At 41.3% G+C, this 144,179-nt stretch overlaps 1 protein-coding gene across 11 annotated transcripts; it reads left to right on the top strand.

Moving 5' to 3' along the window:
• Positions 1 to 64,880: 64,880 nt before the first annotated feature.
• LOC111957780 (pre-B-cell leukemia transcription factor 3) lies at positions 64,881 to 142,437 on the top strand. Of its 11 annotated transcripts, none has more exons than XM_070437114.1 (12): positions 64,881 to 65,039; positions 66,078 to 66,296; positions 67,048 to 67,121; positions 125,604 to 125,851; positions 126,646 to 126,836; positions 127,865 to 128,000; positions 129,522 to 129,551; positions 135,757 to 135,922; positions 136,526 to 136,603; positions 137,052 to 137,164; positions 138,196 to 138,285; positions 140,669 to 142,437. In XM_070437114.1, exons 2-12 carry the CDS (start codon positions 66,103 to 66,105, stop codon positions 140,759 to 140,761), a joined length of 1,413 nt encoding a protein of 470 aa, XP_070293215.1. In that variant the 5' UTR covers positions 64,881 to 65,039; positions 66,078 to 66,102; the 3' UTR covers positions 140,762 to 142,437. The 11 variants fall into 11 exon arrangements, with proteins under 11 accessions (XP_070293215.1, XP_070293217.1, XP_070293218.1 ...); XM_070437113.1 differs by lacking the exon at positions 64,881 to 65,039 and adding an exon at positions 65,054 to 65,945; XM_070437116.1 differs by lacking the exon at positions 64,881 to 65,039 and having other exon boundaries at positions 65,052 to 66,296; positions 135,757 to 135,805.
• The last annotated feature ends 1,742 nt before the right edge of the window (positions 142,438 to 144,179 follow it).

The raw sequence follows: 144,179 nt of genomic DNA, 5'->3' as shown, positions 1-144,179 counted from the left end.
CCTGCTGAGGGAAGATGCTGCTATACCATGAGTGACACTCGAGATGATGGGAGAGCTTATAACCATGAGTTGTTATGCCTCAGGGACTGAGTATATTACGCTAATACTACAGACCATATTAAAGTTACCATATGGATTGCAATCAACTTCACTGAGGAGAAGTAAAGTGAATTAAAACTGTGCACTAACCTAAATATGCACATCATTTCAAGTAACTTTAAAATAGCTAATGAACACACAATTTCTGTCATAATGTACGTCCATCTCAGTTCAATAACTGAATACACTATTGTTTATTTTAGGCTATTAATATTGTTCATTTGGTTGCACAAATACTGTCGTTATTGTCACAACTGGCCCCTGCATTGTATTGTGAGAATGACATTTGAATGCAGTAAACGACAGACGTACCACTACAACTAGTAAAGCTCTCCTAATAATTAGAAGTGTTCCGAAGTGAAAGCGTTATATTCAGCCAAGAAGGGATCTTTTATGTGCTGATTTGGAATGACAGTGCAAAGCATTTCACATAGTGTGTCTTCCATTACCTTCAAGGGAGCCCCAGCAGCTAACCTCCCTGGTCCCATGGGATATGGGCCCATCCAGCTAATATGCCATAAGCCGACAGCCCTTCTCTGAAATGTGTGTTAAGGAGACGGGTTTGAAAACATAAACGGATTCTTCAGAAACCGAAAACATCCCTTTTCATAATCGCAACTCTCAATAGGTGTGAAATGCTTCCCAGCTGCCTCGGAGCCAAATGGAGCAATGCAAACCTAAACACACACACGCACTTTTACATCTAACTCTCCAGGTGGATTCTGCCATCAATTCAAGGCACATACTGTATAATCATACAGTTGACGTTAAATGACCAATTATGTATATTGACTTAAATTGTATGATTAAAAACATGTGCTGCTGGACTGAAGACGGAGGGACAGCAAGAGCATAAGTAAGGGTAATCATGAAAACAACTAAATGGGCTTGAAATAATATTTGACGCAGTGATATATAAACAATTTTGCCAGCACTTGAAATTGCCTCAGTTAGTTTTCCAACCCCCGCCTTAATCCGCTCAAGGGGGATTTGCAGACGATTCCCCAAACCATTTAGAACTCAAACTTCACACAACCAAGGAGAAAAAAACTGAAATCTTGACAGCGTGGTGCAACCCTTAATGTTCTAGCACAGCCGTTTTCATTTAAATCCAACGTATTATTCAGCTCTCTCAAAAGACTTGCATCATCCCAAACTCATGTAATTTAAGGCTTGTTGTTGAAAGGAATCTGTGTGTGCATGCACTCCATTTGGACATATTCTCCTTGTATTACAGCTACTGTCCATGTTCTTGGGATTGTAAAGACAGCACAACCTGGCCTGTGACCTCTACCATCTATGGGTTTGAGTCTCCGTGTTTACAACTAGATGCCTTTGGCAGTTGCGTCTTTATTCAACTTACAAAAACAACAACAACATAACTTTTTACTATGTAAATTTAGAAACAATGTTGACTTTATCAAACCTACCTTTGATACTATTAAAACTGAGAACACATCTTACTTTGGTCATTGTTAGTATTTATTTCATTTTCCCCCGTAGCCTTAGTTACTAAGCTCTTGCAAGTCTCTCAGTAGCGTATTGCTCAACAACTGAATCGGCAGCCATTTAAAGACCAATTTCCACAGACCATAATGCCTTTATGGCTGGTGTTGTCAACTCAATTTACGAATTTCACCCAACACTCTGGCTCGCCTATTGAAGTGTCATCTGATCTGCAGAGTTACTGACGAGGCCACAGTCATCACAGTATCCTAAACACCTCTCTCTCTTTCCAATAACACCTCTCAGTGCCTGCCTTACCTCAGACCTCAGACTTACAGATAACAGCTCTGTGGAGAAGCAGAGGAAGTCTAAAGCCTGGTAGTATATTATACATTCAAGCTACGCTACTATTTACAAATAAGTGTGTTCCTCTTTCTACACTAGTTTACTGTGCATGCTGTTTCTTTTGTTCCAATTTACGTAATGTGTTGGGGACAAACATTGCAAGGTCAACCATTGCACCAATGGCCGTTTTATCGAGATTAGAAAGCAGTAAATAAACTTAACAACCATTGGAAACCTTTCAATTCGTAGATGTTTATGGACAGACACAGCCATTTCTGATGACCTACAAAAATCTGTAAACCTCCAAAAAGCATCAGTCTACATTTTCACTTGTCTGGTCTTTGGATTCAGGGTCCTACATAGGTCATGGAATTAAGTACTAGTCAGTGATGTTGTGTGTGAAATGAGTTTTACGTCTGCTAGCAAAAAAAAAGAGTCAGTTCAAAGACTGAGATCCTCAGACCAGTATTAAGTCCTGTATTCCCTCATCACCTCTCACCAAGTGAAAAGATGACCTGTTCTCACAGTATTCCCCAGGTGTAATGAAAACAGCTGAGGGATGCCCCCTGAGAACATATCTTATCTAAACTGAACAATAATATAAATGCAAAATGTAAAGTTCTGGTCCCATGTTTCATTATCTGAAATAAAAGATCCCAGACATTTTCCATACGCATACAAAGCTTATTTCTCTCAAATTTCTGCACAAATTTGTTTACATCCATTTGATTTGATTTGATTTGGTTAGCGAGCATTTTATCCTTTGTCAAGATAATCAATCCACCTGACAGGTGTAGCATATCAAGAAGCTGATTAAACAGCATGATCATTACACAGGTGCACCTTGTACTAGGGACAATAAAAGGCCACTCTAAAATGTGCAGTTTTGTCACACAACACAATGCCATAGATGTCTAAAGTTTTGAGGGAGCATGCAATTGGCAAAACTGCACATTGTCCACCAGAGCTGTTGCCAGAGAATTTCATGTTAATTTCTCTACCATAAGCCGTCGTCGTTTTTGAGAATTTGGCAGTACGTTCAACCGGCCTCACAACCGCAGACCAAGTGTAACCACGCCAACCCAGCACCTCTACATCCGTCTTCTTCACCTGTTGGATCGTCAGAGGAGGCTCACCCATGGCTGCGCCCTGCACAGTCATGTGAAATCCATAGATTAGGGCCTAATGAATTTATTTCAATTGACTGATTTCCTTATCTGAACTGTAACTCAGTAAAATTGTTGAAATTGTTGTGTTTTATATTTTTGTTGAGTATCGCTATACCACCAAACACAGAGAAAAGGAAGGGTGCTTATATAGTCATAAGGGAATATAAGAAAAAGATGATATGGAAAACTTAATATAAACTCAATCATTTTCGATTCAATATAGTCACAGAGAGTTTAGCAATACCTACAACTGAATTGTACAGTTTTTTATTTTACCTTTATTTAACTAGGCAAGTCAGTTCAGAGCAAATTCTTATTTTCAGGTTAACTGCCTTGTTCAGAGGTAGAATGACAGATTTTTACCTTATCAGCTCGGGGATTCGATCTTGCAACCTTTAGGTTACTAGTGCAGCGCTCTAACCACTAGGCTACCTGCAAACCCCAATGTAACTGTGAGCATAGAGAAATGACACTTAAATGCCGCACCAACAATATAGATCTGTATCTTTACGGATAAAAATAACAATTTGTACCATTCAAAACAGAGAGAAACATCTCTGAGTATTCTCTGTGGATGTAGCAGCCCTGCCTGCAAAATCTGGGGAACAGCAGTGCCTGTGTTTTCAAGTAATTGAAAATTCTGCCTGCGGCAATATCACATTAATGGTCATAAGAGACCGGTGTTGGAATTGCTTTATAGACTAGAACCCCAAGAAGAAGAATTCTGTCCTCTTCAATTTACCATCACATGGCCAAGTTGGATTGAGGGGCTCTTATGCTGATGATTGGTAAATAAATTACAGATTATTTTGCATAGTCCCTCCCGCTTGGCCATAGTCACCACTGACATGGAGCATTACCAAGAGCATTCATTGTGGATGGATCTTAAAAGGAAGAAAGCCTGCATGCTCTTAAAATACAGACTTGTTGTGTTCTTATATATACAATACTGAAGACAAGTGTGCCTGGTGATAATACTAAACACATGGCATCATAATCTTCATCACCATCATTCTACAGCCAGTATGGAACAGTTAGCAGCCTAAACCTAGACAATAACACATCTAGTGGAATCATGGAGATATCCTCCTCAAACAATAGTTCCACAACACTGTAAAGATCAATGTCAATATTTTCTACCACCAACACAAGTTTGGATTGGAAAATATTGACAAAATCTTCTGTCTCCTCCTCTGATAATCTCTTCCCCCTAATGCCTGTTCCTCATTGTGCCCCTGTTGCTCAGGTGAGTGTTCTCCTGGTGTGAAGTGCAGACCTTGTGCTGAACATTGATTCAGTGCCTCCATTACCGCTCTGCCTCCGTCCGAGGAGTCCACGCTGTTGTTTATGACGCTGACACGTGCAGTAATGTGGGTTTCACTTCTTCTGCAGGCATACTGGCAGCGTTCACAGACAGGACACACTGATACATATGGTGATATCCACAACATCAGTTCTTTCCAATTTTAACTGTGGCATTAGACTGATCATCGGTCGACCTCAAAGTAATCGAAGCAATGTTTATTGTGTGTCAATGTAACGGAAGCGATGTACTATGTATTGTACTTGCGATGTTGAAGTTAAATTATATTTGTTAACATTTAGAATGGAAACAAATTGTCCTCCATATTGCTTTTATGAGAAACCAAAATGGTTAATGGTAAAAATGGAAAGTATACCTACTCATTCAATCTAAAACTACAAATGTAATGTCTGATGCACTATCGATGCATCTGGATCTTCAATGCACAGAAAAGTACTGTATAACCATTCAAAGGTGTCCATACTTCTGAAAGGCTCCTACTGGTACTATTATACAGTCTCTAGAGTGAAGGGAATTATCAAACATTCCAAAAGAGATGGCTCTCAAGGGGGATGTGAGGAGCTTTATAGCTGCGAGTCAGTGGAAGACTGTGTCCCAGCTGACTGGAGAACATGGCAGCTGCCACTAACAGGGAGAGTCATGTGCCAGTCCTCTCCTTTGTGTTCAAAAACAAACAAGTGCAGTACTCCATTATAACAATTTACCTTCAATTATACTGTGTCAACTTTTATTTATTTTCACTAACACAGTCGTGCAGTACAGTTGGATTGATGCAGCCTTTTTTCATATAAAAGAAGCATTGTTTTTACTTCAGAGAGTGGAAAAGGACATTACAACTGTTTCATTCAAATTTAATTTAGGTGGAAGATTCGGCTTTTTCTAGCCTGGGGGTATACAGTGCCTGCTGTTAAATTCTTTAAGAAGGCTTTTAGTTACACAGAGATTCAAAATAAAAGGCTCTCCAGAAGCTGTTCATGTAATGAAATAGAAGCCCTCTATCATGTCTCGATCAAACAAAGGAAGTTCTTAATTATGTTTAAATATAAAACCCTTCTAACTGTAAAATGCCCTCTATTTTGGTGGTCTTCAACATAGAGGGGATCTCCCTGGAATACGCTGAAGACAACAATGTGATTTCACAGCTCCTCTGGAGTTTGTTATTAGTACAAAAGGCCAATTTCTATTTACACTGCAAGCTTGAATCAAGTGGAGGATTGTGCACATAGAATTACCATAATAGGCGGCCACTGAGTCTGCTAATATGGCACTCTGGATGATGGGGTGTGGAGAGCTTCAGGGAGGAACAGACAATCAAGCAAAAAATATATATTTAAAATATTTGTAGGCCTATTTACACATTTTTCCCAGTCCAGTTTACTACATGGGTGTTACCACCTGGGAGGGGAGAGGTTACCCCCACATCTGGGGAGATGAGTTTGACCCTTTCAAAGGGCACCGGAAGTTGCCCCTGAAAGCTGCAAACAAAAGCAGCAGTGGCGAGCGGGAACCCAGAGCGCCATTCATCGCGGTTAATGACTTGTTCATTAAGAGTGATGATGGATAAAGACTTCTCACGCTGAGATGAAATCAAGATTTATATGCGTTGTTTCCTCACCCAACTTGTGGGAAGATCATCATCATTTAATTCTATCTCTGCGGCCGGTGATGGGCATCCAGAGAGCGGGCTATCAAACGGTGCAGTCAGCTGGCAAAATCCAAAACGTGCCGTTGGCACATCTGGAGCTTGCCGCCGCAGCTGAGGGTGAGCAATGGCTGCTGGCGGGTGGCCAAATTACAGGGAGAGACGCTTCAGCACTCCACAGCCTCCACCCCGGCTTCTCCTCGTTTAGATCATCATCATTATTTATTTGCTTATTTATAATTTTTTCTGTTATGTGTGTTGCAATTCAACTGCACTTCCAAATCAGCGCATTATCACTGTGCTCTAGACCCTTTCGACCCACCTCTCTCTCTTTAGGTTCTTATCTGTAGTTGGAAATAGGCATCAAGACACTTCATCAGTATCCTTCACTCTGCTATCTGCTGATACACCCAACTTTTATTAAAACTTCAGCCTTTATCAGCTCCTGGGTAATTCAGGCGTGACAAATTGGGCACCAGATGCCACCTCCATGAGGCCCGTGTACATCCCTCGCTCCCCTATCAAACCAATAGGAGGTGGCGGGCTGTTGCATTGTGGTATATTTACCTTTATCCTGTCACATCGGGCTGCTATAGCAAACTTTGAAATACCCACAGTAGGATCGATAAGGATCTTGAATTGGATTACATTTAAATAATTGTTGATGAATAAAAATTAACCAATGTTCGATGGACAACCCCTTTTCGTCTATTGTGGATCATACAGAAATAAAGAATACATCTATTCTATTCAATGCATACTGTATATACAGTATATAGTATTATGCTTGTAATCAAGCATAATATTATGTCTATTCATATGTCCCCTGTTTTAGAGCCTAATATCCAAAGCTACAGTAGTCACCTTCATACTAAATATGAAAAGAAAATTCCTGACAGCTTTTATGGAGTAGGGGATACAAGGTGACAAGGGTCTGTTTTAGTCTTGAGAATGTCTTGTGTGCCTGGGTGCATGTGTGTGTGCACGCGAGTGCATGCATGCATGCGTCTGTGGAGGGGGATAGGTAGCATAATCATTAAAGATTCAAACGGAACCATGGTCCAGTTTGATTCAGTACCAGCCAGACACAATTAGTTATCCCAGAGGCTTTGATAACGCTCATCTGGATGTCATGGACGAGAGAGGCAGCCACCGAATGGCTCATATTTACTGTCTCCTCTGCACATTTTAGTTTGGGCACTTTTAAAGATAGGGTACTATTTATGATGCATTTAAAAAGGGAGAATATGGAGCAGACCTGCTAGACCCTTTCACTCAAATGATGTGTACGCTCTGTTAAATAAAAGCACATCGGCTCAGAAATTTGCAATGAAAATCAATCAATGCCAATAATTCTCTTATATTATACAGATAAATAACACACACTGTTGTGATAGCACAGGATTGAGTGTGATTTCTTAAACAGAAATAGCTCATACACACCCATCCATAATCAAAGAACCTGATAAAACAAATGGTGCTGTTCAGAACCATGAGGAGTGGCCACACTAAGAACTGCCTGGGTATAGAGTAGCCATCAAACAGCAGCCCAGAAGTGCACTGCATTGAATACAGAGCACTACATGGGAGATGAGTCCTATTCCCCAGAGCTATGGGATGGGACAGTGGGCAGGCAGGTAGCCCCCTGCTCCCCAAGGGATTGACTCAGGGTCCAGCCTGTAAATAAGAGACCATGATGGAGGTGCAGTGGATGTGAAGCATGAGATTGAAAACCAAAGGCATCAGACAGGCCTGTTGGCTCTCAGTGATTTTGAGCTACACATAACTCCAGTGGAAATCACTAAGCTTGGCATGGCTTCAGGGGCACACATACAGTTAGAGTGACACATCACATAGAGGTAGACTTTCTTACACACTGTCCTCCATGTTCTACGGTATGCTTTCTTGTTCATAAAAAAAGAAGGCACAATCATGTCTGACCAGTATAATGATCAAACAGTCTTCCAGGCTACTGGGCTCCAAACAATATACAGTGGATGGGTCCGAAGAGAATGGAAATCGCTGGTACACAGATTGTTGGATTGATCCACTCGCATGATTTAATCTGGATTCCATTTGATTCATTCCCCCCACATTTCCTCATTTGGTCCTTTCCTTCTCAAGAGAGCGTCACTAGCCAAGATGCCAGCTGTTTTCCAGGGCTAATATGTGTTTTAAGAGCTGCAGGATGGTAATGTGTTGTGCAACCTGCCAGCCCACGAGCGTCCTAAGGCAAGTGGGAGGAGCAGTGGTTAAAAAGCAGGCTTTTTTGGGCCAGGGCCAGGGAGTAATCTACCGCATAGAGGCATGGCATAACCGAGGGCTACGGTCTGGGATATTTCCCCCAAAGACAACACKTTAGAAAAACTCCCATTGCTGACTGCCAATCCTCTCTGGCACAGAAAAGCTTCCTCAAGTCAATTAACATCCAGAATTAAAAAGCGCTTCACATGGCCCTGTAAGTAAATTAGCAAAACAACTGACTGTCTTGGTCAATGATGCTGCAATCCATACACAATTCCAGTAGTTAGTGTCTTTGAGAGCAGACCATGTCAAGGCTCTGGTGGAGAGGTAGTGAAGGTTAACCTCCTGGACAACAATGGGACTGTGGTTTCTTTTTTTCTCCATTCACAATATTGGATAGAAAAATAAGCCAATTCCCTTGTTGAAAATGCTTTAATTTTGGCTATTTGTTTTGTCACCCAAGTTTGCTGGGTAAACTGGATTTGGGTACACAGGCATTTGATTAATAGTATCCATTAAGCTGGGATCCTGCAAACCTTAACTAAAAACATACCTAAAACAGGAGCATCATTAGGAAAATGAGGAAAGAACCCAGTCTGTTTGTGAGCAGAGATGAATGATGGCATCAGTCCATTCTAGATTCTATTTATACTGCAGGACATATAGAAGCAGCCCCAGGTAGAGGCTTCTTACCAGTTCGGTTATTAATGCTTAGGGAGGTTCCCTTCCTTTACAAGTAAACATTGAAATTAAAACCATTAAAATCATGGTTTCTCATCTGAGCTACAGTGCCTTCAAAAATCATTCACACGCTTTGACTTTTTCCACATTTTGATGTGTTACAAAGTGGGATTAAAATGGATTTAATTTAATTTGTCAACGATCTACACAAAACACTCTAATGTCAAAGTGGAAAAAAAATGCTAACATTTTTTTTAAAAGTGTGAAAAATAAAACACTAATATATCTTCATTAGATAAGTATTCAACACCCTGAGTCAATACATGTTAGAATCACCTTAGGCAGTGATTACATCTGCAAGTCTTTTGGGGTGAGTGTCTAAGAGCTTTCCACACCTGGATTGTGCAACATTTGCCCATTATTCTTTTCAAAATTCTTCAAGCTCTGTCAAATTGGTTGTTGATCATTGCTAGACAGCCATTTTCAGGTCTTGCCATAGATTTTGATACACCATCCAAAGAGTAATTAATAACTTCATCATTCTCAAAGGGATATGCTCACAGGTACCTTACTTTGTGGGGCATTGGTCTTTGTTGTTGAATCTGTGTTTGAAATTCACTGCTCTACTAAGATACCTTACAGATAATTGTATGTGTAAGGTATAGAGATGAGGAGTCATTCAAAAATGATCTTAAACACTATTATTGCACACAGGGTGAGTCCATGCAACTTATTAACTTCTTATGGGCAGGTGGGACGGTAGCGTCCCACCTGGCCAACATCCGGTGAAATTGCGGAGCGCGAAATTCAAACTACAGATTTATAAATATTTAACTTTCATAAAATCACAAGTGTCATACATCAAAATAGAGCTTAACTTCTTGTTAATCCAGCCGCTGTGTAAGATTTCAAAAAGGCTTTACGGCGAAAGCACACCAAGCGATTATCTGAGGACAGCGCCCCGCATACAAAAGCATGAAAAACATATTTCAACCAGGCAGGTGCGCCACGAAAGTCMGAAATATTGATATAATAAATGCCTTACCTTTGATGATCTTCTTTTGTTGGCACTCCAAAAGGTTCCAGATACATCACAAATGGTCCTTTTGTTCGATAATGTCCTTCTTTATATCCATAAAAACTCAGTTTAGCTGGCGCGCTTCAGTCAATAGTTTCCCTCCATCAAAATGCATACAAAATTAATCCCAAACGTTACTAATAAACTTTTCCAAACAAGTCAAACAACGTTTATAATCAAACCTTAGGTACCCTAATATGCAAATAAACGATAAAATTTAAGCCGGAGAATCGTTATTGTCTTTACCGGAGAAAAATAACAAAGAATGCGCTCTCTTCCACGCGCTTGGAAACACTACAGCCAAAATGGGAGCCACCTAGAAAAACTACAATTTCTGGCTCATTTTTCCAAAAACAGCATGAAACTCTTTCTAAAGACGGTTGACATCTAGTGGAAGCCCTAGGAACTGCAATCTGGGAGGATTTTGCCTTATAATAAAAGTGACAGCCATTGAAAACAGTGGTAGGCTGAATACTTTTTTGGAGGGGATGGTTTGTCCTCGGGGTTTCGCCTGCCATATCAGTTCTGTTATACTCACAGACATACTTTTAACAGTTATAKAAACTCTAGAGTGTTTTCTATCCAAATCTACCAATTATATGCATATCCTAGCTTCTGGGTCTGAGTAACAGGCAGTTTATTTTGGGCACGCTTTTCATCCGGACATGAAAATACTGCCCCCTACCCAAGAGAGGTTAAGTGACGTATTAAACACATTTCTACTCCTGACCTTTTAAAGGCTTGCCATAACAAAGAGGTTGAATACTTATTGACTCAAGACATTTCAGCTTTTCATTTTTTATTAATTTGTAAAAATGTCTAAAAACGTAATTCCACTTTGACATTATGGGGTATTGTGTGTAAGCCATTTACCAACAAAATCTAAATTTAATCCAAATTAAGGCTGTAACACAACTAGGGTTGTGAATTCTTTCTGAAGACACTGTAACTGTCAACCAGATAATTCTGACATAAAATATTTGTCCAGTCTGAATGGATTTTTTTAATCCAAATGAAAGTCAGATTTTTCTATCTTGTAGGTGAGTTTGTAATGAAACTACAGTGCATTTGGATAGTATTCAAACCCTTGACTTTTTCAACATTTTTGTTTCGTTACAACCTTATTCTAAAATTGATTAAATTGTTCTTTCCCCTCATCAATCTACACACAATACCCCATAATGACAAAGCAAAAATAGGTTTAAAGAATTTGAAAAAATCTATTAAAAATGAAAAACTGAAATATCACATTTACATAAGTATTCAGACCCTTTTCTCAGTACTTTGTTGAAGCACCTTTGACAGCGATTACAGCCTCAAGTCTTCTTGGGTATAACATTCCAAGCATGGCACACCTATATTTGAAGAGTTTCTTTCATTCCTCTCTGCAGATCCACTCAAGATCTGTCAGGTTGGATGGGGAGCGTCGTTGCACAGCTATTTTCAGGTCTCTCCAGAGATGTTAGATCAGGTTCAAGTCCGGGTTCTGGCTGGGTCACTCAAGGACATTCAGAGACTTGTCCCGAAGCCACTCCTGCATTGTCTTGGCTGTGTGCTTAGGGTCATTGTCCTTCTGGAAGGTGAACCTTTGTCCCAGTCTGAGGCCCTGAGCGCTCTGGAGTGGGTTTTCATCAATGATCTCTCTGCACTTTTCTCCATTCATCTTTGCCTCGATCCTGACTAGTCTCCAAGTCCCTGCCGCTGAAAAACATTCCCACAGCAAGATGCTGCCACCACACAGATCTATCTCGGAGCTCTATGGACAATTTCTTCGACCTCATGGGTGGGATTTTTGCCCTGACATGCACTGTCAACTGTGAGACCTTATATGGACAGGTGTGTGCCTTTTCAAATCATGTCCAGTCAGTTGAATTTACCACAGGTGGACTCCAATCAAGTTGGAGGGGTATGAATACTTTCAGAAGGCACTGTACCTACTTGACCTACAAAAACAGTATGATCTATTAGGAAGAATTACTGGACTCGTTTCAGAATCCTTCAGAGAGCCTACTACAGCACAGCTGACTGTGCCTGGTGTGAGACTGTATTGTCCCTTCTGTTGCCAGTGTCCTAAGGAGCCCTGAGAGCAGATAGGCAAACCCCAGTAAAAGTCCAGGTGTAGTGTGGTGTGGTGTGGTCCTTCACACAGAGTAGTGGTAAAAGCCCAGGTGTAGTGTGGCGTGGTGTGGTCCCTCACACAGAGTAGTGGTAAAAGCCCAGGTGTAGTGTGGTGTGGTCCCTCATACAGAGTAGTGGTAAAAGCCCAGGTGTAGTGTGGTGTGATGTCGTCCCTCACACAGAGTAGTGGTAAAAGCCCAGGTGTAGTGTGGTGTGGTGTGGTCCCTCACACAGAGTAGTGGTAAAAGCCCAGGTGTAGTGTGATGTGGTCCCTCACACAGAGTAGTGGTAAAAGCCCAGGTGTAGTGTGGTGTGGTACCTCACACGGTAGTGGTAAAAGTCCAGGTGTAGTGTGATGGTGGTCTCACACAGAGTAGTAGTAAGCCCAGGTGTAGTGTGATGTCGTCCTCTCACACAGAGTAGTGGTAAAGCCAGGTGTAGTGGGTGTTGGTCCTCACACAGAGTAGTGGTAAAAGCCAGGTGTAGTGTGTGTGGTCCTCACACAGAGTAGTGGTAAAAGCCAGTGTAGTGTGATGTGTCCTCACACAGAGTAGTGGTAAAGCCCAGGTGTAGTGTGATGTGGTCCTCACACGAGTAGTGGTAAAAGCCAGGTGTAGTGTGATGTGGTGTGGTCCTCACACAGAGTAGTGGTAAAGCCAGGTGTAGTGTGGTGTGGTCCTCAACAGAGTAGTGGTAAAAGCCAGGTGTAGTGTGGTGTGATGTCGTCCTCACACAGAGTAGTGGTAAAAGCCAGGTGTAGTGTGATGTGTCCTCACAGAGTAGTGGTAAAAGCCAGGTGTAGTGTGATGTGGTCCCTCAACAGAGTAGTGGTAAAAGCCCGGTGTGGTGTGATGTCGTCCCTACACAGAGTAGTGGTAAAAGCCCGGTTGTAGTGTGATGTCGTCCTCACACGAGTAGTGGTAAAAGCCAGGTGTAGTGTGGATGTGGTCCTCACACAAGTAGTGGTAAAAGCCAGGTGTAGTGTGGTGTGGTGTGGTCCTCACACAGAGTAGTGGTAAAAGCCCAGGTGTAGTGTGTGTGGTGTGGTTCACACAGAGTAGTGGTAAAAGCCCAGGTGTAGTGTGATGTGTCCTCACACAGAGTAGTGGTAAAGTACAGGTGTAGTGTGATGTGGTCCCTCACACAGAGTAGTGGTAAAGCCCAGGTGTAGTGTGATGTGGTCCCACACAGAGTAGTGGTAAAAGTCAGGTGTAGTGTGATGTGGTCTCACACAGAGTAGTGGTAAAAGCCAGGTGTAGTGTGATGTGTCCTCACACAGAGTAGTGGTAAAACCAGGTGTAGTGTGATGTGTCCTCACACAGAGTAGTGGTAAAAGCCCAGGTGTAGTGTGATGTGGTGTGGTCCCTCACACAGAGTAGTGGTAAAAGCCAGGTGTAGTGTGTGTGTGTGGTCCCTCACACAGAGTAGTGGTAAGCAGGTGTAGTGTGTGTGGTCCCTCACAGAGTAGTGGTAAAGTCAGTGTAGTGTGGTGTGTGTTCCCTCACAGAGTAGTGGTAAAAGCCCAGGTGTAGTGTGATGTGGTGGTCCTCACACAGAGTAGTGGTAAAAGTCCAGGTGTAGTGTGATGTGGTCCCTCACACAGAGTAGTGGTAAAAGCCAGGTGTAGTGTGATGTGTCCCTCACACAGAGTAGTGGTAAAAGCCCAGGTGTAGTGTGATGTGGTCCCTCACACAGAGTAGTGGTAAAAGCCAGGTGTAGTGTGATGTGGTCCCTCACACAGAGTAGTGGTAAAGTCAGGTGTAGTGTGATGTGGTCCTCACACAGAGTAGTGGTAGCCCAGGTGTAGTGTGATGTCGTCCCTCACACAGAGTGTGGTAAAAGCCCAGGTGTAGTGTGAGTTGGTCCCTCACACAGAGTAGTGGTAAAAGCCCAGGTGTAGTGTGATGTGGTCCCTCACACAGAGTAGTGGTAAAAGCCAGGTGTAGTGTGATGTGGTCCCTCACACAGAGTAGTGGTAAAAGTCCAGGTGTAGTGTGTGTCGTCCCTCACACGAGTAGTGGTAAAAGCCAGGTGTAGTGTGGTGTGGTCCCTCACACAGAGTAGTGGTAAAAGCCCAGGTGTAGTGTGATGTGGTCCTCAACACAATAGTGGTAAAGCCAGTGTAGTGTGATGTCGTCCCTCACACAGAGTAGTGGTAAAAGCCCAGGTGTAGTGTGGTGTGGTGTGGTCCCTCACACAGAGTAGTGGTAAAAGCCCAGGTGTAGTGTGGTGTGGTGTGTTCCCTCACACAGAGTAGTGGTAAAAGCCCAGGTGTAGTGTGGTGTGGTCCCTCATATAGAGCCCGAGTGACAGGACAGCGCCCAGCCGTGGAATTCCCCATGCTCCTCCTCATCGCAGGACATCATGGCATCACTTGAAGTGGAGCGAGGAATAAAGGATTGCCTTCTTTATTTTTTCATTAGACTTTTCTTTTGTTACCGAATACATAAATCCATTGTGGCACAATGCAATATGTATCATGGCGCTCCACCTGCGGACGTCTCATAATGGCTGCCATGTCCCTCCAGTCAGGGATGATAAGTGAACCCCCCCATGAATGTTAATGATAGTGATCATTCTGAACCAGTCCGCCTCTCCATCTTCCCTCACAGCCCGCGTGTCACACACAGGGTGGCAAGGTTCAAGGGACTAAAACGAAAACAAACACTCAAGGTAAGCATATAAATAAATAAAGGTAGCATCGGACAGAAAAAAAGTAAATGCATATAAATGAATGCAAATATGCTCCAATAGTGTTGGGATTATCACAACCACAGATAGTGGTTGGTCTGGTGTGTAGTGGCTGGATGGCAGTGTTTCCTATATTTTCTTCTTCTACTATCAATTCTATTTCTGGACAATTCAATACAAACATTGTGTGAGCTTATCATATATACAGAATATTGACTTTACAAACCTTGTAATATGCTAAGCATGTGGCATGTACAGTATAGAGAGAATGGCTGAAGTTGCTTGAGGGTTAAGGCAGCAGAGGTTAGGAGCAGGTGGTTTTACACAGATGTGGCCATTTACATGAACACACAAGTCTGGGGCTCATATCAGGTCATTGCTGTAAATGGCTATGACAACATGCTCACTTACTGGGACTGACCCAGGTTAGACTCTGCTAATCAAAACGGACAATATTGAATATATGAAATGAGTTTGTTCCTATTATGAACTACGGTATATTTGAAATTGATGGTCAATAGGACTAACCAGTTGTCTGGTAATACTCTGTTGAATGTTGGGCATGCAAGAATCATTGACTAATGTGTGAGCTGGAAAGAATAGTAATTTACTCCTATTTGCTCCATTTGTATTTGGAAAACAATGATTGCTACAAWTATTTCCCATATAGACATAGCCTTTTATTTAAGTAATATAATGTTGGAATTATATTATCACCGAGTGCATAACGGTGTAATTGTAACGAAAGTTGTCGGGAGAAGGAGAGGAGGACCAAAGTGCAGCGTGGTACGTATCCATAATACTTTTAATCAAAAATGAATACACGAACAAAAACAACAATATGACCAAAGAACAGTTCTGACAGGTGCAACAAACACCTCTGATTGAGAACCATACCAGGCCAAACACATAGAAACAGAAAACGTAGACCTACAACATAGAATACCCACCCACATCACACCCTGACCAAACTAAAAATAGAAACATACAAAGCAATCTATGGTCAGGGCGTGACAGTAATTGGTTTCTTAACATTTTACACATATACTGTACGTTAAGTTGTATTCTGACAGATGAGAAAATTGGTCGGCTGTATAGTAGTTGCCTCAAGACACGGTGAGTCTGTTAGTACACTATCTGTTGCTAGTGCACTAGCTGTGTCTCCTACATTAGTGTCATTCATAATAAAGTCTCGTAAGTTTGGGCTTTTATTTTGATTTCTTCTGAAATACATCTCATCTTGTTGAGCACCCTCTCTCAGATTCCTCTCTATTTCTTCCCCATTTCTCTCTTCCAACTGTCTATCCAATTATTTTCAGCAACACAACAGCAACTCCAAGCAACACGCTCAACTAAAGTAACAGGCAGGGGAGAAAATTCAACACGTCCCTGTGTAACCTCACCCCCTCTCTTAATTTCTCAGTTTCTTCCTCATATAACTTTGCCAGAGTCCTTGGAACTTGCCAAATCCGGTCATGCCTAGTTAGCTTGCTGGACTGATTGTGCCAGAAAAGAAAATAAGACACAGATGTATACAAAGTCTTGGTGGTGCCAGTGTAGAGACAGCTAATGGCTTCATCTCGACCCTCCCATTGCATCTAGACACAGGTGGGGATAATTAAAGGTCTCTTCAAGCTCAAAGTCAATTATTTACCAGTTGTGACAACCGAAAGGAGGCTAGTATGCTGTGCCCACCCCACCCCATCCAGAACCCAAAYCCATCAACCCCCCCAAAAAACAACCATGTGAACCCATTTTCATTTGATACCACTGGGCACTGCTTACCATCCTAGACAGGTAACAGTTTGTATTGGCAACGACGGTAGCAATGCAAAGTTCCCCAAACAGACACTCCCCTCACACACGTCCTGCTGAAAACAGTCCCAAACCAGACTTTTTACTGCCAGGCCAGGCTGCCTCGACTAGCTGGAAGAGAATAGCTAAAGCATGAGGCAGAGGGATTGGGAGGGTATTAATAAATATGGCAGCTCATACCAGTCAGGTTGTATCACAGAAGGCAAGACTGGCAGATAATGCTCACAAAGAGAATACAAAACGTTTACTGTAGGGTATTTCACAGCAAGATAATGGTGGGTTGCATTAAAACCACAGCTGATGCACTATAACAACAAAGAATAACAACGAAAACAACAGCAAGTACAGGAAAACAAATACCAAGCTCTGAATGATGTCTTTCCTGGTGAAACCAAAAGTGGTCGGAAACAATTACACCGCAAACCACAATATTTCAGTCTCGGTATTCTGTTTATTTTAATCATTTTGTCTTGTGGAACTACAGATGTTTGAAATTAGCTCCAAAGACAGAACTGTGACCCCAGCCCTCATTCTATCAGACATGGAGTGAAATAATCCTGTATGACCAATTCTTGATGTATAGTGCATTAATGTCATATAGCGAAAGTGCCTGAAAAGACTTGAAAGCCTTTTCCTTTGTGTTAGCCTGAGTGACAGCAGAAAGACATATGGGTCTTCAGATGATAAGAGGCAAGTCTCATTACAGCGTATTTGGTTGACACTGAGTGATTCAAGTGTTCCTGGACAATTCAGACACACTGATATAAAACACATGAAATGTCTTTCACAGCAYTTTACCTGACACTGTTCATCTACACATATCTATTATCCCTGATGCTATGGCTTTTGTCATGGTTTAAAGTTTGAAATTAAATCAGGATTTCGGAAGGAAGCGGTAGGTATAAGAAACCCTGAAGACACCCAGAACCTTGCCAAAAAGGATACCAAATCAGAATGTAGAACTTGAAAATACTGAAAAAGACTATTCATTTGATTTTCATATAATTTGTTTTGCAGTCCTGTGGACAACAACGGAACTGACCACTTATGCTGGACATTTTGCTGAAATCATTAAATACAATAAATTAGCTATAGAGCCCTACYAGAAAAATGTAAAGTTTGAAATCAAATATGTTTGCTAATATAGGTGATTGTAAACGGGACAAATGATATCTACAGCATTCAAAGTAGTAGCAGTTTTAAGGGTAATAATTGTGGTGCACATTCATTTTATGAACTTATAGTTCTATTTATCGTTATCGTGATAATTCAGAAGATTTATCGTGCTATGGATTTGTGTCTATATTKCCCAGCTCTATAAAGTATGTGATGACAGTGGATACTTTCTGGAACTGAAACTGAAGAATTTAACATAATCAACCACCTGGTACAAAATAATGGAAACCAGAAAACATTCATGAGTAATAATTAGGTGATTATCATTACTATTTCACACATCTGTATAAAATTGAAATAAATGCCAGCTAAAACAAAACTTGTGAAATAAAATGTTTCATGTAATGGGGACAGTTATGAACCACGTCATAATCTTGCTGGAATGGGTAGGCATTAGATAGAAGGACAAGGGGAAGACTGGGACATATGGTCATTCACGGAGGTCTCCATGAAACATGGTGACGCGCTGAGCTGACCTGAAGGAGCCTGTAGAAATTGAACGGAGTGGATCCATCTGTGACAATGGAAGCTCTCTGACATAACATAGATAATGATGGGGGGAAACTCCTCCCACCTACACTCAAATAATGTCTCGAATGTAGTCGTAAACACAAAAAGAGATTACATGAATTGAATTGAAAAAGCAAATTGAATTGAATTGATTACATGACATGATGTAAGAATAAATTATAGGGCAAAATGTGTAAGCACATATTTAAAGCCAGCAAAACTGTTAACATGACATTACACAATGAACTTTCAACCTGAAACATGTTGGTGCACATACAAWTACGTTCATGTAGCTAGCAAACAGTAAATAGTTGTTCAGTATAACATAATAAAATACCCGGCTGGGCAACTTACATTTATTGCCAGAATGAAAGAAGGGGGTTCCGCCAGAGCCAAAGCCGTATTGATACACAGGAGTCCATAGTCAGAAAGAGTTCAGTTCGCCTTGACTTCCGCTTCTCCAGCACCAGGGAAGTAGTCCCCATTCCTTCTGCAAAGGCAAAGAGAAGCGTGTGAACGAGGGAGTAGGGAGTCGGTAGGTAGGTAGGAGGAGGGGAGAGGGCAGATGGGTAGAGAGCATGCCAAGCCCAGTGGTCAGTGGGTATCAGGGAGAGGGCGGCTGTCACCTCCCGCTGACTGAGCTAAGACGGATCAGGTAATCAGCAACTCAAGGCCTGGACAGCGCCAGGGCAGAGCACTACCTGGATCCATCACCAATGGATGACATAAAGCAAACTGATTATGTACTGTATGCCGTTATACTGTACCTATAAACCTTTCATTTGAAATACATTACATTGTTTCTTAGTCGTTACAAAACAACTTGTTTTTATGACCTTTAGTGATCTATTATATAAGATCTATTATTATATGATCTTAATCAGATATTGATTGAAATTGATGTTAGAGTGTTCTCTATAGAATCTTGCAAATATATTCAAAAAAGATATGGAAGGACATTCTTCCAAATATATTTTCTGAAGCAATGTACTACTAACCAAATTAACTTGAGTGTGTTTTAACAAGGTCATATTTTGTACTTTCCATCAGAAGAATGTGTGTGTGTGCTGGTGCTGGTGTGACGTGTGAGAACTTGTGTGTGTGTGTGTGTGTGTGTGGTTGGTGTTTGTGTGTTGTGTGTGTGTGTTTGTGTGTGTGTGTTGTTGTTGTGTGTTGTGTTGTGTGTGTTGGCCATGCGGTAACCCCTCCTCAGCTGAACCCTCCTCAGCTCCCTCTCCTCTGAAACCAGAGCCATGCGCTAACCCCTCCTCAGCTCTCTCTCCTCTGAAACCAGAGCCATGCGCTGAAACCCCTCCTCAGCTCCCTCTCCTCTGAAACCAAGGCCATGCGCTGAAACCCCTCCTCAGCTCCCTCTCCTCTGAAACCAGAGGCCATGCGCTGAACCCCTCCTCAGCTCCCTCTCCTCTGAAACCAGAGGCCATGCGCTGAACCCCAGTTTTGCCTCCCAACCTCTCTCCTAATTGCATTGCTTTTTAGCACAGTAAATCTAGCTGTGTCACAAGCTGCACTTTCCATCCATGACGTACTGCCTCAAACGCCAGGCTTCCTGCCTGTTCCCAAAATTGCTGGCTTAAAATCTGAACAGTAATGGTGTGATTAATGGTTAAATTAATTAATTGGTAAATGTCTGCTAATTGTTTAATTGGCCGCTTGATCTATATAAGATCATTTATAAATTAAATGAGTTGATTTACAAAGTTTATTGATTGAATGTGACAATGAGTTATTTGGCCAATTTACCTGATTTGCAATTCCCCCAATTAATTCACAAAGCTCTTCAAAGAGTGGTTTTTCAAAGTGTGCCCTATCCAAGTGATCTATACCAGACCTGACACAACTGCACTTATTTAGGAGACCAGACAGGTGATAATGACGCATTAATATTAATGCCAACTGTACATTCTCATAAGGGCTGGCTTTAAGAAAACCCAGAGCATTTGTCATTGTATATCCATCTAAATTTCACGTTTCAAGAGCAGATTAAAGTGGAGGTCTTTGGTAAGGTCCAGTATATGGAGAGTATAAAGTGTTTCTGTCTTTAAACCACAGGTAAGCTCTTCCTTTCTATAAAAGACAAGCTTCATGTCTAGGCAAGAGCATGGTGCATGAATACTTCTAATTAACTCTACAATTTTCTAAGATACAGCAGTCCTTATTAAATGAGGAAAAGGCTGTTTTGTTTATTACATTTAGATGCTTTTATTGCTCACTCTCTAAAATGACCAGAGACAAAAAGCTCAGCAAAAAGAATGACAAACTGCTCCAAAACACTTTTAAAGGCTTAGAACTCGGTACGCATTCAACATTTGTTTACAAGGCTCTAAGCCGATAAATCTAACAAGATTTTTTCCGTTGCACTTTCCCTGGCACTGATTTACTGCAGGGTTTTAAGACACTGTGCGGATAAGCACTGAAAGCTGTTGGCTCCTCACAGCTAAAAAATCCATGATGGAACAGAATGAGGGAAAAAGAGCACAGAAGGCCCTTTCCATACATTGTACTACCATGGCAAAGTCTCAGAACAAACCAGCAGCACCTATGTCCAGCCCTGGCACCATATATCTGCTCCTGCCTGGGAGACACAGGCTTCCATTTCTGTCATGCCCAACCCGTGGGCATCCCTCACCTGCCAAAGACAGGCCTGGATCAGCCAGCCGTGCAATAATGTTGGCAAAGTAAGGTGCCATTGCACCCCATACAACTCCTCCCCAGAGAGAGCTCACCAAGCGCTGGTGCCAGGGAGAGTGTGGAGCTATGATGGAGTGTAGGGGCTATCGACTAGCTGTGTCTGGGCACAGGGCTTCCCAGCACTCTGATCACAGACAGGTCCTGTGTGTGATCAGAACGGCTGATCTGCTACACTATATCGTTTCACTTCTCCAAACACAGAATGTCTTCCCATATATTAAGTCATCATATGAGAGAGAGAGAGAGAGAGAGAGAGAGAGAGAGAGAGAGAGAGAGAGAGAGAGAGAGAGAGAGAGAGAGAGAGAGAGATGTAAATGTTTATAGCTATATCAGTTAAAGGAGAACCTTATGCTGTCATAACTACAGTATAGGCACATGTTCTGAATAAAGTCTGGGAGACCCTTTTTCAGTGAATAGATGATCAATATGAACTTCAGATTTTGTCTGAATTCTGAACTGCCAAGAACTCTACCCTTGGACACATTTATCTTCTTCTTTGTCTTGTCTCCCACCGTCTGTTTATTCTGGCATTCATCAGCGCCATTACTGCCATGGCCGTCACATCTCTTTGGAGGAAATGAAAAACAGCAGTCATTTTAGGGAAAGGGAAATGGGATACCTAGTCAATCGCACAACTGAATGCATTTAACCAAAATGTGACTTCCTTCATTTAACCCAACCCCTCTGAATCCGAAAGGTGTGGGGGGCTGCCATGTCATCGACACCGTTGTTGTTGTTGTTGTTGGGGGGTAACTGCCTTGCTTTTAGGTGCAGGCTAAAGTAAAGCACTTTTAGGTGGAGGCTAAAGTAGAGCGGTTTTAGGTGCAGGCTAAAGTAGAGCGCATTTGTAGTGAGACCCATGCATCCCCGTGCCTCTCTCTACAGGAGCCTCAGGTATTCAACACACCATTACACCGCTATGCACTTCTGGTTGGTCCTGCCTCAACATCAATCCATCAGACTTGTGTTTCTGTTTTATTGTTGATCTAGCTGTTTTTTTTAATTAAAAAAATCGTGACCAACTTTTWAATTATTTATGTATATATMTTTTTTGGAGGGGGAGTTATAGGTACAAAAAAATTATCAAAGAAATGCATACAAAGATAACCCCATCCACTTGCCCGCATCCTCCCTCCCCACCTGGAAACCATYACCCCCCCAGGCCTCCCACCCCTTCCCATCCAACCCAGAAACCAAGGTTGCCCGTCAGTCTCCCTCTAACCCATCCATTTTATGCTCAAATATTGATATAATAACCATCATATCGAAGTAAACTTGGAGTCACGAGATGACATGTTGTGTGGTCCTCCCACTACGAATTGTCTGGAAAGCAGGCAGTGTATTAGGCTACAGATAAAATAAGTTGTGATGAACTTCACAGGGTGGTGAAAGTGCAAGGTGATGAACTTGATGCTCCTTTCCAATAAATATAGAGGGTCTTATTCTGGTGACATGATCATYAATGCTCGGCTGCCGTTTGACAAATAAAAATGATCTCGCTCTTTTGTCCATAATAATCGCATCATGTAGACTATACATGCACCGTATTTGTGAGCTGTTGGCTAGATCGCACATGCCAAAATCCGAGTGGGCACACCCGCAATATAACGCAATTTTTGGGGGTGAGAAAACCATCAGTGTCACGCCCTGACCATAGTTTGCTTTGCATGTTTTGTTTGGTCAGGGTGTGATCTGAGTGGGCATTCTATGTTGTATGTCTAGTTTGTCTGTTTCTGTGTTTGGCCTGATATGGTTCTCAATCAGAGGTAGGTGTTAGTCGTTGTCTCTGATTGGGAACCATATTTAGGTAGCCTGTTTTGTCTTTTGGTTTGTGGGTGTTTGTCTTCCGTGTCAGTGTTTGTCGCCACACAGTACTGTTTCGTTTGTTCACATCGTTTATTGTTTTGTTTAGTGTTCTGAGTTTAATTAAAAACATCATCATGAACACTTACCACGCTGCGCTTTGGTCCTCCTCTCTTTCTCCCGAAGACGATCGTTACAATCAGTTTTCAGTTGAAAATGCGATGGAAACCCATTTAACTTAAAATGTTTATTCTGTACATGGGAATTGAACTGCAAAATGTATTTTTATGTGCACTACGTCATCGCACACAACCTTTGTTGTTTTTATGTGGATTTTAGAATATTCACATGAAAATCTGTCACCGATTGGATGGAAATCTAGCTTGTGAGGTGGTTGCCGTCTTAGAGCCCCCCAAAAAATGTGCGGCAGTGCTGCCTGCCAGCAGTAATATTCTCTGATTGACTGAGAGATTCAAGATGAATTGTTAAGTAACATAATAGATGCAAAGCATTCATTTACCTCTAAATGAATTTTGTAACTTTGCCCCAGAAGCAGTTAACTGCAGGGCACTCCCACATCATACTCCCACACCAATTGTGCTTACCTGATTAGGGGACACAGTGAACAGTTGGGAGTTGGGGCCAATTTAATCGTAAAACGTCTTCTTGGTGTTAAAAACAGTCTGTGAACAAACTTAAAATGTATAAATTGATGGTTTACTGGATGCCAAGGTCATATTTTTTCATATTTTGTTCCAGTTAAAGGGTTGTTCAGATTCAATTAGATCTGTGGACCATACTTTTTTTAATGGCTAGCTCAGAATATGAACTTTCCAAAGGTTGTTTATATTTTATAGAGATCAGTCCTTTTGGGAGCCCAGATAATTTATTTATAAATCCCATCATTCAATGGTTTGGTAGTTGGGTTTCCCAAGGGACTCCACAGGCCAACATAGCTGACCTAAATTGTAAATGGTAATGTTTATGTATCTTCCAAATATTGGAATTCTTTCAAACCAGATATCGGTAAGGGTACACATTCCAAATTTGGGCAATTGGGGGGATGCAAAAGGCCGCCCTCCAGTTCGCAAGGCATTATTTTGAGATATTGGAGTATGGGCATGCCATTTTGATTCCCAGGTACATTGTTTTTCCATTTTACACCAAATATAAATTTCATGAGCAATAATAGGACCAATGCGTAGTTTACATTGACTAATGGATATATCAGTGAAGATCATTTCTTCCAGAGCAATAGGAGACACCTTATTTCCCTCAGCCAGGGGGCAGAAGAATCATGTCTAAACCATTTTAGGATGGGGCGAAATGTTAGTGCCATGAAATACAATTTCAATTTCAAGTCTTTCCCTCTTTCTAAATGTGTTAATTTTTATCAGGGATCATTTACTTTGCCATATACATTTTGAAACCACACAATATATTTCATCCCAATAGCCAGGAGGGGGAGCCATGTGAAGCACTGAACTACAGAAATTCAGCACGTGGTAATATATTCATTTAGATATTCTGCCGTTCAAAACAACTGGTATATTATTCCATCTAGTGAGGTCATACTACATTTATTTGAGCGTTCTGTTTCTGGCAATGGTTTTATCTACGGAAGGAAATATATTTACTCCCAAATATATAAAATGGGAAACGATTGGGATTCCATAAATCGAGATGTCCTTCATTGGGGTTTTGAGAGGCAGTAGGGCTGATTTGGTTGGTTTAATTCTATAGCTTGAGATTATGCTGAATTTATCTATGATCTTCAATGCATTTGAGAGCAATTGAGATACATTGTCTAGATATATAAAATATTGTCTGTGTATACTGAGATGAAGTGATCTGTAGATTTGAGGGAAATTGGTGTTATTTCCTTCGACTGACGAATTACTTGGGCCAGGGGTTCCATAGATAATAAGAATAGCAAAGGCAAAATTGGATCACCTTGTCTGCTGCTTCTAGCGATTCTGAGCGGAGCAGAGCAGATATTACCTGTAATAACTATGGCTGAGGTATTGGGATATAGTATTTTAATCATATTAATGAAATTGGACCAATTCCCCTATGTTCCAAGACTGACCAAGGATATGACCATTCCAGTCTATCAAAAGTTTTTTCTGCATCGAGAGATAATACAACCCAAGAAGATGCTGTTTCTGATGAAGCATCTAAGATATGTAATAGTCGACTGACGTTGTCTGAGTATAAATGCTTTTTAACAAACCCAAATGGACGAATTTGTAWGTCTCGACGTGGGACGACAAGATTTCAGAAAACAGTTTCATACCTGTGTTTATCAAAGTTAGTGATAGGGCTGGCTCTACGGGGTGGCAAAGCTGGACGTGGACCCCCCAGATTAAATGTGTGCCCCTCCCCCTTCCCAGTTTTGTTTCCCCATAGACATAACAAATGGTATAAGAATTGCAATGCCCGGTTTTCACAATGTAGCACCACTGGGCCTGCCAGTAATGTAGACTGGGGCAGAGGCCATGTGTCGGGTGTGCACTCATGATCTGAGGAGGGGGSAGGGAGGGGGGATGTTGACATTATTTGTAATGTTATTTTTAGCAGTTAACAAAAAATGCTTTCTGATTKGGCAGCTTGCCATGCAATGTCACAAGGTACCACCTTCATTACCTTGTTTATGAAGCTCATTGGATCCCAGGGTGGGGTCAAAGAGAGAAATAAGTAGTTAACTTTTCTAGACAGCTAATAATAGGCTAGCTAGTAGCTACTAACTTCRTTAAGTTTTGGTATGCTGAATAATAGTAGCTAGTTAGCTAAGCTTTGATCAGCATGGATATCCAAAAATGGCTGGCCATTGCCAAGAGCAAAAAACTGAGGACCACCATGTCGAGACTGAGTGATGCAAAGCTCACCGAGCAGCCTGCTGGTCCGACCACCGAGGTTGAGTGGCTTCCTTTGTTGAGAGAAGAGGAGTCCTTAGTTCTTTTAGAAGGACTTAGTCTGGCTTTGTGTGGATTTACAATCAGAGGTGTGCAGTTCTTTATTGAAGCGGGAGAATATTTGATTGATTAATTTGGGTTCTGATAGTAATTCCCTTGTTTCAGATTCAATAGTTGCTATATCAGCTAATTGATCATTACTGTGTAGCTATTTGGCCAATAMATGACTGGGACGATTACCATGGAAGAAGGAAAAAGGAAACCGCACACTGCTCTTGATAGTATCACTGATCTTTAATAAGCTTACCTATCGGCCTCACAGCCTTCGTCAGCGCTTTTGTGTTCAACTGTTGCCATGCACCTGCAAAAAAGATTGCTCAGATGTGTGAGTGCCTTTTGAATTACGATTACCATGGAAGTAATAGTTGAATCTTACTTGATTGATGGCAAATTCTGCTCTCTGTCTTATCAATAAATTAAGTTCTGTCTTGACTTTGGAAAAAGTAATAGCTACCTGGTCTGAAAATGTTTGTTGAGAACGCCCTAAGACAGTTGACAACATTTCCAAATCTGATATCTTCTTGAATTGTCACACCCTGATCTGTCTCACCTGTCTTTGTGATTGTCTCCACCTCCCTCCAGGTGTTGCCCATCTTCCCCATTATTCCCTGTTTATTTATACCTGTCTTCTCTGTTTGTTTGTTCATCAAACCTACCAGCGTTTTCCCACTTGCTCCTGTCTTGTCTATAGTTCCTGTTTTTCTAGTTAGCCTTTCTGCCTGCCCTGATCCTGAGCCTGTCTTCCGTCCTGTACCTTTGCCCCAATACTCTGGATTACCGACCTCTGCCTGACCTGACCCTGTGCCTGGCCTGCCGTCCTGTACCTTTGGCAGTAATAAGCTCATATGTAGAATTTCTATTTTCATAATGAAAGAAAATATAGGTGTAGATAATAGTATGAAATCAATTAGTGATAATGATTTATGCTTGTTTGAGTAGAAAGTATACTATTTTGCTTTAGGCTTACGTGCTCACCAGGCATAAATTAAGTTGTAGTCAGAWAGTATATGTTGGAGAGTATATGCTTGGTTGCATGTGSATTGTAGTTAGTCTTATTAGATTTGTACCGCATGTCCAAAATGGCATTCGTCTTTCCCAATAACCAGATGGAATTCAGTTAATTCTAACAATATGCTGTTCAGAGAATACAAACATTTCAGATCATATAAATGTGGAGTGTCCACATTAATAAAGGCAATTTTCTTTCCATTATGGATACATTTAACACTAGAACCGCTAAAGCAGTCATGATTATTTTATTTGTATTACTCTACCATTTTTTAAAATCATGCCTCCCTCTGTCCTTGACTTTTCCTAAATGCTATACTACACACTGTCGTTGTTAGAATCTTAACATGACAAACAGAACTGGAGTTATAATCAGTTTCAGGAGGGCATGTCATTTTTTGGTTTCCCCCCATTGCCCTTGACCGCTCCTTCTCCCGACATTTGAAAGAGCCGTACCCAGTTGATAATCACCCTGATAATTGCCTCAAAACTGAACCTAAACTATAACAAAACTACCTTCACACATATAACAACAGATTAAATAAATGAAGTAGTATGATGGGTGAGTTGATGAGCAAGGGGAAGCGAATGTTAATAATTATGTAATCACCAATTGTAAATGAGGAACAGCAGTCCAAGCAGTCTCATCAGTCTTCTCTGGCCTACTTGGAGTACACAGGGAGAGCGTGCGTAATTGACAAAATCTGAATAAAAACGACTCCGATGGTGGCGAAGAAATGGATGATTATTCTTCGGATTCCRAGCCTCAGCCTACACCTCTGAGGCCTATTGCACAAGAAAGCCGACCGGGCTACCACCAAATGACATGGTGAGACAGGAGCGAGGAAGAGACAGCACCATTTGGATAGAACAAGCCGGTGACAATGCTACGGGCCGATTATCAGCACAAAATGTATGGGACACCTTTCTTTGGAGAAACCATGTCACTGGATCGCTTCAGAGAGATCATGTGTTAMCTCCATTTTGATGACAAAGAAACTAGAAGGTGACGCCTGGAAACAGACAAATTTGCCATGGTTCTGACATTTGGAACAAGTTTTTATAGAATAGCAAGCACTGACAATAATGGACTATGTTTGACTGCTGTCATATTGACACTTATATTCACTATAATGCCATTATTGCTTTTGTGCTGATTTTCATTATTTATCAAGCACAATTGGCGCTTATAATGATGTTTAGGCTACTGATGTTTTCATCATCATTTTTTYCGCAATAGCATATATGAAATTATTAATGAATTACACCGTTAAGAATTGCTGCAGTCAGAATGAATGCTCATTAACTTGAAGGGGGGGGGGTCCCTTAAGGCCCAGCAGTTCTAGTGTTAAGGGAAGTGATTCTGCCTTCTTCRTCTTTGCCTTTACCCAAGATGGTAATTTTGAGTTTCTTTTATATCATTATGATTACACCTTTAGGTTTGTTTGGGGTTGATGAAACATCAGCCAGTTTGTACAAATGGTTCTATATTCTATGTGAGTTCTTTTGGAGCAGGTGTGTTTCTTGGAGCATTGCTATATCAATATGGTTTCTTGCTAGGATATCAAGACAGCTGGAACTTTTAATAGGACAGTTAGGCCTTTCAATTCCAGAAGAGAATAGCTAGCATTGCCGTTGTTTAAAAAAATTATGTATTATTAATAATGTAATTGTTATCTTTTGCGTCAATAAGCCCATGGATGTGAAACAAAAAGTAGGAACCACAGGGAAACCCACCCTTTCCCCGCCAGAAACCCACCCGTGACGCATTCCCCCTTCCCATTCCTCCTTCCGTCACCCTTCTAGGCTCCTCCTAGCTCACTCATTTTAATGCCTCCTACCCCAGTCCTGTCCCCCCTCGCCTGCACGTATGCTTAACAGGGTTTCAGACCTTTAAATGTAAATTGCAGACTTGATGAATTAGGGTAGGAAATGAAGGGGAAAAAAGTAGGCTAAATATAACAACAGAAATGCAAGCCTAAACAGTCAAACAGGATGTCTGTAGGAGCAAGAGCTCCTGGTCCATTATCATTAGCAAAATGGTATAAATGATCCTAAACATAATGTACCTTCAATTTGTATTAGGCATGTATGTGCTCTATACTATGTACAAAAAACCTGAAAAAAATAAGAGGGTATGTGCAAGAAATGCAGTCTATAATCTAGATCTTCACAATAATCAATCATGACCTATAGGCCAATTCTTCACTGGGATATAAATTCGGCAGCGTAAACGAAGGGGGACAGACATCAACTGGAAGAAAAAACTAAAAGGAATTTTGTGGTAGCCTATATGGGACTGGCCATCTATCCTAAACAGTTTAGCCAATACGGGTGCAATGTGCTGTAGCCCCACAAGTCTTGCGCCTCCTTGGCAGTGGAAAATGTGTGTGTTGTATTCTGGAAGCTCAAGATGAGTTTTGCCAAGTACATGAAGCCGCATCTCAGGTTTAGCTTGCGTAGCTGGGATCTCATCTCATTATAGGACACCCTCTGTTTCAACAGTCCAGCACTCAGATCTGGGTAGATGTTGAACATCTTCTCTACGAGGCGAACAATTTGCTGTTTGACTTCAAAACTGTACACCGAGATCCATTCCGAAGAGGACCTGTGCTGTGTGCAATGTTTATCCCCGGTATGGGACGCAGCTTTTTCTGCTTAAAGAGTTCATAGAAAAGATTGCTCATGAAGGAAGTTGGGTTGCCCGCTTCCACACCAGTTTCAAGTCCTGTGATCCACACATTCAATTTACAGGAATGATTTTAGAGTGATTCTGTTTTCTTTTTTAGGAGATTGATTTCCTCTTCTAGTTTAGTTAACGCTGTTTCCAAGTCATGGAGTTGCCCCTCTGTCACATTAGCTGCTCTCTCCAAACTTTCCACTTTAGTTGAGTAGGTATTCACTTTAGAAGTGAGCAGTGCAAGAGATTCAGTTATTGGTTTTCATTTCAAGTCGAAGGTACATTCCTCACGAACAATCGCTTGGATAGTAGTGGCCGACTCTTTCTGTTGTCGRGTGTTGAGACACGCCATGTTCCCACAGGTGAATTGCGAACCAATYKAATATGCCAGCTGCTGGAGYAAAATAGACCTGCTATTGTTCCTTTTAATACAGTGGACGCCCCACACCTTAATGTGATGTTATCYTGTATGTTGACAATTATTTGAAATTAAGTTATTTTGCTAAAGAAAGCCATGAAAAAGCCACGTAGTTCAATGTATGCCACCGGAACCGGAACACAACTAGCTGGGTTTCTAAAATAAATCTAAGACTTGATATGRTACAAATTGAATGGAATGCTAGGCTGGCAGAGAAATGACCTCAGCGTGGTGGTAGTGATGGTAAGGGTCACAGAGGTGGAGGTGCGGTTAGCTGTTTTTGCTTGGCTTTTTGTGGTGTCTGTGAGTTGATGAATGGCGATGGGTAGTGCCAGTAGCGTTATCTGTAGAAGTAGCTTATTCTGTGCTGCCATGCATGATTGATGATGAGGGGGTACTCTCTGACTTCACCATTTGCCATGGCCTCCCACTCCTTTCCATAGTGTCTAAGAAGGGTTGGGGGGGCAACAATTTGACAAAGCAACTGCACACATCTGGCTAGATGTAGATCTACCTACAGGAGTCTACCATCTAGACCATGGATGGGCAACTGGCAGYCCCCCTTTTATTTTAGGAACTCAGTCGGGATCTCAACTTACTGTTCAGAGTTAGAATAGTATAACACATAACATGCAATTTTGAAATTTGTATGTGCATCAGCAGTTTCTCTGTTATGTCAGTCACTGACAATTATTTCCTAAATAAAAAATTAACAACAAAGAAATTAACAACAATTTAAAACTAGTTTTAAATACATCACTGATACTAACTTGTGTTGTCCTCATTGGCTTGTCAAAAATCAAATCAAATTTTATTTTATTTGTCACATACACATGGTTAGCAGATGTTAATGCGAGTGTAGCGAAATGCTTGTGCTTCTAGTTCCGACAATGCAGTAACAACCAACGAGTAATCTAACCTAACAATTCCACAACTACTACCTTATACACACAAGTGTAAAGGGATAAAGAATATGTACATAAAGATATATGAATGAGTGATGGTACAGAACAGCATAGGCAAGATGCAGTAGATGGTATCGAGTACAGTATATACATATGAGATGAGAAATGTAGGGTATGTAAACATAAAAGTGGCATAGTTTAAAGTGGCTAGTGATACATGTATTACATAAAGATGGCAAGATGCAGTAGATGATATAGAGTACAGTATATACATATACATTATATTAAGTGGCATTGTTTAAAGTGGCTAGTGTTACATTTTTGATCAATTTCCATCAATTTCCATTATTAAAGTGAGCTGGAGTTGAGTCAGTATGTTGGCAGCAGCCACTCAATGTTAGTGGTGGCTGTTTAACAGTCTGATGGCCTTGAGATAGAAGCTGTTTTTTAGTCTCTCGGTCCCTGCTTTGATACACCTGTACTGACCTCGCCTTCTGGATGATAGCGGGGTGAAGAGGCAGTGGCTCGGGTGGTTGTTGTCCTTGATGATCTTTATGGCCTTCCTGTGACATCGGGTGGTGTAGGTGTCCTGGAAGGCAGGTAGTTTGCCCCCAGTGATGCGTTGTGCAGACCTCACTACCCTCTGGAGAGCCTTACGGTTGTGGGCGGAGCAGTTGCCGTACCAGGCGGTGATACAGCCCGACAGGATGCTCTCGATTGTGCATCTGTAGAAGTTTGTGAGTGCTTTTGGTGACAAGCCGAATTTCTTCAGCCTCCTGAGGTTGAAGAGGCGCTGCTGCGCCTTCTTCACAACACGTGTGGGTGGACCAATTCAGTTTGTCCGTGATGTGTACGCCGAGGAACTTAAAACTTACTACCCTCTCCACTACTGTCCCGTCGATGTGGATAGGGGGGTGCTCCCTCTGCTGTTTCCTGAAGTCCACAATCATCTCCTTTGTTTTGTTGACACATAATATAAGTGCGATTTTCTCCACAACTTCTGAACTCTGTTAAAAAAGGCCAGCCTGAGCCATCTCAACAGAAATTGGTTCTCACCTACACCACCTGTAAATCACCTTCCACACCTCTGCCCTATTCCTAACCAATCAGGGTGCTTGGATGCATGGTAGTACCCCTCCTCCTTCCACTTCATGCAAAAATGACAGAAAGTGGGCGGGCGCAGCAAGCAGAGCGAAGCAGACAGAGAGAACGGGACTGGGAGAGGGGTGCAACCAACAGACATCATTGCAGATTCTATCTTGGCTGGATGTGTGCTTAGTAGCTAGCAATATTTTATAGGTCTCTGTAACTTCATATTAATTAATCCCGTCAGTTATATTTAGTATTTACATTAGTAATACCATCAATAGCAAGCTAGAGTGGTGTACTACGACACGAGATAGAGGACTTAGTGAGCTAACCTTGGTCAACTTTTGAGTTCAATCCGGGATAATCTTTGACAGGAAAGGTGCTTCCCTTTTAGCCAGGTACATTTCTATGGCAACAAATCCTTCAGAATTCCACTTTATCCTGTTTTAACTGCGAGTTGAGGACCAATCAAATCAGCTTCCCTCCCTCTCGTAAAGTGCGTCATCATCTCCTTCTTTCTCTGGACCATATTTGAGGAAGATTAATGATTAAATATATATTTTTTACATGTAATTTTCAAATACATATCACACTACACATTTAGTAAAGACAGAATGCATTTGAAACTTTACACGCAGTAAGCTTCTGTATGACTCAATACAAATATTTTCGTGGGAGGAAAAGGTGCTCATACATTGATAAGCACAACAAAGCACACCAGAGACGGAATTAACGACACACGTAATAAAAGAAAGATGGAGCACTTCTAGACTATTTTCCAACGTAGCCTGCTGAAATTGCAGGATAACTTTTCAAGAATGTCGATTTCGTCAACATTTTTATGTGGTGCCTATTCACCCATGGATGACGGTTTCAGCGTTGTCTCAATGAAGAATTTGGCGTTGGACTAGCCATGTGCAACATGCAAGCACAGTTAGAAACCTGCTTGAATTAGCGAAAGCTGCAGGATCAATTTCCACCTTTTGCAACATGGATGAAGCCTGAGCTGGAATGTTATGCTAACTGAAGCTGGCTAGCTTTAGAAAATCCTGAGTAGATCTTGGTAGTGTCATAGTATAACACTCAGGTTTGCTGGCAACTTGGAAAACAACAATAACAGTTGAAGTTGGAAGTTTACATACACTTAGGTTAGAGTCATTAAAACTTGTTTTTCAACCACTCCACAAATKTCTTACTAACAAACTATAGTTTTGTCAAGTTTATTAGGACATGTACTTTGTGCATGACACAAGTACATTTTCCAACAATTGTTTACAGACAGATTATTTCACTTATAATTCACTGTATCACAATTCCAGTTGGTCGGAAGTTTACATATATTAAGTTGACTGTGCCTTTAAACAGCTTGGAAAATTCCAGAAAATGATGTTATGGCTTTAGACGCTTCTGATGGGCTAATTAACATCATTTGATTCAGTTGGAGGTGTACCTGTGGATATATTTCAAGGCCTACCTTCAAACTCAGTGCCTCTTTGCTTGTCATCATGGGAAAATCAAAAGAAATCAGCCAAGACCTCAGAATAAAAATTGTAGACCTCCACAAGTCTGGTTCATCCTTGGGAGCAATTTCCAAACACCTGAAGGTTCCACGTTCATTTGTTCAAACAATAGTACGCAAGTATAAACACCATGGACCCACGCAGCCGTCATACTGCTCAGGAAGGAGACGCGTTCTGTCTCCTAGAGATGAACGTACTTTGGTGTGAAAAGTGCTAATCAATCCCAGAACAACAGCAAAGGACCTTGTGAAGATGCTGGAGGAAACAGGTACAAAAGTATCTATATCCACAGTGACACGAGTCCTATATCGACATAACCTGAATGGCCGCTCAGCAAGGAAGAAGCCACTGCTCCAAAACCGCCATAAAAAAAGCCAGACTATGGTTTGCAACTGCACATGGAGACAAAGATTGTACTTTTTGGAGAAATGTCCTCTGGTCTGATGAAACAAAAATAGAACTGTTTGGCCATAATGACCATCGTTATGGTTGCAGGAAAAAGGGGGAGACTTGCAAGCCGAAGAACACCATCCCAACCATGAAGCATGTGGGTGGCAGCATCATGTTGTGGGGGTGCTTTGCTACAGGAGGGACTGGTGCACTTCACAAAATAGATAGCATCATGAGGAGGAAATTATGTGGATATATTTAAGCAACATCTCAAGACATCTGTCACGCCCTGACCTTAGAGATCCTTTTTATGTCTCTATTTGGTTTGGTCAGGGTGTGATTTGGGGTGTGTATTCTATGTTCTATTATTTGTATTTCTATGTTTTGGCCGGGTAGGGTTCTCAATCAGGGACACCTGTCTATCGTTGTCTCTGATTGAGAACCATACTTAAGTAGCCCTTTTTCCCACCTGTCTTTGTGGGAAGTTGACTTTGTTTATGGCACWTAGCCTTTAGCTTCACGGTTTGTTTTGTAGTGTTTATTGTTTTGTTCGGCGTCTTTTCAAATAAAAAGAAAATGTACGCTCACCACACTGCGCCTTGGTCCAGTTCATTCAACAGCCGTGACAACATCAGTCAGGAAGTTAAAGCTTGGTTGCAAATGGGTCTTCCAAATGGACAATGACCACAAGCATACTTCCAAAGTTGTGGCAAAATGGCTTAAGGACAACAAAGTCAAGGTATTGGAGTGGCCATCACAAAGCCCTGACCTCAATCCCATAGAACATTTGAAAGAAGAACTGAAAAGGCGTGCGCAAGCAAGGAGGCCTACAAACCTGACTCGGTTACACCAGCTCTGTCAGGAGGAATGGGCCAAAATTCACCTAACTTATTGTGGGAAGCTTGTGGAAGGCAACCCAAAACGTTTGACCCAAGTTAAACAGTTTAAAGGCAAAGCTACTAATTGAGTGTATGTAAACTTCTGACCCACTGGGAATGTGATGAAATAAATAAAAGCTGAAATAAATAATTCTCTCTACTATTATTCTGACATTTCACATTCWTAAAATAAAGTGGTGATCCTTACTGACCTAGACAGKGGTTTTTACTTGGATTAAATGTCAGGAATTGTGAAAAACTGAGTTTAAATCTATTTGGCTACATGTATGTAAACTTCCAACTTCAACTGTAAATGCACTTTTGTGTACCCTTGAATTTTTTTTTTCTTCTACAACAAGGCCATACAAATTGTATTAAATGTTTAAGGGATTTAATTTTTTTAAGTGAGAAAGTGAGGCGAGAGAGCTAATAAAATGTATTGATTAAATAAGTAGACCCTCTTGTCAAAATATCAAGAGATTATTATGGAAGCCCGTTCCCGCCATCATTATGTTTAAAATGTCGATCCTATCTCGAAATTTCGAGATACATAAATATACATTTTGAGATACTATCTACAAATACGCAATTAGAGATATGCAATTAATTGAGAAACGCAATTAAAAATGTTGACACACTAACTCGAAATTTGGAGACAGAAAACAATCAGACAACAACTGTGATTGGACAATATAACTAACTGGGCTGAGCTTGCTTTATGCAGGGTTGCATCTTGTAGGCCTATACATCTGTAATTAAAAAGTTACTCACACAGTATGTCAACACTATTCTGTTGATTGATTTATTCCAGTCAATCATTTTGGATTAAAATGGTCTAGATAGCTTAGCCACCCAAAGTTTGAATATAAGGACTTACCTTGAAGTAAAACATACATTTTAATCTCCCTCTCTTTCAACATCGGCAACAACACCTCCAATGACAGTTGTGGCTTTTGCTTTGATTGTATGCTAGCAGGATAATCCATATCGCCAATCATCTTTGCTGACAGTGTTGTTGTGTTTCCATAAGTAATACATTGGTCTAATTTAGCATGTATGGTAAAGCCTCACCCCTTTGCCACCTCTTTCAATTTATATGAATTTGGAGAAAAAAACTGAGTGAGGACATTTTAATTATTTTGTGTGACTGCAATCTAATTGAGCTGAGTGTCAAAGCGGACTGTGCGTTCACTGCTGGCCTGTCCGGCTTCAGTTGGGTCATTATCATTCAAAATGAGGCATTCTAAAATACACTGAACAAAAATATAAATGGAAAGTGTTGGTTCCATGTTTCATGAGCTGAAATATAAGATCCCAGAAATGTTTCGTATGCGCAAAAAGCTTATTTCTCTCAATTATGTGCACAAATTTGTTTACATCCCTGTTGGTGAGCATTTCTCTTTTATTAAAGGTATTGTGACCAACAGATGCATATCTGTATTCCGAGTCATGTGAAATCCATAGATTAGGGCCTAATGAATTTATTTCAATTGATTGATTTCCTTATATGAACTGTAACTCAGTAAAATCTTAGAAATTGTTGCATGTTGTGTATATATTTTTGTTCAGTGTAAATTACACGGGCGCCTTACATGCAAGCCCTTAGTGTGCCTTTCTCCATGTCTCGAGAAGACAAGTTGGGGTTGTCACTGGATAGGTATTAAATATATCAGCTAACCACATCATGATATGATATAGCAATCTGATGTTGATGCAATGCAACGCCTGCACATCTAGTTGGGCARGAACTCGAACCATTAACCACTATAATTCTATAATTTCTCTTCTTAAAATCTGTTTCCAAACCTAACCCTAACCTTAACCACACTGCCCAGTGAACAAATGAAAAAAATGTTGATTTTCAGTTCTATTTGAGATTTGAAAAGACSTCTTTTTGAGGTCGTTGTTTCAACGGTTCCATTTCAACCTAATTTCAACATGCGATTTTGACTGTATTCATGTCCTGTATCAGCCCCCACCCCCATCCCAACCAACTACATGTAGGTAACTGGTTCAACAATTATTTGATCTATACTGAACAAAAATATAAACACAACATATAAAGTGTTGGTCCTGTGTTTCATGAGCTGAWATAAAATATCCCAGAAATTGTCCAAACAGCACAAAAAGCTTATTATGTCCATCACCCATTTCATATGATTTGTTACGAATTTCACTGTTGTTGTTTCTACTATATGTGAGTGTGATATTATTCCATCCTCTACTGTGTAAGAAATGTAATGTGATTGCAATGCATTCATTAGCATGTTTATGCCAGGTGTTAACACATCTATGGAGGTGACATTCATGTTTTCACTGAAGTAACTTGACCAGTGTTTTAGTACAAGTTTATAACAGAATAAAAGGTATGCATAGGGATCTAAAGGGTTAACCCTATACACTGTAGGGGTCTAAAGGGTGAATCCAATACGCTATAGGGGTCTAAAGGGTTAACCCTACACGCTAGGCACTTACATAAGTCTGACTTTGTAGTATCATACTCAAAATTAAAGAATCAAACTCTAAATACAAAGATGCATTTGCCGCCACAAGTGATCAACTTGGCAAGACTTGGTTTAAAGGTCATCATATCATATCAAAAATAATATTATTTGAATTATTTGAAGCTGAATTGCAAAACCTCCTACTTCACATAATTGCCACGCGTCAGAGGTGTTGTCAGATCAATTGTTTCTTCTGCAAAAAAAATATCTAATAACGCTCAAAATATTGTCTTAGAGATAATACAAAAAATATGACTTCTGTGGTAATTATCAGGTTGGTGCTGTCAGAGAGTTGATTATCCCCCCCTTTAAGAAAACATGACCCAAAGCCCAACAAACAAGGCCAGTCGTATTTAGAGCAAAACATTTTCATTTGTGGCTAATCTGTATTTTTGAAACATACAATAGTTGTCCAATATTTGCACCTTGCTCATTGACATAAAGGTCCCATTTATTGTGATCTTTAGGTAAAACTAATTTAATGTTTTACATTTTTTAATTTAACCTTTATTTATCTAGGCAAGTCAGTTTCAGAACAAATTCCTATTTACAATGATGGCCTAGGAACAGTGGGTTAACTGCCTTGTTCAAGGGCAGAACAACAGATTTTTACCTTGTCAGCTCGGGGATTCAATCCAGCAACCTTTCGGTTACTGGCCCAACGCTCTAACCACTAGGCCACCTGCCGCCCCAGGTAGCCTAGTGGCCACAAATGATTAGTTATTCAGTGCTGATAACCCATAACCCCAGGTTGTCCATGATCTGTGATTGCTTTAAGTGAGATGTTCTTATCTGTACAATGTTCTGACCCATCTGGAGATTGAAAGAAAATGGACATACAAAACTTGAACTGTATTTAATCGAAGCAGACAAGGTGTAGCTTGGAGTAAGTGGTTGCTGTCTGTGCTAATTCTGACAGGTAAGATGTTGTTTCCCTAATGAAGGAGAGTTGCTCATTAAAAGCAGCACACAGAGTTGTGGCATTGATGGCTGGCAGACACACGCCGGTGTCAGGACAGACCTGGCAGGAAGCAGCTGCACACAGCCCAAATAACAAACAAAATAAATAAATCAACCAATAAGGCTCTCAGAGTGAAATCAAAAGTGTGTACTTCATTTGAAGATGTCACCTGTCCTTTTGGTGCCATAGGGTAATCTGCTTAATATAATGAGATTGAATGGCCTTTGTGTGCCAGTTTTGTGCCGTTTGACCCATGGCACAAAAAAAGAGTGACAAATTAAAAGGAGTGACAAATTTACTGTAGTTTGTTTTTAACTCACCCATGAAGTCCAGGCATCAAAAGCCCATTGAGTTCATAAATAATTCACTCCGCAAGGTGATCTATAATGGTAATGCCAAATTCTATAGTAATGATACAGCATCAGTGCCAAATGAGCATTTTATTGTTCAGATGCACTTTCTCCTTAAATCGTATTCGTACAATAAAAACAATGTGGTTAACACATTCCAGGAACATTTCAACACCATAAGGATGAATTAAACATGCTGAAACTCTATTAATTTCAGCGGTACATGGTGTCATATTTAGATTTAATAGAACATTTTTAATGAAGCGGATTGGAAAAGGGATGCTCTCCTCCATTACCGGATGATGGATAACTGGGAAAGCTTAGCAGACACTCATTAACACTTTCTGAAAATACAAAAGTACTTCCAGCTTTTTTCTTTTCTTCCTTAAATAAGATAAAATAATATTGAGAGGAGGGGTGTTGAATCTAGTCCAGGCATAATTAAATACACTGATGGGGTGAAAGTGTTCTCTAACAATGCTGGTCGGAAGTGTTGCCGTGAATCAAAATTGGGTAGACACTTATTATCTATCAAGCCATGTCAAAACCATGGAAAGATCAACACTATAGGAGAATCTGTTTTAGAATTTTTTAGCTATGAACAGCATTAAAACAATTTTTTYCCTTTTTCATTCTTATTCAATATTTGATCAGACCAAGGATATTCTAACTGTATAAAATGGTTGGAGTTTAAAAACCACAAGAGTCTATTGATGCACCGAATCTAAGAAATTCCCATCAAAATCTGTCAGTTTAAGCTAGAGATATGTTTTTTTGCATGAGCTGCATCTCAATCCACCACATCCTTCCGCAACTGCGGTGGAAAGTGGCAGAGCTACAGCGCTGTTTGTCAGACCAAGAGACATCCTGAAAATCGGTCTTCTCACGAAGGCGTCTATAGCATGCGAATGCTTTGACCTACCACTTTATAGAAAAGGGAGACTCTCACGAACACAATGGTGTTCTCTGTTTTGCTCTATCTCCCCCCCCCCCCCCCCCCAAATATCACGGGGCTCGTCTAAAGGTAACACATACAAATGAATGGAAGTATGAAGGTTTTGTGCCAACAAAAATAAGGGGTTAAATATGTGTCCAAAAAATATATATATTTCCTGAGCTTTCTTATTTCTTATATCTCCTAGATATAGAACAGACACTTTGTCTGGGAAGAATGAAAATGGCAGGGGGCCCTTTCCAAGTTAGCATGCATGCTAATCAAGACATTAGGATCTAGTAATGCACACTGTATGTATACAAATACAGTCTATTTGCGGCCTTGTGTATATTTTTACAGAGGTGTTAAGAACTCAAAGAAGAAAAGGGAGACAGGAGGTAACAGAGCATCTGATAAAAATAGAGGTCAGGGTAAGGTATTCTTCATTTTGCTGAGTGCTACAGAAATGTTCCCACTTGGGATGATTCTATATAGGACACATGCTGGTAAAACACTGCCATACAACCCAATGATTCTTCCTAAGTTGAAGGCTCATGCTTGTGGAAATCAACTTCCTGAGGCTAATACGCTCTACCTTAGGCTTAAAAAGGTAATGGCATAAAATATAGATAGAGAGGAGCCAGATGTTTACGTAGTTAGCCAGCATTAAGACAACATGGTGCCCCCCTCCACTGCAGAGGAGCCCGATTAGTAGGGTTGGGTGGAGCGAGGGTGAAATAGGAGGGCCTCTGGCTGTGTCTGTGAATAGATCATTAGGACACCTCTTTAGCTTCCCCGCGTGACAATCTATTGCTCTCCTCTCCTGTCAGAGAATCATTATGGCTTGATCATTAGTGACATCGCCACATGCCCATCACTCAAAGTGGTGCCATATTGGCAGATGAACAGCCCCTGCCCCTGGACCACAAATCTGGAGCCTCCAGACTGAGAGTATGAAGGAATGTTCACGTGGAATCACAATGACAAAGGAGTGATGCTGCCTGCCTGCCTAGACCAGATCAGATGCACAGACTGCAGGTCTTATTTGACATGATTGGGGTGTGCTGCTCCCCACACTCAGCCAAAGGACATGTGGATTTATATCTTCTCAGAGATCAGGTTTAATTAAATATGAAGTGGGGAGGTAAATCTATGGAGAAACCATTCAACACATTAGTAGCTAGCACCTAATTGCTTGTTTTATGAGCAGGAAGTGTAAGACAATAATGCTGCTACTGTACAGTCAGATCATGTTTTTATTTAAATTGTACAATTTAACCTTTTTTTAACTAGGCAAGTCAGTTAAGAACAAATTCCTATTTATAATGACGGCCTAGGAACAGTGGGTTAACTGCCTTGTTCAGGGACAGAACGACAGATTTTTACCTTGTCAGCTCAGGGATTCGATCCAGCAACCTGGCCCAACGCTCTAACCACTAGGCCACCTGCCGCCCCCAGATCATGCATGCAAACTGTAGGTGTAGAACATTGACCTCAATGTAGAGGCAAATGACTTGTAGTAATTTGCATACCTCAAAGCGAAATACAAATCCTATACAGAATGTAATCCGTTTTGAAATTGCTGAACCAAACGACATACTGTAAGTTCCACTACCTTCCTTGCGATACAACTATTGTTGGAGTTTTGAGCATTATCTATAAGTTCTGTTTTATTCTTTAGTGACTGGGAACAAAATTGTTGCCCCTTTTCAAGTGACCCATAAACAATGATAAACCAATTGTCTCATGTGACTGACACACCACATAATGAAGTAATGCAATTTTCTCAATTACATTTTGGTCTTAATTGTTGACTTCAATTAGTAGAAGTACCAGCACGGCAGAAAACCATGCCATTTTTCAATTAAAAGGTCCAGATGTTTTTGGAGGCTTCAGTAGACACAGGCAGTTATGAGAAATGCTTTATCTGCATTGTAATAATCACTACAACATCAGCTCCAGGCTGCATTTACATACTCATGTTTTATTCCAGCCCTCTTTCTAATATACCACTTAATTATACTGAGAGCATCACAATGCCAGACCCCCATAGACCAAAATGTATTACTTTACTGCTGTGTGGAGAGGCTACAATCAAGTCTGCTGTTGAATCCACATGAAAACATAACACTCACCTACCACATGTGTTTGTACACTGAGTGCACAAAACATTAGGAAAAACTGTCGTTCCATGACATAGACTGACCAGGTGAATCCAGGTGAAAGCTATGATCCCTTATTGATGTCACTTGTTAAATGCACTTCAATCAGTGTAGATGAAGCGGAGGAGACAGGTTAAAGAAGGATTTTTAAGCCTTGAGGCAATTGAGACATGGATTGTGTATGTGTGCAATTCAGAGGGTGAATGAGCAAGACTAAATATTTAAGTGTCTTTGAATTGGGTATGGTAGTAGGGTGCCGGTTTGAGTGTGTGAAGAACTGCAAAGCTGCTGGGTTTTTCCACGCTTAACAGTTTCCTGTGTGTATCAAGAATGGTCCATCACCCAAAGGACATCCAGCCAATTTGACACAACGGTGGGAAGCATTGGAGTCAACATGGACCAGCATCCCTATGGAATGTTTTCGACACCTTGTAGAGCCCATGCCCTGACGAATTGAGTCTGTTCTGAGGACAAAAGGAGGTGCAACTCAATATTAGTACGGTGTTCATAATGTTTTGTACACTCAGTGTATATTGCATGCATATAATATATTTATACACGCACAGTTGAAGTCGGAAGTTTACATACACTTAGGTTGGAGTCATTAAAACTCGTTTTTCAACCATTCCACAAATTACTTGTTAGTAAACTATAGTTTTGGCATCTACTTTGTGCATGACACAAGTAATTTATCCAACAATTGTTTACAGACAGATTATTTAACTTACAATTCACTTTGTCACAATTCCAGTGAGTCAGAAGTTTACATACACTAAGTTGACTGTGCCTTTAAACAGCTTGGAAAATTCCAGAAAATTATGTCATGGATTTATAAGCTTCTGATAGGCCAAATCAAATCAAATCAAATCAAATTAAATTTGTCACATACACATGGTTAGCAGATGTTAATGCGAGTGTAGCGAAATGCTTGTGCTTCTAGTTCCGACAATGCAGTAATAACCAACGAGTAATCTAACCTAACAATTCCACAACTACTACCTTATACACACAAGTGTAAAGGGATAAAGAATATGTACATAAAATATGAATGAGTGATGGTACAGAACAGCATAGGCAAGATGTAGTAGATGGTATAGAGTACAGTATATACATATGAGATGAGTAATGTAGGGTATATAAACATAAAGTGGCATAGTTTAAAGTGGCTAGTGATACATGTATTACATTAAGATGGCAAGATGCAGTAGATGATATAGAGTAAAGTATATACATATGAGATGAGTAATGTAGGGTATGTAAACATTATATTAAGTGGCATTGTTTAAAGTGGCTAGTGATACATTTTTACATACATTTCCATCAATTCCCATTATTAAAGTGGCTGGAGTTGAGTCAGTATGTTGGCAGCGGCCACTAAATGTTAGTGGTGGCTGTTTAACAGTCTGATGGCCTTGAGATAGAAGCTGTTTCAGTCTCGTCGGCGTCCCTGCTTTGATACACCTGTACTGACCTCGCCTTCTGGATGATAGCGGGGTGAATAGGCATGCTCAGGTGGTGGTTGTCCTTGATGATCTTTATGGCCTTCCTGTGACATCGGGTGGTGTAGGTGTCCTGGAGGGCAGGTAGGTTTGCCCCCGGTGATGCGTGTGTGCAGACCTCACTACCCTCTGGAGAGCCTTACGGTTGTGGGCGAGCAGTTGCCGTACCAGGCTGGTGATACAGCCCGACAGGATGCTCTCGATTGTGCATCTGTAGAAGTTTGTGAGTGCTGTTGGTGACAAGCCAAATTTCTTCAGCCTCCTGAGGTTGAGAGGCGCTGCTGCCGCCTTCTTCACAACGCTGTCTGTGTGGGTGACCAATTCAGTTTGTCCGTTGATGTGTACACCGAGGAACTTAAAACTTACTACCCTCTCCACTACTGTCCCGTCGATGTGGATAGGGGGGTGCTCCCTCTGCTGTTTCCTGAAGTCCACAATCATCTCCTTTGTTTTGTTGACGTTGAGTGTGAGGTTTATTTTCCTGACACCACACTCCGAGGGCCTCACCTCCTCCCTGTAGGCCGTCTCGTCGTTGTTGGTTATCAAGTCTACTACTTAGTGTCGTCCGCAAACATGATGATTGAGTTGGAGGCGTTGCATGGCCACGCAGTCGTGGGTAACAGGGAGTACAGGAGAGGCTCAGGAACGCACCCTTGTGGGGCCCCAGTGTTGAGGTTCAGCGGGGGTGGAGATGTTGTTACCTACCCTCACCACCTGGGCCGGCCCGTCAGTAAGTCCAGTACCCAGTTGCACAGGCGGGGTCGAGACCAGTCTCGAGCTTTGATGACGAGTTTGGATGGTACTATGGTGTTAAATGCTGAGCTGTAGTCGATGAACAGCATTCTCACATAGTATTCCTCTTGTCCAGATGGTTAGGCAGTGTGGTTGCGATTGTGTCGTCTGTGGACCTATTGGGTCGGTAAGCAAAATGGAGTGGGTCTAGGGTGTCAGGTAGGTGGAGGTGATATGGTCCTTGACTAGTCTCTCAAAGCACTTCATGATGACGGAAGTGAGTGCTACGGGGCGGTAGTAATTGGCATCATTTGAGTCAATTGGAGGTGTACCTGTGGATGATTTTCAAGGCCTACCTTCAAACTCAGTGCCTCTTTGCTTGACATCATGGGAAAATCAAAAGAAAATCAGCCAAGTCCTCAGAAAAAATTGTAGACCTCCCAAGTCTGGTTCATCCTTGGGAGCAATTTCCAAACACCTGAAGGTACCACATTCGTCTGTACAAACAACAGTACGCACGTATAAACACCATGGAACCACGCAGCCGTCATACCGCTCAGGAGGAGTTGGCTCTAAGGGGAACGTACTTTGGTGCGAAAAGTGCAAATCAATCCTAGAACAACAGCAAAGGACCTTGTGAAGATAATGGAGGAAACAGGTACAAAAGTACCTATATCCACAGTAAAACTAGTCCTATATCGACATAACCTGAAAGGCAGCTCAGCAAGGATGAAGCCACTGCTCCAAAACCTCCATAAAAAAGCCAGACTATGTTTTGCAACTGCACATCGGGACAAAGATCATACTTTTTGGAGAAATGTCTTCTGGTCTGATGAAACAAAATAGAACTGTTTGGCCATTATGACCATCGTTATGTTTGGAGGAAAAAGGGGGAGTCTTGCAAGCCGAAGAACACCATCCCAAACATGAAGCACGCGGGTGGCAGCATCATGTTGTGGGGGTGCTTTGCTGCAGGAAGGACTGGTGCACTTCACAAAAAAGATGGCATCACGAGGATGGAAAATTATGTGGATATATTGAAGCAACATCTCAAGACATCAGTCAGGAAGTTAAAGCCTGGTCACAAATGGGTCTTCCAAATGGACAAYGACCCCAAGCATAATTCCAAAATTGTAGCAAAATGGCTTAAGGACAACAAAGCCCTGATCTCAATCCTTCTGTGTGGGCAGAACTGAAAAAGCGTGTGCGAGCAAGGAGGCCTACAAACCTGACTCAGTTACACCAGCTCTGTCAGGTGGAATGGGCCAAAATTCACCCAACCTATTGTGGGAAGCTTGTGGAAGGCAACCCGAAATGTCTGACCCAAGTTAAACAATTTAAAGGCAATGCTACCAAATACTAATTGAGTGTATGTAAACTTCTGACCCACTGGGAATGTGATGAAAGAAATAATAGCTGAAATAAATAATTCTCTCTATTATTATTGTGACATTTTACATTCTTAAAATAAAGTGGTGATCCTAACTGACCTAAGACAGGGGATTTTTACTAGGATTAAATGTCAGGAATTGTTAAAAACTGAGGTTAAATGTATTTGGCTAAGGTGTATGTAAACTTCCGTCTTCAACTGTACATACATCAATATACACTATGCATGACTATAGTAATAGTGGCAGCCAGCTATAAGTTTTGCAACTAGCTACACTATCTGATATTACGGTGGCTACCCCATTTACTGTATATTAAGTTCAAAGAACACTGCCATTAAGAGTGCACAATGAATACACGGACAAACACTTTGCATACAAATAAGCAGACTATCTATCGTTTTGTAAAGGTCACAAGTTCTGTTACGATGAGCAGGCAAGAGTGAGTACCTCTGTGCAAGGCAAACAACCGGAACCAATCCAGTGTGCGTTCTATTTCGTCCTCCGAAACAGCCAAGCATGAAAGAACCATCCCCATTCAGACGGAGGGTCTGTTAGAGGTATATACTATATAGATACAGTGAGTGGTGTGGCATGCATTGAGGTCTAATCCAAACACACTCTTCTCTACAGAAGCCAATCAAATCTGGAACTCATGTGTAAACACTTATCTGCTTGGGGAGTATTTTAACATCATATTTTCCAAGGGAAGTGAGTACCTGTACTGACAGCAGTTAGCCACCGTTTTTTTATTTTTTTTATTTAACTAGACAAGTCAGTTAAGAACAAAATTCTTATTTACAATGACGGCCTGCCAAAAGGCAAAAGGACTCCTGCGAGCACTTGGGCTGGGATYAAAAATAAAATGTAAATAAAGGACAAAACACACATCACAACAAGAGAGACACCACAAMGCTACATAAATTGAGACCGAAGACAACAACACAGCATGGCAGTAACACATGACAACACAGCATGGTAGCAACACATGACAACAACACGGTAGCAACACAACATGGCGGCAGCACAACATGGTAACAGCACAAAACATGGCACAAGCATTATTGGGCACAGGCAACAGCACAAAGGGCAAGAAGGTAGAGACRACCGTGACACATTCATCTCTATAGAAATACCACCTAGGAAAGAAGAAAAAACGGTGACATTTTCTGAATGAGAGRTCAACCCTGCAATCACAAATAAAACTAACATTTGCTTCTTAGTATTCAATTGATCGATTTATTGACGTCACGGTAGAAGAGATTTTAGGGAGATAAAGATACAGATTTTAATCAGTAACTCTCATCTCGCTAGCACGCTGTTACCCTACTTTCCATGTTCGCTGCAGGCATGTTTTATCATTTGTTTGAAAACAATTTTCCTCTATCATCGCCAGGCAGGTAATATATGGCACATTACACTGCTTGAAGGAAGCTAGACTTAATGCGTTTCTAAATTCAAAAACAAAATAGCTCACTTTTGATATTGTTGTTCAGATGGGTTATATTTCTGTTAGCTCATGCCATGCACCCCAAACGTACCTATTTAGTCAACTTCAATAAATCCTCTAATGTAGCTTTCAGTGCAGCATGACAACACTCCTGCTAAAGACAGAGACTGATGTTAACAAAATAACTGTAATATCACAGGTATACCTGCAAGTGTGGAATGACTTTCCCAACCACAAGTGAAATGAGTTCCTGTTTTAGAGAGGGGTGAAAATCACATTTTCCCACTCTTACTTTATAGCATTAGTTCATTGTCATGGCTAATGGAAACTCCCCCATAGATTGTCGCTCCTCTGTAAATTAGTGCACAAGTCTTCTTCCAAAACAATGACTAATACTGCACTTAATCATAAAATGCTCAACTCCCATGAAAAATCTTATAGAAGGGGCTAGAGTGACAATGATGCATCGGAGCATTGCCTGCTATTGCATTCATCATGTTCCTGACTTAAGTAATCTTGAAAGGCTAGAGACCAAATTACTTTAGTTCACACACATTGTTCCCCAAAAGTGCTGAACAAATGTTTATTGTTAATTTCTGGTACCTAGTGTAATTATAGATATGTGATAAGACATGTTACATAAAAATGAAATGACAGTTGAGAGTCGCTAATAGTTTTTAAATTTCACACAGACACAGCAGAGACCAGTGCTGTGCATTGTACACAATGAGTTCAAGCTCCTCATTCCATTGACTGGTAGCTCGGTAGACACATCACAGTAATGATAACATCAATAACAGTAATTATCTTTCTCTCTACATACTCCCTGATTGTAGACACCCCCCATGTGTCTTCTCCATATTCAAATACAGCATGTGCATGTTTTATTTCAATTCTTAATTGTCAGATGGTAGACAGTAGTTCACTATGAGGAAACCAATCAGTTAACCATATTAATAAACGTTTTACAGTCCTGTGTCAGCTGATATTTTCCTGGTATTTACRAAGGAAGTGTGTGGTAACGATGGGTAACTTACCTGGTACCAAATGGTAGGTAATGGTGGTTGTTTGAATTAACCTTAGAGAAACAATGGAGTAAGTTTTAGGTCATTACTAAATTATTACATTTGTAAATACTAGGTAAATAACAGACTGTAAAATAAAGCGTAACTGAAACTTCATGAGGTATATGCAAATCATTTTATCAATAATTTTCCTGAAAGAGCCCATGCTGAGATGTACATATCTTTAGCTTTGCCATCTAAAAAACAAACATGCAGAGCTCCTGTTACTTATCTTCCAAATGAACTCATTTTTTATGACTAATTAATATTTTGAGTGGAAGAAGAACATTGAAGGAGGAAAGCATWGTTTGTAAATTGCAAATTCATACATTTTTCTGTAACTTATAGAGAAACAAAAAGTGATGTAACGCAGAGGACGCTGTCGTCACCAGTAGGTAGAGCAAAGCATTTGTATTATGTCGCTAAATGCTGACACACCAAACGGCTTGACAGGGCCTTAAAATATTGGGAAGTTTGCCAGTCTTTTCAGGTGCCCACATTTTAAAATACATCATCATGTCACTTCTTTAATGTACCATGATCTATTAGGCACATGGCAAACTAACAAGTATATTTTTAAATGATGGGTTTTATGGCTTTGTGTTGGTGATTAATTAAATAAAAGGTTGGCGTTTCACAAATCATCCCTTTAATAAGTCTGTGAACGTCACARTGGCAATGCTACCTATGTCTAAGGCTGGTAGGCGGGGGGTGCCAGCCAGAGCTCCAGCAGGCATAGGGGAGCTGTAGGGGGGCTGTGGAGTGTGAGGGAGGCCAGCCCCAGGCAGCCTGATCTGCACACCCAGGTGCTGGTGTCAGCTGGAATCCAGCTCCAGCTGCTCACACAATAATTATTTCCCTTCTTTCTGTTGGTAATTCTTTGTCTACTTTCTTTCGGTCTATTGTTTGTCTACTTACATATTTCCCCGGGTCTTCAAAACACCTATATCAAAAGCATTGCAATGTTTGCATAGCTACGGAMTATTGTGCATGTTGTAGAACTGTAGTAATTACAGTGTTATAGCACAGGTATAGAGAAACTTAATGTACATCTTAAACAAACAGTCAGCATGTCAGTCCATACTGCATGTCTTTTCTTTATCATAATGTATTTAAAGTGTGTATGCCTATACTGTTACACACTTTACATTCGCTAAGTAGGCAGTATTACAATAATGTTGTGCAATTTTCTTCATTGTTCAATCCACATTTTTATAAATGGTTTATAGAATTAACCATGCACATTGTCTGTATAGATTTTGTGTAGAAGAAATCATAGCAGCAAATGGCATATGTATGATAGCCAATATCCAATTCACCTTCCTTTAAACCATAATGTTAAACCCTTTGACCAACTATCTTAATCCACTTCCCTTTATCTAGAACCTATTTAAAATAATGAACAAGGTTCATTTTATAATGATACCATTTACATAAGTACTGTATTGTGACAGTCCATATAACTGCTGAAAGAGATTTTTGTTACACTCTACTAGTTCTAGGTCATGTGAGTTGTGTTATCAGTCCTCGGCAATTGAAATTACCAGGGTTATTTTTTATTTTATCTGATTCTCTAAAGAGCCCTGAAAAATCCCCTCTTTTCACGGAGATCCATCCTCAATCACGGTTAATGTTAACTTCATGTACGCATGAGAGGGCTGATAAAGAATCATTAGTCTATTTAATGCAATCATGGGTCCTATCCCTCCATCCTTTTCTATTGAAAACTGCTGTTCATTTCAAAGTTGTTCTGCTTTATTAAAGCTCATTACCATTTGTCTTTTAATAAGCATTTTTTAAAGTCATTACCTGCAGTGGAGTTAAAGGCTCAGCTATTAAAAGGTTACTTTGATGTGAATAATGGCCTCCTGATATACTCAAGTTAATTACTATTGGAAACTGGTTCTACTTTAATTTAATGCTGAACGCCTAATGAAGGATATGCCAGAGTAACAAAATTTACAAAAATTATTCATGGTCAACAGACCTATTTATGCTATCTCTTTTCACAATGATAATGTCCTCCTCTAACACTAAAGAAACCCATCTTGAAGGAATTCAGGACCTTACATTAACCCCCCGCTTCCTCAATACAAAAAAATGGGATACGAGGAACGTTATTTTTAAACAATTGAATTGAGTCTCAGATGTTCTGTCTGAATCAGTCACAGCCTACTGATGACACTCCCCATTAAATGAGTAAGAGAAAACATTTAAATAATTTCACAAATTTTCTTGCTTCCTATTCAACTTCTCTTTGAAAACCTCAATGTCAAATACCTAGACAAAATTTGAATTCAATAGCATTCATTGTTCTATCTTTCAACAAAGTTGGGGGGCAACTTTAAATAGAAAATAGCCAAATTGATTTCCTAAAGTTATGGTAGATGTTACAGTAAGTCTTCCACAACCCTTCTCCTACAGAGCTACAATCATTCCTAAAGTACAGTTATGGCCTGTGCCCCAGTTCACCTATCCACATATGCAGCACATGATTTAGTACACTATATATACAAAGGTATGTGGACACCCCTTCAAATGAATGGATTTGGCTATTTCAGCCACACCCGTTGCTGTCCAGGTGTATAAAATTGTGCACAAAGCCATGCAATCGTCATAGACAAACATTGGCAATAAAACAGCCTTACTGAAGAGCTCAGGGACTTTTAAAGTGGCACCATCATAGGATGCCACCTTTCCAACAAGTCAGTTCGTCAAATTTCTGCTCTGCTAGAGCTGCCCCGGTCAACTGTAAGTGCTGTTATTGTGAAGTGGAAACGTCTCGGAGSAACAACGGCTCAGCCGCGAAGTGGTAGGCCACACAAGCTCACAGAATGAGAACGGTGAGTGCTGAAGCGAGTAGTGGGTAAAAAGACGACTGTCCTCGGTTGCAACACTCACTACCGAGTTCCAAACTGCCTCTGAAAGCAACGTCAGCACAATAACTGTTCGTCGGGAGCTTCATGAAATGGGTTTCCATGGCCGAGCAACCGCACAAGCCTTAGATCACTATGCGCAATGCCAAGCGTCGGCTGGAGTGGGGTAGAGCTCGCCGCCATTGGACTCTGGAGCAGTGGAAACGCATTCTCTGGAGTGATGAATCACGCTTCACCATTTGGCAGTCTGACGGACTAATCTGTGTTTGACGGATGCCAGGAGAACACTACCTGCCACAATGCATGGTGCCAACTGTAAAGTTTGGAGGAGGAGGAATAATGGTCTGTGGCTGTTTTTCATGGTTCGGGCTAGGCCCCTTAGTTCAAGTGAAAGGAAATCTTAACGCTACAGTATACAATGACATTCTAGATGATTTTGTGCTTCCAACTTTGTGGCAACAGTTTGGGGAAGGCCCTTTTCTGTTTCAGCATGACAKTGTCCCTGTGCACAAAGCGAGATCCATACAGAAATGGTTTGTCGAGATCGATGTGGAAGAACTTGACTGGCCTGCACATAGCCCTTACCTCAACTTCCGTCGAACARCTATCGGATGAATTGGAACACCRACTGCGAGCCAGGCCTAATGGCCCAACATCAGTGCCTGACCTCACTAACGCTCTTGTGGCTGAATGGAAGCAAGTCCCAGCAGCAATGTTCCAACATCTAGTGGAAAGCCTTCCACCAGAGTGGAGGCTGTTATAGCAGCAAAGGGGCGACCAACTCCATATTAATGCCCATGATTTTAGAATAAGATGTTCAATGAACAGATGTCCACATACCTTTGGTCATGTAGTGTATGTGGAGCAGTCAAATTACGGGGGGGACCCATCCAATTGTTATCAGCCTTCTTGATTCAACTCTCCATTGACCATTACTGTAATCATCATACGTATTATATTTCTGTTGAACTCTATGTTATCTGCTTCTCACAGACTTTAAGAGCTCATGTTTAAAGCTGCCTTTAATCTCAGCACTACCATTTAAATTGTTAAAAAATGCCTAATTACAAGAATTGCTGCAGAAAGGGCTAGTGCAAGGGCTCCTACATCACATTAATATTCAAGGCTTTCTTGACAAAATATTTTTGGGTGTTTTTGTGATTTTTAACACCAAGCTGCAGAACACTACATTTTCTTATAGAATGTGTTATGGATTACTCTGACTTTAGGGACAGAGAGGCTACAAACGCCCACTAGAATGGATAGTGAAACTAGGAGGTGACCAAGAGTCACTTCCGGGTTTGAGAGAAATGGGGTTGAAACCCAAATCACCCACTTCCCTCGCCCCTTGGTCATCCATTTGAGCATTCAAGCGCCCCTCCACCATTTCAACAAGTGTCACAAAGCTGAGGGAGTGAAAATGATCTAGGGTTTAAGGGCTAATTCCACCGAGCTGAAGCGCTATCCTGACACGCACTGCAATGTTTACGCAATTTTATACCAAAGAATAGATAATTATATGCCATAAAGGGATTTGTTCATTTGAATTTCATGCTAGTTTTATTATTTAAAAGTGGAACATGAATTGCATCAGTCAAGTCAGAAGTGTGTCCCGAAGTTGATGAGTTATTGATCTCATCACCACTCTCTGATAGTCACCCTCTGAGTTTCTTCAGCAGCATGTGACAACGGAGGGMCCTCTGAGTGAGTTGTTAGGGGTGAGGGGATGGTTTGGGATTCACAGAAAGAGTGAGTGTGACAGAAAGGGGAGAAGCTATTTGGGGACTTCGATTAAGCTGGTCCGGGCACCTGGGCGGACGGACTTTGCACCGGGTTAAAAGTGATTGAATTCGTTATGTAACAGTACTGCCTCCCGGGCGTAAGCCTGGTGTCGTCTTCTGGTTGAAGGCGAAGTCGACAAAAGAAAAAGTGATTCAGGTTAATCACAGCAAGTAATGAGTAGGATTTTGTGTTTTTACATGCAAAAGTGTTTGCTTTTGATRAAAATGCTTTATTTGAATTCTCAATGGACAACTGGATTACACAATATTTGCCCATTATTAWTTTTTTTATCCAAGTTGATTGTTGATCATTGCTAGACAGCCATTGTCAAGTCTTTCCATAGAGTTTGAAGACAATTTAAGTCAAAACTCCAACTAGGCCACTCAGGATAATTCAATGTTGTCGTGGTAAGCAACTCCAGTGTAGATTTGGCTATGTGTTTTTGGTTATTGTCCTGCTGAAAGGTGAATTCGTCTCCCAGTGTCTGTTGGAAAGCYGTTTGAACCATGTTTTCCTCTAGGATTTTGCCTGTGCATATAGCTGTATTCCGTTTCTTTTTATCCTAAGAAACTCCCTAGTCCTTGTCGATGACAAGGAAACCCATACATGATGCAACCACCACCTGCCAGGTCGCAGTTGTAAATGAGAACTTGTTCTATCACAACCATTAAACTCTGTAGCTATTTTAAAATCACCATTGGCGTCATGGTGAAATCCCTGAGCAGTTTCCTTCCTCCCCGGCAGCTGAGTTAGGAAGAACACTTGTATCTTTGTGGTGACGGGGTGTATTGATACACCTTTCAAGCCTAATTAATAACTTCACTATGTTCAAAGGGATATTCAGCGTCTGATTTTTTAAATTTCATCTACTAATCAGTGGTCTTTGTGGTTGAATCTGTGTTTGATATTCACTACTCAACTGAGGGACCTTAAAGGTACTTGTATGTGTGGCRTACAAAGAATGGGGTAGTTATTCAAAAATKATGTTAACCACTATTATTGAACACGAGTCCATGCAACTTATTATGTGAATTTGTTAAGCATATTTTTACTGCAGAACATATTTAGCCTTGCCATAACAAAGGGGTTGAATACTTGCATTCAAAAACTTTCGACAAACAAAATTCCACTTYGACATTATTGTTTACATGCTTTGCATGAAGAACGATTTGCCTAATAAATCCTTTTTCCATCGACACATCTGAAAACAGGCTGACTGATTGGTAGAAAATCGGCAATCAAAATAAACATTCTACCGTGGTAAGCATATTTGATTCTGAGTTCTGACATATAACGTTTGTGTGTGATAACGACTTCTAAGACAGACACATTCAGTTATTCCGAACTCAAGTCACTCGCGCTGAACAGGGAGGCTCGCTCGGCTAGTGTGAGCACATGCGCATATCAAATACAAACCTGTAACGCTGAATAAGGTGTTTACATGTCGTAAAAATGTGAAAGATTGCTCAGAAAACCAGGTGTTTTTAATCGGTGTTTTGATTCAACACCGATTAAGATAAGCAGAGTAAGGTGTTTACATGATTATTGCCTAATCTACCTACAGTTTAATATCCAATTATTATTGTGCATGTAAAGATACTCAATGACCATGGGGTTAAAGTGCACACTGATAGCTTTAATTTGAGGTGCTTCAGTACCCCCTGAAAAATCAAAATCTATATTTTTACAAAATTTCACAAATGTAGTGCACTGGGCCTTGACAAGTYCTGTATTAGCTGACCGATGTAGCCGTCTACAGAGCGGGCACATTTATTTTTTCTATTTATGCCTCTGTAACTTTATCACTCATCATTATTCACAATTAAATGAATGTAGAAGTGTTTAGAAACATATTCTATTTTTATTTAYAATAAAAGTGGCTCCAAAATGCCACAATACATTATTTACCATTTATTTCTATTGGGCACAAACTAATCTGAAACACAACCAAAACAAACAACAAATGCATCCAACAGTCACAAACTTGACACAATCATTGCATGCTAGGAATGTSGGACCAAATTCTAAACTTTTGACTTCTTTAATACATATAAGTGAATTTGTCCCAATGCTTTTGGTCCCGAAAATGGGGGGACTATGTACAAAAAGTGCTGTAATCTATAAACAGTTCACCTGATGTGGATGAAAATACCCTCAAATTAAATCTGACAGTCTGCACTTTAACCTCATCGTCATTGTATCATTTCATATCCAAAGTGCTGGAGTACAGAGCCAAATCAACAACAAAATTGTGACTGTCCCAATACTTTGGGAGTTCACTTTATTTTATGGAAAAGAGTATGTTTGTTTCGGAACCATGCATCATACTGCCTTGTTGAGAACATGACCAAGGGGAACAGATTACTTCTCAATTTGAGCAGAGCGTGCCTCCYTCACCAGCTTTGACCGGTCGCATGAGGGGCCATAGCCCGGTTCAACCCAGGCCACTTAGTCAAATCCCCTAATTTTGACTGCCATGTTGTTGTCAAAAATGTTTTGTAACTAGGAAACTGGGGTTCATTCTCTAGAAACGAAACGTAATCAAACGAAGCGTAACGTGGAGGGACCTATTGTTCAATAGGAACTCTTATTTTCATTGCAAAACAAAACACTTTGCAACTGTTTGGACTAATGATTACACCCCTGTTTATGGTTTAAAAGACTAGTTTTCTCAGTACAAGTGAGACCTTTCTAAATTACTTGTAAGGGATATTTTATCGATCAAGATAAGTCACCATAAGTAGATGCCTACCTGGCTTCTCATTGGGAAGGAAGAACATTGATGTCCCAGCTTCCAACCACACCCTCTCCAATCCCATCCCTAGCCTCACTCCCTCCACCACTCCGCCCCCGCCTGCCCCAGAGACTGACAGCTGGGCTTAATTGCAGCATTTAAAGATGCTCTCACTGGCAGACCACAAAGCTTTCAAATCAGCATGTTTCACTCATTCGCATTTTACAGTAAGAAAAATAATAATAGCCATGATGATATCACCACCTAACAAATTACACATATTCCTCATAGCTGAAGTGAAGATGTTCTTAATGTTGAAGATATAGTGAAAGAACACATCATTCTAAACATCCATTTTTATTTGTCTACTTAAAAAATGTATTGTAATTGCCTTTTTAATTAATCTAGGCTGAATGCACCACATTAACGTTTTTCGGGCAATCTGTTTCCCTCGCTCTCAAGGTTGTGTGACTTTAACTCGAGGCCTAAGTAAGACTTATGAGTGTCAGTGTGAACCCTTTCATAAATCCCCTGGCCCTTTTTGCTGGATACTAATTAGTACAGGTCAGGATGTCATCTGATCACTTTTTCAAACAAGATTGCATTAAGACAATGGCAAAGAATAAAACAAGTTATATGCTAGAACATGCAGGAGGAATAGGGAGAGGCCAGTCTAAAATGTAGTCATGATGAAAAAAGTTTTGCCAACATACTTTGAGTATTCATTAAAGGCATCATTGAGATGCTGTGGATAAATCGTGATCATTGACAGACTCCATGATAGACAGGTTATTTGCCGAACTTCAATGTCTCTTTGAAGCCCACAGGTCAGCCACTGTCAGCCGAGCAGATACTGAACATTATAAATGAGAGGGTGGACAGCCGACTTCCAGCAAAGACATGATGAAGAGACGTTATGTAGACATTGTTTCTTGATCAAGAAGATGCAACTGCTATTGAGCAATGGCATTATTTTAAGATGAAATATTTCATTGTTTAAAACTGACTATTGCGTGGGCTGAATGGCTTTAGAGTAGTACAGATATTGCTCACATTTCACTTAATGAGTAGCCAACAAAGAAGCGAGTCACAGTGATGATACTGACAGACATGCTCAACAAAAGGAGTTTGAAGTATTCTGTTGATAGGAACACAAAATACGGGGATTGCTTTTAACATGTATGATACTGTAAGTGTACCTGAATGCACAGACACTTCATTTGGACAAGGTTTTTCTTTTTCAGTCACTGTTACTTTCTCCAATTGTAGCRTTCTATTGCCTGCTTTTTTGCTTTTTATGTCTTTGAGCTTAAGACGAGGACACATAAAAGGAGGAATAGAGATGATGGAAATGATCACACACTGCTGTCCAATAATAATCAACTATTTTTCTCAGTTGTGAAATATAAAGTGTCCTTTTGTATCTCTGGCATTTGTCATGAAAGATGACTGCAGATACGGATCAAATAAAGTGAATCTGTCTACTGCTTAACAGTGCGAGTTCAGAGAGAGAAGCAGTCTTACAATAACAGCCAAGTCCAGGTCCTGCTGTATAGTAAAAGTCCCGAAGAGTACTTTAAAAGTCATGATTCTCAACATAGCAGAATAAAAACAACAAAAGGGAAAAATAAGTCATAAAATATCTTGTGATACGCAGAAGTGGAGAGAGAGAGAGAAAAATTACCCAAATATTCTCTGAACATTTTGCTGATCTCTCCAAGCAGATCGATTATGTCCACTGGACAGGAAAGTTGTCTCTATCCCGCCCAAACGAGAGCTGACATTATACTGATGAATGGAGCGCCCTGCCAGATTACTTGATTTGATAAGCAGTCGGTAACATAATACATCACAAATTGTTTTGTCAACAATTTATGGCACTATTTATCAAATGACCATCGCAGTAGGCTGAGTTATGGTGTCATATCTGGCATGATGTCAACACCCAAGTTGAGTTGAGGGCAGCCTGGTTACAGTGATTTAGACACACTGTGCTATGACCTTTGCACAATGTTTAATTCATGTAGCAGGGAAAAGTGCTGTACCATTTAAAAATCATACGGAAGGATACCAAGAAACTGATGTGAATTGTGGGTGTGTCATTCAGGTAACACAATTGCTTTATTTATCATAGTCATTCTAATTTTCTAATCTTTACAATATCTGTCTGGGAGCATTTGAATAAGACGGTATACTGTATATTCAAAGTCTACGTTTCAAGTTGTTTACAGGGTATAATCAAACCAAATCTAATTTTATTGGTCACATACACGTGTTTAGCAGATATTATTGCGGGTGTAGCGAAATGCTTATGTTTCTAGCTCTGACAGTGCAGTAATATCTAACAAGTAATATCGAACAATTTCACAACATATACCCAATACACACAAATCTGAGGAAAGGAATGGAATTAAGAATAAATATATGGATGTCACGGTTTACTAGGAGTGGTGGGTAGGAGTCAGGCGCAGAGAGCAGAGGGTTCAGTGATTTGTCGATTTATTTCTCCGGCACAAAACGGTCACGCCAAATACAKGGCGCATAAACACTGACCAGCCCAAACACAGGGCAAACGATCCGGAGAACAATGAAAACACATCCACAACCGACAGAGAACACAAATAATCCCGCACAAACCTAAGCGGGCCTAACAGGCTTAAATAGACCCAAAATCAAGAAACAAACAGGAACAGGTGCAACTAATAAGACTAAACTAACAGAAAAGGAAAAAGGGATCGGTGGCGGCTAGTAGACCGGCGACGACGACCGCCGAGCACCGCCCGAACAGGCAGGGGAGCCACCTTCGGTGGGAGTCGTGACAATGGACAAGCAATGTCAGAGCGGTATATTGAATGATACACTGTTATCAGGATGTTTCACATCATTATAGGCTACAGCACATCAATGATTACACAAACAACTTTTATCCTTGATGAGAACATACTCTAGGCTTAATCCAAATCTAACATATTTAATCCTAAAATATTTTCCCAAAAATGTTAACAACTGAATAACTAGAACTCATGATTAGCGTTATTGCTAGTTAGCATCCTCAGTAGTTACAGCTTCTTCTATGATAAATGGATAACAATGATCTCACAGTACTTCGCTTTGCTTGTGTAACATACAGTATCTGGCATATTGATGACTCATTGATTTATAATGCATTGTTTGATGTGGCAAATACTATCATGTTGGGCTAATTCAATGCATAATTACTTAATCAACAACACAATTCAATTTCCGCCAATGTTTCATGATCTGTTTTACAATGCCAGATTTTTTTCGTTTGCTCTTCAGTGCAGCCTTGAAATGAAGGCCTGAGTCCAACGTAGTCATAAAATAATCAATGGAACTGCAGCAAACAGTCAGTGAGTGGCAATTAAAAGGGAAAGGCCTTAAATGCTTCCTCAAGTCAAACCTCGATCCTGTATTGGACGGGATATATGGCCCGTGTCCAACCCACCACTGGCCAATCTTAAAGGTTATTGCGACCACTACATGGACCCACATTAACAGGTCTTCTCACTCTCAGGGTTTATAGCCTGTGTAATAATTTTAAGCAAAGAGAACAGTGCATTCAGTGGAGACAGTGTAACAGCTGGAGTCTAGGAAGGACAAGTAGAGTATGATTGATCATGGGGAGCAGTATAGCTGTGTAGCTCTCACCTTCCCCTTGTGCTTACTGCCTGCTCCTGATCTCTCACATCTGTCTTGACTTCCCTAAGAAACAGTCCCCCAGAATACCTCTCACAGTTACATTTCTGACTCTCTTTGACGGGTACTTTGGAGGAACTTTGGGATTAGGGACAAGACTTTCAAACCATAGTGTTGGGATTTCCAGTATTTTTTATTGTACATATTGTATTGATGAGGGTTAGTTGTAGGATGACCGTAGGTTAAGGTTAAGGCAAGGGTAAGGAGTAAGGTCAGGGTTAGGGTCAGGGTTAGGTTTATGGTAAAGGGTTGGCAAACGTTTACCCCAAAAATGTAAAACGTAAAATCGTGAGATCAGGCTGTGTTGAAACAATTGGGCAAAAGGTTCACTGTGCCGATTGTCATTGACCCTGCCAATGAGGGTCATATTCTCAAGCTCAATTTAGACTGAGTACATTTATCTTTCTGGCTTCATTTATTCAACCTCATAAACCACATATCACATCACAAACACCCTGGCGCCCTCATCTTATTCTTTTAAAATTACAGTGGTGAGCTGCCAATGTACAGTATCATGGACTTTAGAGTTTATTCATCTACGGTGGAGCAATGTAAACAGCCATGGTCTACAAAGCAGAAACCAAAGATAAAGAAGTGTGGGGTGAGAGGCACATGCTYTAACCCAGATATAGTGGTGGTTACTCATTTCTAATGACCCATTAAATCAGGGCCTATCTTGAGACCTCTTTTTCAGACAGACTTTAGACTATATTGTGTTAAAAAGGGTCTGCAAATTCCCTATAAAAATGACTGCTCATGAATATGTCATAGAAATGTCAGCATGCTAATTGTGCATTTAAAACGTTCTTAATGGTTTGTTAATTTCCCTCCTACACTAAAATTGCACTTGAAATGAGTTAATGACGACAGTGGGAGTTAACAACATGCAATGGCAGATGCAGTATTTTAAACATATGTATTTACTTTTGCAAAGAGCACACACATGGACTTCTAAAGAATCAACATTAAAACTGAAATTAGTAATAGTGAAACTGCCACGTCTGTTTGCAATATTACAACAATAAAGAAATTACTTCAAACAACGAACAATGTTTTTTTCCCTCTGACAAAATAGCACATCATAGCACATCATTGCACATCATTTTACATCATAACACATCATAGCACATCATTGCACATCATATCAAATAATTTTACATCATAGCACATCATTGCACATCATAGCACATCATTTTACATCATAGCACATCATAGCACATCATTGCACATCATAACACATCATTGCACATCATTGCATATCATAGCACATCATTTTACGTCATAGCACATCATAGCACATCATAGCACATCATTTTACATCATTTTACACCATTGCACATCATAGCACATAATTTAACATCATAGCACATCATTGCACATCATTGCACATCATATTACATCATAGCACATCATAGCACATCATAGGACATCATTGCACATCATAGCACATAGCAGATCATAGCATATCATTGCATAGCATTGCACATCATAACACATCATTGCACATCATAGCACATAGCACATCATTGCACATCATTGCACATMATTTTACATCATAGCACATCATTGCACATCATTGCACATAGCACATTATTGCACATCATTGCACATCATAGCACCTCATTGCACATCATAGCACATCATAGCACATCATTGCACATCAGAGCACATCATAGCACATCATAACACATCATAGCACATTATTGCACATCATTGCATATCATAGCACATCATTTTACATCATAGCACATCATTTTACGTCATAGCACATCATTTGACATCATAGCACATCATTGCACATCATAGCACATCATATTACATCATAGCACATTATAGCACATCATAGCACATCATAGCACATAGCACATCATTGCACATCATTGCACATCATAACACATCATAGCACATAGCACATCATTGCACATCATTGCACATCATAACACATCATTGCACATCATGGCATATCATAGCACATCATTGTACATCATAGCACATCATTGCACATCATTGCACATCATTGCACATCATTTTACATCATTTTATATCATAACACATCATTGCACATCATAGCACATAGCGCGTCATAGCACATAATTGCACATCATAGCACATCAGTGCACATCATTGCATATCATTGCACATCATAGCACATCATTGCACATCATACACATCATAGCACATCATAGCACATCATTGCATATCATAGCACATCATAGCACATCATAGCACATCATAGCACGCCCAATAGAACCACAGAGTACGTATTGCATTTTTACCACCATACTCAATGCTCGTCTCCGCCATTTCATAAACAGAACAAAATTAACAAATACGCTGGGGGCGAACAGTGGTGCTGTTTCCCCTAATGCAGATTCCAGCTTTAAAGTAGGCAGCATTGAAGATTTTTTGGACCAGTTATCCCTTTCCATGAATAAGACCATTTCATAGATTCATTTTGGAACAGTCGATGCAGGCAATACACAATCACAAAACATCTATTGCATGTTGTATTTCATACAAATTTAGCATGGATTTAGAGCCTGAAGCAAATAATATATTTACCTCACATTGTCAATAAAAATGTCCATAGCTTGATATTTCTGAAACAGTATCATGCAAAATTATCGCAAACATGAGCAAAGATCCTAAAAGTCAAGCCAAAAGCAGGCAGCATGTATGTTTCTTCACCCCTCTACAGCCATAAACAGATGCAACAAACAGTCACAGTACCTCTCATCTTTCACATGTGCAGCAATAATGAAGACAAAGTACAAGCATGGAACAAATGCCGGGAAATAAATAAACAAAGTACACAAACCAAATGAAAGACTGTTCATAATTTGGTTAGTAATGTCTCTGGCACCGTCTGCTTGGTCATTTCCTCGAATCTCACTCAACAAGGGGATCACAGAGGCGACACTCAGACCAGGATCCATCTCACCGCTCCTTTGTACCATTGGTCAGAGGTAGACACATTTGCAGCAGCTCTAGTTCTATTGAACATACAAAATATGAGTCATAACAATAAGATACACATTGTTAATTCATATCATTTTGATATATTAAAGCTGCAATCCTTAATGGTGAAACGGCCACGTCCGTTTGCAATGTTACAACAACAAAGAAGTTACAGCAAACAACAAACAACGCTTTTTTCCCTCTGACATCATTGCACGTGCGATAGAAGAGCACAATATGTACTGCAATTTTTTTTCTTCCATGCTGGACGATGCTCCTCAGCTCGGCAACAAAAACAATAACAATGGTGGTGGGTCGGCCAGTGGTGCTGTTTTGCGGATCTCAGCTTTCAAGCACAAACATTTGGATTTTCAGTTAATTTGGAAATGTTGTTGATTCATTTGTTTTGTGTTCAACAGCACTGGGTGGTTTACAGAATTTTCGTGTTTATTTTTTTAATACTCTTTAGTATTCCGTTAACCCCTTGCAGACAACAGTCTTCTAAAATCACACACCCATAACTTCCTCACTTAAACTGTATCCCTCCCATCACAACAGAGCAAGCCACTCTCAGTAAATGCTAATCTCCTAATTAACAAGCTAATTAGGCAATTACAGCTTTGCAGAAGGATGCCTAAATGAAATATGACAACACAGTCACTGCTTTCTATGGCACCTGTGGGTCTTTTCAGATGTCACATTGAAAAGCATAATATACATTTGAACAGATGACAAAGTGTTGTCTCTGCACACTCATGTGTAGCTCAAACAGACRAGCATGCTCTGCTTTAAAAGTCCTCATTTCATTAGTAATGATGAGTTGATGAGGCTCAGTAATAAGTCCTCATGCATTAAACATATAATGTTATCCCATGCATCCTTTCCTCCAATACCATGTCCATTCTTGACAAAGTCCACAGAAGGTCAATCCTAAATGATCAGATTATCTCATATGCAATGTAATGTGATGCTTATGTTTTTTCCCCTTGATTCAAGTGGTGTTGCCATAACAGCAATAATTAATTTCAAGTGTTCAACTTTTCTTCATCGAAGTGGTGTTTGTTTCAATTAACCCAAATCAACTAAAATAAATACCAGGTATACAGTAAAATTGACTTTCGGTTATGTCTTACTCCTTTTTAGATCAACTGCAGTCGCATTATAAATGCAATAGAAGAGGCTTTTATTATGTATTTATTTTTGCAATGGTTTTCTAATGAAAATGATTAGGGAAATTAATAAAAGTAGAATAAATAATATATTTTAGATTAATAATATGGTTTCAGAATTGAAAACATTGTTTTATGACAATAGTGCACGACTGGTTATGTAAACATAGGGTGGTGAATTTGCAATGGTACTGTGTCTTTTTGCAGGGGGCTGTCATAGGACGGAAATAAATTATGTTGACATATGACTGAAAACAATGGTGAAAAGGTATGGTATGCAATGCAATGAAGAATCATGCACTGCAACAGAGGAGAGGAGCTCGAGCTGTACCTTTGAGCCCTCCTTGACAGGTATGCAGTGTGACTTGACAGCTCCGGTATTTCAATGATAAATGCAGTAGTCCTGGGACTCCCATTCACTAAACTCAAGAGTGTGTTGAGCTGATACTTCAAGGTCAAGTGAATAAGAAAGGAGCGGAACCACACAGTTCACTTGTTAGAAGCTGCTTGCCGTGATCTCAACCCTCAGACCTTTGAGGTTCTTGATTCAATCCAGAACCAAATCTCTCTTGAATGTATTTCATTCATTTTGTGAAGGTACACAGTACACAGGGTGGTGTATAGTATAGTGTAGTTCACTCAGTGGTATGACTTTTCCCAAAGGCTAGATTGTAATCTTGATTTTATTTTGTAACGCAAAACCTCTTGGTCTTCCTTTCTGATAAACAACACTAAACCACTTTTGTTGTTATATTTTATGATGACTGTATAATCCAATAACAGTTTTAAATTTTTGTTGCAATTTATCTCAAGAGTTTTGACCAAATTAGAGAGGCTATATGGAACTTCATGCTCTGGGAATGCTGTTGAGCCAAAAGGGGTTCCCTTCAGTTTTCATTAGAGGCTGTACAGTACCTAAGTATATTTTGTAACTAATGAAACCACATAATCTTTTCTTTTAGGCTAACAGGGCTTTTGCTCATGGGCATGGATGAGCCCCTTTTTGTCTGATGAGTTAATTTCTGGAGAATATCTGTTCATTTAGGGGACCCCCGTTKGCTCAAAAGCACCCCCAGAGGCAAAGATTCTGTATAGCCTTTTTAATTTTGTCAATGTTATACTTACAATGAATTAAGATAACATTTAGTTATTATGTCGTGGTTCATATTGCACCACCACAGTTTGTGTGACCTACACCCTCACCAACATGTGGAGCTCTCCGACAAGTTTGCACAGAGATACTCTTCACACACTTGCTATTCTGGGGTACTTGCATGATGGTGACATTTCATTAAAACCTGTCTTATATGAATGGTGGGTATGTAGATGATGATTAAATGTTGTTGCTCAAGATTTAGGAATTAGACTACTAGAATACTATTTAATAGGATCTCTTTGGTTGCAGCCTTGCATCCAGCTCAACAACTTGTCTGCTGCCATAGCAACTGCAGGGGAGCGCTGAGCAGTGCTGCCTGCTTGTGCAATGGATGTCACCCGTAGCAACGACCAATCAGAAGTTTATATACTTTCAGAGATATGTATATAATGAAGAGATGCTCATGTTTCTGCCCTAACAATTGGAGTAATTGTCCCAAAGGCGACAAGCTTAGGTCCAAAATAAGCCCATAGAAACGCATAAGGCTTATTTTGGACAGATTTTGGGGAGAGTGAAACCTCTCGCTTCGCCTCTTCCTCTATGTCCTTTGTAGAAGTACATGAAGGGATGTGGTGGGTGGGCTTTCAGGACCATGCATCGGCCAGCAATAGGTCACCCTGGTCGTCAGTCGCATTCAAACACAGCGTTGATTGGTCGATGAGGTTTACTTCCAATATTATAAACATGTCTTCTGCTTGCCTACCCTATGAGGCAAGCCTTGGTAGGGACGACCATACATAGCATAGCCCTGAGAAGCGAAGAGTCAGTGCAATTCATTATCAGTTCTGTATCAAACTATATAAAACTCTGCTAAGCATTTTATTTTGTGTGTTACACTCCAATTTTTTATTATGTGTGGAGAATGACGGCATTTTGGTGCACGTGCACGGGTAAGGCATACGACAAGTGGGACTCCACCGTTATTTCATCATTATAATAACAATCTCAAGCACTGCTCTAGCATTTTATTTTCGGGGTTCCAGAGAGAAGTGACAAGAATATAGACCCCTCCTCTGAAGGGCGGAGCGTGCATTTTTATTCCGATTTAGTATTTTTTTGCTCTGACACGTCTGCACTGAGTGAGTGGCATTGGCACACTGTCAATCGCTCACTACCGCTGCCATCAAACAACATAAAGCACACAGGCAGAGGCTCGGGCTCATAAATTTCAGCAGGCAGATATTTTTGCGCATCGCTTTAAAGCGTGTAGCCTAATTAATTTCTCGCTGTTATTTTTTCTATAATTTTTCCACTAACGCTATTAACTTTTTTCTACATTTCATATTTTGTAATATTGCATTTGGCTACCAATGCCGCTCATGATTTATTTAATTTGCAGTTATCTTGGAAATAATTGCTATACATTTACAGGTAGAAGGTACTCATTTACTACCTAAGTGTTGTATTTTGTTTTTAATTGTTGTTGTATTTTCATTCACTTGCTCATTGCTTAATTTCACTTTGGATATTTTTCGCGCTCACAATAATGGGGATTTGAACATTTACAAGAGGAATTGCAAGAGGAAACATAATCAAAAGAAGACCGCTAATAAATGAGAGATCAGCAAGGATCAGCAATACCCAACACGTCAAATCTAAAGAGAAAGACGAATTGACAAGAGGACTCGTGCAGGATACGAGGGACAGCGGCTGTCATTTTGACAAAGAAGTTTTGAAGAATTATAGCTTATGCATTTTCGGACATAAACATTCATAACTACACACACTTCGGACCGTAAATAAACAAGATAGTAAGAAAGTGATTACATGGACACGCGATATTGATACCATCACTGGTACTCACCTATTTATTTTTTCTTATACGCGTAAGCGCAATATCACCAATATTCAGCTCCTTAACGCAACACATGTACTAGTAGTTTTTGTATGTGAGTTTTTCAAGCTAAATTTCCGTTTGTGTGGCTTAGTGCATTGATTCTGTTGCGGCTGACTATGGACGAACAAGCCCGGATCATGCAGGCTCTCGGCGGTGTCAGCTTGGCTGGCCACTCCGTACAAGGAGGCATGGGACTGCAGCCTCCACATGGACACGATGGGACAGATGATGGGCGAAAACAAGATATCGGTGACATTCTGCATCAAATAATGACCATTACTGACCAAAGTCTGGACGAGGCGCAAGCAAAGTTGGTTCATTTATATGTTTTCACTACAAAACAATTTACGCACCATTACGCACTATAGCTAATTAATGCCCATGTAATAACAGGTAGCTAGGCTATACAATGCTGCTCCATACCTGAAACCCACGGACAATTAGTTGCAGGGACCAATATATATTAAAAAGTTAACACCTGTCATCCAGTAATTCTAACAGTTCTGACACTTGCATCTTTGCCTAGTGTGGAGTCTACATAAACTTTTAGGGGAAAGTGCAGGCTATATATTTCATTTACATATAATGTTGCGTATTGGTAGGCTGGGCTACTGTAAACATTGATTGATGCGTATTTGTAGAATAATGTGTTTCACAGTAACTCATGATATTTTAAAATAACGTTGGGTAATGTCCTAATTTAATTCCATAGCAAGTTATTTTCCATTAGTAACAATTTTGAATGTACACTCTTGAGTAGTTTCAATTGTGAATTTTCAACAAATAAACTTTTTTTAAACTAACTTTGAAGTCATACAGAATAGTTAGTATTTCAACAAACAATGCATCCATTGTCATTCGTGTTGACAAATAAGTCTTTATGTTAGAACTTTGAGATGCATGTCAACATTACCTACAGATCCTCCATGTGCAAAGTGAGCAAGACCTCGAAGTTATTGTAAAGAGCAAGGACATTATTCAGTAATATCTTAAAAGTTTTAATAACTGTGGTGTTATAGTGACTATATTTCAATGTTGGTTCTTGTCTCAAACTGAAACAGGAAACATGGACTGAACTGCCACAGAATGAAACCTGCACTCTTCAGCGTCCTCTGCGAGATCAAAGAGAAAACTGGTAAGATTTCACATGCATTAAAGTGTAGGATTAAACAACACGAGGACTGTAATAATAGGAAACGTTGCGGAGCCTCAACGCATTTGCACACCGCCATCTTTATTTTCCTCTAGGCAGCCTTATCCGATGTTATCAAGCGGGAGACAGAATCAGCTCCGCAACGGAGCAAATTTGTAACGGGGAAATGTAGGCTATGGTTTCACCCGTTGAGAAGCATCCATACCCCACAAAAATGTATTATGTGCTCTCACGTACAAATTGATAGAGGGTTGTTATTCGATGGTTCCATTGCCGTGGCATGGACAAGCTGGCAACCTGCACATGTTTACGCTGTGCGTCACATTCTTTCTCCCGTTTCCCACAAATAAAGGACATTCACCGGCTTTGGTGTTTTTAGGCTACACCACACAGCGCCCATTATGTGAGCTGCATCTCAACTATGCGTCGTTGTGTTTTATTAACATTGAAAGTATAGCCTACAGTGATTATCCCTGTTTTCACTATTTAAATTAATCCCAAAATGTGTCAGTTACACTGTAATCTCCTGCATAATGAGGTTTTCTGACCACAGGATCACTATTGACATTATTAGCGCCAGTCTATCTGACCGTTGTTGCCATCTGTAACGCACATACAGCATTCATTGGATCAATAAAGTCAGACGTTTCTAACGTGACAAGCTAAGTGCAATGAAACGGTGTAAAGTGTATATATAACAGCATTGTGTAGCCTAATAGAAAACAACACCACAAAAATATTTGCCAGGCATTCGTGGACAGTCTTTAGAACCAGTCTCTGCACATCATTTGACATTCCTAATACAAATGGGTAGCATACAAATTAGTAATTGTATTAGGGTTAACACATTGTTAGAAAGTAGGACATGATTTAAGATTTTAATTATTATGTATAATTAATTTTAAGTATATCTTTTTTTATATTACATTTGTTTGGTCATCTTAGTAGCCTTCTGTAAGATGATGTGTAAAACACGAAAGGGGAAACAAGCTCCCCCCAAACAACAACATTGTGTGTGTGTCCACTGTGTGAGTGAGTTTGTGCATGTGCAAGCGAGTGAGTGACAATTGTGGCACCATGCGACTTTAGGATCACCTTTTTCAAATTCTAACCTTAATAAATCCACAAACTAATAGGTTGCTAATAGTGGGTTAACCTGTCTTGTGCACCTTTCTTGTGCGTTGCGATGCCATGCAATCCTGACGTCACAGCAAATGCAGCAAATGAAATATGATACACTGATAGCACAGTATTTTATCATAATGCGCCTTTTAATTTCTGTTGTTTACTTAAGGTCGAGTGGGCCTGTAGGTTTTGGTGAAAGGAGAATGCTCATAAGAAGCCACAAACACCACAGCCAATGATGTGATGCTTTTGTTAGGACAGGTAGCCAGTCATTCCAAGGCCAGACGGATATCGTATGGACCTAATACACATAATATAACATTTGGATATGACAAAAAATACGAAGGATTTTATGCCCACATTATTGGAGAAGGCCTTTTTCATGGATAGGATTCCTCTCACAATTTTTATGAGCCAAAAGGAGGTTACTGCTAGTCAACTTCTCACATATAAACCTATTACAAAAATGTGTTTGCACTGCAATGTAAAACACAAATACAAGTTTTCAGTATTGTCGGTGTACTGTATATGAAACATATACAAAATATTGCAATTCATTATTATTGTTAAAGTGTTTTTGGCTTATTTTTTGGGCCAATACCCTATACAGTCTAATAGGCAGAGGTTCTTATTATTGCCCAAAATATTGAACTTTATTAAATACATTTAAAATAAAATGTCCTTTTAATTTGAAAGATTTCAAGTTGTGGAAAGTTTTTTTTCAATCTGTTGCCAGGAGCATTATACTTACTCTTGCTAGTGAATATTTGATATATTTGGTATATTTGATACCAATGGCAAAGTTGCATTAGTTAATGACTACAAGAGACAATACATCAGATTACAAGAGTGATGTAAGCATTTGGCATTTTCCCCTACATGCCGGTCAGGTCTAAGTTTTGTATATTGGTGTCTGTAGAGAGAGAGAGAGGGATGACAGCTGTCAAATACCGGTAAACTCTTAAACCCATTTTAAAACATAGGAAAGTGGCCTATCATACAAAAAAACTTAAATGACATTCACTTGCTACTGCTTCAAAATAGTGATGGCTTGCCAGATTTGTGGCCTTTGTGGGGCTAATAATAAGCAGAAGTGACTTGGGGAAGACCATAAAACTTAATGAACTTCTTGGCCACAGGAGGTGTCCACAGGGGCAGGAGAAGGGCCCGCTTGGCTGCCTTGCCTACTTGAGGCATTCTTTATGCCTGTCGAAAAGGAAGAGGGAAAGCGAGCGTGCGATCGTGTAAGAAAAAGGGACAATGTGATCACTGGATGGTTTAGCTCTATGTAATAGTGTGTGAGCGACTGTGCATACAGTATTGTGTATGCTTCTGCGTGTGCATCATAGATGAATCCATGCATCAATATAAACACACACACGATATGTATCTTTCCCTATACGCTTTCAGATCTAAACCCCACCTGTAGAACTCAAATCTCCATGGGCACATATTGGATTACTTTTTACATATTTATATTTCATATTACATTAAAGATCTAATTAAATATGCATGAGGAATAGAGTCTCCAAGTATGCAAATTATTTAAATGAGCTTGTTTACCAGCTCAGTTGTTGTAATCTTCTTTAATCCCTTTGATGGCCTTTGTTTCAATGTATTTTTCCCACTAAACAATATTCTTCTGTACTACATTGTTTGAGCACTCAATTTAGAAATGGCTGTGTAATAATGCTTCTTCTGGTTGTACATTTTCTCTATCCCAGTCCCTCTGATCAGTGTGTGTTTTGTGTGCCGTTTGGCATTTGGAAGTWGCTGTAAAGTTATTGTTTTTACTTTTATGAATTTAAATCCACTTTCTGTTTTGAATTGAGACGTGCCTCAAAATTCAGAGGTGTGTGTGTGTGTGTGTTTTGCTTGTTTGCAGTTTTGTCTACATCTTATATGTATGAAAACATTTGACAGGTGGACATTATTGATCTCATTGTAACCAGATACTCCAGTGCCTTCATTTGATTATACTTTATCAATAGATACATAAATGCAATTCAATGCAATTAGTTTGATAAGATATTTTGTCGTAAATCAAAGGAGAGAGCAATGTTCGGAAATATAAAATGCTCATTATTATTCTTGGTTCACACTGTATCAAGCATAAATAAAAACAGGCTAAATCAAACCAGAAGTGTTTGTATTGTAGCCATGTAAACAATGACAGCAAACATACGTATTTACATCTGTTTAAAGAGTGAATGGATGATGTGTGTGTGTGTCTGTGTGTGTCTGTGTCTGTGAGTGTGCGTGTATCTGTGTGAGTGTGCGTGTATCTGTGTGTCTGTGTGTGTGTGTGTGTGTCTGTGAGTGTGCGTGTATCTGTGTGAGTGTGCGTGTGGTTAACATGTGGTTTGGAGTCACAGCCTCCCCCCTCTTAGCCATTGACAGAGCTCAGCTGGTCTGGTGGCCTTCTTGACCGGGTTGTTTTTCTTTCCCACTGTGGGCCATTCACATGCCCCTGTGAATCTTTGCCCCTTTCATGTCTGTTCAAGTGGCACACAATCCCAATGTCATTTAACCATGCAATGATCCCATCCGGTGAAAATCATTTCCAACCATGAATTTGACAGCAGTGCAACAAACAAACACAGCTTTAATTATTTTATGTTTAAAGTATGTGCTTCAAAACTGCGCAGAAAATGTATTTTTGGGAGAAGAGTAGAGTAGTTGTATCAAGGCTCTCTTAAACTGCTCCAGGGGAACAATGTGGAACAATACCTGATATATATCTAGAATCTTTACATTAATATGTATGTTAGAAATACGACGGACATTTCAACCTGTGTGGAGAATTAATGTATGTATGCCTCCCACTTAGAATCTCAGAAACTCACCAGGGACCTCGGTGCATGGCGTCAAGGGCGGGGGGTTAAGTTAAATCTATTTTTCCGCTTGGGTCAGTAGCCCGTGTTGTGTGGTTGGGAAAGAGAGAGGGATGCACTTGACTGGTAAACAGACAGATGGGTTTTGCAATGCAAGGCTGTTTGTAGTGTTCGGAGGATTTTTGGCACTCTTATTGTAGACCTAGAGCAGATTTCCTCATTGCTAAGACCCTAGAAGTATTAATTCACTTTGATATGCTAATTAGAGGGCATTATGGAAGAAATGAGATTAAGTGGCAGCATGAAGTCATTTGCTTGTCAGTAAATTGAGTGTTTTTAGCAGGAGGGGTTTGTTTTTTCACTTTCTCTTGGTTTTTGCATTTCAATGAGCTGAATGTGAGATATTGCTAAAACTGCTAGAATTCTGTGCCCTTTTTGTTTTTTCTCTCTCATCATGTTTGACACTAGCAATCTGCAAAAGATCACACAGGTTTGTTCTTCGACATTACTTTTTTTTCACACCTCTTCTGAATTGTGCCCAGCATGTCAGGGGCAGATAAAGAAAAGTAAACTCTAAAAAGATAAGTATGCTGTCATTTCTTTCTGCCATAGCTTGAGGAAGAACTACAGTGCATTGTGGAGGGAGATCTCAGTGCTAATCAGATGTGCTGGGTTTGTTTTCTCTTGCTCTTATTTCCCCTCTCTCTCACCCTGGAAGAGAGGCTTTCAGCAGCAGCGGGAGCAGCAAGAATAACAACGGCGAAAGATTACCTCCATATGGTATTTCTGACCAGGAAAAGAGAGGTTCTGCAGCAGGACTCCTCTTTGATGTGAGGTTTAATCAATAGAAAGAGATTACAGAAAACTATTACAATCTAAATCACAGTGCGCCACTGAGAGGCTTAGTCCTCTTCACAGCTCTCTCAGCTGCACTGCACTCCTCCTGGCTGCTTATTGACCTGTTGTTTTCTTGACCTTTGACTCATCAAGTTCAGAAACGGGAGGTCTGCAGAGGTAAGAGAGTGCAGGAGACTCAGGCTGATCAATGCCCACATCCAGTGTGTAGAGCAAAGGATTAGAGAGACTAGCTACACTAACAGACTAGGGGAATGTCAGCATTGTGTTGGACAGCATTATGTTAGCCTCCTCACACTACTGAACACACTGCTGAACATGCTACAAAATGTGTCTGTTTGTTCATCTATGTGCACGCTGTGGTTATGAACACTGGACTGGCTGAATTAATTTCAGAGTGAGGTTGTAATTAACCACATGCAAGGCTGAGTAAAAACATTACCTTGCGTAAATATTGTTAGGTTTTAGGGGTAAGCATTTCTCAAACCTTTCGGGAACATTAATTTCAAGGCTCTCTGACAGAGTTAATGAGCCACCTTAATCTAGTTTGTTGTTAATTTGACATCCCATTATTATTATTATTATTATTATTATTAATAGTAGTAGTAGTAGTATTTTTATTAGTATTATTAGTATTTGTGTTAGTATTATTGTTACAATGAGAAAACTATCTAAGTTAATGATATCAGTATCCTTACCATGGCCCAAGATCACAAGTCAATATTTGTGAAGACTGCCTTGTTCTTTACCATTTGTTTTTTTATAGTGTTGATTTGTGCACAATACCAGAGTCAATGTATGCCGGGGAACAGAAAGCTATTCAGCAGACAGACAATTGACTTTGGCTGCTTTTTGTTTGAGGGTGCCTCAGTGATGTGGCTGCAGTGACTAGATAGCGCTCGGCAGAATGGTTCTCTCACAGCTGGGTTCCTGGCCGTCTCAATGGCAGGGCCACTTGTGCTTCCTCTGCATCGGGCAGCGGGCAGGGGATTGGGAAGATGGGGCTGTTATCTAAGCAGCTCCCAAATTCCCTCCTTTCTCCTAACAACAGAGAAAAAAGAGCAAGCATATGACAAAGAGAGAATAGAGAAAAAGTAGGGTGCATATCAGTATCAATAGGGAGGGAAAATCTGTAATCTCATGCTTTCACATGCCCTGAGTATTTGTTGTATTTTGTTATCCTGACTCCTACAGTATATAGCAGCACCGGAATCTGATTCTGATCTGAACGAGGTGCTTTTGAACGATAATCCGCTGGTGCTGATGTCCCTCCATCTGTACTCATGCAGAACCTTGCACTTGCCTCTCTCGCTCCCATTTCTATAGCTGGAAGCGTTTTCTGTGGGCTCCTATGCGAACAACAGCCCATAATTGTTTTTTCCACATACGTTATGCAAATGAGTCTTTATGGCAACTGGCATAAGAATTAGCATCCTCCAACAATATTTTAGTAGGTTAATTGCGAAATTTCTAAATTGTACATCTGCGTTGTTAATTAGGCATGACAGAGGTGGTGAAATAGCTATCTTCAGGCGGTGGCAGCCAGGAGAGGCTGCTTGGGATGCAAAAGGGAAGGATTGATTGAAATTGAGGGGTTACAGCTGTAGGAGTGTGGCTGTCAAGGAATACTTCTTCGTGTATGCCACACATTTATTTCACACGTTTGACATCGGTAAAGCTTGGAGCAGCATGGCCCTTGCTTGCTTTCTGTGCACTCTCCATTATCCTCAATGTTCTGGTGCCTCTCTCTGCTAACCAAACAGAGTATCCCACCTGAACCAACATGCTGCTGAAGCGTGATGAATAATAGAAAAGAAAATTAGAATAAATCTCTCAGATCCTCCTCAGCATTGTTCGTCCTCCATCAGGAAGAAAGGCTCCTCCCACATTGACCCAGTCTGGGTATCAATGACATTGTCTTATATTTGCTAATCTCATTTAATAAATATGGTCCCTGCTCCCCCACCCCCAACTCTGGAGCTCATGTTTCATTTAAATACCTTCTATCTCAGATCCCTCGGTTTGCTCCAATCTTTGTTATTCAAGAAAACACAGTGAATATGAACATATAGAATATTAACTCATAGCCAGAATTCTGGTATTGTAATTTCATTGGAGTTGATCAATTCAGTTGGCTTAATTATTCTTTTTTAAATCAATGGGAATATGTTTGTCTTACGTGTGAGTTACTCGAGATGTTCAATCCCTGCAGAATATATCATTTCTTTTTCTACACTATATCCCTTGTGATCGTTGCGTAGCTAAGCCTTCCTCTCCAGGGGCCAGAGGTCATAATGTTTCCCCCTGTGGGCTACATGATGCCCTTATGTTGATGGAGGAACTGAAATGTTGTAGATGTTTTAGGGGCACAGCAACATGGAGGGGGTAGCTTGTTCTCTATCAGGGCCCCAGCATCTGTTAGCATGGCATCTCCTCTAATATATTGCCGCGGCTGCGCGCTCTACAGACCAGAAAGAGACCGGCTGATGAATTCGATATCACCTTTGACTCGGCAGCTATTCTTTGCAGGTTAACCAAATTGTGCTCAGTATTGAAACATTACATTTTCATTTAAAGTGAATGTTCCACCAGCCACGCTGTTTTCAATATTTTATACTTTTCCCCTGACATGTGTATATGAAATAAGTACAATTTGTGATGTGTTGTCATCAATAATTTTGTCAGCAGGCGTAAAAGCTTAAAAAGCCATCCACCCACCACGGTGTTTATGTCTACAGCAAAATGTAAAATGACCATTTACCCATGCAGACCTCGCTGGATGGTTCCTTTCAGATATAGATTTGACAGCGAGTATGTCTGTTAAATCAATTCGTTTCATGTTTACTTAATGACATTTTCTCAATTATACATTGCTAGATTTGTGTCGGTAATATTCAGTTCAAGCCTATAAGGGACTAGTCTGAAAGTGTCTTATGGTGCGATAAGTGATATTGATTCAGTAAGAGCTGATCACAGATCAGGTCAGGTAACAGAGGGACTGGACCATGGGGAAGACACAGTTATAACAATGATACAACTAAAGGTTTGGTTACCGGATGTTTCCTATAGAGTTTCTTTATCTGAGCCCAATCTTGGTCTTAATGTTTTAACRCAGCATCGTTAGATGGTGGAGCTATATTGCCATATAGCAGTTATTAGTGTAAAGAGGGTCAGATAGAGAGACTGGTCTGCTGTCAGTAATGATACTGCTATTTATAGGTCCCCATTTCATTAGCTCCAGTGTTTCAGGGAAGAGATTTTCTCATGGGGCAATAGATGCCTGATGTTAATTTACTCTCCATACACATTACATGTGGACAACCAACATGCCATAATGGGTTTTAGTACAGAGGTGCACCGCTGCTGTTCACAGGAAATATATTTTGATGATGTTATTTGTTTTGGGGTTTATCTATTTTATGATTGGTCGTTTGTTTTCTAGGTTATATGATTCATATAATATTATCCATCTAATAGAGTAACATGTATAGTAAATGGAACTCTTACAGGCGAACCGTTTTTCTCTCAGAGAAGTGTTGGCATTTTCAGATGTAGGCTATTAGATTTACAGATTTTATTTGAGCATTTATAACAGTACAACATTGCAAGGCTGCTACCGTGTTCAAATCATTATCAATGTTATCACACACATGCTATACCATGTCGAATAACAACGCGTGATTGTAGTCCGTTTTCTCCCTTGTTGTACCACATGTATCTTCACTAAAGGTGTTTTCTAAAGTTCTATCCTTATTTGTTCGGCTGAAATGAAGACTCTTTTCCATTGTTCCACAAGCCATTGTTCCACATGTTTCACACATTAGAATGATATATTGAAGGCCGAAATGGGAAAAAGACTGCAATGCAATGAAAATTTAATCAGCGTCTTCTGCTGCTGCTTTAATAAGGMAAATAATTCTTATTGGCTGCTGTGTTAAGATTTCTAATATTTAATTCATAACAAACCTTGCATTATTCTGCTGCTGCCCTGACAAGCCCCACTCTGCTGCCTGCCAAAAGGCAACCATAAAAACGTAAAAGCAGATGTAATGTCTAACGACAACTGGATGACCAGCTTCGAAGTCATCAATAAATACTGTACTGCCTTACATGATACTATTAAAATGGGACAGAGATTGTCTATTTTTACTCAACATTAAGATAATGATTAAAAAAAGTGAAAATATATATTGAAGGTCAGATGAAAACAATTCCATGATGGGGCTGTATTTGTTTTAAAGTCAACATATTGGTTCCTGGTGTTGAACACACAGAGAAACCTTCTATTATTGAGTGATCCAGATTTACTATCTCTACTCCTAGAACAATACACAAGGGACTGAAATCCCCTTCCTCTTCTCGCGTCATATTTACTCAAGCATGGGTTGGTGAATGTATAAGTCTACTCTAAATGTATCTTTCTTTTTCTTCACCTAAGCCCTTGAAGTTCATTTTTTGTGGGCTGAAGCAATGGAAAGATGGCAAGTGGCCAACGACTAGGTTCTGGCTCATGTTACAGTGAAACGGCGGGTCCTGTTTTCGTCTCTTGGTGAAATGGCTTAATTGGTGTCAGAGCCCCAGGGATAAAGGCCTCTTGCTCTGAAACATAGCCACACCGGGCCTGTATTCCCTCAGCCAGGACGAGCGGGTAACGCCTGGTGGTGAATGAGGACTGAGCCGTGCCATAACAATACGCAATGATGTTTGGGATGACAGAAATTAATACGCTCTTGCTCCCAGAAAGCCATGATTAATGACGGCGAGCAGGGGAACGCTGTCCCTCCTTTTACTCCACATTGACGGGCATTGAAAAGCGAAAAAGGCTGGCTTCTCTTCCCTTTAGAAAGTGGAGGTCACCCAGAGTACATTACTGCTATTTTTCTCTCCCTTTTTTCCGGTGGGAGATTGGATGGTTCCTCCTAATGAATTTAGGATGGGTCCGCTCCCCAGATTTGTGAGCTGGTATCCTGTCCACTAGCATGCTGTTGGGAGTACTCAGTCTTTCCTGGAGTTATGGCTGTTAGGAAGTACATGGGAAAGGAAAAGCGCCTACTGATATATGGAATTACTTATATTACAACATAACAGGTATTGACTGATGTTTGCTTGATATGTTTAACAGATGTCCCTAATATCTCCACTACATGTCTATAGATATTATAATACAGTTAATGACATGTTGGCAACCTAGATGCATGTATCAATAKGATTGATCATGTCTGTACACTTGGAAAAGGAACAGCAAACAAAAATAAGATATATTCGATGTTGTGAAGAAAGGATGATGACAATGTGCTTTTTCATAGTATGTGTGTTTTGGGATATTAGCAACAGTAATTTAATTTAACATCTTAAACATTGAGGATTTTCTGAAAGTGAAAGATTCGGGAGCCCATGTGTGAACACACTGAGCTGATGTGCAGTAGCCATGATATGAGTGTCTGTTGTGTCCTAGCAGCAGACACATTAATATTTAATCCTGTGTGCCACAGACATCCCCAGAGCATTCTGTTCAGGCCTTACTTTCACTAATGTCTTTTCCACCTTACCAGGTATTTCATTTCTACGTAATGGAGAATTAAAGCATGCATTAGGATGATACCAGGCACCTTGTAAGGGATTTCTAAGGTCATTTCTCTCTGCACATTGCAGTGAAAATTCTAAAAGCAAGTTTTGCCAATGGACATTCTGCTGACACGGTGTATTTCCCTCACTTCTGCTTCTCAAATAAGCACTAGCTTTGTCAGAATGATTGATACATATTTAGGTAGCACTTTCTTTCTCGTAGCACTGTGGAAGGTAGGAGTGTATGCGAGCAGCAGAGAAGTCAAAGTTTTAAACAGTGAATCAGTAAGCCTCATAAGGGTCTCTCTCTGCTCTCAGACGGGTGCGTAGGAAGAGAATGTCAGCTTTGATTTGGCTTGTCAGTGATTTGAATAGTTACTATCTCACCATTCGTCATTTCAATTGTTTCCTGTGTGTGAAGGCTCAAATTTCCCATCAACAAAATCTCACAAAGTCACTGAATCAGCATAGTTGCAAGGGTTTGTTTACTATTTAAACCTCTACAGTTTTACTACATATAGTAAGTTGTGTCAGTCTGTACTGTATATGTAATGCCCTCAATTTGCTTTCGGTCTTTTAATACAATTATGCAAAGTGATAGGCCTCCCATGCAAATGTGCACATAGCTGGGTTAGAACAGAAGGCGTGGTTCCCCACATTCTCTAAATAATGAAAAATATCCCCTAACGTAGTGTGTGTGTGTGTGTGTGTTTTTGTGTGGGTCGGCCGACCCGTCAGGTCCTGGAGTGAAGGCTGGGTGCGAGGGCGCCTGGTACCTCTGTCTGTAAGTATGCCGAGCACGGCCTGGCCTCTCCCGGGTGCTGATGGAGAGCATGGAGTGGAAGAGTTAATTTATTTAATGACTGAGTGTCTTTTATCTCCCGAGCCCTGATTAGAATCCATGCTTGATGAGGGAAGGGATAGAGTGGTGTGCACCAGCCTCACGCACGTAGACCCACGGACTCCGATTCCTCCATCCTTTCTCCTCCCCACCCCCACTCTATCCGTCTCCTCCGCTTTCTCCAGTAAAGATCACAAACTAGGGTTAAGGAAAAATCATGCTATAGAGTCAGATATTTTACAATTATTATCTGTACACCTTTGATAATTGTGTAGCCTACCTTGTATATGATTTAGCATGGTGAGCTAAAGGGAGCGATCCTGGGAAATCCGAGTGAGGAGTAACGTTACATTGTAATTGTGATTAGTTGTGTGTGGCGTGGGGCGTGATAAAGATGTGGCTKTGGAGCTAGCTGTATGAACGTGGGAAAGCCAAACAGTGTGTGTCACTTTGGCAGCAGTGGCTGTCAGCAGTGGGGAGCTGCTGTTGTAAAAACCATGACCTCGCTCTCTGCCAGCATGCCTCTTGTGGAGCCAAAGCACTGCCCTGCAGATCTGGGCCAGTTGTGGGACGGAATGCAAAAAACACAGAGGACAGTGGAAATAAGTTCTAAAACCCTAATTGTGAACGGGTGGAAGTAATGACACACTTCTCTGAGCTATCATGACCAGAGAGGTGAGAGAGAGGGGGAGAGAGGTGAGAGAGAGGGGGAGAGAAGTGGCGCAGAGGGAGAAAATACTCCCTGCTTCTAACATTTCCATAAGCCATCATCAGTAATGCAACAGCAACCTCACAAACCAGAAATGATTTCTTCAGGCATTTCTGTCAAGTCTTATTCAAATAACACCAGCCTCACATTTGAATAACAGGCGACATTTTGAATTAATTAATCAGACAAGATAGTCTAGGCCTCTTCTCATTAGTCTACGGGTCAGGCTGGGGAAGATATATGCGCTGGAGATGATATACTTCTCTTTAATAGTGATTTATGGAGATTTTGGATTGCGCTCGATTTGTCAAAGGGCCTGGTAGCAGAAGAAAATAGGACAGTACATATTTCATTACCTAATCTTTGATTGATTCCATGATGCTAAAAGATATAATGCTTTTGTTTAGATGCATGGAAATCTCTTGTTGAGGCTGCAACCCAACATCGAGAGCAGAAACACAAACACACACACACACACACACACACACACACACACACACACACACAACACCACACACACACACACACACACACACACCAGCGCTTTTTAATCTCCTCATAGACCTTTCCCATTTTACTTTTCCTATGCAATTAAGCGAGGGCTGTAAATTATAACTGTGCAGTACTTTAATTATCACAGTGTAAAAATAGAGTTCCTATCTTTGAGAGGATTTCATTAACTTACTGATTATCCTGTGTGTGCTAAATTTGTTCTTCCAGAATAATGCGAGGAATTGTATTTACATTATGTAGTAGGTATGTAGTAGGTATGTACTGACGCAGCCAGCCTTGGGCTATTCTGGCTAGTGAAATWTAAGTACCTCTTCTAAAATAGAGACAACATATTCATGTCAGTTCCCAAGTCAATAAGATTCTTGACATTTGCTGACAGCTTGGTGTTAAACTATTTTGGCTTTGAAGTTGTTTCCGTACTGTACTGTAATGTAATGTAAGTTTAATATTTAGTATAGGTGTGAATCCAATACATAACAGTTTTATGACATGCTCTCTTTCTTGTTATTTCTTGGCCACAACAACTTGATGTATTTCTTTCTTTCATTCATGAAAATGATTGTTATCCACTGTGCAGCCAATTATAGTCAACCTACTCTGTTTATTGCTCTTAGAAACTAGTGTTTGTGGTTGCAGATTGAAGTACAGCAATGTTTTAGCTGTATGTATATGTCTGTGAGTGTGCGTGTGTGTTCCTGTTAGTTTGCTTTGGGCCGGTGGTATTAACACTGTGTGAGAGGATGAGGCTGYGGTAGGATCTATTCATAATTCTCTACTTGGGCATGACTTTGCAAGCGTGTAATTGGGCATGGGCCTAAACTTATCAGGGTAAAGGCTGTTTGTACAACCCGGAGGTGCAGAGAGACTGCTGATCTTCACCTGCTAGAACTCCTTAATAATACTGACTATTCAACAACGACTGAGGTTATAACACACAAGCATTGTTATTGATTATTGTCTGATTGCCTTACATTGGTGGAACGTGTCAGTGTGTCTTTGACTCAGTTCATTTTGCACAAATCTGTCATTTTGGTGGTTTCGATGGTTGAATATAAGACATATCCCGGGATCTGGGTTGTGGATAAGGAATTAAAAACGTGTCACCTCCTCACTGGCCATTTGGCTAATATGGCAGGACTTGTGACAGCACTATGTGTGTGTCAGAATGGTATGAGCTGTTGCCATTCTGGTGTGCGGGCAGCCAACACAATATGCACCACCGTTGTGACGAAACATTCAAAWAAATTGCTGTCAGCCTGCTGAAACACCAAGTGCAGAGATTTCCATCTGACGTGTGGAAGACCCAGACATGCAGTCGTGACAAGTAACGCTGGAGCACCTGTGAGAGACTGACGATAAAAATCAGGATATGCCTGATCCTCGGCATAACAATACCTACCATTACTTGATATTATTACTCTTCCTTAAGAGAGAGCTCAAGATGGAGAGATATTTGAAACGTGGCAGCGTTTTTAAAGCCTGGGTAATGAATACACGCCTGCTTTTTTATTTTTTATTTTACTGCACAATTCATTATACAGTAAAATACAGGACTGCTGATATTGAACTGTAATTTCTCTTTGCATTATAAATACATTTAATACATTTCAACTCCCCTTTCTGAAAGAAGAGTATTTTCTTTGAATTGCAAAATTGGGAACGATAGGTTTACTTTTTGCACAATTCTGATTGTGATTTCTAAACATGATGATGTTTCACCCATAGGCCTCCAGTGCTTTAAAATTTACACTGCAACATTTGAGTCAACTTTAGAATGAGAAAACGCTCTGCAGAAAACCAGAGGACACGTTGTAAAATCTGCCATCCATTCTCCACTGCATTGTTATATTCTACCTTATAGGTTGTTAATGAGGAATAGGCCCTCATTATGAGTTTAAGGATGAGAGAGGAAAGCTTTTAATTAATGATATGTAAATGGTTCTGAATTGATTATGTTACAATATCAAGAGAGATGGGTAGAAGCTGTGGTGTAATATATTTTAATTAAGAATTAATTAAAAATGATGGCAATTTTATAGAGCCTCACAGAAAATAGTGGAATTTACTCTCTGTCAGAAGTAAATTAGCCTTTGATTAAATAAACGAGCACATACTGTATTTATAGAAGAGTTATTTTTAAACTTTGCCAGGAAGAATTACACAGTTTTTCACAAATAATTAGCACCATGTCAGTGGTCGACCAATAACTGAGTTTGCCATGGGTTAATTGTGATTTATCCCAATTATAATGTATTAGATTTCCTTGATTTGTGTCAGCTGAAGTTTATGGATCAATAAAGCTGTATTTCATTTAATGTATTTAGTGTCTGAAATTAGATTGGACATAATGAAAGCAATTGAAGTGCATAGAACTGCATCACACAAAACATTGTATATTTATTACATACTGTATATGTATATACTTATCATATATGACAAGTCAATTATAAACCACAAAGATATCAATACATTTTTTGAAGTATCATACAATTTCTCAAAAAATATTAGTTGTGACTAGTGTGAGACCCTAGTTAACCTGTATAATAGTGATCTATTCTTTGGAGAAAATAAAAAAATATTGGAGACATTAGGTGCACTAATCGTGTGCAGTAGTTTATCAAGGCAGCACAGGCCTTTGTTCTCTGCAAATACTAGCATGCGTGCTCTTTGCAAAACTCTGCGATCAATGGCAGAGATGCTGGTATCACAGCACTCAGAGAAGGCATAGCTCGGGGGAGGGGAGGGGGGTCCCTGGTGGTTCATTTTGATTGGAGCACAGAGTTTTGTGTTGAAAGGCCAGGGAGAGACAGGCTGTTGGAACCAAATCCCCCTGGATCAGTTAGAGCTTTGCAACAAAAACACCTTGATATTCCGAGGGAACATTTTGCTCTGGAAAATAATGAATTTAAATGAATGAGCTATTTAAAAACTGAAAAAATAAACAATGAAATGGCTATAAACGACGCGTATGTTTGTGTGTTTACATTGTATGAATGTGTATCCTGTGTAGTGTATTGGGTGGATTCGTTAAATATACAATACTTATGTAGAACTGTACGTCAAAATGTTATAGTGTATAGTCTAGTATAAAGTATTGATTTGTTATTATCAGTTTTCTATTGAACGTATGTCAACAGTACTGTATTCAAAAGTCACATACATTATGGATGTTCAGATGAACCAGGCTGTTAGCTGAGTAGTGCTGTTAAGAAGCAGAGAGACAGAGAGAGAGCAGAGCAGAGAGGGGTTTGTGAGAGGAGAAGATGAGGGCTTTGATGGGGTAATGAACCAGTTCTGGGAGGCAGTGTGGACATGGTGGCTGAGAGGAGATGGGGTATCAGTCCTACTCCCCCCCCAAACACACACGCACACCAATGGCTGGCCAAGCCTCTCTCTTCTCTGACACCTGCAACCAGTTGCAATATATCACTGTCAGGATTGCTTTCCCCACCCATCTGCATTTGCACGTTAGTTACCCATGGAGGCCCTCATCAAAAAAGTTGAGCAGTCCTGACACAAGCTCCCTGGTGGGAACACGGAAGGTGAGGCGATGTTGGGAGGTGCCATGGCGGGTGTCACTGCTGGCTGCACTCTCTCCCAACACGAACCTGATTAATACTGAAGGCAAAAATGGATTGTTAGCTCATTGGCTGTAAATGCTCAGATATCACACCAATCACTTCCTAAGTTAAATATTGAACACATCACATGAAAATCTTGKCTTTGGTTCTTGATAGCTGATATAGGCACACATTAAGAAAAATATATTACATCACACTTCCATAGCATATTTCCATTGGCGGTTATCGTAAATGGAGTATAACACTGAAATAGTCTGAGTCTGAGGTAATCTAGGTTGAAGTTCAGAGTCATTGATCGTCAATTAATGGCTCCTGTATCATCTGCAAGGTTGTCAATCAAATTGGTTGTGAGTCTGGTCATTGAGGAGGAAGTGAATGCATGGTGCCTCCTATGTGTGTGAGCTCACTGTGGCGTGGGGGGGGGGGGGGGGGGCAGTAGTCATCTGACAGTGCCACTGTTAGCTAGCGGTCAGTGAGTGGAGCGGTGGCTCCGGCCACGATGGCGAGGGGTCAGCATCTGAACTCGCTGATGGGAGCCAGAACATGAAACAATGCCGGGGGAACGTCTGGTGGGCGAGCTGCACAGAATTACAAGCGAGGGAGTGGGCCTGCTGAGGCAATTACGGCTTAATGGGGTCATTTGGAAGGCAATTGCCAGGGGTTAATGTAGTATGGAGAGATGAGGTGAGATTGAAGTGAAATTTGGGGCTAGTAAATGTGTTCAAATGAAAAGGGAGCGAGCAGACATGTTGTGCATCGACGAGTTGGGAGGTTGGATGGGGGAACGAGAGCACAGGCACTCCCAGCAACACATATGGACACATGGCTCTATCTTTCACACTCATGCACACACACACACCATATGCCCTGGAAGCACTACCTCTCTCCCTACTGGAGGTCTTCTTCTCTTTCTCCTCTCTGTCTCTTCTGTCTGCCCCTCTGTTCTTTCCATGGCCTCTCCTTGTTGGCTGCTCTCTGAACAAGGGCTGCAGTGTTTCACCCCTGCTGATGACAAGGATGTCTACAAGAAAGTGTTATTTTACAGACGCTTACGTGTCAGCACTTGTGATATTATTTCCTGTGTCATAAGCAGGGTTGTGAAGGGATGGTATATTACTGTAAACTTTTGAAGTTTACCAGTAATCTACCAGAATTTTGGTATCTTTCAAGGATTTTATGTAATCTATCACAAGACATCTAGTGGTCATTTTGGGTACTTCAGATTATCACAGGTGTCTGTAATAATCTCTGACCCTCTGTGTGTCTTTATCACATGTAAAATATATGAAATAATTAAATAAGATGATTTTAAAATTAAAATAAATATGAAAAATCTGTCAAACATTATCCTAAATATAAACCATCAACCTAGTGAATAGCACTGGTGTTTAATGTGAGGGTTTCAGCATGAAATATCCTTTATATTTTTTTGTACACATTTGTATTTATTTTACTATGTCAGTATATATTTGTTGTCATTGTTTTGGTGTCGAACTGGTGCCAGTTAGAAGAGTTGCGGAGTTAATTGAAAATATTGCCATTGTTGATTAGATGCTTTTTTCATTAATGAGGCTATTTTCTCTTGAACCATTTCTACTAGAAACTCATAAAATATGGAGACCAATATTTATATTGAAGTATAAATTACCCAAGTTACAATAGATTGCCATAGATTTTCTGTTAATTACCAAAATTACTGAAGATTCCGGTAACTTTGGTAAACTACCGGTAGCTTAACAACCCTAGTCATAAGTGAGAATACTAACAGTTAGGATGATCATAACATATCAGTTTGATGAATTCTGGGTGATGTAGGATAGGGAAGTCCTCAGTTAGAGACAGGTCAAGCCCTCCTATCAGTTATGATAGAGTGGTAAACATGTTAGAAAATGTAGGAGAGGCACCTCAATGGATGGGGATAAAGAAGGTAATTATGCGTTTTTACGTTGTCCAGTTCGTTACGTTAATTGCCAAACAGAATCCTGGTTTGGAAAGGTGCACTGGAGCTTTGGGAACAGATCTTTGCCAGGGCCCCTAGCCCAGGCTTTAGCCCCTGATCCCCTAGCCTGATCTGCAGCAGGCAGCCCAATCCTGCTAACGCTAAACTTTGATCAAAGCCAAACTTCCTTAAGGTCAGCCATGTGAATTCCCCTGGAGCCACTGTGTGCGCTGAAGCGGACTGCAGTATAGGAGGTTGTAGAGCACTGGGTGCCTTGCTGCTGCTGCCTGGGACCGTGCTGGATCACTGGCCAGCAATAGCATTATCATCAGCCCTTTCAAGTCTTCAGCGTTTTTACACGATTATGCTCAACACTGGAACTTAACATCATCCATGGGTGAAGATTCCTAGGGCAGTCTCTCTCCCTCTCTCTCTCTGCCTCCCCCTTTCTCTCTTGCTCTCGCTCTCCGTTCGCCCTTTCTCTCTCACACACTGTCCTGCCATCTCTGTGAAGTCAGCGCCTCCCCTCCCTTCCCCTTCCCCTCTACACATAGTTTTGGCCAGGAGCCGGCCACTTCACTGAGGCACATTTTCCCAGGCTCCCAGAAGGCTATTTTACTAGCATTCCCATTAGGTCTTAACCCAATACCAATGTTCCAAATAATTTACAGAATAATTTACTTTATATGCTAATAAATGTATTTCACATGGCTTGCTCAATGCTCATGAACATCAGAATTTCACATCCATGTCTTACTCATCTCTTCTGTATAGACTTCATGATTTTCTGTTAAAGTTTTGTGACATTTGAAATATAGTACCAGTCAAAAGTTTGGACACACCTACTCATTCAAGGGTTTTTCTTTATTTTTACTATTTTCTACATTGTAGAATATTAGTGAAGACATCAATACTATGAAATAACACATGGAATCATGTAGTAACCAAAAAAGTGTTAAACAAATCTAAATATATTTTAGATTCTTCAAAGTAGCCACCTTTTGCCTTGATGACAGATTTGCACACTCTTGGCATTCTCTCAACTAACTTCACTTGGAATGCTTTTCCAACAGTCTTGAAGGAGTTCCCACATATGCTGAGCACTTGTTGGCTGCTTTTCCTTCACTCTGCGGTACAACTCATCCCAAACCATCTCAATTGGGTTGAAGTCGGGTGATTGTGGAAGCCAGGTCATCTGATGCAGCACTCCATCACTCTCCTTCTTGGTCAAATAGCCCTTACACAGCCTGGAGGTGTGTTGGGTCATTGTCCGATTGAAAAACAAATGATAGTCCCACTAAGCGCAAACCAGATGGGATGGCATATCGCTGCAGAATGCTGTGGTAGACATGCTGGTTAAGTGTGCCTTCAATTCAAAATAAATCACAGACAGTGTCACCTGCAAAGCACCCCCACACCATCACACCTCTCGTCACCCGTGCTTCACGGTGGGAACCACACATGGGGAGATAATCAGTTCACCTACTCTGCATCTCACAAAGACACAGTGGTTGGAACCAAAAATCTCAAATTTGGACTCGTCAGACCAAAGGACAGATTTCCACCTGTCTAATGTCCATTGCTCGGRTTTCTTGGCCCAAGCAAGTCTCTTCTTGTTATTAGTGTTCTTTAGTAATGGTTCTTCTGAACAGTTGATGTTGAGATGTGTCTGTTACTTGAACCCTGTGAAGCATTTATTTGGGCTGCAATTTCTGAGGCTGGTAACTCTAATGAACTTATCCTATGCAGCATGGTTTTTGCGACTGCACTTGAAGAAACTTTCAAAATTCTTGAAATTTTCCTGATTGACTGACCTTCATGCCATAAAGTAATAATGGACTATCGTTTCTCTTTGCTTATTTTAGCTGTTCTTGCCATAATATGGACTTGGTCTTTTACCGAATAGGGCTATATTCTGTATTCCACCCGTACCTTGTCACAACACAACTGATTGACTCAAACACATTAAGAAGGAAAGAAATTCCACAAATTAACTTTGAACCAGGCACACATGTTAATTGAAATGCATTCCAGGTGACTACCTCATGAAGCTGGTTGAGAGAATGCCAAGAGTGTGCAAAGCTGTCATCAAGGCAAACAATCTCAAATATAAAATATATTTTGGTTTGTTTAACACTTTTTGGGTTACGACATGATTGCATATGTGTTATTTCAACAATGTAGAAAATAGTAAAAATAAAGAAAAACCCTTCAATGAGTAGGTGTGTGTCAACTTTTGACTGGCACTGTACATATTTACATGATTTTTCCAGTATGACAGAATTTGCACTCAAATGCCTGCAGCCTTTATTTGTGTATAGTTGAATTGTTATTGGAATACTGTACATAACGCTCTGTTGTCTGGTCTGGTCAAACTGTATCCTCTCAACCATAGCACAGCCCCATGTGGAGTAAGGATTGTGTCAGTGCCATGGGGAATACTAGTATGATACAGCTACAGTATGTTGTCATTTCAGAGTGACAAATACACACTGGCAGAACATCAGAATGGGGGAATGGAATGGTGTCACTGACAAAGTGCCCTGACCTCTTGGGCCCCTGGCCTCCAGAGGACCCGGCACAGATTTACCTCAGGTCAGCAGTGGTGTGAATATGGTGCTCCCCCATGGAGAGCAGCTCATCCCATCGCAGTTCAGAGAGGACAGGCGTCAAACCCTTCTTCCTATAGAGTGGGACGGAAATTGGGTTAAGATTTTGTTTGAGATTTTCAATGGTAAACATGTATACCCTTTTTGTATATTTTTTTTATTCGCCATCTTGTTGCATTTTAAAATACCGTCATTGGTCCCTATTACGTCTTTGTACCTGATTTGAGAACAGGCCATAAAGCAAAGCCTTTATAACGGCAACAGAAAAGAAGATGTAGAAAGCCTAAAGCTACCGAACGCCTCGCTTCACCTGCCTCCATTTCATGTCACCAAAGCATCCCATCACACCCAGCCTCCTTCCTGTTGTAAGGTAGGGGGAAAATCAATGCTGCAATCTTTTTCTTTTTGACTTCTGCAATCCGTAATTGAAATGGAAAATCAAATGAACGGCAAGCAGATAATTGTTTTATCAATATTCCCTGCCTGCCCTACAAGGGTCAGCGCAGAATGATCATGAGTCGGGGATATGACGAGGACAAAATGTGAAATTGAACAGCTAGGAGGCAATAAATCATCAAGAGTGACCAGCATGTAGCTGGAGCAGGCAGCTCTCCCCTCGGAATTTGTCCTAAAGCTTTCCACGCTAAATAGGGAATATTCATCTCATTATGGCTACAGTTAATATTGTTATCAAATAGTACTCTTAGAATTCATGCCGAAAGTCAAGGTCAGTTTTGTTATTATTGTTGTCATTGTGACTCTGGTATCAAGACTATAATAGAGGGCGAAGCAGAATGGCATACGCTTGCTGAGATGAGAGAGAAAGTAGCAGAACAAATTAAACATAAAAAGAAAAAGAAAAAAGATTAGAATTCCTATAATGTAAAGCATAAAATATAAGTGCATGCTGTTTGGTCATAATACAAATATGTCTTACCTTTTGCTAGTTTGTGAATGAGCTTTTAGGTACAAGTCTAGGAAGATTGTATTTTAAATTGTTGTCATTGTTTGCTAAATCAAGTATGAGTTTTTTTGTGCTCCACAGACATACATGATGTATCTCTTGTCTCACAGAATTGCAGTGTTTTATCACCTTTTTCCTTTAAACATTTGTTTAGAGAGGTGGTTAAGAGGACTGTTAGCTTGCAGTGATTGACAGCACATTTTTCTTCCTCTCTATGTCCTTAAATTTAAAAGTCTTGTAAAAACTGCAGATAAAACTGTTGTAGAAAATCGACATCCTAAATCATGTATAGTCCCTTTCCATCAGGCTCATCCTCTTGCAAGGCATTGACAAAAATATGAAATTGATTTGGTTGAAGGGTGTTAAAGAGGCGACAGGAGAATGTCACAAACAATGAATGGTCGCAGCTTGGAGGAAAATCAATGGAGGAGGTTGAAGCCGGTCTCGAGAGCAACTTGGCAGGCGCACACTGTTCCAAGAACAGATCTGTCTTCTGGCCTTGGTTGCATGATCAAAGGGAACACTTGATAGGTTTAATGAAGGGAGATACTTTTCAATTAACAACAGAAATATAGATATTGCAGCACAGTGCATTTCTACTTCTGTGCAAGCCCCACCAATGCAGTAGGCCTGATTGATAATACGTCTTAATTGGCTGCTTAGGGGAAGTTAAGAGACAGCTTTTGCTCTGCGTAAACATACAGTACTGTAGCTTGTCAGTGCAGGGACTCACAAGGCAACAGCCATCACTGCAATATTGAGGTATTATACTTTTCTATATCATTTTTATCTATCAAACGATTTATTTTACTGATACATTGTGACAAGTTGTATTACATGGTAGGATGGGTAACATGGATACTTCCCCACTTGTGCCAGTTGTAATCTATTAACCATATGGTGCCATGGTGCATTATAGTGCTTATGTTGCAGTATTACACTCTTGTGATGTATATTGACGTGATCTTTATGGGTTTTATTATCCCAGATTCAAATCAGAACAAAAAAAAGATCCTCAGTACCTGTACATTCCCATTAGTCAGGTTAATCTCTTGACAGTGTTGATGATAACCTGTGCAATTAAAAAAAATAGTATTGGCTGCATATCGTTCAAGTGGACGTTGTGTTACCCCCCCCCCCCCCCCCACACACACACTTAGATGGAATTGCAGTTGTAAGCCCGATGCCATATGCTACTTTCCTCTTTAACTGGGATTATGCCATCATTATTGCTGATAAAAGCTGTTTACTGCCTTGGCTCCAAATCGATGCTCAAGGCGCTCTGAAACTGGCATTCCCTCTACAGAAGAGTTCATTTCATGCCAGCTGCTCAGGATTCCACCCTTTTGTAAAAAAATTCACAGGTTTTTCAAATGTTTATTTTCCGGTTAGAATAAAACAATTCACACAATAGGTGTGCTTTCTCTTCCAACTGACCATATGTTTTGACAATATTCCCTTAACATTTGCATTTGAGCTAGATTTAAGGGAATAAGGATATGTTTAGTTCTGGCAGTTTGCCACCAAACAGACTGCATAAATATTTGTTTTCAGTATTCCAAAAATCACTTTTGTGTTTTTGTTTTTAAAGCAAAATGTCTGGCATTTACATTTCAGAGATCACCAAAGAATATCCAGAACCGCTACTCAGCCCAGTGTTATCAATCAGTGCCATATCAGTCAATGCAGATGCAGGTTGACAACTTTGTTAAGATAACAACCAGTTCCCAGGACTTTCAGGCTCCAATGACCTTGTGTGTCTCAAATTAATAATGTAAAACCAACATCAGATCACTACTCACTGGTTCCCAGGCATTGATGCATACTCTTTACCTGACCAGCTAAAGCACCTCCATTTAGCTAACCCACTTAGCTAACTCATCTGTTTCAGGGGCTCTAACATTCCAGCCAAGAAAAACAGGCAATTCAGACAAAATAGCAATTATTGATTTCTAAAACATGATTACATGCTTTGATCTAGTGCAAATAATGGCAGATTCCGCTCCACAGTTTTGAAGTAAGAAGAAAAGAGCTTTTCCTACCATACCCATTAGAAAAGCCATTAGAATACCCATTAGATGAGCTAGAGCCAGTGTAGCCAACAGTCCCACCTTAAAGCAAATCCACCATTGTCAGCACAACACGTACAACACATGCAGCATGGGGAAATGATGCTTGTCATCTGTCAGCTTATTGGGATGTAGAAAACATCTGCAAAAAAACATCCCCTCTACTTTTTGGCTCTATGTCCCTTAAAGAATGTCTGTCACTCTTTCTGCCTGGCTCTGGCTACCCAGGGAAATCACACTGATCAATATTCCCCATTTCAGAGGAATTGCAGCAAACATTAAAGGAGAGCAGGATTTACAGTAGCCTTCTACTAGGCTCTCTTCAAACTAGCTTTTAAATCAATTGAGCGAATGGCTAAAATTCAAATTCAAAGGTGATGTAAAGACAAGTGCCTAGGAAGGCTGTTTTTAGTATTTCAGTCCGGTGCCAAAGGTTACTGGCCTTTCCTTCTCATGATATTCTAACTCATTAGTGTGGTATAGCAACGCTTTTGGAGCAAAGTGTGTTTGTTGGTGTTTGTATGTGTGCATAGGCATGTGTGTGCATAGGCATGTGTGTGCATAGGCATGTGTGTGCATAGGCATGTGTGTGCATGCATGTGTTCACAGGGCATAAATCAGAACACGCAATCCAAGCACTTCTTTGTATTGATCAAAGGCTATTGAGCAAAATGGCTTAATGCTCTCTTAACCATTTCAATGCGGGCAGCAACTGGAGGAAGTGCTGCTTACTGCTGGTTAGCTGGCACTTGAGCCGAGGAATAGTACACACACGGTGACTCTCAGTGTGTTTACTGTTCAATGTGATGTACAGTGTGCAATCTCAACAGCATTACAACTCTCCTTTGGGCTACTCATACTGCTCCCTCCCTTGCACAGGCCTCTGAGTTAGCTAGCTAGCTCGGGTTAGTAATAGAGGTGATTATCAGGAATGCGTGAAACCCCTCTTGCTGTGAAGTAATGTCATTAAGTATCAGTACATTTGACAATACTTTCTTATTTAACATCAGAGAATGGCTTCTGACTGTTTATACATATGTCTTTTTGAGTCATAGGGTTAAATGTCTTGCTATGGTGTCCTGGCTSACTGAAGGAAAAAATGCCTTAAYTCTGCAATCTGTACATTTTTGGGCAACCCAACCAAATTCACATAGAAGTGTGTGTTATTGGACCTCCCGAGTGGCRCAGTGGTCTAAGGCACYGCATCTCAGTGCTAGAGGCATCACTACAGACCCGGGTTCGATCCCAGGCTGTGTCACAACCCGGCTGTGACTGGGAGTCCCATAGGGCAGTGCACAATTGGCCCAGTGTCGTCCAGGTTAGGGGAGGGTTTGGCCGGGGGGGGGCTTTACTTGGCTCATTGCGCTCTAGTGACTCTTTGTGGTGGGCTTGGTGCCTGGAGGCTGATTTTGGTCGTCAGTTGAATGGTGTTTCCTCCGACACATTGGTCCAGCTGGCTTCTGAGTTAAGCGGGCGGGCGGGTGTTAAGGAGCGTGGTTTGACGGGTCATGTTTCGGAGGACGCATGACTCGACCTTCACCTCTCCTGAGCCTGTTGTGGAGTTATAATTGGATATGGAGAAAAAAGGGGGGTAAAGCTGTCATTCTCATTGAAAGCAAATCTAAGAAGTGGATTATATGCGCTATTTGTATGCTTCCCGTTCTTAAGTTTAGTTTTTTTGTCTTTTACTGGTTTTGTACACCAGCTTCAAACAGCTGAAAATAGATGGTACAATGATTTAGATGGTAAATCATTGTTTAGATGGTACAATGATTTAGATGGTAAATCATTGTTTAGATGGTACAATGATTCTCWACACTATACTTTCTTGTTTTGTAAACTGAAATTGGGCGAAATATTTGAATTTACCAACCAGGAAATGGTGGAGCAATTTCTGMATAGTGAACCATTAAGATKGWGAAACACAGTAAAYACCAAAAGTATTGGGACTATGACAATGTTGTTGTTTTGGCTCTGTACTCCAGCACTTTGGATTTGAAATGATACAATGACAATGAGGTTAAAGTGCAGACTGTCAGATTTAATTTGATCCTACCATGATTACGAATAATCCTGAATGACTTGTGAATAATGATGAGTGAGCGTTACAGATGCACAAATATCATACCCCCAAGACATGCAAAGCTCTCACCATTACAATAACAGGGGAGGTTAGCATTTTATATCATACCCCCAAGACATGCAAAGCTCTCACCATTACAATAACAGGGGAGGTTAGCATTTTTGGGGGGGTATGATATTTATAACTTCCTCACTCATCATTATTCACTCATCATTCAGGATTCATGGTAGCATGCAGCTTAATGTAGAAGTCTTTAGAAACATATTCTGTTCTTATTTAAAAGTGACTCCAAAATGACACAATACTTTTTTTACACACTTAGAAAAAAGGGTTCCAAAAGGGTTCTTCGGCTGTTCGCTAAAGAGAACCCTTTTTGGTTCCAGGTAAAACCCTTTTAGGTTCTATTCTTATTTACAATAAAAGTGACTCCAAAATGACACAATGCATTATTTACCATTAATTTCTATTCGGCACAAAATCATCAAAAACACAGCAAATGCATCCAACAAATTTGTAATGTCACAAGCTTGATGTAGTCATTCCATACTATGAATATGGGACCAAATACTAAACGTTTTACTACTTTAATAAGCATATAAGTGAATTTGTCACAATACTTTTGGTCCCCTAAAATGGGGTGACTATGTACAAAAAGTGCTGTAATTTCTAAACGGTTCACCCGACATGGATGAAAATACCCTCAAATTAAAGCTGACAGTCTGCACTTTAACCTTATAGTCATTGTATCATTTCAAATCCAAAGTGCTGGGGTACAGAGCCAAAAACAACAAAACATGTGTCACTGTCCCAATTCTTTTGGGAGCTCACTGTATTTATCTAATCCCTTAATGTCAAGGTTTTGGCCGAGGATATTCTTTTCATAGCTCTTGGGTATTGTGTTGCACTTTCTCACTCATGCATGACTGTCTGCACACCAAATCAAGCTTTAACCCCATCCAGGAAACACTCAGAGCTCCCAAAGGGCCTGCAAGCTCCGTCAGGATCTCTGTGAGTGAGTCATTGCCAGGGTGAAGGTATGCTAGTCACAACCATGCTCACTATGGCATTTGACATAACTTTGCCCCAGAGTTGTATTCTTGCTCAACTTTGAAGGCTAGTTTGCATACTCACATACTCGCACAGGACGGCTTGAGCTGCATTTGAGAAAGTTAGGGCCAGGGGACACAGGACTGATGTTGAGAACTTTGGAGAGGGCCTGTAGGTTGGGTGTGGAGTAAGAGGGACCTAAGTCTACTTGGGACTCCATTATAGATGTTGAGAGTTGGGGCCGGGGCTGAGGCTGGGTGGCAGGACTTTGGTAGTATGGGGATTACAGCGTGCAATAAGCCAGCTCCATATTGCAGGTGGTGACAGGGCATGTGTGGTCTCCCTCACAGGTGTGTGCAATTAGCCTGACAGCTAATCCTGGACAGCCATGAAATAGGACCCCTTCCAAAATGCCTGTGTGTTTGTTTGTGTGTGTGTGTGTTTGTGTGTGTGTGTGCATGCGTGTGAAATAAACAGCTGGCTTTTTTATATACTGTATACAAATAATAGATAGTATTACACGAGATGAATTTCATAAGAATAGCTACTTATTCTTAAGATGTAATGCACTTACTGTACAATTTCAGGAGGGTATTCATAGCCTGTATCCTTCCACTATGTTGGAAAATGCACATGTCATTTATTCAGCTCATAGTAATGGGGAATGGACTTGGAAGAGAAGAGAAGCTAATGTATTGGAAAATGTCCCTTTCAGCACCTCAGCATTACTTGTCATAGGTCAGGCTTAAAATGCGGCTTGATACAGTTWTTAACTATAATCTGGGCATAAACACAAATCCTCTAGCACCAGCCCAATTAATAATTTGCATAATTAACATGCATTTTAAACAGAGGCTGGCCCTGTGGTTGCCAAGGCAGGGCTGGGGGTAATTAGGGCTAACGGAGCAGTACCTTGGGCCCTTACCCGGGAACACACTGCACTCATTCTCAGTACAGGCATTGACAACTGCAAGACGAGCTCTCCCGGCTTAGAGCCGAAACCCCCTTTGACAGAATTAATAGTTGACAAACTGCTCCTAAAGCCCCGGCATTGTTTCTGTCAGTTGTTTGGTTTGATGTCACTGCTAGACATTATAAATCAATAGTGTCAGGATTTGGTAATGTTTATAGCAAGCTAAGGTTTATTATTTCATGTGACTGTCATGGACAAATAGCATTTATCATAGCTGTCTATAAATTACTGGAGACAGACTGTTGGTTTACCCAAACCCACACTGCTCTTGCATGGCCCATTCTGACGTCCACTTACATATTTAAAGTAATTTATTTTCTCAGCCGTGGGCCAAGGTTAACCCTTTACTTTCTCACTCTCCTGTGGGACTCTGTGTGTGTGTTGATTACCAGGGTAATGCTGCCACATTAACACCTCAAAAAGCTGATCAAAGCTAATTCAAAACAGACCCTGTCGAATGTATTTTAGACGCTCACTAACTATCTAGACTCCTTTAACAGTATGAATATGCTTTTGTGTATTTCATGATACTGTCTGTCTGAGAGATCTGAGAAAGGGAGTATAGACTTCTCAAGGAAATGCCAAACTGACTAAGTTCAGGGAGTGGTCATGGTCATGTCAAAACAAAGTGTAGTCTACCAGGTCAGACGCAGAGGAACGTCTACTCCCCCTCCATCAGTACAGCACAGATTTATGTGTCAAATTCAGACATAGTGTAGCACATCGTCCACTCTGGGCTAAGCCCAAAGTAAGGGCCTTAACTTAACCTTTGTTTCAGAGCTGCACTAATCAAAGCAATTAGAGTCATCACTTTTAATAAGATGATAAATGAGTCATCTTTCACTACAAATGTGTCAATGCGGTACAGGTACATCAGTTGTTTCTGTATTCGGTGATTGATGTCTTGTGCTCTATTAGCCATACTTGCATTTGTAGGCACAGTATTTTATTAGCATTTTACATCCAACTTCTATGACAATTATCTGACAAAGAAAATAGATTGGCCTGAATAGTGTGTATAGTTTTCTTGATCATACAACCCTGATCAGAAATCTTCACTTTCTCTCTCCACCTTGTTTCATACTTATGGCTCCCATGGTAACAAAGGGTCTCGTGTTTGTATTGAAGATGTATCTATAGTGTGTTATGAGGCTGAGAAATCAACAAAAAGGGAAACAGGAAAGGGAGAGCTGAGGCTTTGGTATTGATCARCAGTGCCGTGGACTATCAGTTCTACCTTCAGTAGGAAGGTCATTAGTTTGCCCAGTGCGCTAATTCATCCCTGGATTGGAGTGCATCCGTTAGAAGGCTAATTCACTACTATGATCTGACAGGGAAAGGGACAGAAATTTGAAGGCTGGGGCGGGGGATGGGAGTGGCGTGTAGTAGTTTGGTGTGGTTCTGGTGGAAGAGGAGGAATGCGGCACATGGGATGTGCCTGGGTAAGGGGTGCAGAAATGTTCCCTGCTGTCTTTGCCCTCTAGCAGTAATGATGCAAAAGAAAGATGACATTTGGTGTCCACATTTAACTTGCATTTGCAGTCCACTTGAGAGGGCCAGTATGCGTGACCTACCTTGATTAAGCCTGGGGCTGCCTAGGACAGTACCCTTTAGACTGAAACAAAAAGTGGGAGCGCAGAGGARAAAGCTGAGCCTGTATAATTGGGCCAAGTAGAGCGGCGGGAGGCAGCCAGTCTCCGCTTCGCCTTTTGTATATTCATGACCCCCCCGACTTGATTGATGGAAGGATAGCATTTGGTGACACTGTCATTTGCAAGTTGAAAAGGTAGTGCAGTGGCTGGAGCGGCGCTGTGGCTGTGCCTTAGAGGGGGCAGTAAGAGGAGCCTCATTTCTATGCTGATGATATCCAGCCCCTTCTCATTTTCTTTGTCTCCGTTAGAAGGACATCTGCTGACACCACAGAGTTGAAAAAGAACCACATTGAAAATGAAAAGGGGGGAAAGGAAACATCCATCTGTGTGTTTGCATGTGAAAAGCACAGGCTTGGGGCACATTTGTAATCAGCTCAAAGTTGTGTAATTGGTCTGCATATTTTGTCTGATAATGTGTTTCTTTACATTTTTATTTATTTAATTGATAACATTTATTAATATTATTGTTTTGTGTTTCTGCTTATTATTTGCCATTTTCTTGTACACAAATACTCAAAACAGTAAATTACATTGAGAATATATGGTGATTTTATTAACAAGGTACAGTAGATATTAAACACGACTCACCATGTGTTCATACATACGGATTGTTAGAAGCACTTTGCTGCAATCACATCATAAAGTTTGTTGCTGCACTTGAAAGGAGAGGCTATAAAATCAGTTTCAGAAATCTCTCTGTTCCCGTGTAAACACTTTGCTGTCCCTCCAACACGGCAGCCCACACTTATCAGAGCCACAATTTATAGCTGGCAGTGTGAAATGTTCGCCTGCAACTCCCATCTTTGTATTTACACCAATTAACACATAAACTCTAATTACCCAGATCAAGGCAGTTGGGAGTCCATAAATGCAAAGCGACATGGAGAACCTAGCCAACTGACAGAGGGAAGGTGACGATAAATAGGGAAGTATCAATTAGGCAGAGGCAGTGGCGGTGATGCATGTGCTGGGAGGTGTCATGCAGGGGGTGGAGGTGAGAGTCGGGAGTGTGCTGTGTGGGGGCGGAGGGGTCTACAGATAGCTAGCTACAGACAGAAGCTGTGGGGTCTTGCAGCTCACACATTGACTCACTGTGTAGGGGTGATGACACACTGACTGCATCTCACGTTGCTGCTTTAACAGCACGTTACCCCAGACACTTTTTTTTATGGATATAAGGTGTTGTTTTAGGTGATGGTGTCTACATGTGTAATGATTAGCACCTAGTCACATAGAGTAACACATTTAACCTACAAAGTTGAACTTTTTATGACACTCGGACTGGTTTTATTTTTTTCTGTAAGGAGTTGTTCAAAATGTACAGTAATAGCATTATGGGGAGACTTGCATAGTGGCTTGACAGACAACCTGCCAGTTTATGTTTGTATATAATAACTGAGCTTTGCAGACTCAATCGTAGAGAGGAAAAAATAGTGGCTTCTTATAATGATTTGAAATGGATCACAGACCACGCTTTAACCGCATGTTAATCCCAATAAATTTAACTCGATCAAAGACCACAGCAGTAAAAAAGTATGGCTCTGCACATGAATCTAGTAAACGCATAAAACAGCCCTGGGTCGGCTCTATAAATTAAACACTGGCTGCAATAATGCTGATCTTATGAAATTCTGCAAGTGTTGGCTCCAGCTCTGTTAGGAGGTCTTGTAATCCACATTTCTCGATCTCAAATGATCTTCTATCTGCTCTCTTTTTTCTACAGTACTTGGGTTGAGCAGGATAGCAAGGAAAGGATGGCTAAATGATGGATCTGCTAAGAAGTTGTTTACAAGAGTGTATAAAGCATTAAAGAGCTGCCAGAAGGCCATTAACATAAATGTTTAAATCAGACAAACAAACTTATGTACCCAAATGAAAATGTTCCCTGCATTAATCTGGCACAGACGGCCCCAGCCTAACAATTAGTCCCCCCTCTGCCACCACTCCCACCCGCACCCGCACCCCACCCCACCCCACCCCACCCCAGGTTCAATCAGTAGTACCAGTAGTGTTTATGTAGAAACTACCTGGGACAGCAGATTTGGAGTTCCATGTCACTGCTGAAGCAGCATCTTTGCCAGACACCACTCCAGGAATCTGAAAATAATTGTCAGACTTGTATATTAGAACTGAGTTTGTTGGGTTGCTGTGAGGTTGTGCAGAGCCTCTGTAAAGGACTACATAGTTTATCTTGTTTTCTGTCTCTCAACACATAAATGGGCCAAACTGGAACGACTGATTGAAGGGCTAGTAAAAGTGTCTGATTTTAAATACTGTTTGCATGCTACCCCCTGGAAGACATTTCATATTCAGCAGATTTACATGGCCATTATTATGGTTTTATGAACCATGAGCTTTTTAAACTATTGCCTCAAAAGTGCATGGGGATTTCTCAGGCTTTGCACAGGCACATGTAAATGTGTATCTATGTCTGTGTAGCGCTAAGAGAAGAGAGAGAGAGAGGTTGTTGCTGCAGGACCCCGTCTATATCCCTCACTCCCTCCCCCCTGAAACCCCGTCTCTATCCCTCACTCCCTCCCCCCTGAAATCGCCGTCTCTATCCCTCACTCCCTCACTCCCTCCCCCCTGAAACCCTGTCTCTATCCCTCACTCCCTCCCCCTGAAACCCTGTCTCTATCCCTCACTCCCTCCCCTGAAACCCCGTCTATATCCCTCACTCCCTCCCCCCTGAAACCCTGTCTCTATCCCTCACTCCCTCCCCCTGAATCGCCGTCTCTATCCTCACTCCCTCACTCCCTCCCCCTGAAACCCTGTCTCTATCCCTCACTCCCTCCCCCTGAAACCCTGTCTCTATCCTCACTCCCTCCTCCCTGAATCCCCGTCTCTATCCCTCACTCCCTCCTCCCTGAATCCCCGTCTCTATCCCTCACTCCCTCCTCCCTGAATCCACGTCTCTATCCCTCACTCCCTCCCCCCTGAAACCGTCTCTATCCCTCACTCCCTCCTCCCTGAATCCCCGTCTCTATCCCTCACTCCCTCCTCCCTGAATAACCGTCTCTATCCCTCACCTCCTCCCTGAATCCCGTCTCTATCTCTCACTCCCTCCTCCCTGAATCCCCGTCTCTATCCCTCACTCCCTCCTCCCTGAACCCCGTCTCTATCCCTCACTCCCTCCTCCCTGAATAACCGTCTCTACCCTCACTCCCTCCTCCCTGAATCCCCGTCTCTATCTCTCACTCCCTCCTCCCTGAATCCCCGTCTCTATCCCTCACTCCCTCCTCCCTGAATCCCGTCTCTATCCCTCACTCCCTCCTCCCTGAATCCCGTCTCTATCTCTCACTCCCTCCTCCCTGAATCCCCGTCTCTATCCTCACTCCCTCCTCCCTGAATCCCCGTCTCTATCCCCACTCCCTCCTCCCTGAATCCCCGTCTCTATCCCTCACTCCCTCCTCCCTGAATCCACGTCTCTATCCCTCACTCCCTCCCCCCTGAAACCCTGTCTCTATCCCTCACTCCCTCCTCCCTGAATCCCCGTCTCTATCCCCACTCCCTCCTCCCTGAATCCCCGTCTCACTCCCTCACTCCCTCCCCCTGAAACCGCGTCTCTATCCCTCACTCCCTCCTCCCTGTATCCCCGTCTCTATCCCCACTCCCTCCTCCCTGAATCCCCATCTCTATCCCTCACTCCCTCACTCCCTCCCCCCTGAAACCTTGTCTCCCTCCTTCCCCCTGAAACCCTGTCTCTATCTCTGACTCCCTCCCCCGTGAAACCCCGTCTCTATCCCTCACTCCCCCCCCCCCCGAAACCTCCTGAAAATGTTTTAACTGATTTAATTCACCCCATGTGCCACACAAAGATAATTCCTGCCAGTTTTCAGGCATCTTTTCTGCTGTGATAGCAGTTTGAATAAACTATCCTCTCATGCAGTTGACCTGGAGGGATAGAATTAGAAGCAGAGTTTAAAGCTAAATTAGCCCTTTCATATGCTCATGTTTATGTTCCCACATTAACTTGATTTCCAACCTCTTGGTTTCTTTAGTCTGTGATGTCCTGTGTTTAGTACCAACATACATCATCTCTGACCACATGACTCACGGGTAAACCAAAACATTGCTACGGCAACGTTTACGGATGTGATTGAGTAACACTTTCAGGCACATATATCCGTTTGATGTTTTAGATGTTCGGATGCACCATTGGAAATAGATGAATTGAAACAGAGACAAAAAAAACATTTGGATTGATTCCTCCATTACCTGGCTAGACTGTTGATTTTGGGGAGAGTTATCGCTGTTTTCCTAAGTGTGGCGTGGAGATTTGCTGGAGGGCTGAGTGATCGATTCAGCAGCCTGGAGCATCCTAGTGTGTTTATACATGACTTGTATGGCAGCTTTCATAAGACATTTACCCCATGATTTGCGATGAGCTTATGTGTGAATAATTAATGGCAATTAATCCTTAATTACAGTAATTAGGCAAGTCACAGGAAATTAAGCTGCAGCTGGAGAAGCCTGTGCCTATGAAAAGGGAGGACTGGGGCTGAGAGAACGTGCCATTTAGTGACAGTGGAGCTGTGGCACAATGAGTGTGTGGCAAGCTTGCGCCAGTGTGCCTGTTTGGCAGCAGAGGCAGGGCGTGTGGAGAGACAGATGCTCCTGGGCAGTGGGCCTCTGTCACCAGGCAGCCAGTCCTACTCTGAAAACACAAGGACAGTGCTCATTGGCTGTATTTGTATGTGTGTTCACCACGCTCACCCCATAAAACCCACCTACCTATAAAACACCCTGGAAAATGGCCCATGACCCAAACACCACGTAGCTATTTCAGTTTTCACAAAAGGACGTTGCCCTCTTTTAGACGGGAGGGATGCTGAGAGCATCAGACAGTCATTAGATTCATTTCCTCCCTTTTATCTTATTTTTAATGAAAACAGAATTTACAACTTGGCGGAGCACATGAGCTATAAAACTTTAATGCCACGTTTTGCTCTTAAGACCCAGTTTAAAATCTCAGCTGATTTGACTTGAAGGACCAAGGGTTCTGGAATAATTCCCCAATATTTGCAGCAAAACCATTAACTTTCCTAGGACTGTCCAGGGAAGGAAACAACTAATCAAGACCGGTTGTTTGGTTGCTGATTTAATTGTTTGGTAAGCATTGGCGATAGTAGGTGATTTTATTCCTGGCAAAGACTGGGAAGGGGAGTGGCGGAGCAGCTCTCTACGTTTTGTTCAGAACCCATTTGTGCTTTTCCATGGTTGCCTTGATGAATTTCCGCTTCTTTCTGCTCCTGTTGCTTCCAATTACACTCTTATTCAGAATCCTAATTGATATGCCAGTCCCACTAGATGAACCATGGGTTTTTTACACTCCATTTTTCCATAGGCTACTTAGTCTAACTTCCTCCTATGACCAAATTGGGTTTATGAATATCTCAGTTAGTTAAGAAACTCTGAATAAAGCTTAGTAATTATGATTATTTTCACCAACTGTAGCTGTTTTTTGAAATTATGTTCATATGCTGTTCATATTGCAATGGAAACAGCTTGTCTTTTTTCTTCGTTATCTACTCCCTACATATCTACTCTCTGAAGTAGGTTAGACAATGCTCTTTGCTCTTTAAGTTACTGCAGACATTCATTTTTTTGTGCATAGAAGGACTGTTTTACTAATAGGGAGTTTAAGTGGCTTGGGGATGCAACCAACTGTGATATTACATTAACCCATAGTGCTTGACCGTGTCTGCCACTGACTGCAGAATAAAGAGAACATGCTCTGCTCTACTCTCTAGCCTTCAAAAATGCTATTTGAAATAATAAGGATTTATAGGGAGCTAAAAGATGCTCTCCTTGCTCCTGATTTACAGCCACTCCTCCCCCTTTATCCTTAAAGTAACTGCCTAGTGAAAATTTCACTTTTAAATGTTCATATCCAAATAATGTTGTTGACTCACCCTATACTCATATTTGTGGCCAAAGCACAAATTGGAGACACAACCCCACCTCAAACTTGTATCTCAGACTGTTTAAAAAATGCTTGCTTTTTCCCCATAGAACATGATATAATCTCTGTGAGGAGCTGGCCAATTAGTGGTCTAGAGAACRATGAGCTGCCCAATCAGCGCTCTACTTGCATGAACATTTTTAATGACCTGTATACACACCATTCTGTTGTCGGGGTATGCCCACACCATTCCAATACAGAAAAGYTGTTTTTAACATAGCATTTTTTAGAAGGATAACTATTTTACTCATATTGTAATTATACAATATTTATAGGTCGTATTTCATAGAAGATAGGAAACACTGGGCAGTTACTTTAAGGCTCATTGGTGTCATTTTAAACCATATTTAAGACTATTGCAATGAATGCTTAGGTTCTCTTATACTCAGCATATGTATAAGGCAGGGCTCTCCAACCCTGGTCCTGGAGAGCTACCCTCCTTTTGCTCCAACCCCAGTTGTAACTAACCGGATTCAGTTTATTAACCAGCTAATTATTAAAATCAGGTGTGCTAGATTAAGGTTGTAGCGAAAACCTACAGGATGGTAGCTCTCCAGGAACAGGGTTGGAGTTAAAACCTCAGGAGGTACCTCTCCAGAAACAGGGTTGGAGTTAAAAGCACAGTACGTAGCTCTCCAGGAACAGGTTGGAGTTAAAACCTACAGGACAGTAGCCTCTCAGGAACAGGTTGGAGTTAAAACCTGCAGGAGTGTAGCTCTCCAGGAACAGGGTTGGAGTTTAAAACTGCAGGACGGTAGCTCTCCAGGAACAGGGTTGGAGTTAAAACCTACAGGACGGTAGCTCTCCAGGAACAGGGTTGGAGTTAAAACCTACAGGACGGTAGCTCTCCAGGAACAGGGTTGGACTTAAAACCTACAGGACAGTAGCTTCTCCAGGAACAAGGTTGAGTTAAACCTACCGGACGGTAGCTCTCCAGGAACAGGGTTGGGGTAAAACCTACAGGACAGTAGCTCTCAGGAACAGGGTTGGAGTTAAAACCTACAGGACAGTAGCTCTCCAGGACAGCGTTGGGTTAAAAACCTACAGGACAGTAGCTCTCCAGGAACAGGTTGATTAAACCTACAGGACAGTAGCTCTCCAGGAACAGGGTTGGAGTTAAAACCTACAGGACAGTAGCTCTCCAGGAACAGGGTTGGAGTTAAAATCTACAGGACAGTAGCTCTCCAGGAACAGGGTTGGAGAGCCCTGGTATAAGGAAATATGTATCTTCTTGCAAAACCAGATATACCCCATTTATGTCCTATTCATCTGATATAATGTACTACATTTAATAAAATCCCACAGGCTGGTCTCAGTAATAAGACCAACATGTTACTGTATCTTACTTTACAACAAGGTTAGTTATGCCTAACCCTACAGCAGACACCTGATCTGCTGTCACACATAAAAATCTCCTTTCTGTTGTGTTGTAATGGGCCAGAGGGTGGATGGGTAACAGTGCTTTAGCACCAACAGGCTCCTGCTCCTGCAGCCCAGGGGGATAGCCAGCCTACCCCCCAGAATGACAAGGTCAGCATGTTCTACAGAACCTGCCCATGATGGGCCTCTCTATAAGTCAAATAAATGAGTCTGTRTTAGCTGTAAACTCACATTGCGTTGCCAGTAAGCTACAGGAGCTCCTTCTGAGCAGGTCACACTATGCAGGGGTCCTGGCTCCTGAGAAAGGCTTTGTGAGTGAGAGATGGACACCACTGCCTTAACAGCATTTCTTTATGCTGGCATGTTTTCACCCCATATGCTTTACCACATAGAGCCAATCACAATCAAAGTAAATGCCATAAAACAAGCAAGCTAAATAGCGTACCTAAATTGCTTACCACAATATACTCTGAGTGTACAAAACATTAGGCACACCTGCTCTTTCTGTGACAGACGAACCAGGTGAGTCCAGGTGAAAGCTATGATCCGTTATTGATGTCACCTGTTAAATCCATTTCAATCAGTGTATATGAAGGGGAGGAGACATGTTAAAGAAGGATTTTTAAGCCTTGAGACAATTTAGACATGGATTGTGTACACTAAGTGTACAAGACATTAGGAACACCTTCCTAATATTGAGTTGTACTCCTTTTGCCCTCAGAACAGCCTCAATTTGTTGGGGCATGGACTCCACATGGTTTTGAAAGCGTTCCACAGGGATGCTGGCCCACATTGACCCCAATGCTTCCCACAGTTGTGTCAAGATGTCCTTTGGGTGGAGGACCATTCTTGATACACACGGGAAACTGTTGAGCGTGAAAAACCCAGCAGCTTTGCAGTTCTGGCCACACTCAAACCGGTGACACCTACAACCATACCCCGTTCAAAGACATTTAAATATTTTGTCTTGCCCATTCACCCTCTGAATGACACAGAGGGTTGAACAGTCAACACAGTGAGAGCATCAACAAATCCATCTGAAGCATTTGAGCCTCTCATGGAGAAAGCTAATTACGGTTGAAATGTTTTTCCAGGAAGCCAGATATTCGTTATTGGCCAGAAATATGTTGTATTGTTTATTTGTGAAGTACCTACTTAGAACTAGTCAGCAGGCTAGTGAGATTGAGTTGTGCAGTTCACAAATAAGTGAAAAAGACAACAACAACAAAAAATTACTGCTCAATATATCATTGTGCACTTTTCAAAACTATGTCATCGCAATTACTAACTAAAGTCTTATCTCCAAAGGTATGCTTCTTTAGTACAACACATAAAGCAAGACACGTGCTACCGAAGAAACAACTATTGTGTGGTACTAATTAATTTCCTCTTTAATCTCTGTGGTCATGTGTGTGAGCAGGCTGAGGTTATGGTTGTAATGATAATGAGTGTTGTTGAATGGCAGCCTGTAAGATACCTTCTTCCTGTCCTGTCGGTAGAACCGTGCTGAAGACACCTCTGCTGATCTGCTAATGGACCAGGACCTGTAAGGCTATCCCCTGGCCTCGCTCTGACCCCTATGTGGAACTGAATTCCTCAGATGTTTGCAGGATCAAGTCACTTAATCTGTAGCACAGGCCTGGGCCAGAAACAGAGGACAAGGGAGTGAGAGAGAAAGAGAAAGAGAGAGAGGGGGAGAAAGGTGGAGGCAGGAGCAGACAAGCACAGCACTCTGCTGGAAGTCGGACGGAGTAGCCGATGTGCATACTTGAGAACTGCAAATGTCTGCCTTTCAAGTATCCTAACCAGTTTTAGAACGCTAAATGTTGGACCTACACATAAGAATATCCTGAATTTCCATACTTGTAATTGCATAAATTAAAACAATCTATACCCTTTTAGAAACAGGCTTAAATTGAATATTCCTCCAGCATTGTTCTGTTAGATGGAACTCGGTTTGTGTCTCTGACTGCATCCCTGTCGCTCACCAATCGTGAGAGACTTCCCATCAAGCCCCAACTGCTCCCACATGAAAGCAGCAATCCATAATTTCAGGTCTGTGTCACACACAAAAAGCAGGCTCTCTGTGCCTAATGGTTTGTCGAGCCTGATGCGAAAATGATATAGCTTAAATGGAATGAAACCTGGAGAAATATTTGAGAATCAGGCAATGATGTATTCTGAGGGGTGGAGAGGCTGGGCTGGGCCAGTATAAATAATGTATGTGCCGAGGCCCCTAAACATAAGCTGGAATTTGCTTCAGTACTTTTTTGTTCTCAATCACCTTGATGAAACAGTCCTGAAGTAGTCCCTTGAATGGCAGCTTGAATGAGACCCATGACAAGCATATTTCCCACCCCTGGCGCGAGGCTGCTTTCTCTAGTTAATGTTCCTCGATAAAGTGTTGCAGAGAAGTTAACCAGAAGAGCCTCTACTCCTGACGCAAGTGACAGCATTTGCATCAATTATGTAGTCTGTGGCGGCGGAGAGGGAGAGAAAGAGAGCGGAAGGGAGAAAGAGGGAGAGGAGAAGGGTTTGTGACAGAATGATGAGGCAAAATGAGCATTTCTACAAAAAAAGCGTTCTTTAAAAAATGTACATGAAAGCAATAGCGGCATTACATTTGGTAAAGGAGCGAGTGAGTCTATGCAGCATTTACTGTAGACATTAAACCCCAGGCAAAAGAAAGTGGAGCGGGTATTTCTTTGTCTGCTTTTCATTGACTGTAAGTTGAATATCTAGTGGCAGAAGCAGGACAATGGAGAGAGAGAGAGAGCGAGAGAGAGGGAGAGAGAGGGAGAGAGAGAATCCCTGCTCTGAGTGAACCTCCAGCCCCCTGATTGCTTTGTCAAACAGAGCAGGCATCAGCTGCTCCATAGACTCACCAAAGAGACCGGCTCTCACAGCCCAGCATAAGAAGCCAAATAAACTGCATTAATGAGGAGTGCACTGGAAAGGCTGTACTTTGTTCACAGGCTTACTGCAAGTGCTGGGGCACTCTGTGTAGGCATTCTCAGAAGAGTAACGTTGCCTTCTCCAAGGGATTTCTTATTATAAATGTGATCGTTTCAATTATATTACCATGTGTTTACACCATACACTTCCTTCACCGTTTGAGCAGTATTTTTAGTCCAGCATCATCAGGCTGTTTTGGCTTCCTAAGAGACGGTGCTAGTGTTGCCCGGGTCCTGCCACCTGTGTGGAGGGAGATGCCCAGCTGCTGTGGCTGTACTGAGCCAGTGGCGGTGGCGTGACCAAGCTGCACTGGCAGCACTGTGGCCACACTCCCTGGCAGAGGTGCTAATTTTAAACCATGTCCCAGATTTAATATACCCCAGCGCAGCACTTCTCTTCTGTGTGTCCATCCTCATCTCACGTGCCACTGAAATACACACTCAAAGCTGTTGTGCCATGGTCTCCACACACACACACACACACACACACACACACACACACATAACACACCACACACACACCCAACACACACACACACACACACACACACACACACACACACACACACACACACACACACACACACACACACACACACACACACACACACACACACACACACACACACACAGAGCACCTGTCACTGCCTTTTATCCAACGTCAACCTTCAACTGTCTCGCTTATCCGTAGTGACACTATAGCAAAGTGCTTGACTGCTTTTTGCCAACAGACTGCAACACTTTAACTGTACTTAGTCATGCATCATTATGGCAGACTCAAAGCGGGGTGTCTGGGAATGCCTGCAGATGGTGGAGGCAGAGCCATTTGGAAGGGAAGGAACTGTGACAATGATGCTTATTGCATGAGTAAGTGTGTATGGACATGAGGAAGTGTGTATGGACATGAGGGCGTTTCTGAGTAACAGTTACTGAAAGGAAACGCTTGTGAAAGACAAAACAAACAAACAACAACAAAATGACCAAAGGTCAGAAAAAACTATCGTTAGTGTTGAATAATAACAGCCAGAAGAGCAACAGTGGGTACAGCAAGTGCTATTTCAGCATGCTTGTCCAGAACTATCTGTTTTTGAGATATGATATTGTATATGAATTCTACATGCAGGTCTTTGTTAGGAAGAGGCTTGTATGTGTGTATTGATCAGACATTGTTCCTACAATCAATTACTTTGGCTGTGTAAAATAGCAACACCCTGCTGTCTTTAAGACTTAACCCTCTTGCATCCAGCACATTGGCTTTGTACGTTTACAAAAACTCATCTCGCAAAAACTGTCATACCATTACTGTCACTTGTCACTTTCTCTTTTGTTCAATTTATAAGAAAGCTGTTACATTACAGCCTATGTTCCACATGGGTATTTTCAACAGATCTGTGCTGCTATTGAAAAATAAAATGCTGTTAACCACTTTCAATAGAAGCTGATTCAAGGTTCATATAAAAGACTGGTTTCTTTATTCTTAAGGGGAATAATGAAACCATTAATGAAATACTAACTCATGGAGAATTTTTWAAAATCTTTATTCCACATGATCATACAGTGACATATTCCTTTTGACATCATTGTGTAAAAGCAATTTCTCGCCCATATTAACTCTACTCTGTGACATTACCACATCTATACACTCCCGGTTCCTTATTAGAAAGTAGGTGGCCTGGAGGAAAATGTATGTATTCCTTCCCTGTGGCATAACATGTGCATATAGGTTCCTCATTTCATCTCCAATCTGTGTTATTCCTTTAAAAATTCACAACTGCCTGCAGTCCTCTTAAATATCCAATTTGACAACTTTTTAATCTGTCATTACGCTGTTTTGAAATAACCGCCAACTGTCGCAACAAAAAAATCGTGAATTATACTTGGAAATCGGAATTTAAATGATTCAAAGGGTGGAAGCTGTATATTTGTTTTTGCACAACTAATAATATGAGCTTGAGAGAAAAAAGGTTCTACTATGTTCAAATACTAATTTATTCATCATATTCACTCTGCCCACACACACAGTAGGCTGCTAAACCTAGCCTGCTAGTGTATTACCGTCATCCACTCTGGCTGTTCTCGGACTCTGTGTGCTCTGAGGACAGCCTGGTAGGGAGGGACACAGGAAAACAAAGTCATGGTTTTCATAGGACTACTGGACATCTATTAGCCCACTGCACTTCTGTCCTAACCTATTTCCACACATTCCTTATTGTTTTCTTTCTATTCTGTTCTCCACTTTGACACAAAGCCTATTTGCTATCACTTTTAAAATGGCATAAAAAATGCTAGCTACTAATGGAAGCACATGGTACATAATCACTGATATGACATTTGTAGTATTTTCTACAGTGCCCCCTTTTGTTATAAAACAAGATTCCAAAAATTCCTATTGACCCTGTACAACAATGGACCCCAAAATTATAACATATATCTGATTTATTTTTATTTTTAAATAGACCGCATCTGTTTTAAAGAGGCCTGTAAGATTACTACAGCAGTACATTCTGAGTTGTAGTCAACATGACAGATGCTGTGTCTCCAACAACGTATTTTAGTCGGGAAGACTTTGCCTTTGTTAGTGTGACCTTGTTGCCAGACTGGATCTGAAGATTTCTGTGTTCGTTTGCTTAAAACAAGTTGCGCAGTTGACTTACGAGATGCTCAAAAGTCCTTCACCTATCAGGGAGAGTCACAGAGCAATGATAATTACGGGCTGTCTTTTCTTAGCTCTTTCTGATCTTTAGTGATCACAGATTATCCATCAAGCTAGAGAAATAATTACCCTGAATGTCTCGTGAACAGACTGGGAGCAGATGCTCATATACCACCACTGTCTCTACCAAGGTGAATGTTCTTGCAATTTCCCCCTGTATCCCTGCTTAGTGAGAGGACCAGACAAGCCTCATTTGGACATCAAAGCAAAAATAATGAAACAACTCAAATGAATGTAGTACCACTGGTCCAGATGAATGGGTTTAGTGCCTCGGCCCTCATCTAGCCCCTACCTCCTCCGTGTTCAGCCCTTATACCACAAGGCCTCTCTACCAATCTGGCCATGTTGGGCCCCCACTGTGAAGCAGCATGGCACTGGGAGTTGTGGAACCCAGTCCCCCCATAGCCCCAGGCTGCCTCTACCTTTGGTATGCTGCTCAAGGTTAAAAGGATCCCAGTTGGGTGTTTAACAATGCGTACGGCTTGGACCCGGGCTAACACTAACATGAGCTACTGTATCTTGAACAGGAATAGCAATGCTGCAGAGCACTGGACCTTGAGGAATATCTCCCTCCTATTTCCGGGTGAACTCTTTGTCTTTGAGTGAATGAAGATGATCAGTTGTCTCAATTAGATGGTTTTGATCCAGATTTTTCATCCACCATCAATATGGATGCCAGAAAGTAGTAATGATGAAACATCATTACTACCGTTCCAAGTGTCAGATCCGCAGGTTATACTGTACTAGAGTCACAACCATTGGAATAGCTTACAATAGTTACCGTGTAACATGCTAGTAAGTCGAAGTTCCCTGAGAAACTCAACAACTCCTGGACAGAGACATTTTTTATTGTCTTCTTGCTGCTTTTGCTGGTGTTCAATTTTATAGCAGACAGAGCACTTGTGACTTTGAGTAACAGAGCTCAGGGAAACTGCATGCTGGGCTCTATAGTGACTCTACTTCTGACCCAGAGTGAGGGAGGCTAGATTTATGAAATCCATATGTTTAATACATTTCATTTTGTCCAGGGTATTTGTATCACTTATCACAGGATTTTAGGCTTGCGACATTTGGTGTATAATCACCAGTGGTGGTATTGTCTGAGGGGAAAGAAACTGACTAATGTTTGTTCCTGTAGATTTGTCTCATGACACCTCCCAATCCACACATTATTGTGCAGATGTGTGCAGTACATGCCTCCATGATACTTCATATGGGTAATTCCATGTCATTTCAGCAAGTGATGACACCCACCATCTCAGATTGTTCTGAAATCATTTCTGTAGTTAGGAAACAGATAAGATTAGCATTCCTGAAACATTATTTTGGTGAAATTGTATTTGATCTCTGAGAAATTAAGCTAATTGATTGCACCCAAATTAACCATTTTCATTTATGGGATTCACATAATATTCAACAAAAATAGTAAGCAACATGTGATTTGGACCAAACTTCTTCCTACCATTGAGTACTTCCACCGCACCCTATTATCCATTTTTCTGATCTCTTGTGTTTATTAAATGGATCACATTTTCTTTGCAACGAATAGCTTCTCTGAACATGAAAAAAACTTCACCATATTCACAGGAAATACACTACAAAGGATGAAGAAGCAATACTCCAAGCAGCAGCTCCATACTACTTGTCAGACATAGAGAACTGACACTGTGTCCTGGTTGTTGGGGTGGGATTGGCGTGGGGTGTGGGGGGTCCGTGGGTGGCTTTTGATCATTTTATTGGATTCCTCATGTCCTACTCATTGTTAAGAAGAATTATGTTCCAAATGGGATGTTGGGTACTATTTTTTTTTTATACTATGTGAATCCTGTCAATTAAAATGTGGGTGCAATCAATTTTGCTGACATCTAATTATATTCAACAAAATACGTTTTCAGCAACGATAACTACAGAAACGATTTCAGAACAATGTGAGATGGTGGGTGTCAAAATCCTCTATGTTGTGCTTTTTGAGGTGGAATGACTCATACATAATCCTCCCTAAAAACATGCAAAAGAAATGGAAAACGGATATCCACATACAGCGAAGAATATTAGGTGTGTTATTTAAAAGACTGAAAATGGCCTCAATGTGATATACGACCTGTGGTGATATATGACCTCTGAGTATTCATACATAAAGCCACAGATATGATACATACAGTACAGTACTGTAGCCTGTTTGCAGAGGAACTTTTCCCATTGGTCAACACATCCTGTTGGGATAACAGATATGGAGAAAAGGGAAAGAACACAAAATGGACTAGACCAAAGAGAGGCCAGTCAGTCAGTTGCTGACCTATTAGCTTTTCTGAAGTGTTGACATAATGTAAAAGGTAGAAAGGCATGGCTTTGCTCTCACCTGTAATCAGGTAACAGTTTTTATAGTGTAGTGTTTGTCTTCGTAATGGTGTTTCCATTTAGGTAAGTCTGTGTCATCACCCTCCCATTTGGAGAGCAAACAGGAAAGGAACTCTACCTTCTGGGTGCTGTCTGTGGTGGGAGTCAGAGAGTGGTGCCATCTCCTGCTGCTGTTCTTTTTGAGATAAAAGGGAGAGAGAGAGAGAGAGAGAGAGAGAGAGAGAGAGAGAGAGAGAGAGAGAGAGAGAGAGAGAGAGGTAGCCTTTCAGAGAGAGTTCACAACCTGGATCAGTAACTAGGCAGCATTTAATACACTGTGTCACTGCCCAACACAACCAGCTGTGGACTGACAGTTAGGCCTGGCACAATTACTGTATAACCGTGTAACCGACGGTTATGTATACTGTCATGAAAATAAAATAACCATCATAACCCCCCCCCCCCAAAATATATATTTGTGTTTGTGGAACAAACATGTGCATGTGCTGCCATAGAAATTGAATGAATAGAATGGGCATCCCCATTCAAGGGAGGTCTGGTGGCCATAGCGACTGTACCCATTGGAGCAAAGCAGGAAGTAAAATATGTGCAAATGTCAGTTGAGTTGAATAAACAAATCACAACACATATTTTAGCACATACAGTATTTTACTTCCTACTTTGCTCCTATGTGTACACTCGCTATGGCCACCAGTCCACCCACTATACCATCATTGTCTTGAATGGGGATTCATTCTATTTCTAGGGCAGCTCATGCAGTCAGGAGCAGAGGAGAGAAGAAAATGTGTAAAAAAAAAGTTGATATTTTTTTGCTACTCGAACGGTTATTAAGGTGACCGCGGTCATTTGGCTGGCCAATTACCATCCTCCAAAATTCCATGACCATCACAGCTCTCTCTGTGGAGGTGGATGTTTTTTTACATCTGGGATGTAGGCGAGTTTTATGTTGACAGATATACGTAGCTAGTGGCGAGTGATAGTCAGAATGTATGAGGGCTCATAATGCTGTTGTCATCTTGTGGTGCCATGTTGAAAATAAGCAGTTCACCTCTCTTTTCATTCAGGAGAGCCCGCAGCAGACAGCTCTGGCTTCTCGTCTGTATTTATTGACTTGTTTTACTAGCCTCAAACAGGGCGCTTTTATACAGGCCTGCTCAGTCTTAAGACTCTTCAGACATTTACATTATTCCTGGCTGAGTTACACACACATATAAAAGGGCACGTCCCCAGGCCAGAGCGGGTATGCGCACTTCACACACACACGTGGACGCCCAACAAATATGCTCAGAAAAACGTGATCATATCTCCATGCACTATACAGTATGTCACAGGCGGCTACACATTACCCATGCATAAAGGCTACACAGATACATATTCTATACTAGTATATAGTTATTTTTTTTTATGATTTTCAATTAAATATTTTGTCCATGCATGAAATATGAAATATTTTTTGGGGGGGATTATACATTGTAGTTGAATATATATTTTTTGCACATGCCTCTGTTAATAAAAGTAACGATTTGGAAAAGCTCTAAACATAATTTCTCCTTAGCTAATTTGCAGAACTAAGATGTCCAATATGTTGGGCTATAAATGATCATGAATATCAGCAGCAGAGTCACAGCAGAAGCGATGATCCCCAACCCAGCCCAAACCTTCAAACAGTATTTACATGATTTGTTTTTTCTGAATAAACCTCTTTTCTCTCCCACTGTGAGGATATTGAACCCTTTCACACAGATGTCATCTTAACCAAAGCTTATTAAAAAGATGGACATCAAAGTTGTGTGTGCCCATTTATCTTATACCACTCTAATTGGCCACCACAGACAAGAGAACAACATACTCCAAAAGAAGAGACGTGGAGCCGTTGGGCTGGAGGGCTGAGAAAGAGGATGTCTTAAGTTCTCTCTGTGGATTCATCGCCAGTAAATCCTATGGAATGAAAATGCAGTGCTTTTCAAAAGTGTATGGGATTTCACAAACACATTACGAACGGCGATACCGTGAATTAACACTTATGGCATGAGTACCCATTTTCTTTCTTCTTGTGTGTGTATGGGCATGCAATGTACTGTATTTGACCTGGAACCTCACGGTCTGCTTGATGTCTATGGGGATATTTTTTTACGTAGAAAGCAGTGACATACGGCAATACAGTCTGAAAAGGTCAGCTAGTGGCTACACGGAAATTTAGATTAAATGTATGTTTCCAAACGTCTGTTATAGAACTGCAAGTTGTCTGCAGGTATTCAACGTTAGCCATTTAAAAAAGGTTTATAGTTACGGCCCTTTGCCACTCCATCACTCCAACTCAGAGGCCAAGCTGAGTAATGGGCTATGTTTTCCATCCAAAAGCTAAATCATTAATTGCCCACATACAGTAACCAAATGCCATCAAGAGCCCATGCTCTCATTAACCTGGCACCTAATTATCTGCTTCCAGTTTGAGTCGTGACAAGCCCCGGCGTCTGAACCCAGTGCTTGTTGTGTCAGCAGTGGGCTGCAGCGCTACCGCAGCCCAGCCAGCCAGCTAGCAAGCCACTGCTCCATTAGGTGTGTACCACACAAAAGCCCCGTGCCGCAAAGGTTCTCTCCGCACACGCCGCCACAATGTTCCTCCCGTTAATGCCTTCCCTTCCAATTAAATCTGCAACTGTTAATTACTGTAATTATGGAGCAAGCCCCTCGCTCTGTCCCCCCCAACCCCCTCTCTCTTCCGGTACGCCGAGATGAGATGGCACGGGAGCTGTTGTCTTGCTTCGGTGAAGCCGTTGTAGAGAATTGAGTAGGGAGAGGGACTTGATTCACATGATGGGGGTGACGTGGGGGAGACTGGACGGTTCATCTTGGATAACTGGGGGAGGAAGTCACAGCCCATGGCCACTCCTCCAGACAAACTCATTAAATGTTGTGTAAAATACACTTTGAGAATAATTAGAAACAAATAACCTTTTTACCTTGTTCACTGGATACCAGACAACAAGCAGTAGCACCATAAATACAGAACAGTTACTCATAAGATCAAATTAAACACAAAAAACAAATTCCCTTTGGCAATTTGTTGTTGGAATTATTATAGAAATTTTTATTTTATTGTGAATCCCTATTATAAGAGTTTGTATTAAACCCCAATACCACTGTAGTACTGTCACAGTTGTTCTTGCGATGGATATGATGTGATGCGTTGAGCAAAAGGAGAGCTGATTAAGAGTAGATTGGCAGCCTTCCTGGTAGTCTCTGTTCCTCTGTCCATCCTCTCTGGCCTGCTTCTGTCACATGCTGTTGTTGGGACTGGACATTGATTTGTCCAGCTCCTCCTCAAAGTCACACTGCAGACCACAGCAACCTGCAGCATCAGGCACAACAATACACCAGCAGCTATGATGCTCCTGTTCAGGTACATGTGACTTTGGCTGACCTGAGCATTCTGTCTCTCCAAATCACATTCACTATTTACCTTAGGTCATAAACACTGTAAAAACAAATGTATGGTGCGCTTCTCAGGATTTCTCACCGCTCAGCAGTATGATATTCTTTTGTGTGTCAAAGACACCCATTTTCCACCGGTACAGCCTCTGCCTCCAAGTGTAATTGGGACTATATACGTTAGCTCGGCTGTGAAGGGAATGTTAATCTATAATTTGGAGTCATATTCTTCTCTATAAAATACATTCTTCAGAGGGAAACAGCTCCTTCTGCTTCAGGCAGTGCAGTCTCTACCGTGGATACACTGCAACAAAATCGAAATGATAGACTGTCAACTCTCGTGTAGAAATGCCACTGCAAAGAATAATTTGTCTGGCACTGGATCATGGTCTGCTGTATGTTCCCAATGCTGCTTTATGGTTTATGTGTGCATGAGTAACACACACACACACACACACACACACACACACACACACACACACACACACACACACACACACACACACACACACACACACACACAATTCCTCAACCCGAAACCATTTCTTTAGAGGAATACAGTAAAAACATGGGATTAATAACACCCTTAGCATGTAGAATAATGTATGCATGGCTTCATGCACATGATGTTTATGTAACGATCTTCATCTGAAGAACAGGAAAGATCGGACCAAAATGCAGCGTGGTACGTGTCCATGTTAAATGTATTATAACTGAACACAGAATACAAAATAACAAAAGGGAAACAACGAAAATCGAAACAGTCCTGAAAGGTGACACAACACAAAACAGGAAACAACTACCCACAAACACCAGGTGGGAAAAGGCTATCTAAGTATGGTTCTCAATCAGAGACAACGATAGACAGCTGCCTCTGATTGGGAACCATACCAGGCCAAACACATAGAAATACAAAACATAGAATGAAAAACATAGAATGCCCACCCCAACTCACGCCCTGACCAAACCAAAATAGAGACATAAAAAAGGAACTAAGGTCAGGACGTGACAGTTTAGATGAAATGGTATCTGTATATATGCCTGGTTGTCTGTGTGTACAGGACCTGCTGTGTGACCTGGTTTCGTGCAATCTCCATCTTCTAATTAGGGAGCTGCAGAGAAGGCTGCAAAGGAAGGAGAGATTAGTTGCCTTTGGGTATTTCATAAGTGGCTTTCAGTGCCACATTTGCATTATGTGCTTGGGGTCTGAATAAAGAATTAGGGTACATTTGCAGTAAATTGAGGCTAGCAGCTAAAAACCAAAAGTACATAAGATATGAAATGAAGAGGGAAAAAGCAGCAAATGATCTTAGTCATATTGAAATTGTACATGAATACTTTATTGTAAATCTCATTTATTTGTTACTAAAATAGAGCAAGATGCTATTTTTTTACGAGGTATATAAATATGTAATATTTTTCTACTAGGTTTATGTTAATATTGATGGTAAATGCTTCATTAGGTAAACAGGCAGAAATGAGTTGGTGATTGCTGCTGATCCCTGTATGTGTTCTGTAGGGTCAGTCAGTGTGCTGATCTGTAACGGAGGTCCTGTCCACTCATTTGGCCAGTCTCCCCGACCGCCGCGTGCGGCCGCCACAGTGAGGCCTGGTCAGCCATCACCGCGCCATTTGGCCGCCTGCCCACCACAGTCTGAGAGGGCAGCATTCAGAGTGGACACACACATACACACATACACACAGACACAGCAAGTGACACTAGGCCTTGTTTACCCAGTCTCCCTCCCTCAGTTTTCTCCCATCCTCTCTCCCTGGCCTGTCATGCCTTGTGTCACATTCCAGAAATGTCCGTGCCACAATGGGACAGTGATTCATTTTGGTGTACTCGGCAAAATGTCTACAAGATGTTTGTTCGGGTTATCTTTTCCCMCCCCCTAACCCATCCCCCCTCCCATCTCTCTGATTTGGAGTACCCCCCCCCCCTTCCCCATTACCTTGTCAAAGCCTCCTTTGGGAGAGGAGAGCATCATCATCGAAGGACAAAGGCTACCTGAGCTGACAGGGATCTTCTTCTCTGACCGGAGCCACTTTTTGTCACGTCTTGTCCCTCCACCCTCCCATGCTGTCCGTTTAGAGTGTGCTGGTGGTGTATGATGGGAGAAGTCTTGACCCAGCACCAGGGGGCTGTACCACTTCACTGTCAACGGGCCTGATTAGCTTATCACTCACCATACTGGGAGGAAATACAGCATCATGCTGGACAGGGATTCCCCAGTTTAGGCTCCCTTTCTTATCCTCTATTACTCTGCATTTCATCGGCATGCTCACTTGTTCATCCCCACAGTTTCTCTTCCTTTAAAGTCAAACCCTCTGCGGTTTACATTGAATACAACGAGAACTTGCATGCTTTGAAGTCTCTTTTTATTGAGATGGAATAGTAATGTAATGTGTGTATCTTTTCCTATTGATGCAGTTTGAAAGAGAGAGTGTGAGCAGCATTGACAGACATGTGCGGAGAACTGTCAAAGCCACTGTTTCTGTCTATGGGGACATATAATGATTTAGCCCCCGAATTAGACAGGATCCATTTCAGCTCTTTCATGGTAAGAAAGAAATTGGAACAAAATGTGGCTAATGCGTGCTAGCTTTCCCTCAGTGTGATTGCCATTAACATTGGGAATAGCTAATGTGTATTAATGTGTTAATGGCATGTTAATTATGTACATGCTTGAGAGAGCCCGCAGGCATTCTCCCAGATTCTCTGTGCCATGTGGATGTAGGCCAAGCTTATAAAAGACTTTAAGGACATCAATGAAAGAGAATCTTCATTTTTGATTTGCCAGAACAAAAGATTTCCAATGGTAATTTGATGCACTTCCCTGCTTCCAAAGAGGACAGCCACTGATCCAGGGGCTTTGAAAATTGAGATGATATTAAGTCAAAAGAGACATGGGAACAAGGCTGTAGTGACACGGTGCTCTTTGTGATAGCGTTCCTCTTAAGTCCTCTGTGGTCTCTGGTGTGTTGCTTTGGCAGTGTGGTCTAATCACATGGTGGAAATCAGGGATCTTCACTAATACACACAACAGAGAGGGCTGAGAGGAGAGAGGAGAACCTCAGCCCGCCTTACTCTGTACTGCCTGGGATTGTCTCCTGGTTTAAGAGAGATGACCTTTGCAATTATTGACAGAAAATAAATTCTGTTTCGATTAGTTAGCTTTGGGAGACCTTTGTGGATCGATGCAATTAGATGCAGAGTGTGTAGATATGCGCTGGGCCCATTCGTTGGAAGCATTGAGCAGAAAAGGAACTGCAGAGGGTCAGGGTTAAGTGTATCGAACAGGATATTTTGAAAGCAGTGGAAGTAACAGAGATACAATGTGTTCTTTCAAATACAGCAAGGCACACAGTTTGCTAGCAATTTACGACACTATTCTACAGTTTATATTATTCCATATTCTTAGCCCTCTATCCAATCACATGCTATAGAGAGAAAAATAATTAGGCTTCTGATTAAATCTGTGGAAGAAATATTAAAAGAAGGGAAAGGTAAAAATAAAAAAATCATCTCATTAGAAAAAATGATTCTCTCTGTTCTCTATGACAGTGCTGCAGTATGAACTGGTGGATAACCCTGCTCCAGCCCCTGATGCTGCTCCTCTCCTCAGAAGCTCACATTAACCCAGCAGGGCTCTACCTTTATGGCTCTCCAGCTCACACTTCAGTGATGAGAGTAAACAAGCACTGGCCAAAGGTCAGCTAAGCCAACGGAATAAAAGAGGGCACAGGGGGAAAGAGGTGGTAGGAAGGAGAGGCTGGAGGCACTGCTCAGATCACTGTCAGAACTTCAAGCAGGGGTGATGAACGAGACAACGGCCTGAAACCGGAAATTATCATAAACAGAGGAGGGGAGAGAGGCCTGCTTTGTCTTTATCTGTCGTATGTGTTATTGTCTCGGATCAGATACGACATTGAAACATGTACAAATAAAAAGTCAGACCAGACCTCGCTGATATGAATGTATTAATCACATTGTCGACTTCTATTCCTTTCAACCCTAGAGGAGAAATTAGGTATTAAGTAACATGAACAAAGATTTCAATGATGAGAGAAAACAAAAATACAAGGAGAGTGAGAGGGAGAGGGAGAGAAACACCCCGCTGGGCACAGGCGTCATTCCAACGTCTAGTTTTGATTTACATTTGGTTGATATGTCAACTAACGTGAATTCAACGAGAAATACCCCCCAAACTTAATCACTATGATATTGGATTTAGCTTAAAATTTGGGTGAAAAAAAGACAATTCCCTTACAGTACAGTACGTTGATTACTTTTTGCAAATCCAATCAGTTTTCCACGATGATTTAACGCCATCACATATACTATATTGTTTTGGGTTGAAATGACGTGGAAACAACGGCGATTCAACCAGTTTCTACCCAGTGGGACAGTAGTAGATAGACCTGGTGAGGAAAATTACAGCACTTGGTCTTTTGAATGAGAGCTGCTCCCTACTGTATGTTGAGCCAGGTGGAGGGTGGCAGTGTTTCCAAACGTGTTTGTTATGGATGGGGCTCGATAGCTGCTCTGGCACAAACACACCCTAGTGGGCTGCTGGAGGGGCGGCACAATCTCAGACCAGTAGAGTAATCATTTTTATCCTGCTGATTTCCCAAATAGAAATGGACACTTATGATAAAAATGTCATGGCCACTCCACACGTCAGCTTCATAACAGGATTACATGTCACTTCCTAATATCTCGGTCTGTTTTCCCAAGCTCTGAATGGCCACATTATTGCTCATAGGAACTTTGCGGTAATATATGGTAAGAGACAAGGAGCTCTTTATGGCCTGTGATTATTTGGTTGGAATGAAACCAGTGATTTATGTCCATTTAACGGAAAAGCCCTGTAAATTCCCCCAGCTGTATTTCCCCTGGATAAAGAGTGGAGTGAAAGTGACAACATGGGCTTGGTGTGGAAATGTGAACGGCTGCTCTCAGAGTTCTAGTTAATATACCTGACATGAAAAACGTGCCTACCTACTTACTAGCACCTCCAGCACAAAGGAAAGTGCAGACTTAAACAAGTGTTTGCAGCAAAAGGTAGACAAAAGTACTGCTCTGAGCAAACCTGTTTGGTAGATCAACCTCCAGCTATTGCCACCACCATAGATACGATTCTAATAGCTTAGCATCTTTGCAGGTATGATGGGGATGGGGTTAGAGTTAGTGGAGTTAATGGCATATTGTCCACATGGGGGATTTGGCTTGGCAGACCTGATGCTACAACTCTTCCAGCATCAGTGTCTCCAACACAAATGGCCACATTCATCCTCTACTTTCACACCATTACACCTACAAGACAAACATCCAGACAATCCATGAATAGACACACATTTGTCTTGCATTAGCATCTCCACATCTGAGCTACACACACCAAACACACCAATGTCAATGGGGAATGTGATAGGAGAAATGACATGTTCATTTAAAAGGACCATATAGTGTCACTGTTTTCAGCTCAATTTTGTGTTTATGTGTTTGAGCGAGAGAGAGAGAGGCTTACCACACTCCAATGCCTACTCACTAGGTGTGCAGGGTCAGTCGGTCAGTCAGTGCCTGGCTGGGTCAGTCGGTCAGTCAGTGCCAGGCACTTCCGGCGCCGTCAGATATGGCCGCCTCGTTTCGCGTTCCTAGGAAACAATGTTTCCACATTTCTTACATTGTTACCCCAGGAAATCTTAGGTTTTATTACATACAGTTGGGAGGAACTATTGGATATAAGAGCAACGTCAACTCACCAACATTACGACCAGGAATACGACTTTCCCGAAGCAGATCCTCTGTTTGGCCCACCTCTCAGGACAATGGATCGGATCCCAGCCGGCGACCCTTCTCCGGCGCCCAGTCGGCGCCGGAGAAGGGGCAGACGGAGCGGTCTTCTGGTCAGGCTCCGTAGACGGGCACATGGCGCACCGCTCCCGAGCATACTACTTGCCAACGTCCAGTCTCTTGACAACAAGGTCGACGAAATCCGAGCAAGAGTTGCCTTCCAGAGAGACATCAGAGACTGTAACGTTGGCTCACTCGAGACACGCTATCGGAGTCGGTACAGCCACCTGGTTTCTTCACGCATCGCGCCGGCAAAAACAAGCATCTCTCTGGTAAGAAGAAGGGCGGGGGTGTATGCCTTATGATTAACGAGACGTGGTGTGATCATAACAACATACAGGAACTCAAGTCCTTTTGTTCACCTGACTTAGAATTCCTCACAATCAAATGCCGACCGCATTATCTACCAAGAGAATTCTCTTCGATCATAATCACTGTTGTGTATATTCCCCCCCCCCAAGCAGACACATCGACGGCCCTGAAAGAACTTCATTCAACTCTATGTAAACTGGAAACCACATATCCTGAGTCTGCATTTATTGCTGGGGATTTTAACAAGGCTAATCTGAAAACAAGGCTTCCTAAATTCTATCAGCACATCGATTGCGCAACACGGGCTGGCAAAACCATAGATCATTGTTATTCTAACTTCTGCGACACATATAAGGCCCTCCCCCGCCCTCCTTTCGGAAAAGCTGACCACGACTCCATTTTGTTGCTCGCAGCCTATAGACAGAAACTTAAACAGGAAGCACTCACACTCAGGTCTGTTCAACGCTGGTCCGACCAATCTGATTCCACGCTTCAAGATTGCTTCGATCACGTGGACTGGGATATGTTCCGCATAGCGGTGGACAACAACATTGATGAATATGCTGATTCAGTGAGCGAGTTTATTAGCAAGTGCATCGGTGATGTTGTACCCACAGTGTCTATTAAAACATTCCCCAACCAGAAACCGTGGATTGATGGCAGCATTTGCGCAAAACTGAAAGCGCRAACCACTGCTTTTAATCAGSGCAAGGTKWMCGGAAACATGACCGAATACAAACAGTGTAGCTATTCCCTCYRCAAGGCAATCAAACAAGCTAAGCRTCWGTATAGAGACAAAGTRGAGTCGCAATTCAACGGCWCAGACAYGAGAGGTATGTGRCWRGGTCTACAGTCAATCACRGACTACAAAAGAAAAACCAGCCCCATCGCGGACCACAATGTCTTGCTCCCAGACAGACTAAACAACTTCTTTGCTCGCTTTGAGGACAATACAGTGCCACTGACACGGCCCGCTACCAAAACCTGCGGGCTCTCCTTCACTGCAGCCAACGTGAGTAAAACATTTAAACGTGTTAACCCTCGCAAGGCTGCAGGCCCAGATGGCATCCCCGGCCGCGTCCTCAGAGCATGCGCAGACCAGCTGGCTGGTGTGTTTACGGACATATTCAATCAATCCTTATCCCATTCTGCTGTTCCCACATGCTTCAAGAGGGACACCATTGTTCCTGTTCCCAAGAAAGCTAAGGTAACTGAGCTAAATGACTACCGCCCCGTAGCACTCACTTCCGTCATCATGAAGTGCTTTGAGAGACTAGTCAAGGACCATATCACCTCCACCCTACCTGACACCCTAGACTCACTCCAATTTGCTTACCGCCCCAATAGGTCTACAGACGACGCAATCGCAATCACACTGCACACTGCCCTAACCCATCTGGACAAGAGGAATACCTATGTAAGAATGCTGTTCATCGATTACAGCTCAGCATTTAACACCATAGTACCCTCCAAACTCGTCATTAAGCTCGAGACCTGGGTCTCGACACCGCCCTGTGCAACTGGGTCCTGGACTTCCTGACGGGCCGCCTCCAGGTGGTGAGGGTAGGTAACAACATCTCCACCCCACTGATCCACAACACTGGGGCCCCACAAGGGTGCGTTCTCAGCCCTCTCCTGTACTCCCTGTTCACCCACGACTGTGTGGCCATGCACGCCTCCAACTCAATCATCATGTTTGCAGACAACACTACAGTGGTAGGCTTGATTACCAACAACGACAAAACGGCCTACAGRGAGGAGGTGAAGGCCCTCGGAGTGTGGTGTCAGGAAAATAACCTCACACTCAATGTCAACAAAACAAAGGAGATGATCGTGGACTTCAGGAAACAGCAGAGGGAGCAGCCCCCTATCCACATTGACGGGACAGTAGTGGAGAGGGTGGAAAGTTTTAAGTTCCTTGGCGTACACATCACGGACAAACTGAAATAGTCCACCCACACAGACAGCGTGGTGAAGAAGGCGCAGCAGCGCCTCTTGAATCTCAGGAGGCTGAAGAAATTTGGCTTGTCACCAAAAACACTCACAAACTTTTACAGATTCACAATCGAGAGCATCCTGTCGGGCTGTATCACCGCCTGGTACGGCATCTGCTCCGCCCATAACCGTAAGGCTCTCCAGAGGGTAGTGAGGTCTGCACAACTCATCACTGGGGGCAAACTACCTTCCCTCCAGGACACCTACACCAACCGATGTCACAGGAAGGCCAAAATGATCATCAAGGACAACAACCACCCGAGCCACTGCCTGTTCACCTCACTATCATCCAGAAGGCGAGGTCAGTACAGGTGCATCAAAGCTGGGACCGAGAGACTGAAAAACAGCTTCTATCTCAAGGCCATCAGACTGTTAAACAGCCATCACTATCATTGAGTGGCTGCTGCCAACATACTGACTCAACTCTAGCCACTTTAATAATGGAAAAATTGATGTAATAAATGTATCACTAGCCACTTTAAACAATGCCACTAATGTTAACATACACTACATTACTCATCTCATATGTATATACTGTACTCTATACCACTGTACTACTGCATCTTGCCATCTTGATGTGTATAAGGTAGTTGTTGGGAAATTCTTAGGTTAGATTACTTGTTAGATATTACTGCATGGTCGGAACTAGAAGCACATGCATTTCACTACACTCGCATTAACATCTGCTAACCTTGTGTATGTGACAAATAACATTTGATTTGATTTGAGAGGATCTCTCTGATTGCTAGGCTACTGCCTCACACAATAGAACCACTAATCTTCTTATTTGGAATTCAGAGGCTCACCATATCTTAATGAAGCCTTAATGAGCTGCTGGAAATCCCTGAATCGCAGGCAGATTATTGAATTGAGACAACTCTGGTAATCATAACGTCTGAGTGGGCACTCAGTGTTTACTGCAGATTGGGTGCAGTTTTTTTAATCCATTTATTGGACTGAATAATACAGGGCTATTTGGCTGGTAATTCTGACCTGCTGCAGTCTTTTTTCTTTGCAGCCATCATGGCAACATTCTCTATGCGTGCAGGTGTGCTCCGATGCTGACTGATGGCTAATCAGGATTTGTTGAAAGATAAGAAAGAAAGAAAAAAGAAAAAGAAACAGCAGCAAAAGTCAGCACTCAACGATTCGTGGGTGTGTGCGTGCACGGGCGTGTGCCCTGAGGTTTCTTAGTTGCACAGTAAATAAGTGCACAATTAGCAGGGGGAAAAAGTGAAATAGTGTAGTAGTACAGTAGTTCTCGCAGATTGTTGTAAATGGAGTGGAATAATGCAAAATATGTGTTTAATCTCAGAAAACAAAGTGACAATTGTGATTTAAGGCTCTGCGTATTGCCGAAATGGCAGACACATGCTTGAGGTATATTCATCCTTTCGGAGGATAGAAGCGCTACCTTGCAGTTGAGCTTTTGTCAGTTTATGCATGTTGCTGTCATGTAAGGCAMCCTGTACACACAGTGAGCAGCACAGTGTGCAGATTAAAGAAGGCTTGGGCAACAGGAATACAGACCATACACAGGAAGTACCCAATCCATGCCCACAGGGGACTACCTGTCTCACACTGCGGCTTTACGATTCTGCTGAGGTAATGGCGTTAATTACCCCTGCAATGTTTGCACGTACCAGAATTCCGACATCCAGTGAATTTGGATTTTAGTGGCTCACTGCTCAGGATTCTGTACAAGACAATACTTGTGAGGCTGGTACTTTAGCTGCATAATTTGAGCTGTTGTGTGTTTTTCACCCTAATGGAAATCACCCAGTCAGCCATGGAGTTGTTTGAGAATATGTGTCTAGGTGTGGTTCTTGGTGAGCCCATCAAACTCACCCTCTGGTTTCAAAGGAACACTAAACAAATAATGGAGTGATATTACTTTTCAGTTACCATGGAGGTCCCTATCAAACAGCCCACTTATCAAAAAGCCTTTGTGTCTGTGTCATGTCTGGAGGTCTGGATGTCATCATGTCTAACCCTCTCTCTCTCTCTCTCTCTCTCTCTCTCTCTCTCTCTCTCTCTCTCTCTCTCTCTCTCTCTCTCTCTCTGCTCTCCTCTCCTATCTCTCTCTTCTCTCTCTAATCTCCTTTCTCTCTCTCTCTCTCTCTCTCTGTTGTCTCTCAGGCCTCAGCATCCGTGGTTCCCAGGAGGAGGACCCTCCTGACCCCCAGCTCATGCGCCTGGACAACATGCTGCTGGCGGAGGGCGTGTCAGGACCAGAGAAAGGGGGCGGGTCAGCCGCTGCTGCCGCTGCAGCTGCAGCCTCGGGCGGGGCCTCAGACAACTCCATCGAACACTCAGACTACAGATCCAAACTCACCCAGATCAGACAGATCTACCACACAGAGCTAGAGAAATACGAACAGGTGGGTGTGAGTCACACCTTTAACCTCCTTTACATCACACCTTTAAGCTTCATAGGCTTGCATGATGTTTTTCATTCTCACTTTGCCCTGATGTTCTAGAAATATTGCCAGTAATATTAAACCGGGAACAAAATATTCTCCTTGTAATATTGTAAACATGTATATATTTTGTGGTTCGTTAACAAATTCTGAGGAGTGGTGCAGTCGTCTCAGTAAAATGAGAATATGATCAACTCATTAGGCTGCCATGTTGAGCTTCAGCAATAAAACAGAGGAGTATTATAGGAGAAAATGAAAGGTTGGAACACTGCCTCAGCAAGGCGGCGAGGTACATTACACAAATGTACTCTCTCATTCTGAGAGAGGAGGAGACGGCACATAGCATTGCCTGGAGTGAAGGCATCTTTCTTTGGGGTGTTTCCCTGTTTAATTATCTAAATGTAAATACTTAACGAATTCTACTCAGAGTAATGAGCTAAAGTGTGCACAACGTAAATTAGTTATTCTAATGAATCATGTATGAACTACTGGTTTAACAAAAAGCTGGTTAAATTCTCTCTGTGCTGGGCCAAAGCCAAATTGCAAATCGGCATTTGCATTCATAGATGACTTCACCTATTAAGTCATTGAAGCACTCAGCAGTAGTATAAATACAGGGCTGTGTTTTTCAATTGCACGTTCAGTGAAGATGCTTTTAACCAAGGGAGGCGGGTCAGCTACTGAGAGAGTTGTACCTAGCCAGAAGATTCAGCCAGGAGGACACTAACAGGGCTGGGTTGTGCTCTGTGATTTCTCTGCAGGCGTGTAACGAGTTCACCACCCATGTGATGAACCTGCTGAGGGAGCAGTCCCGCACACGACCCATCTCTCCCAAAGAGATCGAGCGCATGGTGGGCATCATCCACCGCAAGTTCAGCTCCATCCAGATGCAGCTCAAACAGAGCACCTGTGAGGCCGTCATGATCCTGCGCTCCAGATTCCTTGATGCCAGGTCAGTGTGTATATATGTGTGTGTGTGTTCCTGTGTGTTTCACTGTGATGCACAAAACCAATGTTTCTAGCCTGGAGCATCGGAAGGTACCCAGAGACAGAACTGTAGACATATGATCGTAATAACAACATTAGAGAAATGCACTTCCTATCTGAGAAAAAATGAATCCACAACATACAGCGTCAAACAGCACACTGCAAATATTCACAGATGATCTTGCCATAAAGTGCATTCGCTATGTATTATAGCCGTCTTCTCAAAACAATCATCCGCTAGCACCTGAAAGCAGTTTAGATGAAATGAAGCAGGAACAAAGTCATATGTAATTGGTGGAGTGGAGGTCATGAGCAGGTGTTCTGGATTACTGTAATAACAAACAGTTTGTGGAGTGGAGCTCTGAGGAGAGCGGGAGGAAGTTTAGGGCTGAAGCAAACCAAGCAGAAGCACATTTGCTTCCCATTGCTCGCGTGAAGTGCAGTAAACAAGGCAAAATAAGTTAATGCTCAATAACATGGTAAGTAGTGCCCTGGGGGGAAGAAGGGGACCCGGATCTAGTTAGAGTTGCTTTGTTCCCACTGAAGTTCCCTGGGGCTGTGGCACTTCAGGAAGAATGCTCAGCTGGGCATGTTGTGATTTCTATAATGTACCGAGATGCACTCCGACTGGGCAATTGGGCCTAGCTCTCCATCACCACGCCTACCCATCCACTGCACTAAACACTACACATTACACGCTTGGACTGGAGATCAGAGACCAACAGACCAAATTAAGCAATGTACTGTACGTGTTTGTGTTGTGTGTGTTTGTGGGTCTAGTGGTCGCCGGATGACTTGGTGTGTGTTGATGAGGATGGTGCTGAAAGCAGGACACAATATTCCGCTCTTGACGCCTGTCTCAGACCCACATTCCTCATTATTTTCACCATTTATGTGTGAGATTGATTGTGCAATTTGTCTGTTCCAAATGGATGAGTTAATACTGGTCTTGCTAATGAGCTTGGCCTTTCTCTCATTTCGTTCACTTTTCAGGCGGAAAAGAAGAAACTTCAGCAAGCAGGCGACGGAAATCTTAAACGAGTATTTCTACTCGCACCTCAGCAACCCATATCCCAGTGAAGAAGCCAAAGAGGAGTTGGCCAAGAAGTGCAGCATCACAGTATCCCAGGTGGGTGCAGATTCCTTGTCTCAGACGCAGTGGCTGTTGGGTAATCAGGGGGGAAAAGGCAGTAAATGAGGCCCCCGGCTGCAACACCAGACCAGCCTGGAAGGACGGCTATGCCGCACTATCAGAACCCAATGTCTTTATCTTACCTTGACATTGAGCCTAATGACACCTCAGTTAGGGCGTGTTCAGCCTATCACAGCAGTGGCCATGGGGAGGGGAGGTCAGTGTCCTCAATAGTGGCCTACAGTGGGTTAGCCCTCCATAGCTATCCACTCTAGGCCTGTTAATCCTCCAAATATGTCAATTCTGGGCCTACAGTATGTTAGCCTTTCAATAGCTGTCAACTCTTGGCCTGTTAATCCTCCATATATATTTTTAATGTAATTAAACCTTTATTTAACTAGGCAAGTCAGTTAAGAACAAATTCTTATTTACAATGACAGCCTAGGAACAGTGAGTTAACTGCTTTGTTCAGGGGCAGAACAACAGATGTTTACCTTGTCAGCTCGGGGATTCGATCTAGCAACCTTTCGTTACTAGTCCAACGCTCTAACACTAGGCTACCTGCCACCCCCCTATATGTCATCTCTGGGCCTACAGTATGTTAGCCTTTCAATAGCTGTCCACTCTGGGCCTACAAGTATGTTAGCCTTTCAATAGCTGTCCACTCTGGGCCAATAGTATGTTAGCTTTCAATAGCTGTCCACTCTGGGCCTACAGTATGTTAGCCTTTCAATAGCTGTCCACTCTGGGCCTATAGTATGTTAGCATTTCAATAGCTGTCCACTCAGGGCCTACAGTATGTTAGCCTTCAATAGCTGTCCACTCTGGGCCAATAGTATGTTAGCCTTTCAATAGCTGTCCACTCTGGGCCTACAGTATGTTAGCCTTTCAATAGCTGCCCTCTGGGCCTACAGTATGTTAGCCTTTCAATAGCTGTCCACTCTGGGCCTACAGTATGTTAGCCTTTCAATAGCTGTCCACTCTGGGTCTCCTGCCATTTTCTTTCTCATTCCCATCTGCCATGCGTGTTCTCTGTCTGCCTGATCAGTCCAGGTGACTGGATGTCTACCAGTATAGGTTATCCAGTAAATAAATATGATTTTTAAGGTGTACGTGTGTGGTCACAGTGGCTTGTACGTGGAGACGACACTGCTTCACCCACTAAACATTTTGTTTTTACAGACAACTTATGTGACTTTCCCACTTGACCTTTAGCCTAATAATTGGGTTAACCTGAAGGCAATATAATCTCTCACACCCAGCCCCCACACCCAAACCAATTTAGTATTGTTATCTTCCTGCACTCTGTTCTGCTACTATTGTTACAACTTGAACCATTTTGATTTTTGTATTCTAGTTCAGATGTTAATCCATGGTTGTTCCAATTTGAGAATAACCTATACAAGAAGCACTGATTTGCAATGTTCTCTCTTGTCTGTGGGGAGGGGGTGTGGAAGGGTATATTGAGTGTAGTCATGCAGTCAGATACTGTAAAAGCCCATTCTTTTTTGCCTTCAGGGGGTGGGAAGCACCATCACAGTATCACAGGTATGTCATGACTTCTCCTGATCCACTGTTGTTGTTTTCATTCTTTGTATATTTTCTTGGTTTCTGTATGTGCACCTTCACAGTCTACCACTGCACAAAGCTCCCCTCCCTCACACAAATGGACTGATATCCTGGCATAAAAAAAATGTATCCGATGCTATTTTAATGTAGGCGTACCATGCTTACAGTTTTACTGTAGGTTTGGCACCAAGCAAGTTCCACTGTGATACATAGAACGTGTTATTTTGCTGTTGAATCTCACACATCAGCGTGTGAGCAAATCATATGCAAAGACTAGGGATCATACAACATTTCCATTTGTATTTTCAGCTCACTTTTAATCATTTTTTATGATTGTTAAATACCATTTCAAGATAACACCCATGTCACCACACTGTGTCTGTTTTGATGTCTCATGTCATATCATTTCACTTTTTTGTTATTTCTATAACACAAATAATTTGTTTTCTATACTGTATGCATTTTCTGTTAGTTGTAGATCATTTGTTAGTTATGTCCTTCTTGGTTTTAAAACATGCAGCGTGTGTCTAATGTTCTGCTTTCTACCTGTGTGCTTCATGTTAGTTGAAGGAGTGGACATTGACCCTCACAAGTGGAACGATTCTTTGTTCTGAGTGCTTCACTAAACAGGACACTGTAGGAGTTCCCAGGAGGACAAATCAGTCTATGCAGAAATAAGAGGTCTTTTACAAATTCACTTGAACTCATCTCAAGCCCCATTAGCAGGGTTCTCCTTGACAAGCCTAGGCCACTGCAGACACTCCTGCTGACTACTTTTGAGTTAGACTACGCCAAGTCCTCTTTGAGTTTGTCATCCTAAAATACTCAAGCATAAGCCTGGTGAAGTCAGGAAAGTTACTCCAGAGAATGAGTGTTTGGGTATTTCCAAATAACCTCAAATTGAATGGTGAACTTCAATGACTGTAGTAGAACTATGTGAATCAATAAGCATTAAATATCAGCCTGAAGGTTATCACAGATGTCTAGGTGGAATGTACTGCTTTGATTTATGGATTGATTAAGTAGGTTTGGGTGGACATTATACAATGCCTATATTCTTCTCTGACTAGAAGGAACGGAGTGTGAGTTTCATTGCATGAACATCATTTTGAAAAAAAAGTAACCTAACTTAGATCTGTAAAACATGTGCACCAACACTTACAAGCATGAATTGGACTTCTCATCCAATAAAAGGCATGGATGACTTATTTACTGGTGAAGTAAACAGCATATCCTCGGATTATACCATCCGAGGCCAAATGTGCTTGTTTGTAGCGACCATCAGTGACGCGAAAGGAGCTAATGGTGTTGTTTAAAAGTTGACCTCACTTCATGAGGCAATGGCCCTCTAAATGCAGGATGCAGTCGTATTATTTCACTCTGTCAGTTTGCATGTGTGACACTGGGCTCCTAAATGAAAGCATGTGATTGGACGGCAGTGGTTTGTGTCTTGGTTTATGGATGTGTCTGGGGCCATAATTGATATCTTCTCCAGACAGTGCTGCTGTGAGGGGTCACTCTGCTCCCAGGGCACGAACAGGGACAGGCAGCCCTCCATACGGACAAACGAGAGAGCTCAGAACACATGGCCGACTCAGCACCGCAATCTGTGGTTGCCCAGTTCAGAGCCCACACTCTTCAATTGAGCGACACTTATCAATATTTCAGGTCGTTATAAATTTAGGCGAGGGCGCGAGGGATGCCTTGGGTTAATGTGTTAAGTATTAATGTTCTCTGTTCTATTATTGATAATATTAGTAGCAGCACGGCCACTGAAACCACCTTTGTCTGTATAATTAAGACCCAAGTGTGAGGCTTCATTAAGGAGTTCTCTAAGAAGTCCTTATAAATCCAGTTGTATTGAGATCTGGGAAAGATCATCTATTCTCTTTCGATGACAAGAGCCGTGTATTGACCCGGAATGGGACAGAAATGTTAGTGGATTATTAACTACTGTTACATGCCCTCTCTAGTGGGTCGCTGAGAACAAACCCGGTGTCATGTTCTTGCGAGGAGTCTGCATGGCCATTATACAATCGCTCCCTTTGATGCAGCTGCTGAGGTCAGGTAATTCAGTCTTTCAACCTGGCTCCCACTAACATAGGGAAGTCAATTGAATGCACGGTCTGCCACAAGATAAAAGGGAATTAGTTCTGTGGATTGGGTTTTGGTCCTTACCTTACAGTGCCTGCATTTACACAATGTTTAGCGCAACCTGTGAATCACCAAAGCCAGAGTTCAGTGGGCAGGAGAAAAATGTGTGTAGACCAGAGGAAGTGGCCCCTTAGTACCCAGGCTAGGTGATGCTAACACTGCTGAGGCTGTGCAATCTAACAACACCAAACAGTGGTTAAATACAGTCATAACAGCTTGTCCTGAATAATAGAATAATACTGACCAGGTCATCACAAACTGATATACTGATATATTAAATACCATTTCACCATTATACATCCTGTCAAAGCAATTCTGTTTTTGATGAATTGATTGCAATACTTTTCTATTTCAAGCATTCATGTAACACTGTTGAATACCAGATAGTGAATTATTATCAAGAATCAGAAGCAAATATCTCTGACAGAACTACTGTTTCTATAGCATAACCAAAACCAGTGATAGTCACAATGATGATCATTACCGGTATAAAAATGTTCAAAGGCCTCTCATATATTGCTAATCCAAGCTCAGTGTCATAATCATTGTGTTTATTATGCACTATAATGCCATGTAGATGGGCTGCATGAAGTGTCTGGCTGTGGTGGGCTAGGTAGTTTTCATTATGTTGTGGCCCTTGTGTTAACACAACGCTGCTGATAAGTGACTTTTTTATGATGCGCTGTGAGGCCCATAGATGCCATTGAAGCAGACGGGTATACGGCATCAGCCTTGGTCCACCATGTGTTTTCATAAAGGATGGATTAAAGGCAGCTCCAGCCATTACCCAGAAGCACACACAGACAGGCAGCTCAGTTTGGCCTTTACTATTAGATGAAACAGGCCAGAGGCTTTAGAGAGATGGCTGGATGCTTGTTTTTACCTATGCTTTGTTTTTTCTCTCTTAAATGTTAGCCCAAGTACTATACCGCAGAATCATCACTGTTATTATATGCATTTATTTTAATTAACTGTAATAATGATAATTGTATACTTAATTTAGTTCTGCATTTACTAAAATATAACAATGTCATTGCATTTGCCTTAAAGTGATTTCTCAAAGCAGGGTAATGTGTTTTTGTTTCCTGTTAAATATATACAGTAATATCCCAGTAATGATACCACTCAGAGAGAGGTTTTCTATGGTCTGCAATGCTGTTGAGGATCTGGCTCAAAGGGTGAGACTGCCTGCATCCTGTCTGCCCTTAAAAACCACTGTAAGCAGGTTAAGTAAAAAGGATGATGGCTAGGGCTTTCATTGCATCCAATTAAACCTTGCTTGTTAGTTTAACCTCTAGGTAAACCCATCAAACAATTGATGTCAAGGAAACCATGCCAACAGTGGCTTCGCCTGAATGGTCATTAATTTTAATTGCCTAGATATTAAAGATTTAGAAGCACAGAGACATGCAGGATAGAAACGATCTGATGTCATGCAAATCCAGTCAGTTTGCGCTTGCTGCAGTATTGGCGGGCTGCTGGAGATATTAAAATGTAAGCGCAGGGGTGGAAATTAAATAAAGCTTCATTAGGGGCAGATGCTCTTTGGCTGGTCCGGCAGCAGGCTGTAGGAGCTGAGAGGGGAGCCATAGCACGGCGACAGGCCACTCTAATTTATAGGACTATTAAAACACAAACCTAATCTCATTATTATTCCACTATTATTGCAGAGCCAGCATTCACACACTGGTTTTTACCCCATGCAAAGAAAATGTCAATCTTTCTTTCTACTATGAGAGACAGTTTTATTTCTATCACCGTGCGGTAATACTGAAGTAGTAGTCATAGTGATATAATATAAATATTGAAATGTAGAAATGTAAATATAGAAACTGCACTTTAGAAATATAGATGCTGAACCCTATACAGTTTTTAATGTTAGCATTTACTAGTATTGTTAAAGTGAGGTTTCAGGTTTCAATTTGAAGAGACACAGCAGACATTGTCCTGAGATTGTATTTCATATGGATGCAACAGTTCCTCATAAACCCCTTGACTTATTCCACATTTTGTTGTGTTACAGCCTGAATTCATAACTATGTCTCACCCATCTACAACATAATACCGCATAATGACAAAGTGAAAACATGTTTTTAGAAATGTTTGCTCATTTACTGAAAATGAAATACAGACATACTGTATCTCATTTACATAAGTATTAACACCCCTGAGTCAATACATGTTAGAATCACCTTTGGCAGCGCTTACAGCTGTGAGTCTTTCTGAGTAAGTCTAAGAGCTTTGCACACCTGGATTGTACAATATTTGCTCATTATTATTTCTTCAAGCTCTGTCAAGTTGGTTGTTGATAATTACTAGACAGACATTTTCAAGTCTTGACATAGATTTTCAAGCCGATTTAAATAAAAACTGTAACTAGGCCACTCAGAAACATTCAATGTCATCTTGATAAGCAACTCCAGTGTATATTTGGCTTTGTGTTTTAGGTTATTGCCCTGCTGAAAGGTGAATTGGTCTCCCAGTGTCAGTTGGAAAGCAGACTGAACCATGTTTTCCTCTAAGACTTTGCCTGTGCTTAGCTCCATTCCATTTATTTTTATCCTAAGAAACTCCCTAGTCTTTGCCGATGACAAACATATCCATAACATGATGCAGCCACCACCATGCTTGAAAATATGGAGTGGTACTCAGTGATGTGTTGTGWTGGATTTGCCCCAAACATAATGCTTTGCATTCAGGACATACATTGAATTTCTTTGCCACATTTTTTGCAGTTTTACTTTAGTGCCTTATTGCAAACAGGATGCATGTTTTAGAATAGTTTTTATTCGGTAAAGGCTTCCTTCTTTTCACTCTGTCATTTAGGTTAGTATTGTGGAGTAACTACAATTGTTGTTGATCCATCCTCAGTTTTTTCCTATCACAGCCATTGAACTCTGTAACTGTTTTAAAGTCACCATTGACCTCCTGGTGAAATCCCCGAGTGGTTTCCTTCCTCTCCGGCAACTGAGTTAGGAAAGTTTGACGCACCATCCAAAGTGTAATTAATAACTTAACCATGCTCAAAGGGATATTCAAAGTCAGATTTTTGCGAGGTATTGGAAAACCTCCCTGGTCTTTGTGGTTAAATGTGTGTTTAAAATTCACTGCTCGACTGAGGGACCTTACAAATAATGGTATGTGTGTTGTACAGAGATGAGGTAGTTGTTCAAAAATCATGTTAACCACTATTATTGCTACTAATTATGTGACTTGTTAAGCACATTTTTACACCTGAACTTGAGGCTTGCCATAACAAATGTCTTGAGTCAATAAGTATTCAACCTATTTCATCTTTTCATTTTTTCTTAATTTGCAAACATTTCTGAAAACATAATACCACTTTGACATTATGGGGGATTGTGTGTAGGCCAGTGACACAATCTCAATTTAATCAATTTAAAATTCAGGCTGTAACACAACAAAATGTGGGAAAAGTCAAGGGGTGTAAATAGTTTGTGAAGGCACTTTAGGTCTCACTGTTACTCTTTGACCTCACCATAGCGCCACAATGCCTGTGTCCTGTGTTATGCAGCCCGGCTGACAGAATGTGCAGTGGCCAGCCATGGGTTTGATGCTCTGCACTGGTGTAGTACACAATATCCTTCATTAATATTAAACTGTGTATCTGTTAAAAACACAAGCAAGTTCTACTACCAAGGCAGAAGCAAACAAGTCTATACATTTCTTTGAGTGTAATGGCGGAACTTGTTTCCTTAGCAATAGGCCTGGCAATGTAATACAGTCAGGAGAACTTTTCAGTTTGTGTTGTGGGAGACGAGCAACCCCTGGTGTGTTGGTTTTGTCAAGAGACAAACAGAGAGCATGTCATGCTCACTTTTATGAAAACGCACAAGTGATTCCTGATTATTGCTTAATTAGCCTGCATACCCAGTGGACATTACTGCAGGGGCTGGGAATTGGGTACTTGATGGACCCAAACGTCTTGAAACAATCACACTGCTCAGTGCACAGTGCCTTGGCTGCTTGACGTCTGACACCTCGGCTCTCCCTCTGCTCTCTCCCCCAGGTATCCAACTGGTTCGGCAACAAGAGAATCCGGTACAAGAAGAACATAGGCAAGTTCCAGGAAGAAGCTAACCTGTACGCTGCTAAGACTGCAGTAACAGCAGCGCATGCAGTGGCCGCCGCAGTGCAGAACAGCCAGACCAACTCCCCTACCACACCCAACTCCGGTAGGCACCCCTGTGCAGGCCCTAACTCTGCCATCCACCCCCAGCCCTCAGCCCCCAGCCCCCCATGCYTMACCCCCASTCACRCACCATTCACACAGGCAGGAGTGACAGGCACTGCTCCCAGCCTKGGGATCACAGAGTCTCCTGTCTTTGAKACAGTCGATGCCAAATAAGACAAGCAAACTCATGCATAAAGAGTGCRTTCTTGGTTTGTGAACCGAGAACAGATGTATWTCTRRCAAAAAGACAATTCAAAATGATGTCACTGAGGTTTTGTTTTCCCTTGACTTTTCCTCAAACCCCCCTCTAATTTGTCAAACTGTAGCTCCACTGTATGGTAGTGCATTTTATTCTAAGAGAGATTGAAAATAATAGCTGGGAGCAGTTAGAGTAGACTGTATAGGTTACACCAATGTGAAATAACAACAGCAATGCAAACAATTGTTAATGAATAATGGGACTCACAAATTACAGTACAAAGACATCCAACACAATGTATAGTACAGGAGAATGACTGTGATTTTGGACTTGGCTGACCTGACAARGGGATGTGATCTGGTAAGCGATAGCTATTTGAAGTGGTCCCCTTTTTCTTGCACCCAGGATTCCAGATGAAAGATGAAGAATTTCAGCTGGACTCTGCAGAGAGCAAAAACACTCTTTTAACCAACATGTTTACTGGTACTGCTCTTTTCATAAGCTTCTTACTGTCCTTGTCATTGGTATATGATATTTCCCCACTAACAGTAGATAAGGATTAAGGGATGTGGAACAAATTGGGAGCTTAAAGCCACCAGCCACATATTGAATCTCTGTTTGTGTCATGTGATTTTTATTCAGTTTGTTTTGCCTCCTTTTTGGGGAAAATCTGTATAGCCTCTCAGAGTTCTGACATGAGCATAATCCTCTCCTCTATCTTGTATTTCCTTGCTTTCCGTCCTTTCCTTTTGTAGTTGCTTACTTTCTGGGAATCTAGTAACTGAGTGTAGTAGTGGGCGTTGTGTTCCTATGTACAGTAGATTGTATCTGCGTTTGTGTCTCTGTGCGCTTGTGTGTGTTAAGTTAGTGTGTACTCTTCCCTCGTAGCCCTCTATATAGTTATTCAGCTACTTACATCTTCCCTTTCCAGGTTCTTCAGGTTCTTTTAACCTCCCAAACTCTGGGGACATGTTCTTGAGCATGCAGTCTCTGAATGGGGATTCTTACCAAGGGGCACAAGTCGGAGTCAATGTGCAGTCACAGGTAGGAGCCAAAAACAGGGACAGGTCCTGTGTGCAAATGCACAGAGCCGTCCCAGTTTTGCCTGTGTGCTGAGCCATCCACAGTGCAGTCTGAAGTACAGTAACTAAGATATGCTGCYCACATTGGGCCAGCTCAAATTCCCACAGTCAGGTCTCCACTGCAAAAGTGAGCCACACTGTGAGCTCCATTTTCTTTTTTACTGACTCTAATTYGCTTTGGATGGAATATTCTGGCCTACCTAAAAATATCCCACCCCATTGCTATCAACAATTATTTATAAAAGCCTCCAGAAAATGGATTTATTTCATCTCTGTAACAGACTCGATTGAAGTTTCCATTTTGTGAATGCATTTGGCTTTGACTTGAGCTCTTGGGTTGGTGTTGGGTTTTATGGTCCCCTACATTCCTCTCTTGTATCCTTTCCTGTCTTTGTCTCATTTTGGTTGTGTTGCATATTGTTGTTGTCATCCATTATGTTATTTCTTCAGGTTCAGAGACACATAGAGGAGCATAATCATACGCATGTCAGATGAACCCCTTAGAACTAGAGACTTATGGCTTTACCACTTTAAAGAACATATGAATCATGTCCGTACAATACAACTGTATTGTCCATATGTTACAGCCAACATGTCCTCGTCATTATGTCCATTCGGATATATTCCTCCCCTCTATTTGTTTGTGCATATGGTTTTGTTTACAAAACACATTGTTGTATGTTTGAATACTTTATGTGTATAGTGTGGCCGTGCTTTTCCCAATGGTATGTCTCAATGTTAGAATTTAGACATTTTCCGCAATAACTTTCCACATAGCCATAGGTAGAGTAGACATTTAGATGACAGTGGATATACTCTACATACATTGGATAATGCAAACACCCACCATAATGTGTTGTCTGTGTCTCATAGTCCCTTTCCACATGGAGTAAGTCCTGTATGTTTTGAAATGTGGCATTGAGCATGTGTGTTCATGTAAACCCCCATGCCACAGTGAGTTGACAGCCATGCCCACCCTCTCTCTCCCCACAGGTGGATACCCTGCGCCATGTTATCAGTCAGACGGCAGGATACAGTGAAGCTCTGGGGGGGAACACTATGTACAGCCCAAATGGCTTGAATGTAAGTGATCTCGGTTTCCTCTTCCTGTAGGTACCATTCTGGAGACAGTGGTTATTTTTCATTACCTTGAGCAGACCTTGTCCAAACTGRATCCATTCTACTGTAAACATTATACACATAATGGTAGTAGTCTTAGCTCAGATAAAGAACACCCCGCATTGCTGCCAACTGTCTGATAAAAGTGCCATCTTAGGCAAATTAATTGCACTAATTGATTTTATTTCTTGACCCGTTATACATTTACTTTTCTTAGAAAAAAGTTTTGAATGTTACTTAAAAGGTTTAATGGAAATCTAGGATGTCAGGAGAATAGATAGTAGCAGCTGGGAGCCAGGGAAGTGAGAAATTCCATTCAGCACTGCCACAGCAAGTGATTGAGCTTCTTAAAGGATAGAGCAAACATGACACTGGAGATTAGAGATTGTAGAAAAGTTGGCACATTTTCATTGCAGGAGGATAAAACCAGAGTTTAATAAAACACACCTAGATCATAGTGCAGGTAGAATAAAAATACATTTGATTTAAAATCCCCCCGTTTTTGATTTTATAAACATCTTGTAATACCTTATKYGACTGAAAACAAAATGACATAAGTAGGCTTTTCGTTGTATTCTATGTTTAGTTTAGCTGTTTTGAAATGCTTCAGAGACTTTGCCATATCCTTATCACCATGATAAAATATGAACGTGAGATCGCCTGCAGCCTTTTCCAGACGTGAATCCCATCTTCGTTGATGAGGGCTGATATGGTGCTTTTTTGTAACACAGTGCATAATCTGAAGCCATCAGAGTAAAGATGAATTTGTTTGATGAGAAAGGATAGAGGCAGAGGGAGAGAGAGAAATGGTTACTGACATATTTCCCTTTGCAATATCAGAGAGAAACTATTACCATTTGTTGTCTTCATGTTGCCATGGTTGGGACAGTAGTGATGTGAAGGCTTGGTTATTTTAAGCTTCCCAACATGACAGCTATTGTTATTGAGAGGCATTTTAATATCATGAGCTAATATGTAAATTTTGCTAGAGTCATATAAAAGTTATACATTTTCAGTATTGCAAAGAGGTGAACCTAATACTTTCGACATTGCCAACCTTTGTCAATGAACCGCTTAGATGTTTTATTTTCCATACTTGACTATCACTTGACATTCACAAAGTGGGATACATATTTGGAAGTATATTATCTTTTTGGGGGGGGGGTACCATGTAAGCAAGCACACACACGATAACACAGGCCGTCGTTAGTGTTCTCTGAAAGCGTTTGGTGTCGTTTTGGTTTTGTTGAACACCTTTTAGCCCGCAGACCTTTAGAAGAAGTGTCAACCTCTAGCAGGCTCAACTGAAGTGTTTCTCACTCTCTCACTTTCCTTCACTGTTTAGGCCAGAGCTCAATTAATCACCACACAAACATACTCTGAAATACAACATTACTGACAAGTCAACACATCCAAATAATAGCACGTGAAAAGAGGAGAAACATCCAGGCAACAACAAAAACATGCTTTGGATAATTCATTTAAAGAGATGGAGAGGCCTTCTCATACAGCAATACTCTTATTTCAATGCAGTACCGACATTGTGACAAAGCAGACCAGATGAAGCTATTTATTGACCTATTCCAGGCGATCTAAATCATCAAAATACTAATTCCACCAATGAACCACGAGTGCYAGAGCCCCCAATGTACAGTAATGCAGATGGATTGTTTTGATAATGAAGTGCATCATAGATTAATTACCATACGCTAACCTTTTGTTTTGTTGATGGTGACGAAGGGGATCCAGCAAAGGCTAGTCCCTGCCGCGAGCCAAGCGGAGTCAGGCTGGCTCAGACTGGCTCTCTGGGAAAGGCCCTGCCCCGTCACTTCCACTCAGCATTCCCCACCTCACCCACCCCCAGCCTTCCTTCTTCCTGACTGACATAAGAATATGTAGCGACAAGCTGTCTGCCACTGCTGAAATCTGATTAGACATTGATTTCAGGGATCGCGCCCATTGGCTGAGGCATAAGGCACATTTGTTTCTAGGAGTCTTATGGCTGATGCTAGTATAATGCAGAGAATGGCCATTGGCTTTCCAGTTGTAGTGCATACTACTGTATATCAAAGGAGATACCTCTTTTTATTTATTAATTAGTAAATGAGCATATGTACACAAACATACTCTACACAATAAGAATGACTCTTTTACCTGTATTTTGGTTATCTGTATTACTAAATATATTTTATTGTACAGAGTCATCTTATTCTCCCTCACATGAAAACATTTAATAACTGGTCTTGATTACAAATATAGGTTCCTTACGAAGCATTATGTTGTTAACATGGACTTCTTTCATTTGTAGTATTTCATTTTGATCCCTTCTCTTCTGCTTCTTTCCTAGGCTAATGGGGGATGGCACGATGCAATGACTCCATCTTCTGTAATCTCCCCGACAGAAGGACCTGGAAGTGTGCACTCTGATACCTCGAATTGATCTGTTATCGATGCATCTGATCCCCAAGCTGTAGAGCGGGAACTTTCACTGACTGACCAACCAGAGAGGATAAACAAAACTTTTTTTCAGAACTAATTGTCTGCTACATCTACCAGAGTCCTCAACCCCCCTCACAATGATGTTCTACAATATGGACACCTGATGTTTTCTTGGTAGTTCAGTGAAGTCTTCGCTCAAACTCCATCAGTCTCATGATTATATTTCACCATTTCTCTATTTTATGTCTGTCATTTGAAGGGGTAAGCACATACATGTACCAATCAAACAAGGCCCAGATGTTTATTGCGCAACATTCATTTCAATTGACAATTGATTTAAGAAGTGATGTTCCCCAAGCTGAATTTATTCCTAAGTGGATGGCATTTGGTGTTGTCATATGCATTCTAAAATGTTTTGGTTTTAAAATGCAATATATATATTTTTCATATCATTTGTGTTTTGTTTTAGATCAGCTAATTCCCTTGGTATCTTACCTACTGTATATTGACTAACAAAGTAGCAGTTCCATCACTGAACGCAAGGAGTGCAGCAAATAAGAAATGCTATTGTTGTAAACTCACTGGCAGCTTGGARGAGTTGCTTTCAATATTAGTTTTGCCTTACAACCACCAGGTTGACATGCAGTCCTTTCRTTGACAAGACTAATGGGATAACACTGTATTTTGGGACAAAATCTTCAAGCATAGRAAATGACAACTTTATATAGGTTAACATTCTGTGTGAGGTGAAAGTCATGTGATATTCAAATATGTTATTTTGGGCTATTGGTTGAAATAGTCATGGGTCTAACAGTAAATCCAACCAGTTATAGCACTTCCTTTTGGCATGTGACAAGATACCAGTCACACAAAATATGTTGTATATAATATAGCTTAAGAGTATTTATACATCCCACCAATCAATACRCAGCTTTATTACCTCATTCAAACTCATAGAAACCAATAGATTTTCAACATTTCTATAGCTTAGAGTGCTCACTTACTACCTCTAAACAATATCACCACCATAGTTTTTGTCTTTTTATTTAACATTTTTATTTAGTGGTTTTGATTACATCTTGTAATAAACTCTTTGTTTTTGTTCATGTAATCTAATGTATATTTTAATCTTAAGAAAATAATGTTGCTTTATTGCAACTTCAAAAAGACAAAAACAAGAAAATGTATGATGTTAACAATAATATTAATACTAAGAATAATGAGAGAAAAAAAGTCATTTTTAAAAATAAGAGGGAGAGGTGCAAAATTGTTAATTGGTGGATTTTGAGGGAGGGGCTRGGAGAATGTTGGTCATAAATTAACACCAAACAGTAAAACTGTTGTAAATACTGAAGAACATTTTGAATGTTGCTCATCTTGTTACTAATTCACACAAAAAATCATTATAAAAACTGTAATACATAGAGGTTTCAGTTTTCAGAACTGTACATTTCAAGCTCTGTTTGACAGGGTTCAAACTTTCTTTCTCTTTTTTGTATTGTATGTGATTCTGAAACTGATAAAGTCATGGAAAATGATTTGTGGCAGTGATTCTAACGTATTAAAAATGTTTAGTGTTTCTTTCTAACCCGACTACACCCTGGACTGAAAAGTCTTCCTTGTGGTAGTTCTGTGTAATTTCAAACATGAATAAACGTTTTGCTTTAAAAATTGAAATTTCTGTTCTTATTATTAATTTGTACATTACCACTAACAATCTTTCGCCACATATATATATATATATATATAATATAATTTACATTTATTTGACTTTGACATTCAGTCATGATCAGAATGCATAACAGAAACTAGTAAAGCCAAAAGTAATAGCGTATCTATATATGGCTCATAAGACCCCTACAGTCATTGCATAAAGTATGACCAATCTAGGTAATTGATACTGTTGTGGCATGCTAAATATCAAACTATCAACCCTTAAAGAAAGCATGGTTTATCCACAGGGCCAGACAAGGCTATAAGACTTCAGGGCCYATTTCAGGCATTTGCTTTTATATAAATAAGAGGAACAGCTTGCAAGATGCCATTACATGGGCTCCCAAGTGGTGCGGTGGTCTAAGGCACCTCATCTCAGTGCTAGAGGTGTCACTACAGACCCTGGTTCGATTCCAGGCTGTATCACATCYGGCCGTGATTGGGAGTCCAATAGGGCGGCACACAATTGTCCCAGCGTCGTCCGGGTTAGGGTTTAAAATTCTTATTGTAAGTAAGAATTTGTTCTTAACTGACTTGCCTACAAAAATGACGTGCTAGACTGTCATCTGACGAGATTATATTAATAGTTATATTTGTTGCCTGAGTCCTCTGACAAACGCAACTAAATTAATTGGGATGTTTGCAGATTTGTAATTAATCCAAATCCTGGATTATCCTAAACAGACAACATGTAAAAACCATTGGACAGTGAAGTAAGCTTCTCATGGATGTCTGCATGGAAATGCATCTAGATGCGAAGAGCTGAGTATTRAAGAGCCTGCCAATTATGAAGATTAGAGTGAAGATGAGGAAATATGTCTAATTGAAAAAATAAATTGATCAGAGACAGAACTCAGTGTACAAAATATAATTACCCAATGTGACTTTCCAATAGGAACTTGTCTCAAAAGACTGCTACAAACTATCATGCCTCTCCTGTTTCATAGCACTGTTTAAGTGGTCTTTGCTCTCATTTGAAACTGTGGCTGGAAGGTGAAGACTTAATTGAACCTGGTTTGGAGGTTATTGCGAAGGTGACATGCTTGGTGCAATTAACTGAAATGTCAGGCTGTTCTAATTCCAGTTATTCTGTCTGTCTGTGGTAGAAAGGCTGTCTCAATGGGTCATTGGTTACCAAATTAAAATGGAAATTGACATCCATTTATTCCCATTTTCATAGCGGACTCCTTGGAAAGGAACTGTGCATTTACTGCGACTGAAAAGGGAAACATGCAGCTATGTAAGGGCAAAATAAAAAACAGAAATACCTTGTTTACATAAGTATTACACTCTTTGCTATGAGACTCGAAATAAAGTTCAGGTGCATCCTGTTTCCATTGATCGTCCTTGAGATGTGTCTACATCTTGGTTGGAGTCCACCTGTGGTAAATTCAATTGATTGGACATGATTTGGAAAGGCAAACACCTGTCTACATAAGGTCCAACAGTTGACAGTGCATGTCAGAGCAAAACCCAAGCCATGAGGTCAAAGGAATTGTCCGTAGAGCTCCGAGACAGCATTGTGTCGAGGCACAGATCTGGCGAAGGGTACCAAAACATTTCTGCAGCATTGAAGGTCCCCAAGAACACAGTGGCCTCCTTCATTCTTAAATGGAAGAAGTTTGTAACCATGAAGACTCTTCATAGCAATCGTGGGAGAAGGGCCTTGGTCATGAAGGTGACCAAGAACCCGATGGTCACTCTGA

The sequence above is a fragment of the Salvelinus sp. IW2-2015 genome, linkage group LG33 (assembly GCF_002910315.2).
Source record: "Salvelinus sp. IW2-2015 linkage group LG33, ASM291031v2, whole genome shotgun sequence".
In the NCBI taxonomy this organism is placed as follows: domain Eukaryota; kingdom Metazoa; phylum Chordata; class Actinopteri; order Salmoniformes; family Salmonidae; genus Salvelinus; species Salvelinus sp. IW2-2015.
Note: the sequence above shows the minus strand (reverse complement) of the source record. Positions and strands in the feature narration are given on the sequence as shown.

Coding starts and splice junctions, on each gene's coding strand:
- LOC111957780 (XM_070437114.1), top strand. CDS start 66,103: ATGGACGAACAAGCCCGGATCATGCAGGCTCTCGGCGGTGTCAGCTTG. Junction 67,122..125,603: donor CGAGATCAAAGAGAAAACTG/GTAAGATTTCAC, acceptor GTTGTCTCTCAG/GCCTCAGCATCCGTGGTTCC. Junction 125,852..126,645: donor AGAAATACGAACAGGTGGGT/GTGAGTCACACC, acceptor ATTTCTCTGCAG/GCGTGTAACGAGTTCACCAC.